This window comes from Epinephelus lanceolatus, chromosome 7 (assembly GCF_041903045.1).
Source record: "Epinephelus lanceolatus isolate andai-2023 chromosome 7, ASM4190304v1, whole genome shotgun sequence".
NCBI classification, from domain to species: domain Eukaryota; kingdom Metazoa; phylum Chordata; class Actinopteri; order Perciformes; family Serranidae; genus Epinephelus; species Epinephelus lanceolatus.
In genome coordinates, this window is record NC_135740.1 from 15,256,327 (window position 1) to 15,386,676 (window position 130,350).

The 130,350-nt window shown below is 42.0% G+C and overlaps 6 protein-coding genes across 21 annotated transcripts; 4 read left to right on the top strand and 2 right to left on the bottom strand.

The window, feature by feature from the left end:
* The first annotated feature begins 1,138 nt into the window (after positions 1-1,138).
* On the top strand, positions 1,139-50,308 carry arhgef9a (Cdc42 guanine nucleotide exchange factor (GEF) 9a). 15 transcript variants are annotated; one of them, XM_033633046.2, is made up of 15 exons: positions 1,139-1,446; positions 2,748-4,427; positions 5,585-5,923; positions 6,734-6,860; positions 6,972-7,075; positions 27,745-27,924; positions 28,587-28,676; positions 29,763-29,963; positions 33,869-34,048; positions 34,446-34,678; positions 35,739-35,868; positions 37,907-38,038; positions 41,562-41,805; positions 42,081-42,149; positions 45,642-50,308. In XM_033633046.2, the coding sequence occupies exons 2-15, from the start codon at positions 2,820-2,822 to the stop codon at positions 45,815-45,817; spliced, it is 3,813 nt and encodes a 1,270-aa protein (XP_033488937.2). In that variant the 5' UTR covers positions 1,139-1,446; positions 2,748-2,819; the 3' UTR covers positions 45,818-50,308. The 15 variants fall into 15 exon arrangements, with proteins under 15 accessions (XP_033488937.2, XP_078025347.1, XP_033488938.2 ...); XM_078169221.1 differs by lacking the exon at positions 28,587-28,676 and having other exon boundaries at positions 1,140-1,446; positions 42,081-42,172; XM_033633047.2 differs by lacking the exon at positions 28,587-28,676 and having other exon boundaries at positions 1,140-1,446.
* Positions 44,794-55,467, bottom strand: asb12a (ankyrin repeat and SOCS box-containing 12a). Its single transcript, XM_033633054.2, has 4 exons — positions 55,219-55,467; positions 54,502-54,825; positions 51,774-52,302; positions 44,794-51,684 (listed from the first exon to the last, which is right to left on the bottom strand). The coding sequence occupies exons 2-4, from the start codon at positions 54,784-54,786 to the stop codon at positions 51,539-51,541; spliced, it is 960 nt and encodes a 319-aa protein (XP_033488945.1). The 5' UTR covers positions 54,787-54,825; positions 55,219-55,467; the 3' UTR covers positions 44,794-51,538.
* Positions 55,468-56,685: 1,218 nt separating this feature from the next.
* On the top strand, positions 56,686-58,288 carry LOC117260925 (uncharacterized). The gene is made up of 3 exons (XM_033633055.2): positions 56,686-57,361; positions 57,466-57,618; positions 57,741-58,288. The coding sequence occupies exons 1-3, from the start codon at positions 57,047-57,049 to the stop codon at positions 57,975-57,977; spliced, it is 705 nt and encodes a 234-aa protein (XP_033488946.1). The 5' UTR covers positions 56,686-57,046; the 3' UTR covers positions 57,978-58,288.
* zc4h2 (zinc finger, C4H2 domain containing) lies at positions 58,228-68,229 on the bottom strand. The gene is made up of 5 exons (XM_033633056.2): positions 68,075-68,229; positions 67,150-67,321; positions 65,072-65,244; positions 59,325-59,487; positions 58,228-58,950 (listed from the first exon to the last, which is right to left on the bottom strand). Exons 1-5 carry the CDS (start codon positions 68,125-68,127, stop codon positions 58,837-58,839), a joined length of 675 nt encoding a protein of 224 aa, XP_033488947.1. The 5' UTR covers positions 68,128-68,229; the 3' UTR covers positions 58,228-58,836.
* A 4,226-nt stretch (positions 68,230-72,455) lies between these two features.
* On the top strand, positions 72,456-84,840 carry LOC117260622 (moesin a-like). 2 transcript variants are annotated; one of them, XM_033632615.2, is made up of 15 exons: positions 72,473-72,587; positions 73,192-73,239; positions 73,455-73,538; positions 73,617-73,712; positions 73,876-73,998; positions 74,544-74,695; positions 74,798-74,881; positions 74,970-75,116; positions 77,838-77,934; positions 78,626-78,789; positions 78,922-79,052; positions 79,238-79,398; positions 79,848-79,940; positions 81,762-81,995; positions 83,410-84,840. In XM_033632615.2, the coding sequence occupies exons 1-15, from the start codon at positions 72,504-72,506 to the stop codon at positions 83,572-83,574; spliced, it is 1,863 nt and encodes a 620-aa protein (XP_033488506.1). In that variant the 5' UTR covers positions 72,473-72,503; the 3' UTR covers positions 83,575-84,840. The 2 variants fall into 2 exon arrangements, with proteins under 2 accessions (XP_033488505.1, XP_033488506.1); XM_033632614.2 differs by lacking the exon at positions 73,192-73,239 and having other exon boundaries at positions 72,456-72,587.
* A 5,199-nt stretch (positions 84,841-90,039) lies between these two features.
* Positions 90,040-102,852, top strand: LOC117261051 (progesterone receptor-like). The gene is made up of 9 exons (XM_033633254.2): positions 90,040-91,202; positions 92,191-92,327; positions 92,561-92,677; positions 93,100-93,243; positions 93,342-93,551; positions 94,091-94,235; positions 95,290-95,420; positions 95,575-95,726; positions 101,684-102,852. Exons 1-9 carry the CDS (start codon positions 90,328-90,330, stop codon positions 101,846-101,848), a joined length of 2,076 nt encoding a protein of 691 aa, XP_033489145.1. The 5' UTR covers positions 90,040-90,327; the 3' UTR covers positions 101,849-102,852.
* Positions 102,853-130,350: the final 27,498 nt, after the last annotated feature.

Sequence of the window (130,350 nt, forward strand, 5' to 3'; positions counted from 1 at the left end):
GGGACAACAGGAAGATGGCTTGGGGTTCTGAGGAAGTGAGTGAGTAAGGGGAGGGAGGAAAGAAGTGAGGGAAGTGAAGGAGAGTAACAAACCATAAGCCGACGCAAAACTCTGAGGAAAAATGAATAAAGGAGAAAAGGCAAACACATGAATCAGAAATAGACAAATATGTTGTTCTGTACGTCCTGAAATAAAAAAGGAGCCCATTAGGTCCACATATGAAGCCGTGAGGTAAAGATGCTACATCAGAGAAGAGGTCACATGAAGATGAGGTTGCTGTAATTCACAGTGACAGATTGTGGATGACTTATGGGGGAAGTGTAGCATGTAAATCACTATGCTGCTACTATTACTACTACACCCTCAAGTGCTCAAAAGCTGCTCCGGGGAGAGGGCCAGGGAGAGGAGAGCGGCTCCTCGGGCAAGCAAGGGAAGCATGGACACATAGAGATATTTACATACAGTCAGACAGACTTCCTGGCATTGTCAGCCTGAGAGCGTTGATGTCAGATCCACTCCTTCCTGTGCAGAAGGGAGAACGCCATGTCGATGACAATGGGCCCAAAACAGGACAAAGAGGAAATGTTTAAATTTAGGCACCCTTCTTCCACCATCTCCTCTTTCACGGCTACGGAGCTGTTTAGCTTTTGTGAATTCCTTCGGTTTCCCCCCCTCCTGAGCTCCCTCTCCCCATTGTGCATTTTCAATAGAAGGATTTTCACATTCAACGCAAATCCCAAAGGAGGATCAGCTAGTGAGACCAGAGTTCAGTCAATCACTTGTTTTCACTGATGTTCCTTTAAAAAATTATAAGTGCCTCCTTATTAATCCATCAAGCAGACAGGATGGAAGGAACTCTAGGGATACACAGAAATAAAGCTATAGTAAATATGAAAATAGTTCTGGACTTGAATGAAGTGAGGGATAAAAACAGGATTACAGTAAAAGCTCAGTAAAGCATTCCATTATAATATAATATAAGTAGTAAATTTGCTATTAGCCCAAAACAGACATAATTAAGTACAATTTTCATGTGTTTCAGAGTGTGTAGCTATGTGTGTGTGCGTGCCTGTGTGTATGAGTGCGTTTAGGGTGTGTTGGTGTGTGTGTGAGTGTGTGTGCTGCCCTGTCTGCGTGAGAGCTTTATCACAAATCAGAGTGTCGGCGTCTGCAGGAGCTTACAGGGCAAGAGTTCACCGGTCTGTCGCTAACTCGGGGAGTTTCTCTCAGTTTGATGATAGCTGACGAAGTTTACAGGCAAAGAGACAACAACACATGAGAACTACGAAGAAGGAGTCGCTGCCCGCAACATAACTTCAGCCTTACTCATGGATATAAGTTGAGCCCGTCAAATACACTGGATACGTTTGAAAGGCGGCGTTTTCATTATTGGCTCCACTGACGGCAGCGACGATGCCCATTTAAACCGGGGGAAGTTTTCTGCGGGTAAGTGAACAGCTTTAACGGATACATTTAAAGTGGCGTCGGGAGACACGGTTTATTTTTCGCGGGTATAACTTGATAAACAACTTTTTTGGAGTTAGTTGACCGGCTAACAGTTTTGTTAACTCACGCTAAACCAAATTATGAAGCAATTTCACAAATTATTTTATTCATATTCGGAAACTTGCTGTAACTTTAACGTTTATTGACGCCATTTTTAAAAATAAGACATAACTCTTAACCGCCCAGCCCAACATAACGTTAACCTGTCACTGCTAGCTAACGTTAGGAACTGTCAGTTGAAGATGGAGACAGAGATGCAATTCACTGTGAGTTTTGTGACAGTTTATCACTGACTTATGGTAAAAAACGACAGAAAATGTTGTTTTTCATGTGAATTTTAGTAGTGTATGTCATTATAACCAAGCAGACCGTACAACAGGTGAATAAAATAATCAGAATAACTGATATTCAAGTAAAGAGACGTCATATTGTATATTTAAATGCTAAAATAAGTGCTTCCTAATGTGTCTGACAGGAGACTGTCATTGTAAACTGACATTTTTACATTTTTTGAGTGACAGCACAGTCCCTCAATAATGCTCTTAAAAAGCTTATCAGTTAAAAAAGCCTACTAATTAAATTGTGACATTCTGTGAAAAGGCCAGCCACATCTTTGGTGATGATCTCATGTAACAACAAAGAGCCCATGCTGGAGGCCCCAATTACACCAGATGCTTCCATACATTAAAGGGATTATGAAATGGGGGTAATTAACATGTAGTAGTGTAGCACTTGCCGAGCATATTCCTCCTCAGAAGGAGCTTATCTGAGCTGTGATGATGTCACAGCCGGAGCAGGCCTGAAATAACCAGACATCTCTGTAGTGAGTGTTTCCATGACAACACAGCCTCCTGGTTTAAATGGTGGACGGGGGACTGTGTCTCAAATAATTACTTTGGATATTATGGACCGAATATGGGGGGGGAGGGTGGTGTTTGTGGCTGTTGACTCACCATACAAAAGCCCTTGTCTGAGAATCACAAAATGAGACCTCCGCTGCGCTCACTGTGTTTTACTGGTTAAGAAGCACTACTATTATTCCTGAACATTTGACCTCCTATGTAGGTAAAATACAGCTGACCCTCCACTGAGATTTTTTATTATAATGTATTAGGCATTTATGGCAAACATCTAGAGACAGACAAACAGACAGAACAAGACAGAATGAGCATGATATGAAAGGATGAGGCAGTCAGTTTAATGTCAAACTACTGAATAAAAATGTGGTTTTGTTCCTCCAGGTGTTTGAGAGAGAGAGGCCCGAGACATGATGTCCATTGGAGCTGATAGCTGACACTGTAGAATGAGAGAGGATGGAACAGACAGACAGCCCTGCCCCTGTGAGCAACAACCCTAATGGGTTTGTCAACCGAGTGTTTAATGTTTCTCTGGATGTGGAGAATGAGACCAGCAGTGTTTATATTCAGGAGACTGGGCCAGGGCCTGCAGAGGGGCAGGGGGAGACCCAGGCTGCCTCTTCTCAGACCCCTGTCAAGGACAGACAGGAGGTCAACCGGAGGCCCCGTGCCACAGGGGGCATCTGGAAGATCTTGAACCGAAAGAGAGCTGTCGCAGAGCTGGAGCGCAGACCCCACTCCATGATCCTGCCGGGGGAAGCTTCCATCCCTAAACTCTCGTTTGCTGACAAAGTTCGCTCCTTCAAGAAGCTTAAATCCCCCTCTGTGTTTAGAGGGAAATCGGGAAAATTGTCTACTGCCAAGTTCAGCAGCTCCTTGGTGGATGAGGAATCTTTCTGCCGCGACATTGGCACTCCTCAGCAGTCCAGTAGGAGCACACTTAGGCACCGTGGCAAGAGGCACTCGTATGCTGGCCACACAGCAGAATTTGACTGCTCATTTGAAGACATCGACCTCACAGCTCCTATAGACGGCCACCAGCCCACTGTATTGGGAGAGGCTGTGACTCAGAATGGTTGTAAACCACCAGAAAGAGTGTGCTATACTAAAAGAAGCCAGAACAACTCATCCAACTGTAACAAAACAGCTGCAGGCTGTGAAGAGCCTAGCATTAAAGGTAGCCCAGGCACCCACCAGCGTAGAGGAAGGAGGCACAAAGATGTGTGGAGTTACCTGAGGAGGATTTCCCTGTTGGGGAAGGCCAACCCTGTCTATTCAGAGAGAAGCTTTGACTCTGAGCTTCACTCTTTGGACAAAACCATGGACTCAGACTATGGTTCTGTAGACTTTGAGAGTGTCAGGGACTTTCACCCACCGACCCCAAAACAGTCTGACACCAAGGGGCACTTTGGTGGTCTGTTCAAATTTTTCAACAGTGTAGCAGAGACAGCTAGAAAATGGCGGACAACATCCCATTCCTTCTCTCCTCCAGAGGGAGAGAGGACACCGATAAGCTCTCCACGGGCCCCACCGCCCACAGCGGACAACATTCACAGTGTATCCCTGACACTCCACAGTGAAGGACTACCAACATCCAAGCCTATTCCATCATCACCAGTGACCGCTAAATCCTCACAATCTAGTAGCCTTGACAGTGAGGCTCCAGCACCTGTGACAGGTGGACGATCCCCTAAGGTGGTCCTGCAAGCCTTTAGGCCATGTTCAGGATCTCGAGCTGTCAATGGCCTTCAGAGTTCTGAGGGCACAAACAAACATATAGACAGAGAGACAAACCACAGATCCACAGCCATAGTAGAAAATCGTGTCCCTGAGTCAGGTCCAACAACAGAGACTAAAACAGAAGCAGAGGTTGAAACAGATCCATTTAACTGGCTCTGTCAAGTGGAAAAGGTAGAGGGACAGACAGGAAATGACCAGAATTCCAGGGATGTTCCACCTGAACCCCCCCAGATACAGGAAGTGAATGTCCAATCACAACAAGGTGATAAAGAGAGCACAACCAATAGCGTACCAGGATCAGATTCCACAGAGGAAATATTCAAGGTATGTGACTTCAGATACAAAATGAGCTGTGCTAATTACCAGCCTCTGAATGTTAATAAATCCATTTGTTAATGAAGTCGATAATTTGTGTTGCTAAGCCACTGAGTTGTTTTAAGAGAACAGCATTTTTATGTGTAATGTGTCTCACATTTATGCCATAACCACATTCCATTGCAGGCTTTTTTCCACATCATTAACATCGCCAAAAGCATGCAACATGTAATTACTGCATAAATGCTCAAAATATCATTTATGTAACTGTTAACCATGGCCATTCTTTTGCTTCTTAAAATCATCAACAACAAACCAGACTGTAAATAGCACCAGAGCTGTTACTCATTTCTTCTTAATATAAGTCCTAGGTGTGGTTCATTAACTGTCAGGGAGAAACAAAAACATTCAAGACACCAGCCTGTGAGGACATGCATCGGGCACCTACTCTACAGTTGTCCTTTTGCCCCATCTGTTGGAGAGAGGAGGAAACAGTCAGTAATTACAACCGTGGACAACATCATAATAGTTTTTCCTTTCAAGCTTAGCCAGCCTTGTGTAGCATGCAAGGAAACCCTATTTCCCATAAAGCTGGCCATGTGCGACTGCAGTAGCCCAAGAGCTCTGTGACGTCTGCGCTTCATGACGGCACCCTTCCTGTCTCACTCCAGTGAAGGCATTAGTCATCCCCCTTCTAGTCACACCAACGAGTCAGGACATGTTAGCCTTAACTCCCAATGACAAAATCAGATGTGACATCTCAATACTCAGCACACTTTCATAGGGGTTTATTATGCAAGGGCTGTGGGAATCTGTGTTTTGGGAAGGGTGTTAATGTGCAGTCCTACACTAATTTAGGAAAAATGATGGCACCAGGAAAATCCTCCTCCCTAATCACCCTCTGTTTACACATTAAATCCACCTGTCTATTGTATTTTTTTCTGCTCTGAAGTTTAACTGCCATTCAGGGGCTTTCTTGGCACTTGTGGATAGCTACTGATCCACTGCAATTAGGAATATGAGCTCATGGCTAGTAGAATCTTTTGAAATGAAATGAGGTATATTTTGTTGAATCTTTAGAGACATCCCTCCCAATTCCCAACACAAGAAATGCATTGTTGCACCTTTATCTGGGCCAAATTGCTGAGTATCTGTGCCAATCACAGCTGTGTGAGCAGATTGCCAACCAGACAGGCTGCGGTGTAAGACAGCCGTGCTCAGCCATGCCCCACTCTAGCACAGAGAAGACCTCTGTACCTCACAAGCCGCTGCGCCATCGTCCTCGCCCGGCCTCAGCTGTACTGGACCTGTGGAGGCCCAACCCAGACCGAGATCTCTTCCACCATTATAGTGAGGTTGGCTCGCTATGCCGGCGGAGACGCAGGCCTGCACCCACCATACAACAATCTCCGAGGCAGAGACGGACGGCTGCTCGCTCCAGGCCTTGCTCTGTCATAGAGACCAGTGTTACTAGGGAGATGCAATCCACGGAGCTACACCACAGAGTAAGATGTCAAATACAGACACAGGCATTCATGCATTATTTTACTGGGAGTAAATATACAAACACTGAGATGAGGATGACAAATAGGCAGTCCCATACATACGTAAATACACATTAATACTGAGTAAATGATGTATATACAGTAGACATAAATACATCACATTGATGCTGAAAAAATTAAAGTTGGAGGTCAGAGTCTCACTAGTAGTCTCTACCAACTCACTGATAAATATAGCCCAAGCCCATAATGAATCAAACACACACTACAGACTTTGAAGGGCAGTCCAGTACTAACCCAGTATTTATACACCACTCACTGTTAGTTGCAACAATGCATGCATGCTCTGCCCCATTTATAGAGGCCTGTATTTCTGGATTCTGCTTTTCCCTCAGCTCACTTCCCCCTCTCCCTCTTTTTCTCTCCCTCTCTCACTCTTTCTTTCTCCTTTCTTTCTTTGTGGCTTCTCTTTCTCTCTCCCTCACTCTCGGTCTTTCTCTGTCGCCAATTTTCTGCCTCATCGCTCCCATAAGCTCTACCTCTCATTGCCCTAACTCAGAGTCAGTTCATCTTAACCTGAGAGACTGCCCAGTTGGCATGATGTATAGTCTCTCATGGTTTGCTGCAGGGCATGCACACTAACCAGTGCACCAGAATAGACTGCTTGCTGGATGTGAAATACTTTAATTCACTGCAAAAAAGGGGGACAAGGCAGTAAGGAAAAATTGTTTTAAAGTGAAGGTCAGGGGGATGTGTGCATCAAAGTAACTGTATGGAATATAGGAGATGCCCTAACTACTCAGTACCCTCTAGGCCTTGTCTCGCCCCCTGGGTGTGTCACCGTTAGAGCCCCCACTAAAGATAACTATCCAGCGGTGCCGCTCCCTGCCGCTACCCCCCAGCACTCTCACAGCCTTGGCACTGCTCCTGCCTCAATCAGGTACCATTGCATGTTTTTTTATTTGACATTAATATGCAGACTGTTGATTAATGTGTGTTTGTTAAATTGATCATCTGTTTGCCTGTCTGTCTGCACACATCTGTCCCCTAGACATGACTCAGACGTCATCGGTGCGTCTGCGGTCTGGAGGCTCTGGCAGCTGCAGGAGGAGGAGACTGTTAAGACCTGGTTCAGAGCCACTGCAGGTCAATGTTGTAAGTCGAACACACGCCCTCATAAACACATGCACATGAATACAGATTGTCACTACTCTTCTTTCTGTCAAGCTATGAAGGCCTTTAAAGTGATTAATGAAAAAACACTATGTACTGATTTCTAAGTATTGTGGCCACTATATGTATGACATTGACTACCTGTGCACACACACATACATGTCACAGTATGTTCGCCTGTTTCATATACGAGCAGATGTAGATGAGATAATCAGACATATAATAGAGTAGGAGTATGATAAATACTGTTAATATAGAGATAACAGAGCACTGGTTAATGTTTCATCACATAATGAAGGAATTGATCCATGAAGATGGTGGCCATGTGGATTAATGTTATCCAGTGCCCTTAGGCCATTACTCATCCTGAATTTGACACCCAGCATTTCAGATGTTTTTTAAATCTTACTAGAACGCATGCAGACAAATGCAGAAAGAGGAATGACATTGAATAGTTTTCCTATACCTGGTGTGCTGAAATCTACAGGAAGTGTTAACGTGTCTTTGTCAGTTGTGTAAAATTAGCTTCAGAGTACGTCGGAGCCGTACTACTCAGGAAGTGAAACCAGGCATTTCAGAATTGGTGCTTTGATGTGCAAGTGGCCTCAGGGGGATTCTACTGGAAGGAGATGCAGAGTTTTTCTGAAACATCCTGACGGGGTAGTGAACATTTCTGGGGCTGTGTCCAACATCTATACCTACAGAACTGCAATGCATAGGGCTCAGCACGATTTACATTATTGTTTGATCATACTAAATTGAATCTCTGCTTAGTCCCACGTGAAAGCTTTCATCGACTCATTTTTCGTCTTTCATGGAGTGAAGAGCAACATGCTGAATGTTTTATAGCATGGTTCATTCAAAAATCTTAAATGCATATTCATCAGCATTTAGTACCAGAAGAGTATTTTCCCTCCATAATACATAAGAAAAAAATGTTCAGTGTCATTTAAGAATGAGTGTGTGCACAGTGCTGTTAAACTATGTGGGTAGAGCTCATATTTTCTACACTAGACTCAAATTCAAACTATTTACAAGGAGTCAGTAAGGATTAACCACAACATTTGCAGTACAATAAGCAGTCCATTTTCATGAGAGATGCTGTCTGCTCAGCTGCTGAATACTGAGCCCCGGGCTTTTGGTCCTGGCACGTCTCTGGCATTGAAATTTAGTAAACTGTGTCTTTGATGAAGTAATACTACTGCATTTAAGCTTTGATTATAACTTTTTTCTTGTTGGTCTAAATAGTGTTTGTGAGCCGCTGCACGTTGTTGCCATGACACTCGCTGGCTCCTGTTCATCTTCTTGCTTCTATCTTTAGGCAGCCTTTTTAAGTGTGAGCTAAATAGAGAAAGTGTGTGGGTGAGAGAGAGAAAAAGGGGTGGGAGAGAAACAGAGAGGGGAAGAGAGATGCTCCCTTTGTATGTGCACTTTTGTGTCGTGCCCCTCCCCTGGGGTAGGGAACATGGACTCATAACACTGGAAATGCCTTGTATGTGTGTTTGAATGGCAAGGGAAGTTCATTTGTAGCAAATGCTGGGATTTATGACTGCATCTTGAGCATAGTGGTGGCATTATATATATATATATATATATATACTGTATATAATTATGTATACTGTATATGCATAATATGACATAACATGGTAACGCAGCTGTAGTGCAGTCTCATGGATGGATGATGCTTCAACATTAAATCTGTGTGTCGCTGTCTTATTTCTGGTAAGTCATGCATTGTTTATATGGTATGGATCTCATGTCAGAATCGGATCTGTTGTTTGTGATACAGTGCAGCGTATACAGTCTTCCTGTTAGGATGACTGCTGGAACCTAGAGGCCGCAGGCAGAGAGAAAGCATTCTCACTGCAGTGGATTAACTGCTAATGCTGACGCCTCTCTTCTCCCTTTCATTTAAATGGATTTCTCCCCCAGTCACTGCCCTCTTTCTCCTCTCCTCTCCTCTCCTCTCCTCTCCTCTCCTCTCCTCTCCTCTCCTCTCCTCTCTCAAACACTTAGCAATGGCAGTCTTTGTTAATTCCTATGCAGATGAGAGGACAGTTTCCTGTGTGTTACTAATGCTGTGCCCGAAGCTCTGCTGTCAACTTGTCAGAAAAGGGGACTGTCTTATTAAGGGCTTCATGCAGATTAGGAGTTTCAAGAGAAATCTTATATGATTAAGTTTGGGCTAACCTAGGTCTGTCTGGTCATAATCACATTATGCAATGCTATCTATTTATTATGAACGCATGAGTCAGCAGGCAGTGGCTAGTTGGGCAAACAGTGGGGCAGTGATGAAAAAGGACAACTACTTATGCACGCGCTTTTATACGCATGTGGGGAGCACCAGTGCTCATATGTTAATTTGACCACGTAGACTCTGTTTGTATCTGCCTCTGAGGCCTCAGCGCCTGTGATACACCCTTTTCACTCTGACACACACATACTCTTCACGTGCTCTCCTGATGTATTCAGAATTCATCTGTCAGGGCGTGTGAGTCATTGCATTGACGACTTCATTATTTGGTGAGGAATGAATAGCACCGGCCAGTGATATCTCTGTCAAACACACTGTGAATGTGTGGCATTTGTTTCACCCCGGGCTTTATTTTAGAGACGAAGACAAACCACAGGAATAGGTCTTCCTCAAAATAACTGCATGCATGTGCAGTCTGCACTCTGAGCCACAGGCGACTTAGAATCCTTTATCAGTGTTCATTCAACATCGTTCCCCTGCCAAGGTACAGGCAGGTATCCGCTGTGACTTACTGCAGCCACCAGCTAACACTGTTTTGTAGGATGCAGTGGGCTCTAATAAATAGTAGTGCCACTGACTGAATCTGAGCAGGTGGTTGTGTCAGAGCCTCCCTAGGCTGTTTCTTCCAAAGAATGGGTTTCTGCCTGTCAGGTGTGTGTGTTGTTGTTGTTGTTGTATGCATAGGCGTGTGACTCCATGCTTATGTGGGGTGTGTGTGTGTATTGGTGTGTGTTGCAGAGACAGACAGATAGGCTCAGGGCATTTTCTCTTATATAACTGTTGAGAGGGTTTCCTTTGCTCCCTACAAAAGCCATTTCCACTTTTATTTCAGATGGCTGCATGTTCTCAGGGACTGGAGGAACAGTGCTGTGTGTTAATTCTCTTACTCACTGGTGTATCCTGTTTTACAGTATCTCCATGTTATGCTGCATATTTTGTCAGATCATGCGTGCCTGTGCATGTGCGGATTTGTGTTTGTGCTGTCTTGGGAGCACGTTCTGTTTTATACCTCATCAGGGCCAGTATTTCTACCCTTCCATCATCACTCCTAAATATGGAATGCCACTGCCACAGTAGGACAGTGGGGATATATTGGTGGATGGCTTCAGCAGTGTCACAACATGCAGTGATTTTTTTTTTGGTTATGAGACTATTTAAGGCCTTAGGCACTCCGGTGCTTGTTATCCAGCATCAGTTGTATCATTTGTGATCGTTTTCCCAGGCTGCTCAGGTGATTTTACCCACAGTCATGAGCTCCTGCTGTTTGCGTAATACGCTGTTTATTTTCATGGCTATTTGACAGGTGCATATTGGGGAGAGAGACTTTTTCTAGTCTTAAGTCAACACAGAAGAATGTCACCTTGTGTTGGGTAATGTGATGATCCCTTATTATCTGACAGGCCCATCTTGGAGCAGACACCCCACAGGCTAAAATGTGTTACTGGTGCCTTTCACAGGGAGATTTTTATGTATTAATTCCACTGATAGCTTTCACTGTAGCCATTTTCTTCACTCGACTATAATAGCCTAGAATTGGATATTTTAATGTCTCGTTACAATGTCATTTCTCCTTCCCTCTCTACCAATCATTGCTCTGTAGAGAGGAGGTCATGTGACCCAGGCCCTGCCAGTATTTAGGGGCACCTGGAGGTTGCTCAGTGTCCTCTCAGATGCATGTTCTTCATATATGCTTGCAAGCAACTGGGCAAATTTTTGTTTTGGGGCTGTATAAATTAAACTGACGTGACTTGACATTAGTACAATCATAATAATAATTCAGCTTCAGCTGCGGAGGTTGGAAAAAACGCACAAAATACTTAACATTTTTGACACTGCATCGGTCTCTCTCTTGCTCAAGGCTTATGTCAGTAACCTAATTAGCCCTTCCTAAGCCCCAATAACAGTTAAGCAAGCTTGGTCCCCAGCAGAACCTTGGTCAACTCCCCCCTTTCATTTTATACTATGCTGTGTGCAGGTTTGTCAATGTTGAATTGAAAACCAATGATTGTCAGCCACAAAAGATAATGTTTTGTTTATTCCTACTCACAATAAACTTACATTTAATATTACTTACATTTAAAATGAATATTCTATTAAACATAATTTGGCCATTGCTATGCACATTGCTATTATATTCATGGTCAGCTCTCATAATCGCTAAAAACGTTTTACAGATGTAATCAACAGTGACATTGGGGGCAAAAACAGACAAAACTAGGCAGTGGAATATTTACACTCACCCATGGTGCCAATACATTATTCAGACCTGATTAGGGGTTGTCAGCTTGCTGTTTTGTCAACATACAGGCTAATATCTGCAGGCTGTTGTCTAGGGGATCATGTGTGTTTTGCATAAATTGTCTGTTGTTTTAAAACGGCGCCAACTCAACCTGCCTTAAAATTTCCCACAAATAATACACACATGCATCGTTTTCAGTACTTTCACTGTCAACCAACCGGTGACCTGTTGCTTACTCCTCCATAGTACTCCTCCATATTTGAGTATATTTTATATTTACTTAAATAGGCATCACACTAATATGTAATATTTACTGTGATAACTCTGGACTTTTGTATGAGCTCAGACAATCATCCTTTAAATGGACAATGAATTTTAGACAGAATATGTTATGAAACATGTTATTTTTGTACATTTAAAACTAGGCAACTGCTGTGACTTAAATATACGGTAATTGAGTATTTGTGCCCTGAATAGAATATGTAGTTCTGACCCTGGTCACTTTGTCCCGGTCCTAAAATAATGAGACAAAAGCTAACTACCTGTACGGTGTTCTGCTAGTTAGAATGTATCCTGCAGGGCTCTGTGAAAGATGGGCTGGATTTTTCTGGCAGCTGCCACTTCTTGTGTACATTATTTAGCTTAACTTTCTGCCTCTGACCTCCCTGGCTCCCTGCTACACCACATGCAGCGTCAGAGAAAACCCTTCATCACATACTTGTATTATGCAACCCCCTTGCTCCTTGTACTTCTCCCTCATTCCCCCTCTCCATCCGCCTCCCTTTCTTCCTGACCTCAGAGCTCGTCATCCCCTCCCCTCATCACTTCCATCTCTCTTTTCCCCTCTCCTCAGATCAAGTTTTCTCTCCCCCACTGTCGTTTCTTTGCTACCTCACCTCACCTCCCCACTATTCACTCCATCTCATTCCTCCCTCCAGGCATGTGAAAACACCTGCTTCTTGCGGCTTGGGATGTGTGTGTGAGTATGAGAGCATGCAAGTTTCTATGTGCATCCATGCCTGTGTGCAGTCATATATTTTAAATTTTGGAAGTTTGTTAGCGAATGTTCTACAGGACAGCAATATGTCAGGTGGAGTCTATAAAGTCTTTGATGGCAGGAATTGACCTATCAACAAGCAGTAAGGTGCTGAGAAACACAGAATGCCAAACAACCCTGCACCCAAATATCGTTTCACTGCAGAGTTTTGCATTTCAATCCGATGTTCTGCTTTTGAACTCTTGTGGCGTGGAGGCAGTGAGAATGTAAAATCGTTTTAGCTCGGAGGACAGGTGGAGCTGTAGATATTCTTAACCAAGCCCCTTTTGTAGTGAGTTACAGTGGGAATGATGGTTTATTAGAATAGGTGAGTAGGCTGTTTATTACCAACCTCTCAGATGATTTGACTAGCGTTAGCAAAATTATTACAATAAAAATCTAAATATACCCTGCTCGCAAAGAGACACAGTGCAAATATCCAATAAACACGACATGCAAATGCAACAGCTAGAAAACTCAGGAAGGATGGGAAGACACTACTGCTCTTACCTCCCAGAGTTTGGGGCCGCAGGTGGCTGACAGCGCTCTGATGAATGATGACACTAGCGAGCACGCTCAGTACAACCAGCACAGTAAAGCAGTGCTGGCTGAGGCAACCAACCAAATCCAAGCATAGGTCATTTGATTTTATCCCTCACACCACAGCTGGGCTCTGAAATGACCAATCGTAGGGCTTTAATTAAGTACACACTGGCACTGATGCTGAACAGAAAGATAGATAAATAACAGTCTGTATTTTCAGCAGTGTTCCTTAATGCTTCCTTTTTGTTGCAGTTGGTAAAAAGCTACAATGCTGTCTTTGGGGAGCTTGTTACAGTGTCTTTTAGCACAGGCACTGTTTCCCCTCTATGGGAAATTTTAGAGAAATCTCAGACTGACTACACCTTCACTGAAGAGTGGGGAGCTTTAGGGATTTCAGGTTGTCAGTCTTAATGGATATGTGAGGGACGCAACGTGTTCAAATGAGGTTGAGCCCACTGGTCAGAGAAGAAGAGGGCCAAATACATTTACATGTTGCCTAAATCTAATTAGTGAAGTAATGTAGATAAAATTCACTGCAGTAGAAGTGGAATTATAATGCACATAATCTGATTATATACCTCTTTTTTTAAAGATATATTGAATATACACTTTCTTGCCCAGAAAAAAATTATAATATTTATACAGCTCTATTTCTTGGCCAAGTGCAGTGACTTGGCCTCGGTTCTCAGCTTCAGTGTGAGCGTAGAATCAAAGTTTCAGCGTCCTCAAGGCTAATGCTGCATTCACATGGAATCAGGGAAAATATAAAGGAAGGAAAAGACATGATGTCAGTGACAGCATTTGAATTTTGCATTGGAGCCAGTCTTTGGTGCTAGTTCTATTAGAGTCAGTGGGGTGGGGCATGGCAATTCACACAATGATCCATCATATCTTTGTTGTTTCATCTGTGACTGAAAAGTCCTTCCACCAGATAAAAAAAACACACATTGTGTGATGTTGACTGACGTTCTTTATTTAAATGTGCCCATTCATTTTCCTGGTTATTGGTCTCGAAAGAGATCATGGGTCTGTCTGTCAGCTGTATATAGCTCAACTCAAGCCCCTGTTTGCACCAAGCTACATCATGATACATGACCAGAAGGGGCAGATCAGGCCTCTTATTACTATTACTGACCAGACTGCAATTATAACCAGATCAATTTATTAATGGCTGCGATTATTATTCTGGCGATTAATTCTCAACGATTAAGCTAGCGAGGCTCTAACATTTGCCATCACTCACCTACACTGCAGCTCCCTGTTTGTGTCTTTTACACCTTGACGAGGATTATTTCCTACTAACGTTAGCGGTTCTATATTCCAATTAATGTAGAACGTCTGCTGGCTAATGTTTGCTAAATAAAGTGCAAATGCTAACTTAGTTAAATGACAAAGTAATATCAATCAAATCAATCAGTCATTTATTTGTCACATGGAAGGTGAAACTCCAGTGAAATGTGATTCCATCAGCTCCTTTAACTTGTGCACTGTAATTTAGTAGTTTTTTGCATCTTCTTACATTGTTGGCTGCTGCTTTATAATTGTCCACGGTTTCTGGCTGTGGAATGATTTAACTGTCTGCACATCCCGACCTCAACAAGACGGCCGAATGGTCACTCCTTCCGAATATGGGCAGCAACTCGCTGCTGCTGCCTCTGAACGTATGCGGTGAAAACCCTAAGCAGGACAGGGACAACACCTCTCATTTCCACCGTCACACCAGTCCTTATTCACTGTAAAGCACTTAACTCCTCTCCTTCTCTCACCAGAATCCTGTGCTCTGTCAGGTCGGCAAATAGAAAGAGTCACCTGGTTGAATGACGCCATCCAGGATTTAGCTAGGTTTTCAGTGAATCAAAGGATTTCACAGCTCCTGATATCTCTGATATCCTGGTAACTGATGCAGCACAGAGGTTGTTCAGTTAATTTCCAAAGTATACAATGGCTGGTGCCCATACTTATCCATCTTTCCTTGATGTTTACTGATGTTTACATTTGAAAACCTCAACCTGGCTAGATAGCAGCTAGTTACAGTCTTTCCAAAAAATGTTGCACCATTCGTTTGCCAAAACACTTGGTCGGAATTAGTGAATCAACTGTGCTCCATCAACCAACACTGACAGGTACACCCAGTGGTTCCAATAAAATTTGGATATTAATAGCGGTACAGGGGCAGTGTGTTGAATTATAGTTCTCTGTGATAAATGCTTTGAGCCATTAATGCCACAGTTAATCCACTTTCCCTTAGCTAATAAAATACCGTTATCAAAGTGGCATAGTAATGACCAAGTTTCTGTCACAGAACTATGGAAAACAGGTGAGAAGTGTATTAAGTTAGCTCCATATTTTATGTTTCTCCTCTGCAAGCTTGTCTTCAAAAGCCTGTTTTTATTCCACAAGAGACTTTATATACCCTAAATTCTGGCAGTGTTTATACAAAGACTTCTTCTCTTTCCTTGCTAAAAATTCACAATGTTATGCAGACTCACTAGGGGCTGACATAAAGAACAGATTCATCTTGTTCTACACTCTCCAGAACACATAGATATTACGCTGGTTTAACATTAAATAATAATTCATTTCACTGGTCCCATGGCTATGTCATGAATGAGTCAGAATATTTCTCCTAGGTCTAGGAATGTTGTGATACCAGTTGTGATGTCTTTAACCCTAATTCCCCCACCCCACTTGGCATGACCTACCTTTCTTATATCTAATCCATCTCATAATATTTCTTAAAATCCTCTATGCCCTGACCCACTGACTTTCCTTTACACCAATAGCCAAATTGAGCTGAACGAATAAACAGCTGATGTCTGAACAATGGTGACAAAACTGCGTTCAGGAAAAGTCCAGCGATTTATTTTTAGGGCACTTTGTGGCTGGAAGGCCTGGGAGGAAGCAGGAAGTCAGTGTGGTTGTCGTGGGGACGGGAGGGGAACAAAAGAATTGGAGCAGACTGGAGGGGAAATGGGTGTGGTGGGCTTTGCCTCCCATTAGCCAAATACCTACTGACCACAAACAGATTCATTTGCTAGCACTGAAATTTGTAGTCTTACTCAGGGAAAGACTTTCTAAAGACGTAGCTCTCTGGCTAAAGGCCAGTAGAGTTAGGACTGACCTCAGAATAGATCCACAGTTAGAACGAAAGAGCTGATCTCAGACCAGTAAATGAACATGAAGGAGAATTGTTGAATTCAGCCAATTCATTATATTTCTACACCGGTTGTATAATGAGTGGGTGTCCAGCAGTATTCATTGCATATGCAGAATTTCAAAGAAAATCTGCAGAAAGAGACGAGATGAATGTCATGAATTAAACTTAGAGAGTTTGACTTGTGCAGTTCTTACTGATGCTGGACTTAATCCTGTGCTTTAAAGATAGAGAAGATCTGGAATATTTCACTGTCTTTCAACTAAAGGTGAGAGGTACAAACATTGTTCCTCATATGGTTGTCAGTGTGGCAGTGATGGATGATGCCAATATTGTAGCAAACGACCGCTGCCTAAAGTAGCATATCCTCCTGCCTATATCCTACCAGGATACTAATAACTATTGTGAGTAGATATTGCCCCGAGGCATACATTTTTGAAGTAGTGCTCTGCAGCAATAGTATAATCACGCCATGCGTTTTTGGCAGCATTGCATCAACCTTATCCGAGGAAGGTGTCGAGGATGTGCTTTGTATTCACATCTGTTTGTAATATTCATTGACAGGATATTGAGGCACACTCGAGGTCTGGACGGATTCCAGTTTGATGACATTAGATTGGCCTCTGTTATTTGCAGATGATCATCTCCCTTTGGCTTAATTGGACTGTGGTATCCAATGTGCACTGGAGTAGTTCCCCTCAAGGGGAAAAAATCTCCCAATCAAGCGGGTGGCGAGCAGCTGCATCCGTGGAAAGGGTTCAGGGTCATTTTCACAAGTGAGAGTGAAGGGCAAGATCTTGAGATTAACTGTCAGTTTGGTGCAGTGGCTGCGGTGATAGACGTGATATTAGACCCTGGTGATAAATAGAGTATGCTGCCACAAAGCAAAGTTCACTTTTTCTGACCCTAACCTAGTTGTAAGCATCGAAAAGTGACAGAAAGGTTGTGATTTCAAATGCAAAGAGCTGCAGTACAAAACAGCACAGTCACCAAAGAAAATGGCATTGTATGTTCTGCAAACCACAAATGCGTTTACATTTGTACATTTCATAGGCATCATATCAACATCTATAAAGTGATGTAGTTCTGATTACATATGAGCTGCAGACCACTGTTAAACAACAAAGCCAGTTGTTATTTGGCGAGAGATTGTGACATTTCTAGCGGCGATTGTGCCACCAAAATTGGGTGTTCTTTAGCAAGACATTGGCAACATTGCCAGTAGCAATTGTGGCGCCAAAACCGGGTATTTTCAGCCAAAGCATTATCTCTTCCTAACCATAAGTTAGGTGGTTTTTGTGCCTATAATTAACCACATCTTAGACACAATGTTGTTGAAACATTAAGAAATGTAAAGTTTAACATATGCACTACACAACAGAGTACAAATGTAACAAAACAGTTGTTTGCAAAAACATACAATACCAACCACTGGACATTAAGTTTCTCTGCAAGATGATTAAAGGAAAGGTTTACTTTCTTTCCACATATTTTCCCACTCTTTTAATACTGTGCTCATATGCCCATGATTTACTCTAATTGTCACTGTAATTGTTCGTCCTGTCCCTGCTAACTGCAATCGATTTCAAAGTAAGAGATTCAGGACAAAGAGGTATTGTGAAGTTTACCTAAAGTTAATATGAGACTTAAGCAGTCCAAGTTTGACAAATCAAGTGGATATCTTCACAATCTTGTTAGTACCAAATTCCTGCATTGTGTTAGTATTGCTCTTTCACAGCTCAGCAAGGAAACACTATATATATATATATATATATATATATATATATATATATATATGTGTGTGTGTGTGTGTGTGTGTGTGTATATATATGTGTATATATACCTTAATCAGTCTGAGACAGCTGAGACAAACCCATGACACAATAGAGTGATCTGCATGCTCTGTTTTACTCTGGACCCTAAGCTTGATAAATGATAGGAAAATTGATAAATGAGTAGATGGATGAGTAGAATAAAGCCTTCACAATCCAGACAGGAAGGAACATTATGCTCTAGATTTTATCTTCACTCATTAATTCATTGTCATCATTAATTTCCATTGGGAAAACTGAAGGGTTTGGTGGAAGCTTTCCATATTTTTTGCTGAAGTGATTTAAAACATTGCTGCACATACAGTGAGGGGACACAATTATATAATACACAGTGCAGTACACAGTAATACAGTGATCCTGCTATAAATACCACCTATTTGAAGCCTAAATCTTGATGCTACAAAGGAATGTTACAAATGCCTGACAAGAAAAACAGCCCTAAAAATGATGCAAGTCATATTGATTAACTACATCTGTACCTGTTGTGCATGTAAATCACGTACAGTAAGTTTAAGTTCAGTCTTATTTAACAAGTGATTCTCTGCTGGAGGGAGATATTCTGCTGTTTTTTCAAACTCTCCCTCTCTTTTGTATATGTATGAGTATATTAGCATTGGTGTCTGTGCAGATTTAGACTTTCAGATGTGACCTTTGTTGTCTAAATGTCAGGGAGATTGGAGAGGGAGCCCACAGAGGTAGGGCAGGCTTATGTAATCTGCTCACTCTGCGTTTCACACACACACACACACACACACACACACACGCACACACACAAGCACAGAGCAAGAAAAAAAGCCTGTTTGAGGACGGTTGTCATATCTCAGCTGCGATGCCTCGTACAGCAACCCTCTGAAAGCCTGGCTTTCAGGAGCCATTGCTTTTATCAGCACGTATGTGCAGAAAGTGCCCTGGAAATTATTTATGGCTTTAAAAATACTGATATAGTGCACTCTTTTGGTGTTATTCTTTTAAACTTATTCTCAGGTCTTTTGATCCATCCCGAAGCTCTCAGCTGAATGTGCCGACAGAGTGTAGTTTGGAGAGGATTTTTGTGTCTGCGCGTGTGTTGGATGGTTGACTAGGTGGTGGCTGGTTTGGGAGTGTGGGGACTGAACTGAACTCATTCTCCTGTATAAATTCATTCATGATCATGTTGTGCTCTCTTCATAATCTGCCAACAATGAGAGGCGCAGGCACCAGGACAAGTGCTGCAGGCCAGGATGCACTCGTGTGTGTGTGATACACCGCTCACCTTAAGTATCACCGTGTAAACATGGAGGCCAAAATAATGATGTGCATGCCACTGGCAAACACGTGCATCAGATGGGAGCTGGAGCCATTTTGTCCTGTCACTCATAACGCTGAGCCTTTTAGAAAAACTGCACCGAAAAACTATGTTTTGAATACCAAACGCTCACCTCCTGTAGGTTTGAAAGGTGGCTCTGAAGTGTGTGCTGCTTGCTCCTTCTTGGGAAACGTCAGCTGCAGTCTGCACAGATCCACAGCAGTTACATTGGATAACAACAGCAGTTTCGTGGCGGAAAAATGTGTCCAAAAATCCACACAAACTTTTCAGAACAGTCCTGAAGCACAACCCACTTCTCTGGTATCCATCCATATGCTCAGTATGTTCCACACAGTCATATTTTTGCCAAAAGATATCAACCCACAACAGAGTTTGTTTATGTTGGCCCTGAGTGTAAAAAGCTAACCAAGCTAGCAGCAACTGCAATGTGTTCATTTAGCCGTATTTTGGTGCAAATGTGACAGTTTGGAACATATTGAGCATATGGAATGGCAGCTGCAGGAGTGGTTTAAGCAGTTTCCACTGACATTTCGATACCTTTTTCCTGCCATGAAGCTGGGTTGCCATTAAAATATATTGTAAAAGGCATTATTTCAAGCTAAATACAGCCTCTGTCCTCTCTAACTTCATGTCCTACTGCTACAAGGACATATCCTTTTTACTTTGAGGGCACAAATGATTAATTCAAGGGATTAATATCCTCGTACAGCTCATTTGTGACCTTTAAAATTATACTGGGCCAAAATGATATTGGTTGTGTTTTTTGTTTTTTTTTTAATGTGAGTGACGCTCAGGAAATTGTTACTTTTTTTCTTTTAAACAATTGTTTCTTTTGTAGACTATGTGTATGTTATGACGTCTTTCTGAGCCTAGGGCTTTACACGATTACCATATTACTTGGAAATGAGATTCACCATAAGTACAGGGCAAATCTCACTGCTTCTGAATATCTTTTCCTGTTCCACAAATTAGTGTTTGTTTAGTTTGGAGGACTGCAGAAAAAAACACCCACTCTAATTGAGGTTTGGAGCTGTGCATGTTTCTCCTTTCAACCATGTGTTTTTTTTTCTTGTACCTTTATCTGTTTAGAGAACTGTAGGTTTCCTGAGTCCTGTGCTTTTTTTCAGATTATGCTCTGTATTTACACAGTTACACACCTTCACATCTGGAGGTTGCCTCTCGCAACCACAGTCTGAACTGTGGGACTCTGAGCAGCCCCGTGGTTAACTGGTTTGCTCAAGGGCACCTCACTGATGGTAATGAGGTTTGGACACTCACAACCAGTGAGATAAAAAACACGGTACGATCTCTTGTTGGCCCACCCACACTGCTGGTAAGGATGTTTCCCCACCTATGTTTGAGGTGATTAAATCCAGGTCTGTGTGCAAGTGTTTGCACATTAGCATACACAGTTAATTATTATTAAAATGTATCCACAAAACGCTTCGAATGCACTTGATCCTAGTCTCATTATAATAAACAGAGTGTCTGGTTATTGAATTAAATGGGACCTTCACTGATTTTACACAACATCAAAGATCACAAGTCACAAGGAGTACCACTTAGCCTGTAAAAACAGATGTCTGTGGGTCTGGGTGAGCTCTGTCTGAGAAAGTACCCTTGATTATGTCATTTGGATAGGGATTAGACATTTTTAACAGACAGCCCGCTGAGGGTGTGGAGTCTGGAAGATGTGGCTATTTACAAGTTCAGAGGGTTTAACAGAAAAACACTATGAAATGACACTATTGTGGGTTAAAAGACAGTTCTACCATAGCTGTAACCATATGCAATGATGATGTCACTTCCACCTTCTCCTTACTTTTTGAACTACATCAACATAAACCCCTTGATGCTGTCAGAGAAAGAGTGCTAAGCTTGAAACACCTTGCAACCTACTTTAACTGCTGCCCTAAACTTTATGTGTTCTTTATGTCTCTCAGTGCCCGCCTGGTGGATTGAGAAAATTATATTTTAACTTTTTTGCAGTGAAAATCTTCTATTTCTATTTCTGGACATGTTCACATTTCAAAGCATGTGCTGTGCATTTTGCTGGAGAATAAAAATGAAAGGTAGAGCTGTGAGTCTGGACTCCTGGCTTCATCACATTCTCTCTCTTAAAATCTGTTTTAGAAAATTGATTTTTGATCATGCAGATATACTTTTGGATGCCCATGGATGGCACCCTTTAAGTGACAGCCGCTTGCATCAGTGATTTCGGTCTGCACCAGTGGCAATCCAGGGTGCAAATGTGGTTGATTATCTGATCAACTGGGCATACTGTATCTGATTGATGCGTGGCCACAGACAAATTGGCAGAAAAGGCTGACATTACGCCAATGAAATTATAAGATGGTGATCAGCTTGAGAAACGTGCATCCATTATTCTGACATTTATTCTCCTTCATCACGGGCTGTTAATGATAAGTGATAAATCACCACGGCACGGTGATATTTTTAGACGGGGTGGGAGATGAATGAGGTTATGATTCTGGCCTCTGTGGTCGATGTAGTGAGCGAGGGGCTGGCTGTGCCCCTCCCCCGACTGTAGGTGATGGCTGAAGCCGGTAGTCTGGCAGTGGAGCACTGATCAGTATTAATACAGGACCGCCTCTCAGCCTCACAGCCGATCTCTCTGGTCCCCACTCACCGGAAGGCAGCTCGGCAGCTGCGACCAGCCTGCGCACAGCCTCTCTCTTGTTTGCTTTGAGAATCTATTGGCCTGAGAGTCGGTCGGTTTAGGGGAAGAGGCGAAGCACCGGCAGGTGTTGACTAGCGGGGAGAAATCGCGGTGCAGACTGATGACGATGATGATGGTGAGGAATGATGCATCTCTTCCCGTGCCTTTATGAATTACATCGCGTATTGTGAAGAGGCGTAGGGGCATCTTTTTTTTCTCTCTTCATTTCTTGCCTAACTGTAATGGTGGATATCTCAGTGGCTTTGAGGCTACGTGTCTAGACGGGGGAGAGCTGAATACCGCCCGTCACTGAGAGCGCATCTCAGCATCGGCCCGCAGCGCTGCGCCATGGCCTTGGATGTCCAGACTTGCGCGGTGTTTACGGTGATCGCGGTTCTGGTGCTTGTGAACGTGCTGTTGATGTTCATCCTCGGTACTCGTTAATGGATCTGCGCTTGGGGCCCGGTTCGCAGCGCAGCGCACTTTCACACAGGAGAGGAGAGAAAGGCAGTGCGCGTTGGTCGAGAGCGGGGACACCCGGCGCTCCATCACGGCTACGCGTTGAAATGAATGACGTTGGTACAACATAATGTATTTCTGTTACCCCCCTCCCCAATCCTTCGTTATGTCTTGTGTCCTCTCACCGTTTGTGATAGCTAGTGTTGTCTGGTGGTGATCGTAGTTGTGCGGATACAGATCTGTGATGCTCTTACCCTTTCTGTGGTGACTGGAAATTCATATCCACCGCATATAAACATGTCCCCCCCCCTACGTCGCTCTCCCTCTCTCCTCCATGTTGTATTTTGTGGATTATGCGCATGGATTAATTTTATTCTATAATAATTCCCTTTTAAGATGAAAAATTAATCTGATGGTATTTTTTTTAACAACAGCCTACTGCTGCGTCAGGACTTGTTTTGCTATTGTGATCCACTGTAGCCACATCCACAATATGGCAGCTGATAGCTGAGGCAGTGAGTGATCTCCTCCACTGAAGTAAATGTGATATTCGTAGCAAATAGCGGTGCAAGTGAGAGGTTTGTGCTGCTGATCGTAGACTCTAGAGGATCATTGTAATCTCAGCTGAACAGTAACCAATAGCAGGCAGGGCTAGGCCTAATAAAGGAGGGCCTCGTCACTCCAGGTTTCCCCCATTTTAGATGCAGCTAAACTCAGCTCCCATTTCATAGCCCACAGTATTCACATTTCTCCAGTTTGCAACATTTCAGTGTGGCACCTGTTTCCGAAGCCTACACATTATTACACCTGGTCACTAAATAGTGGCTAATAAAATATGCATCAGTATATGTGCGTATTTCTTACAGATGAAATGTCCTCCAAGTGAAAAGGCATGTCAGATGGAGATAAAAACTGCCCATTTCCTTTTCCCCCACATGCAGTGGCATAATCTAATAAAGGATAGGAGGCAGGTGTCATGAATGTTGAATGAATGTCAGAAATAGATATGCTAAAAGCCTATCCCACAGCCGTCCATGACAGTCCTATAAATAGGGATGGCAGGCAGGCTAGGTTTTTTTTTTTTTTTTTTGAAGATACTGTATATGCTCTCTCTCACACTCAAGGCTAAGTGCCATGTGTTTTTTGTGTGTCTCTAGTTAAGTGGTAAATGTTGTACTGTAAGTGTAGAAAGGAGTGTTTGGTAGCTATGTATTATGAACACAGATACCTCCATCACATGCCGTGGCATGTGGGCTGGTGTTTTCATCACTGTGGTACAACGCATAAACATCCTTCCTAGAGGGGACCCCCACAGGACTGTAAACATAGCATCCTAATAGTGCATACTGCAGTGGTTATCATGGCTCAGGTGGCTAGCTAGTGTTAACCCAGTCCTACTTACAGATGTGTGTTCACATGTAAGCACGTGAGCATGCTAAGTTGCACATATGTGAGCGTGTGAGTGTGTGAGCTAGTCTGGGTGGGTGTTATCTGTAGTTCCTCTTTGAATCTGAGTCGTGCACACGTCCCAAGTGTTCACACATTTGTAATCCCTCCAGGGCAGGTGCCTTTTAATAGAGCACTGTTAAATGCTGTGCAGTCAGAAGTGTCAATGTGCGGATGGTGTGTGCGAGCGAGACAACAGTGTGTGTGACGATGTGAGTGTATTTCTCACCGGTTTTAGGCAGAGCATCTTTGATTGGCTCCCAGACTCAGGGTATAAGTGTATTACATAAGAGGGTTGGCAGACACAGGGAGGACGGACCGCGAGACTCACTCAGTGCGTCGGAAAGAGAAGCTTCTTTCTGGAATACAGCACCTTGTTACTCGACATCGCAGGCTCAGCTCTTGCGGAGGACCATCGCCTCGACCACTTCCAAAAGAGATTTAATTATCATGATTGTATGAACCGGACTTCTCCATGCATACACTCTCTGAACAGTTTCATGCCACAAACATGGTAAGGCTGGCTAAAGGCGTGTATGTGTGTGAGTGTGTGTGTGCTCAGGGATGCTGTAGGTGCTTTGGTGCAGATGTGCTATGGCTAGAAATAGAGGAGGATGTTGGAATGCAGTGGAGCTGCCAGTGCAGTGAATGCTGATGTGTTGTGCTGCAAAGATGATATAAGCGAGGGAATCGGCTTTCTGTTCGCACATGTTTCCCTGTCAGTCTCCATGTCTGTGCTTGAGCATGAAACATGAAGCATTGTCATAAATGTCCATGTATAAGGATAGATTCCTCTGCTTTCATTTGCATTGACCCAAATACAGGTTTTGCGGTTTAAAGACGGCTGCTTCGCCCTCTGATCTTTGATGTTGTAACTGCAGTGTAACCATAATGATGACATAGGTCATTCCAGCTGGTAGACACACAGGTAATGATGAGTATTGTGGCAAGACTTCTCTGTGTTTGTGTGTTTATGTGTTTACTTTATGCCATTTGATCAAGCTAGGTGTGAGGTTGTGCCAAGGCAGGAATTGGGAAGATTGATTATGTAATGCTTTTTAATTTATTCAGACATGTAGAGGGAAAAAAGGATGCAATGTATTGGAGAGGGCAGTGCTGATCTCATTAGGGAGATGGAGGGATGAGGGGAAGGAGAGGACTGAGAAGGGAGGAACATTGGCTGTGAATGGATCTCTATCTCTATCTCTCCCCCTCTCTCTCCTTTCCGTCTGTTGGCTATATTACAGCAGATTGATGGGGACTGGAGAGATTGTGCTTGGAGTGAATGGGGCTGAAAATGGAGTGGTCCTGAAGGGGTGTTGGGGGGGGGGGGGGGGGGGGGGGGGCCGTGGATTAGGGAGAGTAGACATTACAGTTAGGGAGCAGGAAGCAAGACTGACCTCAGCGCCAAGGCTCATCTGTTCTATGTGTGCTGTTTCAGGCTGAGGTCCTAACGTCAGATGTTGGTGGTCACGTTGAGCTGAACTACTCTTGTGTTTTGTTTTGTTTTTTAAACTATCCAGCAGTGCAATGAACGATTTAAATCAAATCCCTTTTCCTGAATCAACAATGTGATTTTTGAAATCTTTTTGAGTTCATTGGTGCTGTTTCCATGGCAGCGTGACACATGTTTTTGCGGTAATCCTCCTCTCTTCCTGTAGTGGAGAGCTTTGAGATATAGACTAGATCTATTGTTACCCCAGCTCCCAGCCTCATGTGGGCTGATTCAATCAACCTTCTCAGTGACATCTTTGATCTTAAACCTGCAGGCAGAGGCCTACACTGTGTACTTTTGCATTTCACATCAGCGTGAAAACTGTCATATTACTGGATTCTCTAATTTGATTGGTTTGTCACTTTAATATTTAATGACAGAGTGCAGCTATTCAGTGGTCACTCTTTGTGTGTCAGCTCCCATAGACACACACACACACACACACACACACACACACACACACACACACCTAAATTTGGAAATATTCTGGTGCATCCTGAAGTGTCCTTGCCTCATCCCATCATCTTGTCAATATCAGTGAAGCATCCTCATCTGTCGCCATGACGACGGCCGTTCTCTCTCTTACAGGCATGGCCGTCCCTCCCTATGTTCACTCCTCGGCCCTGATTGGCTTATATCCCCTGTAGCTGTCTCAGTAAACCATCAGGGAAGTAGGTTTGTCCACAGGTTGAAGGGGCAACGTAGCTGCTGAGTCTGAGAGCTTAGATCCTCACGGGGGTTCGGATGAATACAAACAAACACACGTATACACAATCTGCTGCTTCTCATGGACCGTCTTACGAACACACTGCATCAGCATATAGGTGGAATAGCATATTTTTGCTGGAGTGATGTGGTGCATTTTAAAAGGTTTTCCTATCTGGGGATTTCATTTTATAAGAGGCAGAGCAATTTTAAAGGATTGAAGGAAAAAGCTCCACTTAGAAAGTAACAGTAGCTCAATATTAATATGCAGAAGCCTTAATACAAGTAAAGAACTAATTTAGTGTCCATCCATGTGACATTCCTGTCTCCAGGCCTTTGATAACTCCTTACCTAGAGCCTAAGCAGCTCCTGTCAGGCTTGGTTAGCGCTGGCTGCTCTGCCCACAGCCCCAGGGACTGGATGCATGGTTAGCTCTGGACTGGAGAATGCTGATGAACACTACTTTGGAGAGAACAATTGGAACAAACAGTTGGAGCTGTGCCACAGATGCATGCAGGGGTTTAATGCTTGTGAAGTTAAAAAGTGCAGCTGCACGTGCAAGTGTGTGTTTGTGCTCATCTCAAGGCAACAAAGCTGAGTCCTCAGTGTGATGGATGGTGAGGCTGTTTGGTAGATGAATGATGTCAGACCCAGGTCCTTCTCAGGAACATTGTCTGCTGTCTCTTGTCCTTTAATGAGAACAACCTTTAGCCTCTGCAAAACCCCCTAAAGAATACTGATCACCTGACAGGCTCTCACGTCCGTACACACCACACCACAATGCACGTCCACAAAACAATACTCTGCTCATGTACATGCACACCAGTTGTACAGTTTAAACATTTATTTTCAGTGTCGCATAATGTCCACATTATTTATTCATGATGCTAAAATCAATAGAAAAGATTTGATGAGTCATCCTTCCATGTTTCGTCAAAGACTGCTGCTGATAAAATAACAAGCCCCGGTGACAGCATGAAGGAAGGGAGATTATCCCTTCACATTTGTTTGCTCCTCAGCATTTATATTACATTAACACATGTAATTATTCTAATGTCATAATGGGCCAATTACCATCCCTGTGTGGAGACTGGTGCTGTGCTTCTGAACACTGTGTTGTTTCTCCACTAATGGCTCTGCCTTTTTTTTTGTGTTGTCGCATTTTGTTGTGTTGTACTGTGGTCTGTGTCGGCTATTGTGTTGTTCTATTTGCAATCCCTAAGCTGCCAGTAGGCCCTGGCTTTGAGGGTGTGTATTTGCATCCATTAGTAATCTGAGTGGGTTTAACAACAAGGATTCACACAAATCGAGGCCAAAATGAGGCTGAGTACTGAATTACAATCACTTTTAAATTTGATTTATATGCTGTTTTAGGTCACATGGATCCATGTTTATTGGTCAGTGTCTGCAGTGCTCTTCATAGTGGTGTTTCCACAGCAGTGGCTCCACGTTATGAGAACAAAGCATAAGATATTGCTTGTCTTTCCCTTCGATTTCTCCAGTTGATAAGTGGAGGTTCAATCGTCAACGCTGAGGCGGTATGGGACCATGTGACCATGGCGGACCGGGAGTTGGCGTTTAAGGCTGGTGACGTCATCAAGGTGCTGGACGCCTCCAACAAGGACTGGTGGTGGGGCCAGATTGATGAGGAGGAAGGATGGTTCCCTGCCAGCTTTGTACGGGTGAGTTAGCTGCAGCCATGGCTGGCCAGCGACCATAGACACAACACACTCCCACACACATACAGCAATGGAGGCACATGAACATATGCACACAAGCTAATAAATACAAAGAGGAAGGTACGCATGCACGAAACACACACATTTATATGCCTGCTCCACACACAGACACGCTGTTGAATAATGCTTTATTTGGATAACACATAACACTCAAGAGATCAGAGAATAGCTAGCTAAGTGCCTTTATCGTGTGTTCAGGGACAATAAAACAAAGATGCTGATGAGCCCCTTTTTTAGTTTGGCATCAACTTCAACTCCTACCCTTGAAATCCACTTAAATTTACAGCGTCCTCACTTTACATCATGATTATATAATCTCACCAATATTTGAGTTCAGCTTAACCCGACACAAAGGTCTGATGCAGCTACTGCATGATATCCCATACTTTTTTTGTTTTAGTAAACTTATTAAAGGAAGAATTAGCATCCTGGTTGTAGGTGGAGGCCTCCCACAGCAGAGCACACACCCCCCTTTCCCAGACACTCCTCATGGCCATTCCCACCTGTCCACCCTTCCATATTCACTCCTGAGAGGGCAGGGCAGACAGGCTGACTGACTGTCAACCAAAAAGTATCTTTCTGTTCTGTCATTCTCTCTCTCCAAGGTGGAACCCCACCCTCCTCAGCCCCAAACAAAACAGGTTTTCTATATCAACCCCATAGCAACTCCACGGTTCCAAAACACCACGTCAAAGGTGCGTTTTCCCAGCTTCATCTACCCATCCAGCCTGCCCGCCCACCCGCCCGCTCCAGTCTGTCCACGCAACGTACCCTCGACATTACCAAACATTAACGTTCCCATGACGTTTTTCACACCATTCTCAACGGGGTCGATAGAGAGGCAGAACTGATGAGTCAAAAGTAAAGTAATGTTAAATGTCTTCTTAACGGCCTGCACTCAAATTCTACAACTGTATTCACATAGAATTAGATGGATTATGGAATCATTATTCCTGTTAACATTCATGGACATTTCTATTTTAAATATTGATTATTTTTTCAGTACTCCATTTACTATTGACTCTGACTATTTCTCAGTCTTAATGCTGCGCTACTAGTTCTCGTCTGCAGTCAGTGCTCTACCACCCGTCACTCTGCTTGTCTGTGGCGCTGCATTTCTCATCTTGTGTTTGGCATTCTACCCGTCGGTTCTTTGATGTTCTCCTGGCAAACTGTGTGTCATCAGGTGTTGGCTGCTGGACATCTGAAACCACGCACACTTGGCCCTTTCTATGAGCAAGAGTGGAATACACTATTTATGTGGTTCTGTGTGTGTTGGTGAGTGCATGGGTGAGGAAGTTGTGAGGTTGTGTGTGAGTGTTCATGCATGCATATGTGCAGAGGGGAAGTTTTTGTTTTTTGAGTCACACACAGGGCCGAAGTTGGGCATTAAATATCTTCTGGGCACCAGTCTTAGAAAGAGGCTTATTTTAAACTCTGGAGTGTTTGGCAGTTTGTTCCTCACCTTTCTGAAATGCTGGACCAACAGTTTTACTCACTGGCCAAACTACCAGAGACCCTGTAAATGAAGCTCTGTGTGTGTGAGGTGTGTGTTCATGTGTGTGGCGCGTGTGTGTGTGCTGTGTGCATTCATGCTCATGAGGAGGGAGTAGTGCCACTTATATGACAAAGATTTTGTAATATGAATACCTAAATGTATCTGTTTACTAACACTCTTTTCATCAGATTATTCACTTAACACTTAACTGAGCACATGTCTTATTCAACTGCATGTGTGTGTGTGTGTGGCTGTGTTTGTGTGTGAATGTGTTTGCACTCAGCTGTGGGTGAACCAGGAGGACGGGGGAGCGGAGCCAGCTGAGGGGACCAGCGAGGTGCAGAACGGGCACCTGGACCCAACCAATGACTGCCTGTGTCTGGGCTCGCCCCTCCAAAACCGAGACCAGATGAGAGCCAACGTCATCAATGAGATCATGAGCACAGAGAGACACTACATCAAACACCTCAAGGACATCTGTGAGGTACTAAACACATGCAAACATCCATACACACACACATACATACACGCTGCTTTAATACCAAAGACACACACATACACAATAGGAAAGGTAAATGAAAAGGAGCTGAATTAACTGAAGCATGTATTAGAGAAGAAGCAGCCCGTTTGATGCTACACAAGGGTCTAGTATAAATTCTTAACACTCCCACATTCACACTTGTATTAAAGCCATATTTTTTCTGTTGTTTTCAAAACAGTCCGAAAATAGTTCTTTTTTTTTAGATATTAAGACACAATTTGTCAATTGTACACAGTGGTGGTGGCAGCAGCCACACTTGGAGGGATCTAGTCCATCTTAAATTTGTCATTATATTATGATTCATGCTGAAGTGACAGGCTAGAATTCACACCTAATAAAATTAAACAAGAGCCTTGCCATTTTTTTACATTTTTAGCATGGCAGTAATAAAATCTCAAAACATGACATGTCCAATCTGAATCTAAAATAGGCATGCAATATTTATAGCCAGACATTTAAAGTCCACCTCCAGACACATTTTAAAATACGTACTATTTTTCCCACTCAATAGTTCCAGTGTGTAGGGTTTAGGGAGGGACACACACTGGCAGAAATAGACTATAATTTTCATAATTATGTTTTCATTGGTGTGTAATCACCTGAAACTAAGAATCATTGTGTTTTTCTGTACCTTAGAGTGAGCTGTTTATATCTGCATAGGTAGTGGGTCCTCTTCCATGGAGTCCACCATGTTGATCTCAGTAGCCCAGAATGGACTACTAAACACTGGCTCTTGATATGGCCATTTGTGTTTTGGACTCTTGCTTCAGCCACTTTAGTTCTCCTTCATGCTTGGCACACAGGAAAAGTTTCAGTTGGTCGCAACCCTTACTGTTAGATCCGGCTAAATCAGCCCGTTCTCATTCCCAACCTGTCGAATATGGCTGCTCGTCAGTGATTTCATACTACTGTAACAGGTGCATCAGTTGATAATGCTGCATGTAGCAATATAATGTAAGGAGCAGGATAGTCCTGATTTGGTGGGCAGGAGTGAAGGTGGGTGGGTCTTTTGCACCCACTTTCACCCAGGAGGCTGCCATTTGCTTCCTGTGTCCCATGTTTGTTTGTTTTTTCTTAACCTAACCACATGCTTTTTTTGCACAGGGAATTAAAGATAAAAACAAGGTGTTTTACCAACGTTAGACTATGCATCTAATGAGTAGAAACTGTACATTACCTGTGAAAATGAAGTGTATTTTGACACAATGCATGTAACAAACATAAACTGACATGGTGTCCAAGAGCATAAACAACAGACACAGGAGAATATCTAGCATACCTAGCACCTTGACATGAAAGTCTGCCGGCCAAGTGGCAATATTTGACGGATTTTGATGAGAACACGTTGACCTTAAATTTAAAAAAAAAACTCTGAAAAGGGTCTGGAAGCAGATCTATTCTTTCTCTTTTCACTTGCATTTGAGAAAGTCTGGATCTGGACCACTGTTGCTAGCAGTAGGTTTATCTTTCACTTTGCGCTTGCTGCTTGTGCTAGGTTGACCAGTGAAAGAGTTGTGTGCATCAAGATTGCTAGTATTAGTGTTAGAGGAAACATTGGAAAGATTCAACCATACATGCTTAGTGTAGTTAGCATTCTCTATTCGTTTATGTTGTTTGTTAGCTTGTAGGCTAAGTGGCAGTGGCTGACACAGCATTAATGGTTGTCAAATATACATTATCTGCTACAATGGTGTGTTTTATAAATAGTGGAAGGAAGCTCCAGGGTTTACATCCAAAAACTGCACACTCTACCAAGTTTCCTGTCAAAACTTTCACTGTGCTAATGCTAACTCTGCTCTTACTGACAATGCCGTTCTGCATTAAAGGATTCAGGGGTTTTTTGCAGGTGTTGTGTTGAAATTTCTTCCCCATTGATATGCGTTCCCTGTATTAGACATATTACTAACGTGCCTAATCTAGCTTGGCCACTGTGTAACCTAATACATGTATGCATGTACAGTACAGCTACAGTATGTACTCAGTAAATAATTGTGTCTAACATGGAGCGGTTTTATCTTTGTGAGTGTGACAATAGCTCATAATGACTCTGTCCCTGTGCCTCATCATTGGTTCAATAGAAACAAACGTCTATGGGAATAGAAGATTATTGAACTGTATTATGTTAATATGAACTGATGATCTGGCAGTTACATTTTCAGATGTTTTGTGATTGAAAACAGGCAGACCATAGTTATAATCAGTGACTGTTACACACCTTTCTGTTTGTTGTAGCAGTAACAACATGACACACTGTTATGTACAGTAGTCTTTTGCCATTGGTCGGTCTTCTTGCTGATACTGTAAAAAATACAGAGATGACTGACAGAAATGCAAGCTAGTGAAAGTAAGATTGCGTAATTTTATTTTTCATGTGAAGCAGTTATTTCTAAAATGTTGTTTATCACCAGCACAGCCGTTGCATCTGTGCTAGTTTCATAGAGGTCGTATTGGAACACAGAACAAAACACCTGCATCATGACTTTGGGTGGGCAGGATTTTCTAGTGCAAATTTTTGCTTATCTCATCATCTTTCCTTAATCCGCTGTATGTACCATACCATATTTGTCTGCATTGCTGGTGAGGCGTAATGTTTAAAAATAGTTGCAATAAAGCGTAAATTTCACCTTCTCACCTCCACAGTTCTTGCCTGTGGGAGGACCCAGTATTTTTTCAACTTGCTATAAACAAGCACAGGCAAGAAGGGGTAGTAGAGGAGTTTGATGTGCTTGAAACAGACAAGGTGAAAACTATTTTCAAAATTTGTATTTTTATTTTTGTTAAAGTGAAGGGTTTAAGAATTTAAGATAGCTAATTAGAGTAAAAAGATGCTGTGAGTGCCTGTGCACATTAAGTCACAACGCCACTGGGCTGTTGACAGTTTTCTGGTTCTTAATGGAACGCTCCACGACCACAGCTGCACGGATAAATCAATTAATTGATTAGTTGTCAACTATTGAATTAATCACCAACTAATTTGGCAATAAATTAACAGGTATGAGTAAAGTAAAAAGAGTCAAAATTCTCTGATTTCAGCTTCTTAGATGTGAATATTTTCTTGTTTCTTTACTCTTCTATGACAGTTAACTGAATATCTCCGGGTTGTGGACAAAACAAGACATTTAAGGACATCATCTCGGCCTCTGGGAAACACTGATCAACATTTTTCACCATTTTCTGACATTATATAGACCAAACAACTAATGAGTTAATCGAGAAAACAATCAAAACTGAAAGTAAAAGTTAGTGCAGCCCTATCCATGACTGCAATGGCTACCATAGCAGAAGAATCTTAATATATACATGTGTATATATGATTTATTTAATCTTGCACCATCGCTTACCTTGGAAAGATACGTAAGACTTTTCTTACATTTAAAACAGAGCTTTAATTTTGATTATTTGCATCGAACTGGACTTTAGGAGCAAAAAACAAAAAGGTTTAGCATGTGTATTTCATAAACAGAGAAAATTCTGGGTGGTGGAGTGTGAAATAGCAAAAACCTACCTCTTACAGCAAATCTTTTCCCAAAGTGCCGAAGCTTCAGGGCATTTAATTAACCACAAGAATTGGACTGACAAATTGAGGCCACAGTTCAACCTACACAAAATTGTTTTTGACTCTACAGAACCTTTAGAGTCAGAGTTCATTTTGATTCAAATGAATTATATCAAAGGAGTGGCTTCACATGTTTATTACAAAGAATTAACAAAAATAGCGGTGAGATGAAACACACTGTGGCCTACATTGTACTTTTCCACAGCAGTTCTCTGACTGAGCCTCGCAGCCATGTCACAATTCAGGACTGTCTTTGAAAGCCTCACAGCAGTTGTAACCCATTTCGTTGCAGGGCTACCTGCGCCAGTGTAGGAAGCGTGTGGACATGTTCAATGATGACCAGCTGAAGGTCATCTTTGGGAACATCGAGGACATCTACCGCTTCCAGATGGGCTTTGTTAGAGACTTGGAGAAACAGTACAACACAGAGGAACCCCACCTCTCTGAAATTGGACCATGCTTTTTAGAACACGTGAGTTCAAATAGTGTTTTTTTTTCCCTTTTTAACACACTTTGATAATGCTTTAAAATGTGTTTGAATAAACGTATCCACACTGTCCAGCTAAGAGCAGCCATAATTGCTAATAATTTTGTTAGGCCTGTTATCTCAAATTATCTCGTTATCTTGAGATAACAGTGAAGTTGTGAAGATAATTAAGTCACCAGCAAACAGTTTATCTCGGGATAATGAGATAATTAAGTCATGATCTTGAGAAAACAGCTCTAATAAAAATTTTAGTAACCACAGTTGCTTTTGTCTGTACACATTGGCACTCTTCTCTTCAGTCTCCGGCATGTTTTATTGAAAAGAAGATTCATTACATATTTCCCTCTCTCATCGTGTGTCTTTCTGCTCCTTTAATCTACAGCAAGATGGTTTTTGGATCTATTCAGAATACTGTAATAACCATTTGGATGCCTGCATGGAGCTGAGCAAACTGATGAGGGATGGCAGGTACCAGCACTTCTTCGAGGCCTGTCGCCTCCTCCAGCAAATGATTGACATTGCCATAGACGGCTTCTTGCTCACCCCTGTCCAGAAAATCTGCAAATATCCACTCCAGTTGGCTGAGCTTCTCAAATACACTGCGCAGGAGCACAGGTACTGTACATTTTGGCCAAGGTCACATTTAATCCACTGAATGTGTTGCTTTTTGTTGGTAGTTTCTAAAAAAGAGGCCATTACTGATGCATCATTGTGCTCCAGATGCATTGTGTTGCAATGTAGCCGTAGCAGCTGTTGGGTTTATTCTACTGATGCGGTGATTATCCATGCATGAACTGAAACAAATTTTATTTGCACTGTTTTGCCAGCTTTCTGTGAATGTTGTAGAAGAAAACTTTTTATCAAGGACTCTCAGTTGTGCTGAGAACACACACTACAGTTCTGCATTTCACAATCAATCAAATCATTTTCATTTTAACACATGGCCATGTGATCATCACATAGAACTCTGCGATATAAATAGATCACAGATTAAATATGAGTTTAGGCTTTTGCTGGCACATACACAAGCGTAAACATTCCCCACACACACACTGCATGCGCAGCACAGGAGCACAGTACACAATGTAAACATTTGCAGATACGCGAGCATCCAGATGTGCAAACTCATGCGTGCAAACCCACAGAAACATGGTGTAAGTGATTCAGCGTGTCTCAGCCAGCTCCAGGTCATTCACAAACCACACGTTCTCAGCCAGAGAGGGACAGGTGCCAGCTCTGCCAGCTCTGCCTGCCAGATCACAGTGTTTGACTGTTAGGAGCTGCAGAGAATCTGCCAGATATAGGCCTGCTCTCTGTCACACACACACACAACACTGTCACACACACACGCATTATCTTCCAAAGTGAGGATTGGATCCATTGCACATCTAAAGCCAGAGGGATAAATCCAGCTCAGTTAGCAAAGACGCAGTCAGAGTTAACTGTGGATAGAGAAAGTGGCTGATTAGAATTAAATAGCAGTGTGTTATTTTGACTGTGTTCCAGCAGACTTACTGCTGCTACTTGAGTTTATAACCCCAGTCCTTTAATAGGCTACTCTGTATCATTCACTACTGCAACATTACATGTCTTTTTAAAGGGTGGCCAATCTCCAAGCGCTATAACTTTTCCTTTTAACACCCCTGGAGTAATTATGTATACACTGTGTCCGTAGTGATTATCGATACGTGGCAGCAGCACTGGCAGTAATGCGGAACGTCACTCAGCAGATCAACGAGAGGAAGAGGAGACTGGAGAACATCGATAAGATCGCCCAGTGGCAAGCCTCTGTTCTGGACTGGGAGGTATGTGTATGTATTGACTGCGGAGTCATTTGCAAGCATCTGATGTCTACTGATGTTGTTTTACTGGCAAAATCTGGCTTGGTCTGTTTAGTCAATCTGTTTAGTCACACATATTGCCTAGGGAGATGGAACTTAAATTTTACTCCATATATCTCTCACTAAATATAAACACAACCTGAAGTTTACTCAAAGGTATAAAATGCAGGATTGTGTGTCGCTGTTTGCAAACACGCTCACCAGCAAAAGTGAAAGTAAAAGCCAGCCTCAGGTTTGCTCTCGTTTGACGTTTTGTTTGGCTGTGTTTTTGTTATGTCAGTGCTGTGTCTGTCAGATGCTTACTGCTGACAGTGTGGCACCTGGTCACTACCTTTTTATTAAGTCCCAACCTGTGGGGGTACACCCATAAAAACACCCAAAAACATCCCAAACACAGCAAATAAGAAAATAACAGGAAGAAGGCAGAGTCTCTGCAGTAAAACACACTGCCACACACTTCTGGTGGGTGATACGTGATGCTTGAGAGGGATTACTTTGTGTGAGTCGATACATTTTTTTAAGTGAACCCTGCATAGTATGTCTTTAAAGAAAACGTCTATTTAGTGTTGGTTTGCTTTAAAAATTCCAAATCACTCCTTTAATTCCTTAACTGTTAGTCTTTTAAACAAACAAAAAGGACATCTTGTCAAATTTGACTTTCAGATTAAAGGGTGAATTGAGCATTTTTCACCTAGAGCCTATCCTCCTGTGATTTTGTGTCTAAGTGACTAATGGGAACAACAGTTTTTGAAATTGCTCAATATTGAGCAAGACTGTGGTGAAAACAGGCTGCAGTGTAACCACTTGGGAAATGTTCTCACTGTCAATGTTTGTCCGCTAAAAGTGCTAGGTTTTGTCACTGACAGGGTCAGATTGTTATTCTTGGTGTCTGACATTAGAGTTGATCTTTTTGTTAAAGAGTAAGAGAGAGTACGATCCTCTTAGGTTAACCAGAAACAGCCCTGAAATTGCCACCACCGAACCCACCAGGCTCCTTTTAAATAAACATTAATTTTAGCACGTATAGAGCCAGCATATTTTCAGATCTAATTGGGTGTATTAGGGTTTTTTTCAACTAAACCCTAGTTGGTGATTGTTGGAACAGTGGAGAGAAGAACCAAGACATTGTTTTATGAGAGATATTATGTTTCTGTTTACTTAAATGAAGTGTGTTCCTTGATGATAGAATTACTGTTTATTTAAATGGAGTCTGGTGAGTTTCGCATTGACGATTTTGGAGCTGTTTCTGGTTAAACAGAAAGAATGTTATTATTTAACAAAAGGTTTATCTCTGTAGGGATCCATTTCATTAATTGCCATACACTTATATTAACAATCTGAGCCTGTCAGTGGCAAAGGCAAGCATTTTTAGTGGACATGCCCTGAGTGTTGACATTGCAGTCTGTTTTACTACTGCCGGCTGCAGTGCTCTCGCTCAATATTAGATAAGTTTCAATAGACAAAGAAACATGGGACAATAGGGAACAGGTTGAAAAATATCAGACTTACCCTTTAATAGAGTAGTCCAGCAATTTAGTTTTGCAGGTTCACAACGTTTTAATGCTTGTAAGAGACACATGGGAAATTAAACAACAGTCAAAATCAATGCAGCAGAGGTCAAGATATCCTAAGCTGTACTGATGAGTATGGGTCAAGCTCCAAAAATGCTGGATCCTACATTGCCCATAATGCAAATTGACAGTGTTTTTTGTTAGACTTCCCCTGCATGGTAACCAGTCATGTCTTTTAGACTTTGAAAAGTAAGCTTTCATTTACATTTACATTTACACCTGATGACATTACTATGACATCATCATGGTCAATTTCTCAGACTTGAAAAAGCTCCTTCATAGCCACGGGATACACTGTGTTCACAGGCTAAGACGTACTAACCATGATGAGTAAACTGAGCTTTACTGTATGTGTAAAATAGGTGGAGTTGCTTCATTCCACAGTTTTATCTGTGAGTATCGTCACTCATAAAGTGTGTTTGTGTTTCTAGGGAGATGATATCTTGGACAGGAGCTCGGAGCTCATCTACACTGGGGAATTGTCATGGATCTATCAGCCGTATGGACGCAGTCAGCAGCGAGTCTTCTTCCTCTTTGATCACCAGCTGGTCCTCTGTAAGAAGGTAGTCTCTCTCTCTCTCTCTCTCATTGTTTACTTTCTTTCCTTTTTGAAGACCTTGTCAGCTGAAAACAAGCTGATAAGCTAAAACACACCCTAAGCCTTTGCTCTTCAAAACTGTGTATCACATGGCTGGTGACGGAGACGCCTGAAGACAATGTGACTTCTTCAACCTTACTCGAGAGCTGCAAATAGATTACATAACACCTTATGAGACGCACCAGCCCTCAGTGAAGACACGTTCAAATCCTCAGCACCTTTCACAAAATGGAGCTGTGGTAGTTTGGGCTCTAATGCACCGAGGCTGTGCTCTCCTGTCAGACGGATGTTCACGCTCGGCTAGACTCGACAATACATGCACACGGAGACACAGACACAAATGCGGACAGACACTTGCACACAAACACACACGGAGGCTGGAGAACGGCATCATTATACGCACACACACGTGTACACACAGAGATGCTGTAATTTCGCCATTACACAGATAAACACAGAAAACATTAACAAAGACACACGGATATAATGTCTTTCTGTTTTTCTGTCCTGCCATCTGTCCTCATCTTCCCTGCTTCTATCATTGTTGAACATCTTTGACTCCAGAAATGAACTCCAGATCTTGTCCACTAAATAAACTCTGCTCTGAGATGCACTAAATTATACAACCTAGTCTTTGCTCCACACATCCTTCCCCAGCATCCTCAGTACAACATGTGTAATGGCAGTCCTCAGGGTGTATTAGTAACACGTTGCATATAGCCCTCCATTTTTTCCGCTCATCTCTTCCTTATCAGCACACAGATGCAGATTTGTCTCTGCATGCTTATTAAAAGATGCCCGTTCTTGTTTTTTCTTTTTACCTTGCTTGACCTTATAGAGTGACTTGATGTTATTCTGTCCTGAGGCAGCGGTCACAATGAGGATTTTTTATTATTATTTGGCCATCTTATTTCCGTGAAGTTACATAGGGTAAGGTTACTTGTGGTTGATGGACTGCTGTAAAGCTGGCGCAGTTATATTATTCTGGTGATTATTTAATCATCAGGAATGTGAGGGTTTGCTTTTTTCGTCTTATGTATTAGTAAAGTGAATAACTGTATTTTGGACAGTCAGATGTCTAAGAGGTGTCACCTCTGGTTTGAGAAAACTGTGATCAGATGTGTTGCATTTTTTAACATTTTATAGTCCAAGAATTAATGAGTTAATCAAAAAATTATTTGGAGATTAACCAGTGAAGAAAATAACTGCTAGATGCTGCCCTGTACTGGTGTAGTTGAAAAATATGAATTAATTATTTATAGTTTTTTGTGTATTTAATGGGCTAACCTAGAAGCTGAAAGAGAGACTTAACCACTTTTTAAATTAACAGTTCTAGTTTCAGATACTGGTGTGTTTCTGTATTTCTAATGTGTCTTGTACACTGAGGTTGTGTGCAAAATCATTCCTTATCTACTACATAGTGCACTATATTTATTGTCCACCATTTTATTCGAGTGTGCAAAGTCTCAGTAAGTTTATCCACTACATAGTGCCCTCAAAACTTCCACAGTGAAACAATCTCACAAAGCACTGCCTCGTATTTAACACTGTACATGTGAAAATTATTGTTGAGTGTCTCTACAGCTGTCAGTGCAAAATGATGATGATAAGTAAGTGTCTGAAATTTCCATTTATTGCTCACTTTTGACACACTGAAAGTCCAATATATAGGGAGTAGTGAATGAGTGAACACGGGAGTGATTGCACACTGCATGTCTAAGACACCTAGTTACTGTGGTGGTGTTAGACTGCATGGAGTAGACAGAATATTAGAAAAACACTTCTGGATACAATGCGGTACAATAGAGCTGCAGATATTAGTCAGGTTTTTGGATTGTTGGACAGTTGTTTGAGGATATGACATCATGCTTGCCAACTTCCGATTTTCCTGGGAAACTCCTGTTTTTTTTTCCTCCCAGGGTCACAATTCTACCTTATTTCTCCCGATTAATGACGAATTTTCACTCCTTTTTTTTTCTTTTTGTTATGACTACCTGTTTGTGGCACTGTGTAGCATGGAACCTCCCGCAACTGTAAAAGCCTACTGTTTCCTCCCCATTGGCGCTTCCCTCCACATTTATCAACACTCCGGGGCCAGAGGGGCACCCGAAAGGCCCAGATGAGTCAGGCACAGTTGCCTGTGGACACCTCATCTCCGTGCTGACTGTGTTACGCATGTGTGGGTTTGAGGGTGCCTGGGGGGGGGGGGGGTGGGGGGGGGTTGTTGGGAACCAGCTTGCCGTCTTTCGTCATGACAGGGTACCCAGTAGGGGTGTAACGTTACAATGATCTGGATCGATATATCGGTTTAATGATCTACGATTCAGTATCATCATTGCAAAGTGAAAACATCAATTGTCAGCTTTTTTCCGTCCAAGCACACCTCCTTCTTAAACATTCAAACAGTGCTAGCAGTCTGGTGCCAGGCAGACAATGGTAAGCAGCCAAGAAAAAGACTGAGAGGATATTTACTGATATTGTCTCATATTGATCGCAGGCCTGTGAATTGAATCAAATCAAAATTGTATCATTGCAGTCTTTGTGAGATCAGCAAATATTTTATCATTGTCCAAAGACTCAACATAATATCGGATTAAGATGAAACTTGTGATTTACACCCCTAGTACCCAGCTGTCCTCCAGAGGCCGTGAGCCTCCTGTTCCACCTCGCTTACAAATCCAGGACCCAAAGGTGTGGGCCAGGAAGGACAGCCGGCTGTAGGTCCCTGGCACGGGACAAGCTTACGGCCTTGGCCTCCTCCTCTTGGTGCTCTGCTGGAGTACCAGGGGCATGAACCAAAAAAACTAAACAAAACGATATGTATTTAACATAAAGAATAGGATTTTGCAATACTTATTAGTTTGTAATTTTAATTATATTAATAATTAAAGTCGCTAGAATTCAGGAAACAAAGTCTCTGGAACTTAAATATTACTGGAAGAGGACACCAGAGAATCCTGCCTATTATTGAGGTCTCAAATTCGGCAGATATGTGTAACATTGTGCTCAGGGAAACTGGGATAGACATTTTTGCACATTTTCTGACCAAGTGACTGATCAAAAAAATAATCATCATGAAGATAATCCTTGGTTGCAGCCCTGTGGTCCAATACAGCAAAACCAATAACAGGAGTCTTGGGTGAGGTGTAATCAAAAACTGACCATTACAAGCATCACAACGATGGGATTTTTTTTTTTTGCAGCGTTGTTGTGCATTAAATTTTACCGCTGTATCTAATAAACTAGTATATTTGCCATTGTTGAAATAGCACTTTCTACCGTTTATGATATGTCAAGCAGCTTTGCAGAGAAGTTTGGCATCCTGCAATGTGTGTGTAGAAGGTGTTTGTATGTTTGGGCAGCAGATGGAAAGGGTTACATAAGGCAGGCTCTCAGGATACCAAGGGAAGGATGCTTGTTGACACCTCTAAGGTTCAGCACACACACATGCACAGGCTAACAGACGTTCCCCTCCTCCTCTTCCCCAGGATCTGATACGCCGGGACATCTTGTACTATAAGGGCCGCATCGACATGGATCGCTACGAGGTGCGGGACGCTATAGACGGGCGCGACGACGACTTTAACGTCAGCGTGAAGAATGCCTTCAAATTGTGCAACAAAGACAGCGAGGAGATCCACATCTTCCTGGCCAAGAAGCCAGAGGAGAAGATCCGCTGGCTCAGGGCCTTCCACGAGGAGAGGAAGATGGTGCAGGAGGATGAGAAAATCGGTTAGTCACGCACCTCTCTGCACCTCCCTGTTTGGAAAGCATTAGTTTCATTCACAATGGCCAGTGGAGCTCCAGTTACATGTTGCATTTGCTGCAGCACACTGTGACTTTCTTTAAGCACAAAACATGAATTCCCTGTGTAATGTATGCAACAGTAAAGCCATAGCTGACATGCTACATGCACAACATAGGACACATGGTATTACTGGGATTAAAGTAGGTTTTGCATTTAATGTAAAACTTGTAAAAAAAATAGTCTACTGTTTGTTGTTTAGGTTTTGAGATCTCTGAGTACCAGAAGCGGCAGGCGGCCATGACAGTGAGAAAGGTGACCAAACAGAAAGGTGAGGCAACAAGAAGATATCAGGTGATTTCCCTTTTCTTTTCCTCGTTGGTGTGCTCTGTCTTCTCATCGCTGTTTACTCTTTACTTCTTAACCTGCTCTCTTTTTTTACTTTCTACACCTTTTTTTAAACATGCCTACTTTGTTTATGAATGGACCTAGACTATCTGTGTACTGAGTAAGCTAGAAAAGTCACGTGGATTCATGTCGTCTCGCTATATTACTTTCAATATTTTTCCTTTGAGTTAAATGTCTGTCGGCCGTCACACAAGGATGATTTGATATGAGTTGTAAAGCAGCTGTTAAGCATCAATGAAAAGACAGAGGGCTGTTTGCATGAAGTATTGAGTTTAAAGGGTGATACCGGTGTTCATGACATGTGGGTCCTGTGTCACGCTTGTCTCGAACAAATTTCACACCTCAGACAACTGTTTGCATTTTTTCTTTTACTGAGTTAGGGGGGTTGTCGGTGCTTATTACTTCAATTCACATCCAGAATGTCAAGGTATACCCTAAGCAAAAATATTTTTGGTTTATACTTACCTCTGATGTGCACAGGTGTTTTATAGGTGATTTATTTTCTTTCTCCTAGTTCAGGTTCTGTGTACAACATAGCATTAATATATATATGTGAAGATGTAGGGGAGTTATGGAGTCACGCTACCTCGTTATGTGTTGTAATCTGAGCTACTCTGTTCTTTGCTGAGGTAGATAGTCTGGCTGTGCGAATATGTTAGTGCATGTGAGTCCTGTGTGTATGCCACTGGCTAGCTAACCGCCACTGCTCTGCACTGTGCTTACACTAAAAGGCTTCACAGCAGAAATAAACATGTTAAAGCCTGGTACAAAAAAATATATTTTTGATCTCTATAGCTAATTTCCCTGCTCAAGTGGGGAGGGGGTATTTTTATGTAAGTCACCCATTTACATTTTATTTAGGCTTAAAATTATGCATAATTAAGGGCATGGCCACTTTGGATGACAAGTTGTCATCGTTTGCAAGAGGCAGCAGCTGTAGTCTGAGAAAAAATAACTTCATTCACTGGGCCAACTGCCGGCAACTTTTAAGGTGGAACATTTACTTGTTATGTTACTCAGTGTGTAAGTTGATGACGTGAATCCATCAACACACCTTTAATTTCAATATTACATCTTTGACCGTTAATTTAGTTTTTATTGTCTCTCTTTGATGACATACCACTTTTAGTAATGAGTGGATCTTTAAGCGTTTAAAAATATGTATTATGTGAACTGCCTATATCCCAATCCTCACTCGGAGAAAAAAGAAAGCATCGTGCAGTGTAGTTCCTGTGGGCTCCGGCAGCAACAAACCCATGAGCTTGCCTGAGAAGGACTAAATGCACAAACCCGAGAGACTCTCACTGCAGCCTGTTCTATTTTGTTCTGAAAATGTTGGCGTGCAGCCTCATTCTGTGGACAATAAACGAGGTGCAGACTTCCCTCTGTGTCACTGGTGATCAGGAAATACAGTGAGTGCTGGACGGAGCAGTGAATGACAACAACGCCACTCACACAACTGTTTGCGTTGGAAATGCTAAGCAGACCTAGGGTCTAGGTACCATGTCTGAAGGGTTATCTTTGATTCCAAAGGTACCATAGTGTTTGGTGGAAATGGGGCTTATGAATCTGATCAACCCCTTGCTTCTCTTCAGCTCCACCTCTTGTTCAAATATGGTCAGTTCTGACTTTAATAGTGCAAGATGGTGACAAAACAGGAGTCCACAAACCAACAGGTGACGCCACAGTGGCTACATCTGTTATTTCATATAGTTTATAGCGCAAAAGTGTACCCACTTAGCACAGTTAGCTCTTTCAGCACTTGTTGCCTTTGTTAGCTAGTTGTTTGTGCTGTTTGCACCATTAGCAGCTAGCCACTGGCTCAGCCACCTCAATGTTGAGAGCCGTCTGCAGACAACCTCTAAATTATAGACACGTTCTGAATATTGTGTAGAGCTCCATTAATAACAGCATCTAAATTGTAGAACAAGTAGCCTTTACTTTACATTGTGTAATCCAGCACAGTGGAACATTACACCATCAGGGTAATCATGTTACTTTGACTAATTTTTTAATTTAATAAGTTATGTTTTAAATCCAGAAGTATCAGAATACTGTTATCTCCGACAGCTTCCACCTATCTCGGTAACAGAAAAACATGTCAAACAAGTTCATCAAGGTGCTCGTTCCTGACAGACCATCAGACAGAGGACCCACATGTCCGAAACGGTTGGTATCATCCTTTAAGATTTAGCCATTTTAGTGCTAGGCTAGATGTTTGTACATTTACCATTACTGATGTTCTTGCTATTGCCAGTTTCACAATAAGCATGTAACCATCCATTAAGGTATTAATTAACCAATGACCACTGCTGGAATGTTCTCTCTGACAATAGGATCCCTGTAGATGTCTGTCAGAAGTATATGTTGTGTGTTTCTAAGTGCTGTATGTGTACATGGCTGGCACAAGGTGAAGTACTCTTTTGAATTTCAGATTCATTTATAGATTTCATCTTGAGAAAGAGGGCCATGTTGTATGGACATGGTTTGAAAATGATAAAGGTATATGCATTAGAGTTCTCCTTAGAGCTAGCACAATAAGATGCCATGGCAACTGCTAAGCAGCATTGGGAGGTGTTGTGATTAACGTTGGCATTGGAGCATGCAGTCACAGTCCAATCCGTTTACAAGCATTATCTTGACTATCCAAGATAAACAGGTTCCTCTAACACAAATAGATCAAACCCTTCTAACTGCTAAAACAGTGTTTGGCAAAATATCCCCCCCCAACAAAAGACACTGTTCCTCATCTTTTCATTTTCTTCTTCCAAGATGCCATGGCAACTTTTGAATATTTCATCTCCAAATATTGATTGTATCTAATTTTAATTGCACTAGCATAGTTGTGATGCTTGTAGACTGTAGCTCAATGACATTGTAGACTGTAGTTAAGTGCATATTAACAGCTTTCTGTTGGCTCTATTTTCGCCACTCTTGTGTTCTCAAGTGTCGAGGTTGCTATTCAAACAAACACGCTGTCAACAAACATGGAAGAACAATGTCCCTTGTCCCAATGCCTGGTTTCATCATTGTATCCGATGTAATCTGTTGGTTCTCTTGTTTGCCTGCTACAGAGTTTGATTGAATAGCATCTTCAGTCTCCCTTGTGTCATCGCTATAGCTGAATTCCACTTTCCTCCTAATTCAGCTGTCATCATATGATCATGTTGTATCATATCTCAGGTTTAATATGCAGGAATGTTAGCACTGAAGGCTCATTTTGTATGTCTATGTGCCTGTTTTCTTTGGAAGCATGACTCGGTGTTGTGTTGTTGTGTGTGTCTGAGATACATTACTGACAATGTTTCCTGTTTGCTATCCACCTCCCTTCTTTTTCTCTCGCTTTGTGCCCTGCACTGCCTCCTTGTCCCCACCCCTCTCTCCCTTCTTGCTCTTTTTGCACCTGCCTTCCTAGGTGTAAACAGGTGCACGCCCCCCTCATACCCGCCCCCCCAGGACCCCCTCAGTGCGGGGCAGTATGAGGTAACGGAGGACATGGCACAAGGAGAGGTTTTTGAATTCAGTCAATCCAAAAGAGGCCAGGCTCCTTTCTGGCAGAATTTTAGTAGATTAGCTCCATTTAAGAAATAGAGATACACAGACTCTTCTGAAGGACCAGCTATTTTTCTTAGAAGCACTAAACACTGGATGATCATGTCCCCATGATGAAGAAAAATACGAAAAAACATACACATGAGACTTTTGAAATTAAGGACCATTGTTAATATAGATTGGAAGCAGCAAGAGGACTGAAGACTTGGATTTAAAAAAAAAAATTGAGAAAAAAAAATAAAACTTTACAATTCATATATGTTAGTAACGTTCTTAGTTATCACGCCTCTCCAGCTGAGTCAACCATCATGAACTCTTTCCCTCGGATTCTGCATCATCACGCCATCTGAATGTCCTGGAGTTATTTAGATTGTTATATTATTTCATTTTTAATCCATCACCTGGAGAGAAACACAAGGCCAAGCCAGGGCATTCCTAGTTGTATGATTGTGTTGGAGAGAAAAAAAAGCTGAGATCTTGCTGTGCTGCTATGTGAGATTGCGTGTTGCATTCTTCTGAATGTGAGATAATAATGACAGGCCTCAGCCACTGGGTGTGGCGTCTGAAGGACCCATGAAGCTCGACCGTCGGCGTCACCTCTGAGTTAGATCCATTCTGCCGCTGATCACAGACCAGCCAGGCCCATCTCTGCTCTACTGATGTCTGGATCTCCTTCCTCACTCTCAGCGCTCAAGTGTTCCTCTCTCTAGCTGTTCACATATAGTAGCCCTCTCTTCACCACATCTGACGTTCGCAGTGTTTCCCTCACTCTCCGCATCCCTCTCTTGTCCTCTCTATCGCTCTACCCACCTGCTCAGCCTCTGTGAGTCAGCGGCTCTCAGAGGAAGAGCTTCATTCTTTTGGAAACCTGCCATTGGTCATGATACGATGGGTCAGGGAACAAATCAGTAGTCGGAACATCAATAGAATATTTACATCCTTTCACCAACCACTTTTGACAGGGTATTCATAACCGATCACGCCGAAGGGCTGTGGGTTGCGTTTGACGAGAGAGTTCGCCGCTCAGATGAAACAGCTGGGAGCAGGAGATAGGCAGGCCGCGGTCCACCTGCCTTGTGTCAGAGCCCCTCCCCCACTCTCCCCAGAGACCACCCCTGTAGCACTGTGCTGGCAGCTCACTGGGTGTTTGGAAAGAGAACAGCCTACCTTCGGAGATCCGCTGAGAGCTAAAAAGTGAAGTTGAAACATTTGGCCAAGGTCTAAAATAATATCTCTTTTTTCACGTCAGCTGTCAAAGAAGAAAAAAAACTCCCTCAGTTGACTTAATTATTTTGCATTGCTCACATTGTGAAAAAAAAAGGAAAAAAAAAGCACAGCACATTTTCAGTTTGAGGAGTGCATTTTGATGCAAACATGCCACAGTGTGAGAAATTAGAAAGATCCCTTAACCAGCACAAGGGGAAACGGTCAAAAAGATGGCAGAAATTAAAAATGAACAGGACAACCATAGCAGTCGGTTGTGAGTCAGCACTGAAAGAGAGTACACTGCAGAAGTGTGAGCCAACACCATAGGGAGGCAAAAAGGTGAATTTAATCTGTAGCATGCAGGTGTCCTCTGACAGATTCATGCATCTCTTAAGACTGCAGCTTCAAATCTTGGCACTCCTCTCCCGTTGTTTTCCCAGATCTGATCCATGTTCTGGCAGTTAGCTCGGCACAGTTTAAGTGATTTACAGAGGACTGTGGGCCTGATCAGATTGATTTGTTTAATCAACAATGTCCCCGAAGCTGCTGTGGGCGAGATCCTGCCATATGCTACTTCAACAGAGGTGTTAGAGAAGATCTACTGCTTTACACACATCATGAAGGTATATTCTTTTTTACAGTTGGAATGTAAGTGACACATGTCCATGGTTTGTGATCATATTTTGACCTCAGAAGTACATTTTGTGTTGACTTATATCACCTGATGGACAGTACATATACAGTATGACAACTTTGTGCAATGTGATATATCATTATATATCTTCACTATTCACTACAACGTGATATGAAAGAGTTATATATCGTTCTATGTCATTTGTTTGCCTTCTTATAGGCCTTATAACCTATTGGAGAAAAAAAAGACCTTAGACTTGCTTTGTATGTTGTGTAATTTATGTTTTGTTTCAGTAAAGAAAGTTGAGAAATGGGTGAGTTGGCTGCTGGTGTCTGTAGAGATGGCTCCCAGTGAGATTGTTTTGGAAGATAATTCCCAGGTCTGGCACAGCAAAAAGATATGGTTCCCAGGCCATGATAACCTCAGGTCCCATGCTACGCCCACCCCCACTCCCTCAACCCTGCATTCCCCTGCTCCACGCCACCACCAACATACAGACACAAGCACGCAGGCACACACACAGACACAACCACGCGCACTTGCTGGCCCGTTCTGCTGCGGAGAAGAGAGATGCTATCTAACAGTGCCTTCCAGCATTCCACTAGTGATTATCTATTCAGTTTCACAGGCAGATTTGAATTAGTCATGTATTTTCCCTTCAGTGTGGGACTTGCATCTCTCACTCTCTCTCTCTCTCTTTCTCTCACACACACTGGGAATTCCTCGTTCCCCAGTGCATGAGACCCACTCGGACAGAAACTTAGAGGTCAGGGCCTTTTCCATATGAGTAGATACTGTGCTGTCTGACTGAAACACACCTTATGATATTATATCACACGTACATAGCGGTAATTTTATTGCACAAAAAGAAGTTAAATCTAATTTCAGACGTTTAGAAACCACATAGAGTTCCTTTATTGTTATCTATTTAACATGCTGAAAGATGGGTTTCATTTGAATATATAGTAGGAAACACATTTTCATTAGTCAAGTTAGGTTGCACTTTTCAAAGTATATTATTAACAGTGAGTTATGAATCAAAAGAAGAATCATCTATTTTACCTTTATCAGCTACACACTGTAAATAATGTAAAAAGAACAGATCATATATTTGGATATTGGTATTTTGCGTTGGAGACGAATGTTGTTCCAGTTCTAGCGTGCGGTAGACCTCAGTACCAGGTAAAATGCATGCTCGTGGCATCCAATATTTTGCATGAGACCTTAGACAAATCTTAACAGATTGTTTAGTTTCATTTAACTTCCAATGGGATTTTCTTTTCTTTTTTTTTTTTCCACACCGCGGAACCATTCATTTGTGAGCCCGTACCATCTCACTAAAGGGAGTTCTTTTCTCTGTCCACCTGTCTCCTGCTCACTGCACATTACAGGTTGTAGCTTCTGTTTTTATTTATTACCAAGCAGAGGGGAGCAGCTTCCCTCACTCTGAATCAAAGACTGAACTGTTGATAGGTGAAATGAAAGGCACTAATGCTCTCTTTGCCCAGATATATTGGGCACTATAAACTTATTTTAAATCCTTACTTTGTTTTTTAAACTCCAGTCTGCACTGTCATGGTCCAAACTGCTGGTTATTGTTATTATTATTATTTTGAACGCCATTAACCGCTGAGGCAAAACGGGTATGATTTTTCTATGACAACAGTGAACCAAATAGGAGTTAGCACTGATCATGGGTGTTTGTGTATAGATTTGTAGTCGAGCAGAAGAGCTGAATAAATGAGAAACCTCTCGGGATGAGCTAAAAATAAACATAATCCTGAAGACACACACACACAGCACTTCATTGCAATTCATATCATGCTCTTGTTTCTACTTAAGAATTGATTCTTTGAAATACAATGACTTGACAGTACAAATTAATTCCTCACTTGTATTTATTGAATGCAGTATTAAATAGTTACCATTTTGGCCACATTGTTAAAAGGGTGTATATATTGGTTTTATTTTTCTTATATAATTATCATTCTGACCTTGTACTGAGAGCTGAGAGGACAGCCTTCTGTGTGGAAGATTTTATTTCTCTCTCTCTTTCCAGTCGTCAAACCAAGACAGCCAACTTAGCAGACTGTCAATTGGATGCATCAGAGGTTGCTCAGATTTGTGTAATTCCTTTTTATTCCAGGGTGTACATGAGCCGCTAACAGCGTTCACTCACATTTAGCATAGCAGCATCTTCAGTAGGAACTCCTCAGCAGTTGGTTCTGCAGTCCTGTGTTGTTTCAGAATAGTCAGGGTACAACAGAGTCTTCAATGAGCCATATATTGATGTGGTGTTCAATGACAACAAGGTGAACAGAAGACTAACATCCCACTTTTGGAATCTATCCATTGTATATTACCATCTAGTTTGAGGTCTGGATTTTTGCCTATCACAGAACAATTTTACTTACAGTATCCATATCCTTCGTCACCATATGCAAACATTTGTCATTTTGTTTTCTTGCTGGCCTTTTTGAGTTTGATTATTTGTTGTAGAAATGAAAAACCTGAAAAATAATGCCTATTCAATCCAGAAACTGTGAATGGGAGAGTGGAGATGTCAACTGTATGTACATTATATGTTTTGATGTAATCAGAAGCACTGGGAATATGTTGTACTTCGCTGTAAAAAATAAATCCATATCTGATATAGCTGTACTTTTGTTGAAAATAAAACCTCTACAGAACTGCGTGTCCAGGCATCGATGTGTGACTGGGAGCATTGTGCCAGGTTTCCTGTTTTTTGACATCATTTCCTGTTTGTAGGCCTCTCATTCCCAATTGCTGACACATTAACTTCTGGAAGCATTACTTAAGAGAGCTTTAAGGAAGTAAAAAGACAGGATAATAACGTCATCGGGCCGGTGTTTACAAGTCACAAAAGAAGAAATTCAACAAACTTGCAACCACAAATTGTAGCCTGGAAATAACTATGCTGTAATCAATAAGTAATGAGACTTATGCAAATATATTTTTCCCAGTTGGCCGTGCTGAAGTGTAGGCTGATCACTCCGCTTCCTAATGTTTTGAAGTCCACAGATGCAAGAATGTTTTTCAGGCAAGATCTAAGGCACCCTGGTGCGTTGCAGACACTGTCTCCGTGTGTGTTTGTGTGTGTCTCTCCAGTTATGTCCTGATGTCTAAATGAATAAAGTGAGACTGTGTGTGGTTATGTAATGTTACCTGTGAGAAGGACAGAACTAAGGGTGCTGCAAAGAGGCATTAACATATGTTCAAAACTACAAATGAGAGGCATCAAATTTGGACAAGAGCAATAAACAGTGTTACTGTGGTCTCTAGTGGTCAGTCATGGTGTTACACTTCTCAAGGACATGACAGAGTTTCCAACATGGAGCCCTTCATGAGTCCTGTGTGTGACAAAGAAGCTTCAATACAACCTGAAATAGGCTTTTAAACATAAAGGGACAGTTCACCCCAAAATCAAAACTACATATTTTTTCTCTTACCTGTAGTGCTTTTTTTCAGTCCTGATTGTTTTGGTGTGAGTTGCTGGGTGTTGATAGTATTGGCCATAGAGATGTCTGCCTTCTCTCCAATATTGTGGAGGTAGATGGCATATCTCTGGCCAATATATCCAACACAAAACAATGTAGATTGATAAATAGCACCACAGATAAGTGGAAAAATCTGTATTTTTTGATTTTAGGGTGAACTTTCCCTTTAAGCTATTTAATAAATACATCTATTCGTAGTCACAAACTTCAATCTTAATGTATAAATAATAAAAACAAGACTTTATAGCAGTGGGACAGCACAGTGATCCTCGTGTGAGTGTTCGTTATGTTGCCCTACTTTTGGAAAAAGCCAGAGATTAATATTCCAGTCATGAGTGTAAAGCAATGAGGTAAAAAAAAAAAAAAAGTCACTGGCCATATATTCTGATGCTAAGATGAGCATCATATGAGTTCAGAGGTGTTGTGCTTCAGGTAGTTCCTCAGGATCAGAGGAACACCCAAACTATCAATGGCAGGCGCTTTATCGGCAAAGGAGAGGTATCTTCGAATTACCAGCCGAGTCTGCGACATCAGTGTTTTGGGGCAAACTGGAGCAGACACAGACAAATAAATGCGGGTTAACATTTTGACACATCTCGTCAATGCTTACTGGATTAAACTATAATCAGTGTCTCACCTCTCTCTTTGAGCAGCAGAACCAGAGCCTCATTCTGCTTTGTAGTCTTGTCAATGATCAGTGTAGGCAGATACACGTCCGCCCCAAAGTCTATGAGAAGCTGGATGTACTCCACCCCACAGCCATAACGCAGACACACCTCCAGGACTGTCTTTGGTTGCTTTATCCTGGCCAGCATCTTCTCGTCTGTGCAATTGTAGTTGGGGTTGGCCCCATGGAGAAGGAGCAGTTTGAAGCAGTCCAAGTGTCCGTAAACAGCTGAGATATAGAGGGGCCCTCTGCAGGCTGTGGCATTGGAGGCCCACTCTGGGACTTTGGGCCTGACGTCCACCTCGGCTCCGAAGCGCAACAGCTCTCGCAGCACATCTACATCCCCCTCCCGGGCTGCAGTCAGCACCGGGGAGCAGTTGTTGTACTGGCTGCCGTTAGGATCAGCACCGGCCTTCAGCAGAGCAACCACGCAGTCCAGATGTTTCCCGCTAACAGCTGTGAACAGAGGCGTCTGGGCCTTCACATCCAAGCTGTCAATCTGGATTTAAACAGCAACACACAAACACGTTGGAAACATTCCTGACAAACTGTCATTTCTATTCGTTAATGTGCACTCTGTATCATAAAAGATGCTTTAATTGATTTTGTTTGGCTGTGAACACAACATAGACAAACTGTCACCTCTCAAGTTAGCAAAGAGTTCCCTATTTAAAAATCCACATGACACTAAGCAAAATGAGAATTTATTTATTTAACCAATGACTTTAAGTCCAATGTTCACTCTCCTGTTAGCTCAGTTTCAATCTTTACACACTCCTGAGGGAAATATCCGGCTTTGTAACGGCTGAATGATCCGCTGTTTCCCTAACTAATTGCAGCCCAGTCAACAGAACAAAATGCTGGGATTGCACATCTCTGTAAACAAAAGATATGTTACATTTGTACATTTCACAGTATCAGATCAACATTTCTACTAAGACATAGTTCAAATTACATGTATATGAGCTGAGTTTCTCATTAGGAGGAGACCTACGCAAGACAGCTGCCATGCAGCAGACCACTGTTTGAGACCAGTGACATTTCCTGCTGTGTTTGTGCCCACAAAACTGGGTAGTTTTTAACCCAATGTCAGGACAGTTCTAGCTGTGTTTGTTGCGACAAAACCGGGTATTTTTTTAACGCAATATCGGGACATTTCCAGTTGTGTTTGTGGTTACAGAACTGGGTATTTTTTAACCCAATGTCAGCACATTTCCAGCCATGTTTGTTTTAACAAAACTGGGTATTTTTTTATCTAATGTTGGGACATTTCAAGCCTGTTTGCTGCAACAAAACTAGATATTTTTTAATGTAATGTCAGGACATTTCCAGCTGTGTTTGTTACAACAAAACTGGATGTTTTTTAACCCAATGTCGGGACATTTTCAGCCTGTTTGTTGCAACAAAACCGGGGATTTTTTAACGCAATGTTGGGACATTTCCAGTCGTGTTTGTTACCACAAAACTGGATGTTTTTTAATGCAATGTCAGGACATTTCCAGCTGTGTTTGTTACAACAAAACTGGATGTTTTTTAACCCAATGTCAGGACATTTCCAGTTGTGTTTGTTACAACAAAACTGGATGTTTTTTAACCCCAGAGTCAGGACATTTTCAGCCTGTTTGTTGTAACAAAACCGGGGATTTTTTAACGCAATGTTGGGACATTTCCAGCCTGTTTGTTGCAACAAAACTGGATGTTTTTTAATCCAGTGTCAGGACATTTCCAGCCGTGTTTGTTGCAACAAAACCTGGAATTTTTTAACACAATGTAAGGATGTTTTAAACTGTGTTTGTCTTGACAGACCTGGGTATTTTACAGCACAATGTCGGGATGCTTCCAGCTGTGTTTGTGACGACAAAACTGGGTATTTTTTAATGTAGTGTTGGGACATTTTCAGCCATGTTTGTTGCAACAAAGCCGGGCATTTTTTTTAATGCAATGCGGGGCATGTCTAACTGTGTTTGTGGCAAAAATAAAACAACATGAAAAAAAAAAAATCACTTTAAGCCAAAATAGGGTTTTTTTCCTAACCTTAACCAAGGGTTTTTTGCCTACACATAACAGAGTGTTAACCACAGCACTATCAACACATTTTATCATATTCATGGTTTGGAGAAATGTATAATGCCAGCATTTATTCTGGCGACTGGGTTGCTATATGTTGTCACTGCCCATCTGCTGTTTATTACTGGTCAGGTAGTGTGAAGTGGGATTATCAGAGGGTTTTTTTGCCAAAAATAGCTGCCTGCTTCTTTTGGTAACAACATTAATTATGAAAAACTAAAACAAAAACCTAAAGGCACTAAAATATTCTGTAGACCTGAGGTGAACTGCAAAGTTGGGTAATAATCTTATGAGGGCATGTCACTACCAGTGACTTCTTTCATATTACACTTCGCCATTGGATCCATTGTTCATTTAAAACATTGATTAGTACAGCTTCAGTGCTGTAGAATGAAGTGAAAATCTTTTCTCACTCTTCATTTTTAATAGATGAAAAAGACCTGCAGGAAGAGTCCAAGAACCTTTCTGGGTTTTTAAACGAAATGTTTGATGGCTGAGTGCAGTATATAATTTGGGTTATTAAAAAGAATACTTATGTCCATTACACCCACCAACAGGCACAGCTCTCAAACACCCATCTCACCATCCTCATCTGAAAACTCTACAACAAAAAGCTCTCTCTGTATCTCACCTCTGCACCATGCTCCAACAACAACTCCAAGCACCTCAGGTGTCCCAGAGCAGCAGCAGTGCGCAAGGGGGTTACTGGGACCCCCCACCCGCTTCGAGCATTGATAGACCTCCTGTAGCTCTCCTGAGACAGGAGCTCAGAGAGCAGAGTCACGTTGTCACTGCTCACGGCGTTGTTCAGGGCCTGACACTGTTCGTTGTCCTCATCCTCCTCCTTTGGCTGCAGCATGGAAAAAATCTTCGAAATGTCCATCAAACTCATGTTGACAGCTTGGCCCAGAACCATAATGTAACCCCAGGCTGGTGCAAGTCAGAGCCCTTCCATCTGCAATGGCAGAGAGAGATGGTAATGCACCCAAACACACACACACACAGCAGACATACTCTTGTCATATTTTGTTAGGCGTGATTTTTATTTCAACAGAACAAATTCCTTCATGAAAATTAAAGACTGGCATTTCTCAACATGACAGTACAGTAAGACTATGGAGTTTGTTTACAACACACAATTACTGTATGTAAGACAAATCACATTAACACCACCTACGTAGATATAATGTGCACTGCTTCAGAGCCATACATGTATGTATTTTTTACCTGTAGACACAAAAATGAATGCTTCTCTTGTACATGCCCACAGAGTTTGCTCAGCAGAAACAAAGTTACATGTTTTATGTCAACAGCAATGAACTGGAACTTACTGCAGCAAGACACTCACCTCTACGAGTTGCTCACTGAGGTTATTTCCAAGATATCAGAAGTTTTAAAAGTCCATAATAAGTCACGTGGAAGAGAGAAGGGCAGAAATGTCCTCAAGGAGTTTGTGATGCTTCCAAAGGAACTGTGAAATGTGAAAAGTGCAGCATAGTGTGTGTGTGTGTGTTGTGTGTGTGTGTACTGGGGGCCAGAGCTCCTTTCTGGGGGGTGGGGGCTAATTTTAGGCCACAGATGGGCCTGGCTAAACTTCCATTCTTGGAGAGTCAAGGCTCAGGTTTATAATTAGAAAGGTGATATGAGTGTGACACTCAGTCTGTGATTGGTGAGTGTGTCCTGAATACAAACAAAAATGAAATGGAGATGTCTGTGTCTCTGTGTCGCCGTACACGGAGAAGCCTAATTCACCACAATTTTTTTTTATTTCAGCTTGTCAAATAGGCTGCAACTGCACTGTTGGGTTTCCCCACTGTATAAAGGCAAATTATCACTGAGAAAGGCCGTTAGTTTGCCTGCATGTGCCCCGCTATCACCCTGCTTCCCCGATTCACACCGAGGCAGCCATTTCAGTGTGTCAGCTGCGTGACTGTCAGAGGCTTTAAAGGAGCAGCCAGTCAGCTGTTCCTTTGCCAAACCCTCCCATGTCTTCAGACTGTCCCATGTTTAGAAGGGAGGCTGTGACACACCACATTCTTTCAGCAGATGGCACAAGAGTCCAGATTCCTGGCATTGTAGGAATACATGAGTAAACTTTATTTATTTATTTATTTATTTGAGCACACAGACATGGAACAAACAAATGTGGGTAACTTAGATTTACTTTTGATGCAAACTTCAGGAATCCTGAAAATAAGACTATTAACCAACTGTACAACAACAATGCTATTTACTTATTTATGCATTGCATTGTAAATGCACTTAACATCTAAACTGCAACAATTATTAAAGATTAAATGCTGGAAATTAACATCTTTTACATTTTCAAAATCAGAAATCTAAAAAATTCTAAATCTAAAATCTTGTTTTAATGTCTATTTCTGGATATATTCTGACACAAAACAGCACTGAATATGAAATACATCACTTGGAAGCAATGCACTGATGTTGCTATATATGATATTGTGCCAAAAAGGTGAGTACGTGGATGTAAAATGGAAGAATGGACATTTTATACCTTCCCTCTAAATGATAATATTAAAAATACGATTGCAATTATCATAGTTTTATTTGAACCTCCCTTTTCTAGAGAAAAAGATGGTTCAAAGGGAATAGTACATATGTTTTTGTTGTCTAAGTATTGCACATTTTGTTTTTTATTATCTTTGTACTGCACATTTTATATTTGGTATTACACATTGTTTTTGTATTTTTAATCGTGGTTACTGTCCTGATACATTTTGCTGGACATCCTCTGGTGTACATGGGGTGAAACTGAAAAAAAATTATAACCTTAAAAAAATACATAAACCAATGAATTGGAATAAATCAAAACACGTCCATGTGCTTCCCCTTGCAGTGCACCTGTCGACCACCAGATGGCGGTAGTAGTTCACTGATGGCAGGAAGCGCAGCTGGAGTAAACACTAAAAGAAGAGGACGTATAAACACAGTTTGATGACGGGGAAAGCAATGTTCCCATTGACCTCTGTATCTCGTTAACTCGTTTCATATTTCACTCCCAGTTGTCTGGTGTTGCGAAACTCTTGGTTTCGGCCCTGGGACTCATTTAGCCATTAAAAACTGGACCGCTGTTTAATTTGCAGGTGACGTCACTAAGTAAGTTACGATACCCCTTTAAAACTGATCCAAACTGTGCTGTGCTTTGTATAAACATGGCGGAGGAAGAGGAAGAAGCCCTAAGGAGCTACTGTAGAAGAATGATACATCGTGTCCAAGACAAACAGCAGCAACTCCAGTCCTCAGAGGAGGACAGGAGGAGACAGAGGAGCGGCTGTGAGAGACAACTTGTAACCGGGGACGAGTTTAGACATCCCAGAGAATGTAGCCTCCCTCTCCCAGACTGCACAACACCACAGAGAGACCAAACCTCCCCCAGTCTCATATGTCAAGGTCCCGGAGTCCAGCCCGTCCCCCCTCAACTCATCTCAATGCTGAGGCTGAAAACTTTAAAGGAGGACATGAGGCGGGTCAGATGACGCTCTTGTGTGACTCATTTCTACCGTGGGGGCTGTAATCACGATAGAAAACCCTGCACAGTTTCTGCAGTTAATGTGTGCATGTTGTGTGGCAGGCTGCAGAGGTGGAGCTCCATGATCCCGCTGTCTGCTCTGAGTGTGTGCAGGAACAGGCTTCTCTGGCCTTGACAAGTTTTATCAAGAGGAAGGAGACACAACTGCAGTCCCAAACACTGAAGGGCAGACTAAACACACATTTGAGCTATGGAGTAAGTGACACTGTCAAACTCTTACAAGCTCTTGTGTTTCCAGCTGCCAACTAATATTTGCGTCAATACGGCTGATCACATTAATTATTCACAGGAGTGAAATATTAATCTGTGTGTTACAGGAGTGTGGAGGCAGTGGGAGTTGGTGCAACATCTCTCAAAGCCCTCCGATGCCCCTCACTGGATTTGGGAGGAACTACTTGGTGGAGATGTGCGGGTCACAGCAACCTGGGGTTGCCTTAGCAACACCTAAGGAACGTGGAGTTACCCTGGCAACAGATGAAAGGAGGGGTTACCCTGACAAAAACGCTACAGGAACTCATTTAGCAAGACCTCGCTGTCCTTTTTCAGACAGATAGCTGCAGGCAGGATGGGCGCAGTATTAATACAATGACAGGGATAATGTTGTGGAGGAGTCAAACATGTTCCTATCTCTTTATTTTGACACACAGACTAAACCCACCCATTTGCCCGATAAACACTAATCCATATGCTGATGGTGGCGTCCTCGGTTGTCCTGCTCGGCTACAGCTGTGTTTATGTTCACATTGCCTGATAACACAAATGTCTAGCTTTTGTTTTGGGTGTAGAAAAGGATGTGCTAACAAGGTTAGTACAAAAGAGCCATTTATTTTCTCATCACTGTATTAAAGTTAAACACACAACACTATTCAGAGCAAATGAGTCTGGCCTTTTTTTCTCCCATGTGTGGTCACTTGAACACTGTAAACATTAAAACAACATTGTGTTTAACTTCAATTAAACCTATCTGATTTTTATATTGGCACAGAAATACACTACAGACAGCCATGGAAGCATGCATGCATTGAAACAAAATTAGAAAGTACAGTACAACATCAAAGGCAAAAAAACATAACAAAATTATTTGGACATCTTATCAATTTCCTTTTCGCATTATTGCAGTTACATGTTTAGATGCTAGTAAACCTACTATAGAAGTCATACGGTTACATATAAACACATCCAAAGCACTGATAAAAACAAACAACAGAATGACATCACCGGATCCTCCGTCAAATTTCAGTCGACAGTTTATGAAAAAAGGTACTAAGACAATTTGTTAAAGTGGGGACTGTTTGTGGAAATTGTCCTGCTGCACAGATCTGTTATTTCAGTCACATAGTGTGATGTACGTGGCCGATCAGTGTGTCGGACCAGGTCCCTTAAATGCTACTGAAGCTGAAGGTAGAGTGTGATCTACTCATCAGGCTTCCTCTTGGGCTTCTTTGGGTTGCGAGAGCGGCTCTTGGCCTTGCACAATGGGCAGATGGGAGCATTACGATGAATCTGCTGGTGGCAGGACAGGCAAGCCTGGAGAGAGGGGGAGAAATTTAGAGCAATCGCTTCGTATTATGTCCTCCTTGCTGCCTTGTAGAGACAAGCAATGTTGTCAGGCGGTATCTGGGTGTACGTGGGTGTATCCGATCCGACTAAGCTTATAGTTTTCTTAAATCATCTTTAGGATGGTGTCTTATGTTTTTTTTTTTTTTTTACCATTTTCTCCATATATGAGACAACTAGGAGCTGATTACATCTTAGAAACAGTCACACTACAAAGTGCAAGCTAAATATCTGTAACTTAGGCCTTAAAATAAAATGGCTGCTGTATAATTAGGTCAGACCATCCACCAAAAGCAAGACCTTTCTTCAGATCCTGGTTGCAGCTACTTTAGTATGAGCATTACCTTCATAGGTGGAGGTTGCTGTCTGAAGGTGGCCGTCTGGCGTGCATCTTGCTTCCTGGACACCTGAAGCTGCTGTGCTGCTGCTGCAGCGGCAGCAAGAGATTCTGGGATGGCGGGCTCATGTGGCTCCTTCTGCCACTCGGCTTTCTGCTTCTCAAAGTAACTGTTCAAAGCAAAGAAAGAGAGAAACCTGGCTAGCTGTGATTCTTATTTAGAGCGTATGAATCATATCACAGTTGAGATTATCCCATCTTCGCTGTGTATCAAGAGACGCCGAGTGACAAAACCAAATACAAAGGGCGACTAAAATTGGAGAACATTATAGTCAATCTCACACGTCTCCTTTATATGTACAACTCTGAGCAAAAGTACAGTCAGTGTGAGAGTGTTTGTCTGCACGCATGTGAGCGTGTCCGTGAGTGTGGAGGGCTGGGAAAGAAATTTGGCCTTGGACTTTAGGCCTGACTGTCCCATTTTCAAAAAAAGAAAAAAGTGATATCCCATTTCTTTAAGCTCTCTGGTTTCTCTCAAAATAGGTTTGTGATAGAGCAGAAGATTCACAGAACAAATTTAAAAGATTATATGTCCTGTAACCACGATCCACCAAAGCCCTATTTAAGCATATTTCCAAGCAACACTTTACACAAACACGTCAGTATGTCTCAGTTAACACAAGTTTGTTTGATACAAATTCTTTGCTGTTCTTGTTTTCAGAAAAGTTAATATTAAAGTGGGATGATTTTGCTCTTACTGACCCCTTAGGCATGTGAAATGTAACTTAATATTCTCAGAAGTTCTCACAAGATCACACCATCTAAAACATCTACATTAGGTGCTATTAGTGCTAGAATGATTTTTCTGGCAGCGAGGTGTAAAAGTGATCGTTATAGCATCTCTTCAGATGTCATCGGAAATCTTCCTTAGTGAAGAGTTCTCTAAGAAAAAAAAAACCCCCACCTAAGAACAACAGCGATAACTTTCTAAGTAAACGCTGGGAAAATCTAGGAGCACGCCACCAAGAAGGAAAAGAGAGACGACTACCACCTGGCCAAATGAACTCATCATCTCAGCTTCTACACAGAACACGGCCAAACTGAGAAGCCAGCCTGCCAACAGTGCTGTCAGCGTGCGACGCAGCGCTGGTCCAGCACACTTCCTCAGAACTTAAGCTCTTCATTTGTGTAAAACATTTCTATTTAAAATATCCTTACCAACCTAAACTACAATTTCAATTACTTTGAATTTCCCTTTTTACTGTCAAGTGAGATGGAATGTCACATCTTGACAGCTGTACCTGCGAGTAAGGGACCAAATCAACATCTGGCCGAATCATTACAGACAATATTTTGGTCTGTACCATAGCAGCATTTTCTACAACTGTTCCAAAGAACACTTGAAAACATGATCCTTGGCCACGTTAACATTTCAGATTTGCTCCACAGCAAACTGTCCACTCTTACAGTAATATCATACATTGTCGATGGGTGTTAGACTGCAGTTTGTTATCTGTCAGTCCTCCCTGATGTGCCTGCAATGTTGTGGATAACAGGGACACTCAGAGGCTTCAAAATGGATATATTTATCAAGTTTGTGAAGACAGAAACTAGACAAATGGAGGGGAAATTATGTGAAACTCAATTTCTGAATAGGCTAACAGACCTGTCCATCAAGCAAACACCCATCAGATACTTCTCTTCAAGCCTGAAATTATTTGAACGTCCTCTACACAATGCAAGCTACAGAGACTCAAACACCTAAAAAGTAAAAATTCAAAAAGAATAGACTGCGGCCGCTGACAGCACCATGATTTGCATATCACTTGCAATGCTATGTGTCCCGTCTCAAGGTCCATTCCCCCGAAAGATATTGTGCAACTGATATTACGGTGCAAACATCCCCTATAAAGGTTTGCAAGTGACTGCAGTTATCTATGTGGCAAAGAATGAATGTTACCTTTGCGTCAAGAACACAGTTGGCAGAACAATGCTATAAATAAATAAAAACCGAGGAATTGCAGGGGCACACCTGGCATGACTGTGCCTTCACCTGGCCACAATCACTGCTGCCAGGATTACTGGAAAGGAGGGGTGGGAATCACTAGTGGCTTCATGATGCGGTATTATCACAATCAAGTTTTTTAGTCTGTTCATCCCACTTCTTTTTTTGCAGCAGCAAAGTGTACCTAGTGGACTGAAAAAGTAATTGATTACATTATTCAAGTAGGCTACCTGAATTTTAATTTGTATCTGTTATAATAATAACACTGGGTGGATATTAGGGTTGTAAATAATTTGATGAATGTGTATATATTTAATTTGGGTTGTAAATAAATTGGGGATAGTTGTTTGTATGTTTATATTTGGTTGTAAATTGTTTTATGAAGCTGTTTAATTTATTAATAGATAAGTAAGAAAGGGGTAGGGTCATATAAGTTTTACTTCTACCTGCTCCTTTTCGGACAGTTCTTTTTTGTTTGTATTCTGTTTTCTGTCTTTAAATTTTATTTTTTTATGTTCGAAATAAAATAAATTCATTCATTCATTCATAATTCATATTATATGGCAGCAAAGTGGTGCAGTGGTTAGCATTGTCACCTCACAGCAAGAGAGTTCCAGGGTGGGGTAGCCCTTCTGTGCGGAGTTTGCATGTTCTCCCTATGTCAGCGTGGGTTTTCTACAGGTACTCCGGTTTCCTCCCACAGTCCAAAGACATGCAGGTTTTTTGGTGACTCTAAATTGCCCATAGGTGTGAATGTGAGTGTGAATGGTTGTCTGTCTTTTTATGTTAGCCTTGTGATAGTCTGGCGACCTGTCAAGGATGTACCCTGTCTCTCTCCCAATGTCAGCTGGGATAGGCTCCAGCACCTCTGCGAACCCCCAACAGGATATGAATGAATAATCTATATCATAAAAAAAAGGATATTTGGCACAGTTTGACGATACAACAGTCCTCTGTGGGTTCAATTCACAAAATCCTTTTTTGTGAATTCGCCCTCGAGTGTTGTTTGATGAACACTGGCATTTTTGAATTAAATTCAATGCAGAGTTTTTAAGGCCAACCACCAAGAGTCATGTGTGTACATGTTGATTTAATGTACCAAAGTTTATGGATATCTGCTGAGACTTGTGTTGCCCCCAAAATACGATAAAAGTGAATGGAATTTTGTTTTTGTTCAAAGCATCAAAAAGTGGCATTTAAAAATTAATGTCCCACTAACTTGAGATAATCCAAAGATCTTCTTGTCAATAATATACATTATGGCTATGAAAGTAGGACAGGTCGATATGGAGAAAATCAAATATGTCGATATTTTTGACCAAATACTTTGATATTAATAATTGCACTGATATTATAGAGTTGACTATTGGTGCTTTCGCAAAATATTTACACAATTAGATTTTTGATAAATATTAATCAGTAAAGGTGACATAATGACTAAGTGGGTAAAGGTTAATAATAGATCAGCTAAAACAGTCGGATAAGTTCAGAAATTACATCACTTTACTGTAATGCCGCCTTTAAAATCAGGAAACGACAACACTTAAGATATAACAATATCCAAAATCGGGATAAGAAGGCAATATCTAGTCCTATATGATGATATCAATATAACACTGATATGTTGCTCAGCTCTGTATGAAAGCCTGCTCAACACTCCATACAGATAAATGACTAAATATTAAAAACAGATATATTATCGGGTTCTTCCGAAAACTGAGGACCAGAAGATAATCTCCCACTCAAAGAATATTTTCTGTAATGCAGTGTAGGAAATTTCCCCCACCCCACACTGTTTCAAGAATAAGCTGCACTTTTCATCATAACAAAAACCGTATGACACCATGGTGATGAAAAGGGCAGGGAACTGCTATTCGTCCTTGACGTCTGAGAAATCTGACCTGAACATCTGTTGCAAAACTACTGGCAGACTACTACAACTGACTGTCATCTTAACAGCTACATTTAAAGACATTTGGGGACACTGCCATGATCTGTACAATTTGTAAACACCCAACAGAATTGTCAGTATAAGTATTAATTAATTCATAACCCTGTTTGTGATTATTTACTGTTGCACATTGCTGCACTGCTCTGGTCAATCTGCTGAATGCTGAAATATTCCTCTCCAATTACCAACATAAAAATATCTTGGACTTTGACAGAGGATTGTTATTGCTTTGGTGGACATCACTGACCATAAACCATAGATACTGTTGTCCAGGAAAACAGGAGTCAAAATTTGTTGACATTTCCATATAATTCATTTTCCCTCTAGAGTCCTTTTCATCTATGGTTTTGACAGCCAAATATTGCTAACCTTCTCAGATAAAGCTAAGGACATCTGGTCTAGGATTTTCCGTCCTACTTTCATTACAGACAGCTGTCCTTATCATCCTGTCCTTATCATAATATATCGAGTTACATTAGCCTGATCTCACTCTGTGAACTGATTTATTTCAAATGTGAAACTATTTTCTGGCTTTGTGGACATCAATGGAATTCCCCTCAGACTTTTTAAATTATGTACCAACCAGATTGCTCTCTGTTGTGTCTAAATATTCAAAGGCTGCTTGTGTGCAAAAAAAAAAAAATTGTCTACATGATTTTTATATGCGTCCGTTGCATAACTACCTTTCATTACTCTAAGACTTAAACAATAATTATAATAAGAAATATCAAGACAAATTTCCAGTTTGGGTTCTGTTATCACTGAATGGCTCGTGCATAGTGATGCTGTGACAGATGCGGTCATCAGGCCCATAAATTGTATCTGGATGAGTGCTGTTGCAGCCTGATGCCGCATATGACACTGTGGACCAAAGCAACCTTATTAATAGACTGAAGCAATAGGTCAGTATTTAAAAGATGGCACTGGAGAGGAACTCTTTGACTTGGTGGATATTACAACACTCTGTGAATGAGTTTATTTTCTGAAACCCACTGATTACATGTGGTGTACTACAAGGCTCGAGTCCATTTTTCTTTTTTCTTTTTCTCTTCTTGTTTATGCTACATTTATATGTTCTTATGGCAGAGGTGTGAACTTGAGTAACATGACTTGGAGTCAGATTGGAGTCACAACTTTGATGACTTTAGACAAAATCAAAAAAGATATGACACTTGGACTTTAACACCAACAACCCATGACTTCACTTTGACTCGAGCTTTTTGACTTGAAAATACATACCTCCCCCAAAGCCCAAAGAGTTAAAAGAATGTTATCTAAAAAGTGTGCCACCAATCATTTAATTTCCCTTCATATACTGACTTTTGATGCTATTCATTCACAGCAAGTGGACACTTAATTCCCCAGATCCACTTTGTTTGAACCAATCCAACAGCATCCAGTGAAGTTGCAGGTGAGAACCACGAAGAATTAACGTTACGTTACATTACATTTTTAAAAGCATTTATGATTTTTGTACATTTAATATATTATTTTGTTGTTAAAATGGCATTAGTTATGGAAAAGAGTACATTATAACTTGTTTATGACTCCAAACTTAAAGTTTAGGACTTGGAATTTGAGTGCAAAGACTTACATGTGATTTACAAAATAATGATTTGGTCCCACCTCTGACCTAATAATTAATAAAATTAACCAATATACTCACTATGTCTCTGCAAGCCTTTGGGCCACAATATCAAGACAACGCACATTAAACTATGTCAAGCAACATCTGAATTTCAGTGTATATTGCATGCTTTTTTTGTGTGTGTGTGTATCTGTTTGTGTGTATACTGACTCCAGGGAGAGCTTTTCCTCTTCTTCGTTCAGGTTAGGGAGTCTGTGAAGACCTAAAGTCATCCTGAGGGCATCGACGTGCTCCTTCAGAGGTTTGTACTCATCATGCAGGCGACGAGTTGTTTCCAGCAGCTTGTTCAGGTCATTCTCTGACTGCTTGATGGTGCTCTCCATCTAAAAGTACAGGATTGTGTATTAGAAATACAGTACAGGCCAAAAGTTTGGACACACCTTCTCATTCAATGCGTTTTCTTTATTTTCATGACTATTTACATTGTAGATTCTCACTGAAGGCATCAAAACTATGAATGAACACATGTGGAGTTATGTACTTAACAAAAAAAGGTGAAATAACTGAAAACATGTTTTATATTCTAGTTTCTTCAAAATAGCCACCCTTTGCTCTGATTACTGCTTTGCACACTCTTGGCATTCTCTCGATGAGCTTCAAGAGGTAGTCACCTGAAATGGTTTTCCAACAGTCTTGAAGGAGTTCCCAGAGGTGTTTAGCACTTGTTGGCTCCTTTGCCTTCACTCTGCGGTCCAGCTCACCCCAAACCATCTCGATTGGGTTCAGGTCCGGTGACTGTGGAGGCCAGGTCATCTGCCGCAGCACTCCATCACTCTCCTTCTTGGTCAAATAGCCCTTACACAGCCTGGAGGTGTGTTTGGGGTCATTGTCCTGTTGAAAAATAAATGATGGTCCAACTAAACGCAAACCGGATGGGATGGCATGTCGCTGCAGGATGCTGTGGTAGCCATGCTGGTTCAGTGTGCCTTCAATTTTGAATAAATCCCCAACAGTGTCACCAGCAAAACACCCCCACACCATCACACCTCCTCCTCCATGCTTCACAGTGGGAACCAGGCATGTGGAATCCATCCGTTCACCTTTTCTGCGTCTCACAAAGACACGGCGGTTGGAACCAAAGATCTCAAATTTGGACTCATCACACCAAAGCACAGATTTCCACTGGTCTAATGTCCATTCCTTGTGTTTCTTGGCCCAAACAAATCTCTTCTGCTTGTTGCCTCTCCTTAGCAGTGGTTTCCTAGCAGCTATTTGACCATGAAGGCCTGATTCGCGCAGTCTCCTCTTAACAGTTGTTCTAGAGATGGGTCTGCTGCTAGAACTCTGTGTGGCATTCATCTGGTCTCTGATCTGAGCTGCTGTTAACTTGCGATTTCTGAGGCTGGTGACTCGGATGAACTTATCCTCAGAAGCAGAGGTGACTCTTGGTCTTCCTTTCCTGGGTCGGTCCTCATGTGTGCCAGTTTCGTTGTAGCGGTGATGGTTTTTGCGACTCCACTTGGGGACACATTTAAAGTTTTTGCAATTTTCCGGACTGACTGACCTTCATTTCTTAAAGTAATGATGGCCACTCGTTTTTCTTTAGTTAGCTGATTGGTTCTTGCCATAATATGAATTTTAACAGTTGTCCAATAGGGCTGTCGGCTGTGTATTAACCTGACTTCTGCACAACACAACTGATGGTCCCAACCCCATTGATAAAGCAAGAAATTCCACTAATTAACCCTGATAAGGCACACCTGTGAAGTGGAAACCATTTCAGGTGACTACCTCTTGAAGCTCATCGAGAGAATGCCAAGAGTGTGCAAAGCAGTAATCAGAGCAAAGGGTGGCTATTTTGAAGAAACTAGAATATAAAACATGTTTTCAGTTATTTCACCTTTTTTTGTTAAGTACATAACTCCACATGTGTTCATTCATAGTTTTGATGCCTTCAGTGAGAATCTACAATGTAAATAATCATGAAAATAAAGAAAACGCATTGAATGAGAAGGTGTGTCCAAACTTTTGGCCTGTACTGTACATAAATGTAATACGCTCAGTGTAAGCTAGTCATTGTTGTACCTGGACATCATGGTGCATATTTTGTTGTGAAAATAATACAGTCACTTCATAATGGATTCACTACAGTTGTATTTTGCATTGTTGGCCTAACATTGTTATCCTCAGTGCTGTTGCTAAAGTGTACTCATCTGAAAGCTGAGCTGTGATTTCACGATCATTTCCTCTACAGACAGTGCTTAACTCTGACCGCAGGACTCACTCACCACATTGATATCTGCATGTATGAGCCGCAGCTCCTCCACATGTGCCATTTTCTCTTGTAGAAGCAGATCCATCTCTTGTTTGTACTCTTTCAGGTGCTTCTCCTCAGACTCCAGGGCCTCAAACTCAATCTTAAGACGCGACTTGATCTTCTGCATCTGGACAGTCTTGTTCCTGTGAACAGTGGCGCAGACAAAAGACACCAACTGTCAGGTTATTCCCCTCACAGATGCAACAAATGGAAAGAGATTTCCCCACAAATACAACAAGATCTCAAACACCAGACATTATTTTCCATCTGTCATCCAGTGCTTTGAGTTTGTGTAAAATAATGAATAACTTCACAGATGTTCTGCACTGATTTTAAGCCGAATGGCCAATCACTACAGCCATGAATTAATGTATTAAATGCAGTAATTAAGATATTATGCACATCTGTTACGCAGTTACTAAGTGTGGCTGCAAAGAAGACATGAGGGCAAACAAACACCGTTCTGCCATCGGTGTTCACTGAGATAATGACAGACCGATAAGCCTGCTAGCTAAGTAGCTAGCTTACCCACAGAAATAATTAGCACCGCACAGCTGGCATTTTGTTGATAACGTTAACGTTAACGTTACACATCTGGAATGTTGATGTATGTATGATACGAAGATGCACCTGGACTAACGTTACAGTTTCTGTGAACCTATGTATCGTCCAGGCTGTGGTGAATGTTTCCAAACCCCGACGGAAACAGGCTAAAACTAGAACAGCACAAACCTATTATAGACAGGTTCGCAGACAGGCTAATATTAGCTAGCTCAGTAACAAAAGCGGAGCCAAGGGGGCTTCTCCTTGGCCGGATAATGTTAGCTAAGATAACGTTTCTCAGTGCGTGCCCAATATCTGACTACAAAACGTTTCATTCTGGGTCCAAGTCTCACCGTATCTCCAAGATATTTTCTAATTTGCACATTATTTCTTGTTCGTCCGCCATGGTCCCTTGTCGTTTAGCTGGCCGGCTCAGATACCCGTAAGGCCACGATGGTCTCCTTGTTGATAAAAACACAATAGCCGGTGTGAGCGCGCACACGAGCACGCGCCCGCAATGTGCTACGTGTGATGAGTGACAGCACGAGCCCTGTGCCACACACAGGCTGTAATTATAAACCAAAGTATCCACTTCCCCTTAACTCATCTGTTACACCGCAATACAAATAGCCTCACTCCACATTAATATTAAATGTAACATTCAGTAAATGTGTGACACTCTGAAGTGTGTAAGGAATCAAGGAAAGGTTATAGTTTCTTTGGGAGGAACGGAGTAAAAGGAAAAAATGTAAAGGGACAGTAGGCCTAAGTTTGGCTTTACTTATTAGTCAATACGATATATCAAGGCTGTAGTCGGTGGTGAAATAAGTTTCCAGATCAGATTACTTAAGTCAAAATAGCAACACCACAAGGAAGGAATCGTCTAAGTCAGGGATAGTCAACTTGGTTTACCCAGGGGCCACTTTTGCAATATGACAGGAGGCCAGGGGCCAGTTGTAGCAGCCCCAAACAGGTAAGGTGTACGCAGGGGCGTTTTAAGGATTTGAGGGCATTCAGGACATAGCCTGGACCTCTGTTGGGTTCTCTGGGAGCTCCTCCGCTGGCATTTCTCAATAAAAAAGCCCTATTTTCATGCTTTTTAATGCACTCTGTCTCCTTATTTACATTAAAACTACAAAAAAAAAAACAGTTACCAGTGTTTATCAGTTTATTTACACTGTGAATTAGAAAATAATTTGGGGGCCACCTGCCACCCTATTGACCTTTCGCTGAGCCTCACCCCTTTGTGATGGTCCAACAGGCTGTCACAGTCAGCATGGAGCCCACACTGTAACTACCTGCAGTCCTTGAAGAAATGTTATAATATTTTTTGGAAAAATGAAATAGTGATTCCAGAGAGAAGAGTGATCTATAAAGTGGCTTGAAGGATATATCCAGAATGTCAAACTCACTCAGCAGCAAAAACAGGTTAAACATAGATAGTTAAATAAAGATAGTTATAAAAAACTATACTATAGGCTTCAGATCACAGTGTAAAAGTGAACCACCACATCACTACTGTTCGCAACCGAAGACAATGAATGTAAAGGAAAACTTTGCAGATTATTGAACCAGCTGTATGGCATCACAGTGTGTGCAGATACACAGGGTCTCATTCATGAAACGTGAGCAGAAGGAATTTGTGTGTAAACTGTTCGCAGACGGACATTTACGTGCATGTCCGCATTCATCAATATTTTAGTAGCTCCGATCTTTTCGTAGCTACTAACAAAATCTACTCCTGCTCCTGACCACTTGTAGTGCTTGTGTAAATTTAGTAAGGCACATAAATATTGCTTGTCACTATTGGAAATTACAGTTTTAATTCATATTGCGCTCTGTTACGCACACAATACACAGATGCCTTTGAAACATGTAATCTAAACATGACAAAATATTAAAAATATAACACATTTAGTGACATTAGTTGGCAATTAGCAGGTTTAAGATCCAGATTAGGTTCATGATTGTGAATTATCTATGTAAATCGACTCAGTAGTTTACACATTCTTTCTACATGTTGAACGATGATAATAAAAATATCCCTAAGGACAGCCGGATCACAGCCTCTTCGGCCTCGGTGCCTGGGTTCAGCAGGAGCAGCAGGAGCAGCAGGTGGTGGAGCCACGAAGGAGCACGCGCCAGCTGAAAGAATTATTTGAGACAACACGTTTTTAATTTTTTAAATTTTTTTTTGTGGCTTTTTAATCATTTGAATGAATAAATCTGATTTGAAAAATGTTTAATTTACGTTGTATAAAACAGAGCTTTAGGCTATTAAGATTCAAATAATTTGAAGACGATGCATACGAAACTGCTGTAGGCTATATGTTATCCGTATCATTTGTTAAAATAAATGTTAAATAGCTCTACATTCCGACAGCCATCACTGATTTAGAGTTTATCCATTACGCAGAAAACATCTCTGGTTTCCCGTTCCCACTTCATTCAAAACCCCACAAATGAATCTTCTGTTTGTTTGGTGACCGCTGTATTTTTTGTATGTGTGCTTATGCGTTTCTTTGCCTCCAGTTTCATATCAAACCATTTACACTTCACCTCTGACATGGTTCTTTGTACCACGGAGACAACATTAACAGCATCTGTTACCTCCCTCCAGGCCTTCGCTTTGCCAGTCCCTGTTGCACCACTACTAACTGAAGAAAATAAAATGTTTTTTCTTAAGTCCACTTCACCCAAAATTATTTCGATCTCCGCTTTAGAAAAATTCTTTTTTCTTTCTTTCTCTTTCTTTCTTTGCGCCATGACTGACAGGTCGACTGGATGCACCTACACCTCCTTATATGGTGGTCATTGGCTATTCATGGGCGGGGATTTATGCTAATTGCTGATTACCGGGAGCGCGCTGTCACTTTATGATGGATTGGCATTCATGATCATACACACGTGTTTACGATCAAATCTGAGTTTCCTGCGGCGTTCCTGAATCCGGAGTAGGTTTTTAATAGCGTAGGCTTTTATGTGCAAATCTACACACAGATTTACTCACTTTTCATGAATGAGACCCACAGTGTTTGGCTTTTTTTCAGTGTTATAATCATTAAAAAGCAAAAGCAGCATGTGTATACATTCAGTAGGCCCTATCTTCAGTAGCTAGCTAGTTAACTCTACACTTTTCAGGATTGGATTTTGGTTTTGGAACAGGGAAGAATTGTATATCTTTTTCCAACCTCTCCAGGTAACGAGTATCATTAATACATGACGTGCAGTATCACTGGTCTAAGTACAGGTCCAGCATCCAAAATCAGAAAAATATACTTCAACTATTAAAAGTAAAAGTGGCCTACTCCTCATGTAGAATGGCATTGTCAGTGTTATATATAATCAAATATTATAACATTTGATCACTAATACTGATGTATTACTAAGCAGCATTTAATGTTGGAGCTAATGTTGTGGTGTAATGTAATCTGTGAAGTTACTCATGACTATTGTTTTAAAGTAATACTAATGAAATATAATGAAATAACATATTGGAATAAAAAGGGTCTATATTTGAAATACAGCGAAATAACAGTGGTATCAATAGAAACTCAACTACAAGTACTTATACTGTACGTATAAGAACAGTACGTGAATAAATTTACTGGAAACGATCAATTATCTAGCACTTGAAAGTAAGAAAGCAGCTATTGACGTCAGATTAGGTGACTTTAGGGGTGGCACTCTTCTATACGCAGATGATACTGTCCTCCTTGCAAGACTCAAAATGATCCTGACAGTTTGTTTAATACTGTGTACTGTTGGTGTCGCAAATGGAGATTGAAGTTAAAGGTGAAACTAAGCAATTATGCATCACAGGAAGGAGGGAGAGTTATAGAGGAAGTTTAAGTTTCATTTTGGCTTAACACCTCTGTCATACACTTAGCATTACAAATACTTGGGGTTTACTCAAGATGACTTTCTTACCTTTGAAGAGGGAATAAAAGTCTTATCAGACTCAGCAGGTAGGGCACTGGGAGCTGTGACAGGTCAGAACAAAGCTATGCGCTGTTCAGGGTGTGCATAAAATGGCCCTTAATTGCAGGATATGGTGACTTGGGGATGGTAAATGTGAAGTATGGAGTGTGAATGACACTTTGCAACTGTGATTTTGATTAATCAACATGCCAAATAACAGACTTACTGAACACATTCTGGGATTTTTCAAATAATTAGTCTTAGGCAAGGGAGCTTGCAAAAAGTATTTGAGTGTTTGGTCTGATTAAGGGTATTTACCTTTCAAAGCACTGTCACCCTTAACCTGGCCAGAGCACAGAGGTGCCCACCTCTGCCATGTAGATTAATTGAATACAGCCAAAGTATTCAATTTATTCGGCCCTCTTAGCTACTACACTCTTATGTTGATTAGTTAGCAACAGGCCTACAGACCAATCACACCATCACACCAACCCCAAGGTCGCTGTATGCCATAACAACATATGCTTAAAACATTAACTGGACGGATTATTAGATTAGCAGAGTGCACTGGCACATTCACTCCCACTGGAACACCAGGTGCTGCTGAGTAACTGTTGATTTGTGTCCATCTATAAATAGGTTTGGGAGACAAACATTGTGTGTAGGCCCTTAATGAGTGACACACAGTCAAAACATAATTAAATTAAGATGAAAAGTCTTCACAGAAGATGAAGGGTTCCTCTCTATAATGTTGGGGGGGCCGAGCTGCTATTGGATTAGCTAAGAGAGAAGTATTTGGGAACAATACAATGGTCCATTCTCGTTCAGTATAATCCTTGTAGGTATTGCAAGCAGTTTCATATGACTCCGCAGAGAAAAGGCTACTACAAGCACCTCTCTGAAGAAGTGTTTCGACTACAGATTAAAAAACCACAAATGTCAACTGTAAGTAGCTACGTCTCTTTTTTTTTATCATAATTTTCACTGTGTTTCATATGTATTTGCAGCTGTAGGGATTCGATTGAATTTGTTAAACTGCTCTGTAATGCAAAGGCTTCAAGAGGGCATTAGTCCATAGTTCTTCACCTAAAACCGTCTCTGGTTTTATTGTCTGTTGTCACATTTAGTAGATGAACACCAGTGGCAAAGTTAAGCCATCTCTTCCTGTTTTCATAAATATCCGTTACAGCAGACAGTCCCCAGAGGATGTTCAGCAAGGCTTATAACTGTAGAAAATTATTATTATCATTACTATTACAGGCACTAATGAAAGCTCTGCCTTGTTTTATGAATCTCAGCAACGTATATGAGGAATGGCGCCATCAGTTTCTTCTCTATGCTGTTGTTTCGTTGTTGTTTTGTTTTGTACAAGTCAATCTGTACCAGCAACTGCAGATATATGTGTATGGTTTGGTAGGAATATTCAGAAATAACACTAAATGGGTGTCATTGTTTTTGACCCAGACGTTAATACTTATGCATCATAGAATGAACCCCATGTTCTCAGTTAAGTCTAAAATATACTGTGGGCTTCATTTTTTGATTGTAGTCCCCACCAACCTCTTGCGATTGGATGCTCCTGGTTGAACAGAAGAATGTAAGAAACACTCTTTTTGGTCATTTTGCTGTCAAAGAACCAAGAAATGTAGCATTGTTTCAGAGAGAAAACTAAATGATCACAGATTTGGTAGTGCTTTTCTTCACCCAGCTGTTGCTCTGCATGCTCCTTGATGCTTCTCCAGTGACACAGATGAATGAGCTGCAGGGATCTTTTTCCCTCCTGTGGCTCAGTGTGAGTGTTTTCTCTGGCAGATAAATGTCCGGGTTACAACCATGGACGCTGAGCTGGAGTTTGCCATCCTGCCCAGCACAACTGGCAAACAGCTTTTCGACCAGGTACGCAGCAGTGCATTACAGCCAAACAGGTGCTTTGGCAGACAAATGTGTGATCATGTTACTTGTTGGTATGTTTAGATAGTGAAGACCATCGGGCTGAGGGAAACCTGGTTCTTTGGCCTCCAGTATCAGGATAGCAAAGGCTTCTCCACCTGGCTCAAGCTGAACAAGAGGGTGAGGAGAAAGTTTGTGTCAACTTTACATCCCTTGATGGCATAACTTTTAAATGAAGATGTCATCATGCTTATGGTTATGCTTCTTCGTCAACCCATTGAGGCTAATTAGCACATATTTTTCTTCATTCCGGCATCCCTCTGCTGTGGGGTGCCGATCCCAGGTGACAGCTCAAGATGTGAAGAGGGACAACCCTTTGCTGATTAAGTTCAGGGCCAAGTTTTACCCTGAGGATGTCGCGGATGAACTGATCCAGGAGGCAACACAGCGCCTCTTCTTTCTGCAGGTTTGAGATGAATGCATACACCAGGACACTGATATTTTTGAAGGGAAATATGGGATGGAAATGATAGACTTTCCTCATCACTCGTATTCATTTTCTAATTAGATGGCGCCATTTTTTTATTTGTATGCCATAAGTAGTATCCACATCCATTTCTTAACTATTGATATATGCTAAAAGAAGTGTACAATAAATATTAAAACAACAATAGGAATTATTTAAAGGAATATGGACAAAGTGGATATGTGGTAATTAATGCTATCTTATGTAAGTGCAGATGCACCTTGCAGATGCAATGATAACTAAGGTATCTCAATCAAAACAAAACCTTAACGACCAGTGAGGGTTCCACGATGACTCACGCAGATCCGATTAACCCTCATCGGTCTTTCTTAGGGGAGTGCATGCACACAAAAAAGGAATCCAGGTGCAGTAAATAAACACCAGAACACATAGGAATTGTCTCTCACCCTTACACATACAATATCATCAAACATTAGGGATTTATGTGTTAAAGTAGATCTTTCTGTCTCTCTTCTTTGTTTTAGATCAAAGAATCCATCCTAAATGATGACATATACTGTCCACCTGAGACTGCGGTGCTCTTGGCCTCGTATGCGGTTCAGGTCAAACAAGGAGACTACAGGAAAGACTATCACGTACCGGGATACCTCACAAGAGAGAAGCTGCTGCCACAGAGGTACTGATTCCTGTGGTTCTGAGTGTTGATCAAAGTTTAACTTAATTCTGATTTTAGTCATCTGAATTCTCACTGGTGTGTCGTCTTCACTGATAAAACCAGGGTTTTAGAGCAGCACAAGCTGAATAAAAACCAGTGGGAGGAAAGAATCCAGGTGTGGCATCAAGAGCACAAGGGAATGCTGAGGTACTGCAGACTTTCTTCAAAAAGTCTTGAATGCATTTTTTTTTGCAACACAAGTGTTCTGTAACTTATTAATTACTCCATCCCACAGAGAGGACGCCATGGTGGAGTACCTCAAGATAGCCCAGGATCTGGAGATGTACGGGGTCAACTACTTTAATATCAAGAACAAGAAAGGATCAGAGCTGTGGTTGGGAGTGGACGCGCTGGGGCTGAACATCTATGACAAAAAGGACAAGTAGGTCGCAATTTAAAAATGTATATGTTTTTGACAAGCTTTTCTTGAATCAGTTCTCCTGCATGTTACTTTTGTATGACATTCATGGTCCTCAGTGGATGAATCCTACTAACTTTGGTGACCCCCTGGCCTTTCATGTAGCATGACAATGGGGTTGACATTTTTTATGTGTGTCTCAACATTTAATTGTCGCAAAATGTGGTACAGATATCCATGGTGAAATATCTCAATGACTAGAATAGAATAGAACTTTATTGTCATTGCACATCCAGTATACAATGAAATTGCAGTGCTTCTCCGGTCAGTGCAGTATTAAATATAAATGTTACAAAAACTATACACCGAAACGAAGAGCTAAGAGCCGCTGCGTCCATGCGCGCCGCCATCTTCCCACACTGGACCTTTGTCTTACTGATGGATTTTCATGAATTTTCATGCAGACATTCATGGTCCCCAGAAGATGAATCCCCCTGACCTTGGGGATTCCCAGACTTTTCATTAAGCACCATCAGCAGGTCAAAGTTGGCACTTATTCAGCAAAATGACATAATATCAAGTCAAGTTTTCCGAGCAATATACTGTAGCTTAATGACTTTGGTGTTCCCCTTACTTTTTGTCTTGCTCTAACATCAGGATAAGATTTTTGAGTCAAAGTGAGATGTGTTGACAACTCATTGCAACTCATGCCATCATAACATTTTGGACAACATTCATCTCCTCCACAGGATTGACTGTACAGTCATGGCTTTGGTGATCCTTTGATTTCATTTATCTATTAATAAGGACAAATCAGAGTAATCAACATTACTGTAAATGTACCAGTTTTTCAGATGGCTAATTTTCAACTGTAGTCCTTCTGCCAGATGTTTTGAAACCAGAGCAACAGGAAACAGGAAACATTAATTCAGTAATACATCAACAACATCCAATATTCAGTACATGTAGCCATGCAACCCAGCAACATGAAGCAACAAAACAAAACCAACAGTACTGTTTATAGCCTTTTTTATGCATGCAGACATGCAGAGCAACAAAAAGCAATAAGACACACATAAAAATACAACAATCATAATGAAGGTCTTCATAAAAAAAAGTTAAACGATGCAGTTACAAGTTGTTAAATTGGTTATATGACATGACAAACATATACCATGTAGCACAGAATTAGAAGACAGAGAAGAGTACAGAAGAGCATACTTGATTGTTATAAAATAGCCTGCTTGTAATTATTGCATACATTCCCAGATCAACTATAACAAGTAGGGCACTTGAAGAGCACTGACCTCTGCCAAGGCCAAAGGCCCTATCTCACAATGTTAATGAAAGTGAAAAAATAAATTGCATATCTGCCCTGTATTTCAGATCCACTCCAAAACTGAACGGGTTCTTGTAGCCATGCTACACCCTTACACCAAGTTTCATTAAAATCAGTTCAGTAGTTTTTCTATTACCCTGCTAAAAAACAAACAAACAAACCAAACCAAGAACATGACCCTCTTGGCATTATAACCTCCTTGTTCGACATAATAACGAAATTACCATTTGAATGAAAATGCTCACACCTGCCTTTCCAAAAGTGAGGCCTTTGTGTGAAGGTGTAACAGGTGGAACAGTCTCTTATTTCAATTGGTAGGGTGTCCCACAGTTGAGATGCTATTACAAAAAAAAAACATGATTGGCTGAGGGAGCTGGATCTGTAAGGGAATACGTGGTTCCCTCTCAGTGCAGATCTCATATAGGTCTGTTGTTTAAATCTCCACTTCAAGCAGGTGTCAGTGTATTTCATTAGATTTTCCCAACCAAGGATGTCAAATTTATCAAGAATGTTGTAATGATGGTACGTATTGGTTTTTCTGTGTAACACTTTGAGAGCCTGCTTGTACTCAGAGGAAATGGACTGAAGTATTGTAACTTTCCCTTGAGTCCAGCTTGTCATGCAGAATGTTAGTGGGAGATAATCATTCCATATTGTTTTGCCGTTGTCATTTTTAGGTAGCTTCTTATATACCTAAGATTAGCCTGACACATAGACTCACAGTGCCTTTATAAAAAATATACAAACAGGCTTCTTAACATGAAGAATTGAGTGTGAATCATTAAGTCATTTATGCATCTGTTTTTGTTGCACTGAATTTAGAAGCTGCTTGTTCTCCCAATCCCAATCCTGCTCGAAAATGCAAGTCTTATTAGGTCTTAAGGTGTGCATTGAAAAACTTTTCCGTTTCAGCAGATGGACATGAAAACAGCCTTCAGCACACACAGCATTCTGCAGATTGAAGTTTAGCAATAGGCAAAGCAAAAATGTGTTTCGAACAGTAAGCAAGACATATTTTTAGCAGGCAATAGCATTCATTTTTCTTCTAGTGCTACCATCAAGTCAAACTTTCAGGATGCAACTTTGGTTTCTGACCAAATACCTGTAGAATTAATGGCATTCCCATCATAGCTAATGGAAATATTAGCATGCCATCATATTTTACTAAGATTGAGAACATGTAAACCTGCATAGCATCAGCACATATGCATTGCCACTATGAGTATGTTAGCACACTGATTTTAGCATTTAGCTCCCCATACCTAAGTACAGCCTCACAGAGCTGCTTAACTTTAATGTTTATTTTCTTTGTGTCATAATTATGTTTTAACTGTGTGTTAAGACCATAATAACCTCTGTTAACTTCACCATAGACCTTGATGGTAAACCCTGCCAATATTTTACAGGATGACCCCAAAGATTGGCTTCCCCTGGAGTGAGATCAGAAATATTTCCTTCAATGACAAGAAGTTTGTCATCAAACCAATCGACAAGAAAGCTCCGGTATGCAAAATAAAAAATACATTTAACTTAATAGTGGTTTATCTGCAGCAGCTACAGTTTCTATGACATATATCATTACATGTACTTTAACACAAGTCACACAGAAAGGAGTTTTGTTTGTGGGAATTGTGGGCATTTTACCACATACCTTAAGTCAGACTAACAGGATGCCTTTTTGCGCAGCTTGACGGTATGTTGAAGTGTGAGCTCATTTAAGCTCAAGTCATGGATGTTTGTGAAGTCTAGTGCTAAGAGTTTAGCAGGGCACTCATTATCTTAGCATTGGTAGTTTTTTGTGAAAACATTTTCACAAGTAGATACAAGATCCCACAAGTACTTCTTCAAGGCTATGACTATTCATACTCTCTGTGGCGATAAACAGGAGATGTGACAGAATCTCATATCCTTCTTACTGGCGAAACGACCAATTTGGCAAATGCATAAATTATAGCAAGTAGAGTAATGAGAGCAGCTGCTACTTGATCTCACTCACAAACATGAATTTAGCCTCACACTTCAATTTGCCTGTGTGCACATACTTCAGGAAAGCATCCAAGAGTTCAGAAAAATTAACTAAATTCTCCCAAACAAAACTCTGCCTTTAGGATATAAACCCATTCTTCTCTGTGAAACTGATGTGAGATGCTACTTGTGTGTCATAAATCACTGATTGCTTATTTTTCTGCTAAAGGACTTTGTTTTCTACGTGCCCCGTCTTCGCATTAACAAACGTATCCTGGCATTGTGTATGGGGAATCATGACCTGTACATGCGTAGACGTAAACCTGACACCATCGAGGTGCAGCAGATGAAGGCCCAGGCCAGGGAGGAGAAAAACAAGAGGCAGATGGAGAGGTAAGAAAGGAAGACATAATGAAGGCTGTATTTTTTTTCAAGTTTACAGTGTGTTCTCTCTGCTTTAAGAAAGAACTGTCAGGAGATATAGTTTTTTTTCAGATGTGTATTTATGCACAATTCTCCTGTCAGGGCTCTGCTCGAGAGTGAGAAAAAAAAGCGAGAAAATGCTGAGAAGGAAACAGAGAAGATTGCTCGTGAGACCATGGAGCTGATGGAGCGATTGAGACAGATTGAAGAGCAGACAAAGAGAGCTCAAGATGGTCTGACAACCTTCTGAATACAAATGTTTCTCAACTTGATTTTCATTTTTTCTGTTTAAGAACATCAAAAGAATGGCTGAGTATATTGAATATTTGTGATTTTAGGAAATCTTCAAAGCACATATACTATGCGGGCATGTCTGGGCATATGTGGATGATGATTTCTGCGCACATGTGTGTTTCAGAGCTGGAGGAGCAGACTCGCAGGGCTCTTGAGTTAGAGAAGGAGAGGACAATTGCTCAAGAGGAGGCTGAGCGACTGGACAAGGACCGCAGAGCTGCAGTGGAGGCTAAAGCAGCCCTGCTGTATCATTCTGAAAGCCAGATGAAGAGCCAGGAAAGCCTGGTACTCACAAAACACACCTGCATGCTGAGTTTGATTAAATTCTAATTGAATTGATTAAATTATAGGGTAGATTCATTCAGATTCTAAAAATGGAAAAACTGGTTGCTGTAAAGTCATCATTCAGACAGAGACCAATTTACTTTATTCCCGTGATCAAAGATTCATTATTGTATATTTACATATATTGATGAAGTCCACCTCTACACTAAAAACTAGTAATGTATTGATGTCGCAAATTAAGCTTAATAGTAGATTTATTATTCACATTTTTTGCTGATTGAATAGAAAGGCAATTAACCTGAGCCGTGATGCTGCATAACATGTACGCGCACACGCAGACAGACACACACATTCTCTCCAACACACGTGCACCCACAGACAGAGAGCACAATGACCTCAGATCAGGAGCACTCTTAACTCTCTCCCCATTTGTGTGTGTGTGCATATAGGCCACTGAGCTGGCAGAGCTTACCTCTAAGATCTCCCAGCTGGAGGACGCCAAAAAGAAGAAGGATGAGGAGGCGAATAGATGGCAGAAAAGGGTGAGAATTAATGAAAGAGCCACGAGCGAGATAAAGGATGATTCAAACATAAGCAAAGAAGGATGTCTGACACTTCTAAGTGTTAGCCCGGGTGAAGTAGAAGCGAAGCATCAACCTCAGATAAGTATATCAGTAGACTTTCAAATTGTCATTGTGTCAATTTTATGGGTGTCACTGCTTTATCCCAGACAGCAAACCTCAGCCCTGCGAAGCCATAGTTGACTTAAACAAACCATAAAATGCATATACTTCCTATTAAGTGATATGTCTTCTGGTTAAAAGGGTGACATGAGCAATGCAATCTGACTGCTCCTTAGGGAGATGATTGTCTTCACACTGAATACCAAAAATGGCTGATCTGGATCAATTTTTCATTTCAATTTTATTTTGGAAAGGGCTTCAAAAATGGAGAACCAGTAAACTGAGGGACCCGGGCAAGACTAGAATATATAGTGTTACAGGTTAACTTTAACATCTATTACAAGAATCATCGGCTGAGGGGTACATCTTTCGGAGTCTGACTTTAGACAGATGAAGTCTGCGTACCACTTCGAACTGAATCCAGCAGTGTCGGTTCAGGGATTGATGGAAATGAGCCCAATCTCGAACCTGTTAATATCCATAAAAAAAAAAAAAAAAAAGTGTCCTCGCTATATCAAATTTAGCTCTCAGCTGATCTAATAATTGTATATTTATTTCGATTTATTTTCTATATTTATGTATTCTCAGGGACAGCATCACTGTAAATGTGCCGGTGTTAGTCAAAAGGCAATTGTCAAATGTTGTCTCTCGGCCCGATGTTAAATTGCACATTAAATCAACAAATAAAACACACAACATATAAAGTTTGAATTAGAGAAAGCAAAACATGAACAGCTAAACAGGATCAAAAGCATAAGCAGTAAGGCAGCGTCATGCAGAATAGAACATGTTTTGTTTAGCAGACATTCAGCAGAAGCAGTTAAAACATGACAACATAATATTACATTATATTACAAAAGACGGATCAAACTAGAAGGGGCAAACAAGAGCAGGCAGGAAAAGCAAGCAGTGACTACGTATGATGTCTGGTTGTTTTTTAATTTAAAGATTTCGTGCAAAAAAACGGTAAGAGTTTAGTCCAAAATGTTTCCTCCTTGGGACAGCTATGTCTGCTCTTACTCTAGATCTTTTTAATATATCTCCAGCATTTTTTTTGGTAGGTGAATGTAGTAAATGGAGGAGGAGCTAATCCACTGATCATTTTAAATATTAAACAAGCATTGTGAAATTTGATAAGAAGTTCTCAGCAAATGAAACCATATCTAGGAATTATATTACACTGATGGTAGCTTTTAGGTTTATTGGGCTGGGCCTTTGGATCTTGTTTACATACAGATTGTACAGGCTTTAATATTATAGATGGTGTTAAGAGGCCACGTGGTTATAAAGTAGCTTGTATGTGAGAAAATCACACCATGGAAATAAATCTTAGCATCTTCAGCTTTCATCTGTTTAGGTTTTGCAGCTACTTGATTTACTTGTTTTTTAAAGCACAGAGTTGAGTCTAAGATGACACTGAGATATCTGATGCTGGAAACCACTTGTAAACTGAGTGTTGCATACCCTTATTTCAGTTTTCTAATGCATGCAATGCTGACAAATGACTTTAGTCACAGAAGACAACATATTTGAGAAATGTTGCATTTAATATTGAAAATAGCTTCACCAGGAATTCAACAGGACATTACCCAAAATAAAACAAGTCATTGTAGTTTTGGTGTGATTTATATATCCGTTCATGTTTAGGGATAAAGAAAAATACTATTTCTATTTCGACAGGCGATGGTGGTAGAAGCTGATTTGGAGCGAACCAAAGAGGAGCTGAAGTCTAAACTTATGGGTGTCCACATCCAAAATTCAGTCCACCCTCATATGCACGAGCACGATGAGACAGATGAAAGCAGTGCAGAGGCGAGCGCTGAGCTCACTTCTCCCGGCATGGTCCGTGATCGCAGCGAGGAGGAGAGGGTAACAGAGGCCCAGAAGAACCAGAGGCTGCAGAAAAACCTCAAGGTAAGGTTAAGTGAATATAATCAAATTTCCTACTTCACGGCTTTGCTGTTCTCTTACTCACCGGCAGGTCAGAGGTCATGTTCGGCTAGAGATTAGCAATCCCTGGGCTGTCCTGCAACTCTAAGAGTGCAGACAAATGAATCGGAAAAGGCCTTCGATTTTCCAATTCAGTGGTTCAAGGTTCAGTAAATAATGCGGTCTATAAATTAGGAGCCACTCCAGCTGAATGCAAAGGCCAATGCATCATAGCATCAGTCTGCAGTTACTCTTAGAGCCTCTAGATGATAGCGGCAACTAAACAAGACTATGTTGAAGCACCCAATGTGTCTTTCAAAATATGAAGTATTTCACATCACATACATTTTTAGCCACTTTACTTAGACTTTACTAGAGGCATGGCTCTATGTCAATGGTCTCTTGGTTGGACTGAAATATTTCAATGACCCCTGGATGGATTGCCACAAAATTTTATACAGACATTCATGGTCCACAGAGGATGAATACTGCTGACTTTGATGATCCCCTGACTTTTTTTGTGCCACTATAAGGTTTATTTTTCTGGATCACAGTGAAATATTTTTAATCTTTTAGGGCTGTACTTAATACAGATATTCAAGTATTCATTTCTGTTTTCCATTTAGAGTTTGAGAGTTTGAACAGGGTTTAGCGGGACATTCAGGGTGACAGTGACATTCATGTAAACAAGCCAAATCAGCCCTTCAAGCTAATGAATGTTGACTGGGCTAATGATGGATCGGACATGTGCAACAGCATTTTTGCCGAAACTAAAAAAAAAAAATCAAACAAAAGCCAGAGGCTATATCGTATTTACTTGCTGGGAACTGTAAATTCACCACTTATAAGCAGAAGGCAGAAGATAACATCTCTGAGACTGAGTGGGTGAATCCTCTTTGCCTCTGGCAGCTGCCTCCGTCTCACTCAGACCTCAGTTTGTGGTTTGGGAATCACATTTTTGTTGCTGTTGTGAGCTTTTTAATATGTTTTCTTACCATCACTGTGCTGCTTGTTGACCCCGTCATATAGAGGTTTTGACTCTGCTGTAAAGATGGCAGCTTAATTGCCACCAAAAATTGTGTGTCACCTAGAACTTAGTGCAAACATTGTTGCAGGTACGTTATCATTCTTTTCGTTTCATTCAAGTCACAAATCTCATCCAGACCGAGCCCCATAACAAATGAAATAAAAATTGGTCTCTATCTCACAGCCAAAACAAGATGTTGCATAGAGGACTCAACACAAAACTGGACTTAATAACTGTGGACAATAGATTGTTTTCAGATGGGGATTGTGGGGAGTACAGGGGTGGCAGGAGAGGGGCAAGGCTTCTGAATAGGCTCCTAAAGACTCTCGGGAAAGAGGATCTCATTCACTGTGTGTTTGTGTTCTCTTTCAGTTCCTGAGCACTGAGCTGGCTGGAGCTGTAGACGAGAACAAAAAGACCCTAAATGACCTGATCCATGCTGAGAATGTGAAGGCGGGCCGTGACAAATACAAGACCTTACGTCAGATTCGTCAGGGCAACACCAAACAACGCATTGACGAATTTGAGTCCATGTGAGAGGGGCTGCTATAGGCCCACTCACACCGAAGCAAGATATGGATAGATGATGAAATCGGCCATGTTGAGAGATTTTTAGAAGTGTAGATGCAGATTATTACATAGGTATAATTAACCTCACAGGTTGAATATGTTGGCAAATGATGCTGTTATCACCTTTAATGTCCATGATTTTAATGCCATTTCATCTGGAAACAAGTCATCAGTAAAAACTGTTGAAAATACATTTGCAATCCACGTCAGTGCTGCAAACACAAGCATAATCCATGCTGTCATTCATGAACAGGTTTGCTGTTGTCCTTGTCAATCTAATTACATACAGCTTCAATTTCAATATGCCAACTAATGAAAACTTTACTGAAATTGATTAATGGCACTTACATCTAAATGTTAAATTCTCTATTCTTTATCACAGAAATAAAAATACACAGAAACGTCATCAGTGCGTTGTTTGTGCATCCATATGTATGAGAACACATCACCTTCACTGTCTAATGAGGCAAACTGTCCAAAGCTATCATTAAAAATAATTATTACCCATTATCAAGCTCAAACAGATGTTTGTCTATCCAGTATAATTAAAACAGAAAATAACAAGTTACATAGACACTGATGTACTCCATACTAGCTGCACCCCCAGCATTTTTTCATACGGGTGGCAGGAAGGGGCTACTGACACCAAAATAAAAGCTGACACTGACTATCAGGAATTCAATTATGCTGTTAAAGTACATAAGACAGTTGAAAACGATGTGAATATGGAGAGTTAAAGGTCCTGTGCGTAGGATTTAGGGAAATCTATTTGCAGGAACGATATAAAATGTTTATAATTGTGTTTTCATTACTTTACAATCCCCAGAAAATAAGAGCTGTTGTGTTTTGTCACCTTAGAATAAGCCGTTATATCTAAATACAAAAGGGGTCCTTCTCCATAGAGTCTGATATGATGTTCTACAGTAGCCCAGAATGGACAAATCAAATACACTCCAGACAGGGCAATTCACATTTTTGGCGTTGGCCACCATAATTCTCCTATATGCTTGGCACACAGGAGAAGTGGCTGGATGCCATTAAATCCAACACACTGGATCTTTACGGTATCTCATACTGATATACTTAGGTTTCTTATTTAGCCAATTATTACCAACTATGTGATGTGCACAGGCTAATAGCAGTTACTTAACATTTTGAGTTCCACAGCAATCTTGTTTTAATGTGTCATGTATCTGTATAATTATGTTAATAATAAATTCATTGTTCTTCAAATAGGCTGGTTGTCCTTTTTCTTAGAAAGACAAATATACAGCTTTAATCTGCAGGATTGGTTGTCAGGATCAAAACGTCTACTTGGAACAAGCCTTTTCATGTTGAGATGAGACTCATGGGTAACCATTGAATCCATTTTAATTTGGGTATCTTGATGTAAGAGTACAAGGGACCCCTTTGAAAATGGCCATGCTAGTTTTTCCCTCGCCAAATTTCTACAAAATTTGGAGCATTATTTAGCCCCCTTCGTGACAAGCCATACCAAGGTGGTTGGTACTGATGGAAATCTTAGGTTGTCTAGTTTCATTAAATTAAGTTAATTTGTTAATTTAGGTTCGGAAGCAGGGCCACGCCTCAACCACACCTTGAATTATCTGCCAAGCCTACATATACCCGGTCAACCCATCCTGCTCTGTTTGTCTCAGATTTTTCAACCCACCCTCCCCTTCCCATCCCTTCATCCATCATCCTCCCTACCTTATACCTATCAACATTCCCTCATCCTCTCTTCCCTCATCTTTTCCTATTCAGTCTGGTGCATACCTCTCCCAAGTCTCATTCTAGGTACCATCTGCAGGAACCGGAACCCCCACACTGAGCCTCCCTCTGCCCGATCTCCAGTACATCCTCCAACAGTGCCGGAAGCGGGGGGGGCCAGGGGGCCATTGGCCCCCCCACTTTTACCCTCTTGCCACATTATTTTTAAGCCAAATCAAAGGTCCCTATATTACATTACTTACGGTAAAAAAGACTTTCACTCTTCACTTCCACTCATATGTAGGTAAAATACAGGGAGGGGCCATAGAGAGAAAGATACAGCCTCCAGCAGGCACTCAATTGTGTGCACCTGTTACTGCCTCACCAGCCCGGTAAAGCCTCGAGCATCCTCGGCAGGCTCCGGGTAGACTCTCAGCTGTCTGGCTCTATCCCACAGCACCTAGCAGTAATCCCCACTAACCCTGGCACCGTATTGTAAGAACTCCTCACTTATAAAAAATAGAAATAAATCAAAAAGCGAGCCAAATTGTAGGCCTATCTGGTTCGCAATCAAACATTTCTAGCGCTGGTGTGTTTTATTTTTTTCTCAATGCCCCTCCGCGGCTCCGTAGTACACAAACATAAAACAAAAAATAAAGAATCTGAATTTAAACTCAATTTGTCTGACTTACATTTATTTCTTTCATATCATGAATGCATAGATCTATGCTTTTGATGTGATATGCAGCCTGCCTGACTACATAGGCTACAGAGGCCCTGGACCTGCTGCGCACAGAAGTGGAGCGGCGTTTTGATCAGGAGGGACTCCGCGTAGCTGCAGGGCGAGAGCAGGCACTTCTTGAGGCGGCTCAGGGGAAACGAGAGCTTAGCCGCTCTATTAGCCGGGCCCAAAAAATCCAGCCCGACCTGGCCCAAGCCCGTGCACGTTATGTCTTGGACGGGATTTAAATTATGACAGGATTTTAATTATGACGGGATTTTAATTACACAATTCTTGTTATTTGAATGATGGAAATAGGATCTTTATGAATGGCGCAACACGGAAGCATGATTATGTAATAAAACAGGTGTTTATTTTAGGATCCAGGTGGTGAAGGGCTGTGTGCGCACAATGTTCCAACAGGGGACAGCCCTCCATTCCGAAACACCGCCGTTCCGAACCAGCCCCACTCCGAAATTGATTTTCAATCAAGTTTGAGAATTGTATTGCGGAGTTTTGCACAGCTGCGACCGGATCTTTGCTCTCAAACCACAAAAAATGTGATGGCACAACAGTCTCCTTCAGTACATTATTCTATGCTTTCTTTTGATTTTCACATTGGCTAGTCATCCTGTTTAATTTGTCTTCTGATTAAATCGGAACCGTTGAAACAAGTTGTAGGAAGCCTCTGCAAGTAACTGGTTGCTGGCAGACACTCTGTGCTGAAATAAAATGGTTAATCAGCAGTGCCGTGCACTGTAGAGCTGATGCACTGCTGGTTCTGCCGGCCTCAATAGAATATAATGTCTATAGCCTTACTGTTGTATGTACAGCCTTTATAGACTGAGCTGAGTAGTGATGCGCAGGTCGACCCGTAACCCACGGACCCGCAAATGGACCTGCGGGTCGGGCAGCAGTGATCGTCTGTTAAATCGGTTTGTGAATGATATTTTGACATTATTATCATTATTATTATTACGATCATTAGGCTATTACTGTCACGGCATCCGAAGGTAATGATGCGTTGAGCAGGTGACAGTCCGCAGTCGTTTTCAAAACACACTTGTGTCACACACTCCAAAAGAAACTTGTTGAAACTTTAAACAATAATTAATTGTACAAAACGGGGGAAACAAGCGTTGACAAAAACAGTTCCATAATTCATATTAAATTCAAAAGATAACGAAAAAACAGCTATATAAAAATATGTAAAAAAAAAAAAAAAAGAGTATCGAATACCAAATTTTCATAACGAATACCTACCCATAGAAACGAATATTCGAATATCCAAATATTTGGGTACAGCCCTATCCATAAAGGGTTCAAAGTGTTCAGGTTTCATGCAAACACTGTTAAGAAATAAACTGTTTGCTTTTTTCCTCCCAAGATAAAGTTCGTTATTAAATACATTATCTGACTCTTTGTCTTTCTTCACCATCTTTTTAATGAGAGAGGACGAGCGTGTAACTTGCTGCAAGATACTGCTGCTTTCACTAAAACACACTGTTGTCACTGTTGCCGCTGTTGCGCAAGCTCACACTCAACTCAGGCTGTACTTCAATCCCTGATCACCACGCACCTTTAACTAGTCCCTATTATTAACTGGACATTACACAGGTAGCCACGCCCACACGGTGACAAGCCCCAGAGGCACAGCACTTTTTGGCCCCCCCACTTCTGAAATGTATCCGGCTCGCCTGACATCCTCCCAGACCAACCTAACAGAAGACATTCCCTCTTCCACCTTCACCCCCACTTACATCCATTCACCAGCCCTCAACACCTCATGAATTACAATTAAACATTTGAAAGACATATTGTTGTGGCGTGGTCCTTGCTAGTGAACCACTACCTATCTTAAAAAATTAGTGTGCCACAGCCTCTGAAAGACAGAAATTGTTTCAAGGTGGCTGTGCACCCCCTACCCGGCCACTCCTTGGGTGCGCCACTGCTCCATACACTCCCTAAATCCTTAACTTCAACTCCAATCACTGCACCTCTGCAATATCACTGTTACTAGATAACAGAAGGGAATAAAAGATTTTTTGTTGAAATTATGTTTCTCTAGCTGCAGCTGGAGAGACATAATCTTATTAAAATCAGGCTACAACATGACACCTTTTTTAGCAGCCATTGTTGCTGATGTGGAGCATATTTAAATAACTTATTGTCCAAGACCCCAAAAAATAATCCTATACTGAACGGACACAGCAGCTACCACTGAGTGTGTGTGTGTGTGAGGAGCCTGGCTGTCATCCCGTACTGTGGCCATATACAGTGCCCTCCAAAAGTATTGGAACAGTGAGTCCAATTCGTTTACTTTTGTTGTAGACTGAAAACATTTGGGTTTGACATCAAAAGATGAATATGAGACAAGAGATCAACATTTCAGCTTTTATTTCCAGGTATTTACATCTGGATCTGATACACAACTTAGAAGATAGCATTATTTGTAATGGAACACAAAATTTTTAGGTGAGCAAAAGTATTGGAACATATAAACTTAAAATAGATTAAAGTGAATGAGACTTAATATTTAGTTGCAAATCCTTTGCTTTCAATAACTGCATCAAGCCTGTGACCCATTAACATCACAGAACTTTTGCATTCTTCTTTTGTGATGCTTTTCCAGGCTTTCACCGCAGTCTCTTTCAGCTGTTGTTTGTTTTGGGGGGTTACTCCCTTCAGTCTCCTCTTCAGCAGGTAAAATGCATGCTCTATTGGGTTTAAGTCTGGAGACTGACTTGGCCAGTCTAAAACCTTCCACTTCTTGCCCCTGATGAACTCCTTTGTTGTTTTGGCAGTGTGTTTTGGGTTGTTATCTTGCTGCATGATGAAGGATCTCCCAATCAGTTTGGTTGCATCTTTCTTTAAATTAGCAGACAAAATGTTTCTGTAGACTTCTGAGTTCATTTTGCTGCTGCCATCATGTGTTACATCATCAATGAAGATGATAGAGTCCGTCCCAGAAGAAGCCATGCAAGCCCAAGCCATGACATTACCTCCACCGTGTTTCACAGATGAGCTTGTATGTTTGGGATCATGAGCAGATCCTTTCTTTCTCCAAACTTTCACCTTTCCATCACTTTGGAAAAAGTTAATCTTTGTCTCATCAGTCCATAAAACTTTTTCCCAGAATTTCTGAGGCTCATCTCTGTACCTTTTGGCAAATTCCAGCCTGGCCTTCCTATTCTTCTTGCTAATGAGTGGTTTGCATCTTCTGGTGTAGCCTCTGTACTTTTGTTCATGAAGTCTTCTGCGAACAGTAGATTGTGATACCTTCACTCCTGCCCTCTGGAGGTTGTTGCTGATGTCACTAACAGCTGTTTTAGGGTCTTTCTTTACAGCTCTCACAATGTTTCTGTCATCAACTGCTGATGTTTTCCTTGGTCTACCTGTTCGATGTCTGTTGCTTAGTACACCAGTGGTTTTTTTCTTCTTCAGGACATTCCAAATGGTTGTACTGGCTATGGCCAATGTTTGTGCAATGGCTCTGATTGATTGTCCATCTTCTCTCAGATTCACAATTGCTTCTTTTTCACCCATAGACAGCTCTCAGTTTTCATGTTGGTTCCACCTCTAAATGCAGTCTGCACAGGCAAAACCTATTGTACCCAATCTGAAACTGAGCTCAGACATTCAGTGCTATTTATTGTTTGAATAATCAATGTAATTGGGAGACACCTGGGCAACAAAACACACCTGTCAGTCACATGTTCCAATACTTTTGCTCTCATGAAAAATGGGTGGGTTCAAACAAAAGTTGCTATCTTCTAAGTTGTGTATCAGATCCAGATGTAAATACCTGGAAATGAAAGCTGAAATGTTGATCTCTTGTCCCATATTCATCTTTTGATGTCAAACCCAAATATTTTCAGTCTACAACAAAAATAAAGGAATTGGCCTCACTGTTCCAATACTTTTGGAGGGCACTGTAACCTTATTTACTATTTAATCCCGGCCATTCTCGCGAGACCTCTTTACAACATGCCAAAGTACAAAGTACAAAGTTTAACAGTTACTCATTGAGGGAGTTAAACGTGAGTGCCACCGACACCGAGTACGGTTACTTTGGAAAAAAAAAAAGTTCGTCAGCGCTTCATCCGCAACAGGTCGACGGGACGTCCCTTCCCTCCAACAAGTTACGTCGACGACTGCTCTGAATTTCATATCCGCTGAGACATATGACCGGAGTCTCATAGGGTAGGCGTTTTCTCGCCTGGAGTGTTGTTTTATTTGTTCCTCGTGTAACCAGTGCACTGCTTAATCTGCTACGACGCGAGCTGAAGATGGCCTTTCGCTCGAGCTTCTCTGATTTAGAACAAACGTCAAAGTGTTTAACAGCGCACGAGCGGGATCGCTTGGATTCTGCGGACACCTGTGCGTGCCCGACAACTGCTGAGCTCAGTAAGGCAGTGTCAGTGTCCTTGGGTTTGGATTCGGTGTCTTCTCCGCTCAACAACATGAACCAGTGCTCCGGCGGCAGCGGCGCCTTTGCAGACTTCGACCCCACTGTGGAGAGTAGTTCCCGAGGAGCGCAGGAGTTGAGTGGGGCTCATATGGTGAGCTCAGGGGGCATCCGTCTTCTACTTAATGACGCTAATCCGAGAGAAGACGACTTTGGAGAAGTGTGCCATGACATCCAGCAGGTGAGCTGCATGGATCTGCTCAAATCAGGTGAAATGGACAGCGCGCAAAGCGTGACGCGCGGCCCGGTGATATCCAGATATGTCTGCAAGCAATCAAACTTGTTCGTGAGCCCCGTGGAAGAGCTGCCCGCGCCCTCTCAGGTGGACGAGCTCTCACCTTTAAAACCATACTCTGCGTACTCTGCCAATCCAAACCTATACAGGGATACGTCGGGTGTGTGGTGCGCGTACAGCAGCCGATCCGAGCCAGAAAGAGGCGGATCTGGCGGGCATAATTTGTTGTGTAAATACTGTAATTGTGGGCAAGCCTCTCATGGATCCAGGCAGGAATGCCACTGTGCGTGGTACAGCAGCGGGGAGCAGGGTGGGAAAGGTGGCATGCGAGCAGCGATGGCACAGGGGTATGGCCAAGTGGAAAGTTACCCAAGCGCAGTTCCTCAAGGGCAGGCCGCCACTCTGTCCGCTATCAAGACCGAATCTTCAGTCTGGGTGGAATGCACGGATCGCACGTTCAGGTAAATTTTTTTTTTTAACATTTTAATGATTTGCTCTGACTTGGTTTTCATTGGCATCATGTCAAGATGGCAATCCTGTCAAGGGTGCATTCGTTCCTACCGCTCATCTCCCTTTTATCTGAGACAAAAGGACCACTGCAGCGTGAAGTAGTGACCATGCTGTCTAGTCTGCCAAGCTTTGCAACTGGACTTAATGAGTCTTGTGTTGTTGGAATTGGTCCTTTGAAAAGAGTGTTATCATTTTCATGTTTTAGTAAATCCATTTATCACTTGAAAGCTGCACTGTCCTCTTCTTTTTATTGCTTGATATATCAGCACAAATAAATCAAATAAGCAAACATGATTATTCTGCATTATTATTTGCGATGCCTCATGTTGATATACTGTAGATCCACCGCCAAGTTCGGCTGCAGGGGCAGCTGTGTATAAATTATTTGTGCTCTAATAGCCCCATGTGCTTCTCTTGGCCTTGGCCAAGTTATGTTCCAGCACACAGCCAGACAGAATCAAAGTTCAGCCTTTTCCCAACTTTACAGGGACGATCCTGATCTGTGCTGTGGCTAGCTGTGTGCACAATAACCATTTAATGTATCAGTGTCACTATAAACAGGAGATACAGCACCTGTTGCTGATTCTGTGCTTGGCGTGGAAGACAATGTCTTGTTTCCACTTTGTGATGCCTTAGTGAAAGGCTCGCCCTGCAGTTCTTTAATCACACATGTGCTTGTCTTTTGGATGACTTCAGTAGTTGTTACATAATCAGTCATTTAAAAGGGAAATCTCGTTTTGTTATTGGATTAAATTTAGTTCATTAGCGCCCTAAATGTCAGAGCAGGCAGCCTCTGAGGACAAACACAGTCACCCTCTGTTGGCCCCTATTTTTACAGGCATATTGTAGCTGTTTAAGATGATTTTCAATAATGTGCCTGCTTTTAAATCCTTTAAAAACATCACTTTCATGTGTGTGTTTGTGTCTGTGTGTGTCCAGGCATGAGGATTTGTTTCCAGGTGTGTATCTGTCTGACAGGAGAGTGTGTCAGGTGTGCGGCGACGATGCCTCGGGTTGCCACTACGGAGCCGTAACCTGCGGCAGCTGCAAAGTATTCTTCAAAAGGGCTGCTGCAGGTATGTATAAACACACAAACACAGGCCAGTGCACACACAATTACTCGTCCACTGATTTGATTTCTTACACCCACTCGCTTGTTCAGGCAGTGCAGGGCACAGTGACCTGACATTATGAGGGCGAGTTTGTTGTTATCAGAAAACACCCACATATTTTTGCCATGAGTTGGAAGCCTGAGGCATTGTTGAGCCTGCTCCCTCACCCCCCAGGGACTATTTTTGTGTACCAACAGGTAAGCAGAACCACCTGTGTGCCAGCCGTAACGACTGCACCATCGACAAGCTGAGGAGGAAAAACTGCGCCTCGTGCCGCCTGAAGAGATGCTTCATGTCGGGAATGAGCCTTAAAGGTCAGGAACTAAAGATAAGAACAGGATGAGAGGCTGAGGAAGGAAAGTATGTGTGGTGGGTGTTTGGAAAATTGGGCCGGGGTGGTTAGATACCTTACATGCATTGGATCGGAACTCCCTAATCAAAAGTTCCAGCTTAAATACAGTGTAACTAATGCATTTCAGCAAAAGGCTAAATAAGAATTACTGCCCAGTGGCCAATGATGGAGAGCGTTGCCACATAATTATGATAAGGACCAGCTCCACTGGCTCACAGTTATTTAAATATTAGCCCCATTTATTGTATTCCATCCAAGTTTTCTTGATATTTCCAGCTATCTATTGTGTAATAGAACAGACAAAACAAGCTGAAATGGAAACTTCCTATCTCCTTTTCACCGTCTTGTCTTCCACTCATCTGTTTTCTCCATGGTGGGTTCTAGGTCGCAGGCTGAAGGGAGCTGGACAGTCAAGGAACGGAGAGGAGGAGCAACCTCTGGGTCCCTGGGGGCCCGTTGAACAAGGAGAAAGGCCTGGGAGGAGAGATGTAATCTTGGAGCCTGGAAGTGCAGCTGCCAGGGCTCAAAGTGAAGATTAGTGTCACATAACATAAGCATAGTTTGCTATAATATGTAATATTATTTTCTTTTTATGTTATTCTTGCGGTCTTTCTGTATATTTTTAGGAGAATCCCATGCCATGGCTCTCGGCGTCCCCACGCCCCTGCGCTCCTGCCTCTCCCTGCTCAGCATCTTGCAGGCCATTGAGCCAGCTGTGGTCAATGCCGGGCACGACCACGCGCAGCCAGACAGCCCCGCGTCCTTGCTCACCAGCCTCAATGAGCTTGGGGAAAGACAACTGGTAACCGTGGTGCGTTGGGCCAAGGCCATTCCAGGTAAGTCAGTCTGGGCCAAGGTAACACCCTGCGAACTAATCTATACTTACATGTAGGTGTTTTTACCAAGGCTGTGTGCGCTAACTTCAGTTGTTTCAGATTCAGCTTAACTCCAAACCATCTGTATTGTTTCATGCCAAGCGAAATACTGCAAGGTCACACTTGTCATGTTGAGCAAGAGAGCGGATAACACTCGAGGCAAATCAGTAACTTATGTAACTCCAACTTCACAGCAATTTAAATGAGCTCCAGAGCTATGAGAACAAGTCTGATCTAATATCTATTACAATTGGGCAAGGCCTCATCTTGAATTGTATGCCAGGTAAACCTTCCTGTTTGAGCAGCCAACAAAAACAGCTTTTTCATATATGAACCACTAGAGGGGGATATGGTCATACTTAAACAGAGAATGGCAGGCTGAAAAAGACCAACAATGTACCCACACTGTAATATCCCTGTTGTTATTAGCCTTTATATTTATTCACCTGACCTATGCAGTGGTATGTTATCATGTTTCATCATTTTTGCCTATTGAACAGGTTTCCGTGACCTGCACGTGGATGATCAGATGACAGTGATCCAGTTGTCATGGATGGGGGTGATGGTGTTCGCCTTGGGCTGGAGGTCCTACACACTCACTAACAGCTCCTTGCTCTACTTTGCTCCAGATCTGGTCTTCAATGAGTAGGTCACACAAAAAAAGTACTCACTTGTACTCACTTGACACTGCAGACTGGAGTTGCAATACTGTGTTTGAATTAAAGTTAAAAGAAGTTTGTCACGCCTGGTGTAGTCTTTATCTCGAACAAAGAAAGTTTGTTTGGGCCTGAACATCCGTAGTAATCATCGTGACACTTGGTTTGTTGATCTTATCTTGAGGTTTCACCTGTCACCGTGATTGGGAAGAGAGACACGGTGGAATAGGAGCTTCAGAGGAAGCTTTAAAAATGACACGACAAACGCCGTCTGTTTCCAGGCGAGACGGTAAACAAGTCTGTTCTGTTCTTTCCGTCTCCTTTGCGTCTGATATACGTGGCCGCAGAGAGATCACCTCAGATGATTTATTCCGTTTCATCTTGTGCAAAACATTCGTCGGTCCCAGAGAACTGCCGCAGCGTTGAGTTCTTTTTTTCCACTTTGACAAGTTTTATTCGCACCCAGCCAACCTTCAGCCTCTATCGAAAATGTTTCTGACACTCTGACTCCTGTCTATTGTCTTTTCTTTGTACTTTAAAAAACTTAAAGCAGAGTTTGTGAGACAAATCGCCCCATTTGATATACATAAATTACAATTCCACCACCTCTTATCAGTAGATCGTTTTCAGTGTTGAAGGAGGGTGTTGCTCTGAATGCGAGAGCCAACCACAGGCCCTCAGAGCAGCTTTTACTTGGCTGGTGTTTTGCGTGACATTAGCAAAACATTCATTCCGTCTGCATTAGACCTCTGTCACTCTATTGGGCTGCCTCTGACCTGCATGGTAATGGATACGCCTGCCCTTGTTGGTGACCCTCATTTTTCTCTGCCTCTGTCATTCCCTTTTTCCATTATCCACCTCACTCATTTCTTCTCACCTCTGCTGCTTTTTCTTCTTTTTTACTTCTGCCTCCATTAATTGTCTCCCTCCTTCTGTATTTCTCTCTGTCTGACCCTCTCTTGCCTTCTCATTCCTCCTTATGTCACACCTTGTGCTCCTTCTTCTCCCCTCATACTGTTTTTTTTTTTCCCTTCCCCCCACAGCCAACGGATGCAAGTGTCCAGTATGTATGAACACTGTGTGAGAATGAAGCTGCTCTCCCAAAGGTTCTGCATGCTGAAGGTCACTCAGGAGGAGTTCCTCTGCATGAAGGCCCTGGTCCTCTTCAGCATCAGTGAGTCCACCGGGAACGCATCCGAAATAATAAGTCGAATGTCCACTCAGCAAGTGAAATATGACTGTAATAGAGTTCGGCCATACTTTAGAGAATTGATGGGATGGATAAAGTCTGTGAGAGTTAATGTTGTGTTCTGGCTTTGTGGTCACAGTGCCAGTGGAGGGCCTGAAGAACCAGCGTTGTTTTGATGAACTGCGGACCTCCTACATCAAGGAGCTGGACCGCTTGGCCAGCCACCACGGAGAGACCACCCGTACACAGAGAGTGTTTCAGCTCACACAGCTGCTGGACTACCTCCAGTCGGTAATAGACACAATTCTACTTTATATATGAACACACACCGGGCTGGCTTTGTGAACTATTATATAAATGTAATTTTAGTTAGCATCACTGAACTGCTTGGGCAGGAAATAGTGTACACCAAATACAGTGATTGTGTACTTTGACCCATGCAGGCACTGTACTTGGCTTGCAGCAATACTGTATTAACTTATAGGCTAACTAGGCCACATCAAGATTTGTTGATCATTTCATGGCTGGATTACTTAAAACAAAGGTATCCGTTGTTACATTTTAAACTTGAGCAAGAGTCTATTTCAGTTCATTTACAGACAGACCTATACCAACTGTAATATCATCCTGACAAACGTACTTCCCCTCTCATTTCTTTTCTACTGACAACCTGGGGTACACCTCCAGTTTGTGCACAAATCCCCAGCCATCCACTAAGGTTAAACACATGCCAAAGGGTCATATGACTCCTGTTTTAGCTTCTCTACACTGGTTGCATATCAGGAGGGAAAATGATAGAGTCACCCTCTGGTGGTAGCATTGCCACATCAAAAATAACTGTAATGCCCCATAAGGAACTGACACACATTGTCCATGATGGAAAGCTCCCCAATCTGGTCCCAGCCAATCATCCTGCACCTCCAGTCTAACCTACAGACTGTATCGGCAGGAAACTAGTAACAGCAGACTAGATCTGCAGATGCAAACATGCAGAGGTGCACCCTGTACCTAGAAGGATATTAAAGCTGTTTTAATATTTGTTCTGCCTGCAGGCAACTGGTTTTACGTTTTTTAAACCTGCACATTGTAAGAGTTGCATTAAGTGGTAAAGAAACTGCTCAGAGTGCCGACGTGTGATCTCTGTCCTGGTTAGGTTGGAGAGGGAGGGAGGGAATTTTATTTGTCCAAATAAAATCTAGAGCAAATGAAAGCAATAAAAAGAAAATTGAAGATTGACCAAGTTTTGTGAGACGAGAATGAGAATATAAATAAGTTACACATCTGCTTTTACTGGCGCACTAGTTCAGTCTGGATAGTTGCCTGTTTGCAGAGTAAGTTAACACTGGCACAGAGTCACCTGTCTGATGGTGAAGGGTCTTAAAAAGCTTAAAGTTAAACCTGGGTCATAAAGTCTGTTGTTGTTTTACAGCCACATGTTGAATTGTATTTCTGTTTGAGCACTTACTCCCGAGTAGGAGATAGTATGACTTAATTAAATGATGTTCCATTTTTATGAATTCTTTGCTAGCTATAAAAAAAAACCATCATGTATCTAGGCCATCTGGATAACCTGTACTACAAAGCTTGTTATCAACCAGTTTAGTCAGCTCTGGGTTTACAGCCATGAGGGAGTTCATGGGAAAGAGGCCGGAGTGTTAAATTACCAGCGACATCATCAGAACCATGAATTAAGTAGGCAACTTTGTATCATATGAAATGAAACAGTATGGAAAGTGTGTGTGACTGCCAGACAGTAAAATGTCAGTAGCGTGGGATGTAAATGATAATCTGTAATCTCATAACAGAAATATTGAAAATACTACCCAAAAAGTCACTGTTGGCCATGACTTAAATTATGAATAGGTATCACCAGGCTATATTCAGCATCATTATAGAGTTTGTTTTTTTTTTTGCTATTTAGGTTGATGATGATGAATATGTCACATAAAACACTTTAACATAACACCACACTGTTTCTGCTACCACAGTAAAGGGTGGGAAAGTAGTTAATGACTGATGAGGTCTGACTGAAATGTTGCATTTATAATATCAGGAGCCAATTAACAGTGTGTAGATTATTTTCTAATAAAATATTATCTTTTTTCCCAGTTCTAACAACACAGGTGTGTTGTTATTTTGAGCTGCAGTGATGGAATCAGAGAGTAAAATAGCAACACTGTCACTGCCGACTAAAATAAAAAATAAAATAAAATAATGTTTTAACACCAGTGGAAATAGAGCCCCGAAACAATGCAATGATCTACTATTACTACTGACCTATGACAATATATAGGTTGCTCTTTTTAACCTGAGACTCAGGACTTTTGTTCATTGATACTTTTTTCTTCAGTGATGTGATTGTTCAGAGGTCGGAGTGTTGAAAAGCTGTGATATGATACTCTGAAGTTAACCTGCTCCGCAGCAGGCATGGTCAAACCCATCCTTTTCCACGATACAGCCTAGAGAGGAGCCTCTTTGATTGTCCTATATGGCACTTGAGCTCCGGGCATCCAGTCCCAGACCATTTCTGGTAAAGCTGAAGCAGCAAAATTGGGTTTATGATTTCATGAGGTGAAATAAGCCCCTTTTTACCTACACGGTGAGAGTGAGGTTATGAAGGGCATACAGCACATTCTTCCAATCTAATTGCATCTACTCTGTTCTTCTTACTGCCTGTTATCTGTATCTCACACAACAAATGTTTCTGGAGCTGATTTAAAACACTTTTTAGCATGCATTCCTCCACACAAACTCATGAAAAGCTAACCACCTGGCATGTAGACTTCTTCATATTTACAGCCAACAGCGGGCAATATTTCATTTTCGGGAGGTGAGACAGTTCACGTTTGCAGAGTTCACATCACCATAGCTTGTCTGTGTGCAGTGGTATGACATTTGGCTCCTGACAAACGTACTTCCCCTCTCATTTCTTTTCTACTGACAACCTGGGGTACACCTCCAGTTTGTGCACAAATCCCCAGCCATCCACTAAGGTTAAACACATGCCAAAGGGTCATATGACTCCTGTTTTAGCTTCTCTACACTGGTTGCATATCAGGAGGGAAAATGATAGAGTCACCCTCTGGTGGTAGCATTGCCACATCAAAAATAACTGTAATGCCCCATAAGGAACTGACACACATTGTCCATGATGGAAAGCTCCCCAATCTGGTCCCAGCCAATCATCCTGCACCTCCAGTCTAACCTACAGACTGTATCGGCAGGAAACTAGTAACAGCAGACTAGATCTGCAGATGCAAACATGCAGAGGTGCACCCTGTACCTAGAAGGATATTAAAGCTGTTTTAATATTTGTTCTGCCTGCAGGCAACTGGTTTTACGTTTTTTAAACCTGCACATTGTAAGAGTTGCATTAAGTGGTAAAGAAACTGCTCAGAGTGCCGACGTGTGATCTCTGTCCTGGTTAGGTTGGAGAGGGAGGGAGGGAATTTTATTTGTCCAAATAAAATCTAGAGCAAATGAAAGCAATAAAAAGAAAATTGAAGATTGACCAAGTTTTGTGAGACGAGAATGAGAATATAAATAAGTTACACATCTGCTTTTACTGGCGCACTAGTTCAGTCTGGATAGTTGCCTGTTTGCAGAGTAAGTTAACACTGGCACAGAGTCACCTGTCTGATGGTGAAGGGTCTTAAAAAGCTTAAAGTTAAACCTGGGTCATAAAGTCTGTTGTTGTTTTACAGCCACATGTTGAATTGTATTTCTGTTTGAGCACTTACTCCCGAGTAGGAGATAGTATGACTTAATTAAATGATGTTCCATTTTTATTTGCTAGCTATAAAAAAAAAACATCATGTATCTAGGCCATCTGGATAACCTGTACTACAAAGCTTGTTATCAACCAGTTTAGTCAGCTCTGGGTTTACAGCCATGAGGGAGTTCATGGGAAAGAGGCCGGAGTGTTAAATTACCAGCGACATCATCAGAACCATGAATTAAGTAGGCAACTTTGTATCATATGAAATGAAACAGTATGGAAAGTGTGTGTGACTGCCAGACAGTAAAATGTCAGTAGCGTGGGATGTAAATGATAATCTGTAATCTCATAACAGAAATATTGAAAATACTACCCAAAAAGTCACTGTTGGCCATGACTTAAATTATGAATAGGTATCACCAGGCTATATTCAGCATCATTATAGAGTTTTGTTTTTTTTTGCTATTTAGGTTGATGATGATGAATATGTCACATAGAACACTTTAACATAACACCACACTGTTTCTGCTACCACAGTAAAGGGTGGGAAAGTAGTTAATGACTGATGAGGTCTGACTGAAATGTTGCATTTATAATATCAGGAGCCAATTAACAGTGTGTAGATTATTTTCTAATAAAATATTATCTTTTTTCCCAGTTCTAACAACACAGGTGTGTTGTTATTTTGAGCTGCAGTGATGGAATCAGAGAGTAAAATAGCAACACTGTCACTGCCGACTAAAATAAAAAATAAAATAAAATAATGTTTTAACACCAGTGGAAATAGAGCCCCGAAACAATGCAATGACCTACTATTACTACTGACCTATGACAATATATAGGTTGCTCTTTTTAACCTGAGACTCAGGACTTTTGTTCATTGATACTTTTTTCTTCAGTGATGTGATTGTTCAGAGGTCGGGGTATTGAAAAGCTGTGATATGATACTCTGAAGTTAACCTGCTCCGCAGCAGGTTAGCTGTTCATTATAAGAGTAAACCTTGAAGTTACCTCGCAAACTTCAAATCCTGCTTAGTAGTACAGGCCTCAGGTCTCCTCCTCAGACCAGGTGATTTTCATCAGTAGAAACACAGAATTAAGTAGTTTCAAGTTACAGATCACTGTCTTCTATGCTTTTTGGCATGTCACAGACGGGCCACTTGCCCGGTGTCTACTATGTGTGCTCACCTTATTTCTGATATGAACAGTCAGGAGGTTTTTACTGAGAGCTGAATTGCCCACAGAGGTCTCCTCCTCTGAAAAACAAACGGACCCTGTGATTTAAACCAGTAGAAACACACAATAAAGCAGTTACACTTTACAGATCAGTTTTTTTCAAAGCCACTAGCCTAGCACCTGCTAATCTGTGCTCACCAAGATCTAGACATTCAGGAAGTTTTTACCAGAAGCCGATTCATCTGCAGAGGTCTCTTCCTCAGAAGGAGATTTTAAGTGGTAAAACACTGAATAATGCAGTTTCATGTGGAAAAGTCACACTCCACTGCTCATAGCAAAGGGGCCTCTAACTTCAATGGCTGATGAGAAAACACAATTGGCCCTGTCAAGAGCCTGTGTTTGGTTTGTCCATTCTGGGCTGCTGTAGACACATGCGATCTCTGTAGACAAGGACCTGCCTGTGTAGATATTAACAGCTTATTCTAATGTAAGGAGAACACTACAGTTCTTACTTTTAGGTGATTATATCCACTAAAGAAGTCGAACTTAATATATTATATTGTATTTCTGCCAATATATCCCCCATAAATCCTACACAGTGGACCTTTAAAGGGTCATAGTGAATGTATTTGAATGTGAGTGTTGTTTTTTTATGTATGTTTTCTTTATTGTGCACATCCCCCTGCTTTACGCACACATGTAGCCAAGATGAATAAAACCTGAAAGAAGGCCTACCTTGAGAAACACAAACCATGCTTACATGAGTTTTGAAAAAAAAATCTTGAAACTCAAGATAGTAGGGATGCACCCACTAGAGGGTGCAGATTAACTACTTTCCTCCTCACTACCATTAAAACTTCGAATACTGATTGGTAGGAACAGTCTAAGAAAAAATCTGTGACATCAGTGGTCGGGGGCATGACCAGAAGAGCTGGAAAGTTCCCTCCCAAAGAGAGCTGAGCTGCAGCAGTTTCAGCCTCATGTCTTTCACTGTGGATTTACTCTTAAAGGCTCAGCTTTGTCAGTGTCCCACTCACATCTTAGATCTTCTAATGCCTTATGAGCTGGAGGGCAGCCAGGGATTGTCTGGCAGCAGGGCCCTTTAGGCAGAAAACCAGAGTTGATCAAGACTTTGCAGTTCAGACCTCTTTGGCATTACCCTGCCTTCGGGGCTTAGAGCATCACAATGAGTGTCATCTTTTTAAGTCACCTCTTAAAGCTCATGTCAGGCTTCAGTGTCATTTGCTATTTCCTCTTTTATCTGCAGGCTTTGTTCTTTTTTAGCGCTGTACACATTTCACACGTCACATCTTTGTCACTAATAACCCCTGTCTCCTCTTTCTTTTATTGTCAGATTGTGAGGAAGTTACACCAGTTCACCTATGATCTGTTCGTCCAAGCTCAGTCCCTCCAGACACGTGTCAACTTCCCAGAGATGATCTCGGAGATTGTGAGTGTCCATGTGCCCAAGATCCTCTCAGGCATGGTCAAACCCATCCTTTTCCACGATACAGCCTAGAGAGGAGCCTCTTTGATTGTCCTATATGGCACTTGAGCTCCGGGCATCCAGTCCCAGACCATTTCTGGTAAAGCTGAAGCAGCAAAATTGGGTTTATGATTTCATGAGGTGAAATAAGCCCCTTTTTACCTACACGGTGAGAGTGAGGTTATGAAGGGCATACAGCACATTCTTCCAATCTAATTGCATCTACTCTGTTCTTCTTACTGCCTGTTATCTGTATCACACACAACAAATGTTTCTGGAGCTGATTTAAAACACTTTTTAGCATGCATTCCTCCACACAAACTCATGAAAAGCTAACCACCTGGCATGTAGACTTCTTCATATTTACAGCCAACAGCGGGCAATATTTCATTTTCGGGAGGTGAGACAGTTCACGTTTGCAGAGTTCACATCACCATAGCTTGTCTGTGTGCAGTGGTATGACATTTGGCTTTTTTAACAATGACTCTTATTGTGCGCGCCTGGGATGAACACAGTTGATTGACAGTTAATAAACGGTTGTGGCATGCATGCTAAGAAGCAAAGCTGTCTCGCCTGAATTTAAAAACATTTCCGACAGCCGTTCTCATCCATAGAAATAATAGTCGACTAATGGTTTTAGGTGTCGACAAAACAAATACAGTTTTAAACCGCAAGCGACTGCATCAGTGCAAATTTCAAATGTATATTTATGAATCTGTGATATCAAAAGGTCACACCGGAGAAAATAACTGGACAGAATGCTCAGGGTGACTTTTTTTTTTTTTTTTTTTTAAGTTTGCTTGTTTTTGAATGTCAAAATGTTATTCCAGTACAATTTTTTCCAGAGTGGACATTTCATACTGTTGTAACTTTTCTACTGTTTCTCAAAAAGTGTTCTTTGCAAGTGCTTTGTAGTGTGTCATCATGTATTCATTGTAGCTTCTGACATTTTTGCTAAACGTTAAAGGTCCAGCCAAGAATCCGCCCATTTGTTGCAGCACTTACAGCTTAACATGTAATAAAGATCTCAAGCATGAGTGTGTATCTGTTTGTTCATAATGAGAGTTGAAAGAAATGCGCACGGTCGCGTCGCAGCACAAATCTAGTTGAAGTCTTTAGAGTGCATGCTATTGGTAACACAGTAATCTCCCTGTTTTTCTCTGTCTGATAGATTCATTTCACTTTGCTATGCAGTCAAGTGGACAGACAAGTTTTAAGAAAACATCACACAGACAAGTTTTGCAGTAGACACCCTCAGGATTATCCCAGTCTCCACCCAGCCAGGAGACCAGAACTTATCACAGTCAAACAAGGAAACCTGGCTGATTTATTTCATCTATTTATCCTGGAAGCAAACAGCCATGTCTGCTGATCTGACATCAGAAATGGCTGCCTGTGTTTCAGTACCATCTAGTGGCGGCTGTTGAATCTACAATCCACTCAGCAAAAGTGTAGTAGGACAACATCTGTTGGATCCATTGACATTTGCTTCGTAATGTAATTGGACACGGATTCACTCAATGTTTGAACAAGGTTACCATTAAGTGGTCAGAGTCACGAGAGGAGAGGTCATAGCATTGAAGGGGACGAGTAAATAAAGAGTGCATTTAGATCTGAGGTTTAATTAAGGGTTAAATATTTAAAATGTTAAAAAAAAATTACAAGAAAATGTTTTATTATTAGAATATAATAAATTATCTATATTTTATTTTTATTCATAGAAGAGGAAAAAAATGCTTTTTCTTATATTTACAAATGTCTGTAGGCCTAAAAAGAAAATGACATATCTTTGAGAGCTGGTTTATTTTTAAATGGTGCATTTAAAAGCCCAAACTGTAAAAAGCAGTCTGCCCGGGAAACCTCCACCGCCATTTTAACTCCCATTTCCTGAACGACCTCTTTCAACAAGTATTTGTCCCTCTCATAAATGAATTGGAGCTGAACGAAGTTGGGATCGAAAGACACGCTGAAATATCACTTATTTCTAAATATATTCCCTGCTGCACATGCCCCTGTGGCTTCCCCTTAAAAGGAATGGCGTCTTGTAGGTTTGCAATGATCAAAAATGTATGTGTTGATGTCGACATTTGAACTTAGTTTGGATTCCATTTGATTTCTATGTTTTCTCCGAGTCTGCTCTGCATCAATATTACATGCCTACTCTAGCAGAAGAGGGATTTTTCCTGTTGGGTAACGGCAAACCGCAGAAAGCACAAACACACTGGCCACAAACAACAAAAGCTCAAACTATTTCCTGATGTGGAGAGGGATTAACGGGAGCAGAGAGTTTAAACGTGACTTTGAATGTGAGAAGATGACACAAAAGAGAGAAGAGAAGCGCAGATAGTCAAAACTTGACGCGTAAGTAACCGAACACCCACAATACCGAGCTCACATGGAAATGTGGTTGGCACCGGGTACAATACTTCTTGCAGGACCTTACATAAAACTCCAGCAATAATGTCTTTAACACCAGGTTACCGCAACTCACGGCTACAGTGACCGGAAAACAATTAGATTGTGGAGGTGGTAAGATGACACCCCTGAATGGGTTGTTTCTGTGGCCTATCTAATGGAGGGTGATTCCAGCCCAAGCACCAGTCCATTAACAACCAATTAACTTCCTATTAATATTTTACCAGACAGGGCCTCTCTTCCTGACGTGTTTTAAGGAGCTTTTCCCAGGAGTGTTTGAACATGAGCAGCTTTTAGCGCAGCATAAAGAGGCCTGTGTAATGGGCTGAAGGAGGAGGAGAGGCAACCTGATAGCACTGAGAGCAGAGGAGGGGAGAGAGAGGAGAGGAGACAGACTTCTGCAGCTGGCCTGCCCTGCGCCGAGCCAAGCCTGGAGCCGGGACCCAAGCACACTCACACAGGGTTAGGAAATCCATGATTTTATAGCCACCACACAAGATCAGACATGAGTAACGACCCTGTGCCATGCGTTTGAGTGTTATTATGTTTTGATAGTCAAAGATGTGACTGATAATTTTTCTCTTGTTTGCTCAAACTTGCAGCCGAGCAGCAGTTTCGCCTCTGGGACTTTAAAGTAGCTCTCGCCATTTTGGAGTTCACCCTTAAATAAGTCTTAAAACAGGAATATCCACCTTTCTCCTCATGTGCCCTGAGCTAGCTTTGTGCTGCGTAAGGCTGATTTTTGGGTGGACATTTCAGACTAGTTCAGGGAAACTCCCTGCCTGGAGACAAAAAGAAAGAGAGCGAGACAAGGGGAGGCAGAAAAAGGAGAGAGAGGGAGGCCATTATGACTATAGCCTGAGGCTACTCCCAGCGGATAAGGCATTTGTCTTCACTTGAAAGTATGATTTATTTTTCCACCAGTCAGAAGGGTTATGTTTGTCACCGCACACTGAAAGGACTTTTGGAAATAGCAGCAGAGGCAGAAATGGAAAAAGAATGTCCACTGCTTTTCTAATGCACTCTTCATGGTTTCAAAGACTTCCCTTCTATGGTTTCGTTGTTTGAGATCACTTTCAGTCTTCATTAACTTTAGTTAATCATACTGAACCTTGCATCTAATTTATCAGCAGCAGCATGTGTGTATGTGTGTGTGCGTGTACGTGTGTGTGTGTGTGTTGATGATTAAGAGAAAGAGGGGAATGTGGGAAGGGGGGAAAGATGTGGTTGTATCAGGTTCCCTCCACTGGGTGTAGATGTGGTCTTAGATTTCTCTCTGGGCTGCTGATTAACCGTGTGTGTGTGTGTGTGTGTGTGTGTGTGTGTGTGTCTGTGTGTGTGTGTGTGTGTGTGTGTGTGTGTGTGAGCTGGGAGTGTACTGAGGAGGAGAGGAACTTCAGCTTTAATTTCCCCCAGCTCCAGATATTACACCCCCGCGCGCTCTGTTTTTATTGGAACAGAGACCAAAAAACACCAAGTGTTTATGATGCATTAAAACATGGTGGGGGGAACTCGAGTGTGGCATTGTAAATCTATACATTTGGCTCTGTCTCTCCAAAGCAGAATTAATTCTTTTATAGAGGATTTCGTGTGTTTTACGAAGACTGATGATTGTAACGCGCCGTGAAATCATGTTTATCATCTTGATGTGGAGGACAGAGGGTTGGAGAATATTCTCCCGTTGAGGGGAAAGAGAGGCAAATGGAGGCAGGACTTTAGCAAAAAAAAGGGGCACATGGGAGGTGGGAGGAGTCATTTTGGGCTGAAGCACAGAAGGAAGGAATTATTCTGCATTACCCTAATGACCATTTGAACAAACGGATGGGTGAGGAGACCACATTACATTCTATTAACTCTGCTTTTGTTGTCAGTGAACTGTTAATGATGTACAAAGGGAGCTCTGCGGCGCTCTCCTGGACAATACATGCTCTGTGCTTCTAATTATTCTCAGGGAAGTGCCGACAGCCTTTATACCTGGAGACACATTAGCTGGCTCTAATTAGAGTAAATATTCTTCTGGTATAACACTGGTATTGCCTCACCAATCCAACAGCGATTAGTGCAGTGTTTTTCTTGCGGGTCTGCTTACGCATTCCCCGGCCCTTCTCTGTCTCTCATTCTCCTTCTGTTTTTCAGTCTTGATCATTGCCTTCGCCTCTTCCCCACTCCTCTTCTCTGCACTCAATTTAGTTTCTCTCCTCTTTCCCTCCTTCTTCCCTTCTTCTTTTTTGCAGCAGCAGCAGCAGTAGAACAACCACTAGCTGTGACAGAATCCCAGCGTCTGCCCATGCTCCAGCCATCTCCCTGGTTCATTATATCAGTACACAGTGTCCATGCCCTCCGCCCCTCGTAGGGCCCTCGTAGCTCCTGCGTCCCAGCCAAACGCAATGTGACAGTGCCGCCACAGCCCTCATTTACGGCCATCACAGGACAGATTTCCCCTTCCAAGGCTCCCGTCTGCAGCCTGATAGATGGCACCCCTGCTTTTCTCCCCGCACATGCGTGTGAGCATGTTGTTATTTAGTGTGTACGTGCAACTGTGTGTTCATTCACAACCCCCCATTCATCCATGCCTCTGTGTGTGTGTGTGTGTGTGTGTGTGTGTGTGTGAGCAGGCCAGAGTTGGAACAGCAACATTTACCCTGTCAGTAGTGATCCCTTAAACAATGCATTATGATATTACTGACTTTGTTTCCACTCTCTCACTCACTGTTTTTATATTTAATGCACTCTGCATACTCTGATTTTCTGCGTGTACTTCCAGAGTGCTGCTCAGTTTTTTAAGTGCACAGTTTGTGTAAAGGCCTTCCATTTCTGTGGCGCACTTATTGGAGCACCCTTGGGGGCAGTCACATCTTTAGTTTCGGGGAAATGCTGCAGCACACTTCAGCTGCGGTACACACACACTTTCTGATATCTTGTCTCTCCTTCTCCTCTTCTCTCCTCTAAATATTATACTTGTAGTTGTAGCCTCAGGCATCGGCTCTGTGTCATACTGGGGAAGGTCAAAACAGACATACACGCATACCACACACACATCCATAGATTTCAAATATCTCTATCAGGCCTCAGAGGATCAGATTGTTTTACGGGAAATCATGTCACGGGTCAAATGATTGAATTATTAATGGAAGCGCTGTGCAATAACAATCGGCCCTTGTCTATTGTGATTCCAACGTGATATTCACAGGCCCTTCTCCTCCTAACTTGATACTACCATGTTACGATCCAAATCCAATAATGCAGACTCTGCAAAAGAATGCTTCCCCTAACCCCCCCCACCCCCCTCCTCCATTGTTTCATCAGTCGAAGAGCGTCTTTAGTCTGTAGCCTTCACAGTGGAGAGTATTACCGAGTCTGTAGAACCATATCGACTGCTGTGCCACATTTCCAAGGACAAGGCAATACATTTTCATCAAAACAGTCATGGTAAAGTAACTCACAATCATAGGACTCTTTCACAACACACTGGTCTATGAAAAGTGTGTGTTTTACTGCATATATGTGTGTGTGTGTGTGTGTGTGTGTGTGTGTTTGCAATCTGGCATTCCTGTCAAAACTCTAATCTTTGCTCCCTTTTACAGTGCCAAATATGGATTTTGTTCCCGGGCGTAACTGGAAATCAACTGAGCAAATCTAAAGCATATTCATGATTCACGTTATGGAAATGAGAGCAGACAATTCCGTATTCCCACATTTGCATATGTAAAGAACCACACTCAGAGAGGTACAAGTATTTAACCTTATTTAACACACCAGAGATTCAGTTGAATGTAATGTGTTGCCTTATGATGTTGTAAAAGAGGGAGAGTTCACCACTACCAGAGGCAGCTCTCTTACAGTCCCCGAGGCCTTTTTCTCACAGAGCCGCTATGGAAATGCGTGTTATTGTAAAAAACCCCGGTGATGGATTCTTGACCTGAGAACTTCTCGGTCTGTTTTGAGAATGACCGTGGAGCAACACGAGGGAAAGACACGTAAGGTCACCCCTTTAGCATTTATTATCGGCCGGTGCCAGAAAACACAACTCTTTTAGACATGCTAAACATAGAGCGCTGGACACATGGGCTGACAACTTCACTTAGGAGAAGGAAATCAAACAGGCTTGTTAATGCAGCTGCTGAAAACAGTCCCATTAGGAGCAGTCACTCCTATTCTTTGTTTTTCTATCATTTGTACTTGCCTTTTCATCGTCCCTCCCTGTTGGGCATGGCTTGGGGAAAAATAGAAAATGAAAAAGAAATGAAACATGTTCTCTTAAACATTTAATGAAGTCATTTCTCCACTTAAAGCTCGGAATGGATATCATAGAGGGTGAAAAAAAAATAAAAGGAAAGCAAAAACAGAAAGTTAGTTTTTTGGTCTCATATTCCTGAATGAAGGCGCTGCCATGTCTAGCTCCATCAAGCTTGTTTGCGTCATTATGCATTCTCATTACAGCTTAACAGAAGTTTCCCATCTGGAGAAGCAAAGTCCCTCTTAACGGTCCACTCCCCCCCCCCCCCCCCTCCTGTTCTCCCATTTCAAACCCCATAGACGTTCTCCGAGGCCTAAGTGAGCTTGAAGACAAAAAGCACAGTGAAGTATCTTTTTTTTTCTCTTCTAATTTGCCTTTTCCCTCATTATGTTCCGCACTTTATGGGGAATAGAAAACAAAAGACGACATATGTAATTACCGCATGACTAAAGCGTAAACATACCTTATAGGATGGGGCTACGCTCTCGGCGGAGGGCTAATTCTAACTTTCTCCTTCTCCTTCAGTGCCTGAGTTATACGATAGCTCACAGTCAGACACGTGAACATGCATATGTGCTTACATGCAAGCACACACCCACATAGATGCACCCATACTGTGTGTGCAACGCAGCTAGTTCAGTTTCACTTTCTTTCTCTCAAAAACAGGACGTTAGCTACACAATGCTGTTTATGGTCTTTATTGCTTTATAGCATGAGATACGTAAAGTGATATTGCAGGTATTCTCTTAAGCACATGACAGTCATATAGTTATATCTCTGTACTTTGTCCAGGTAAAAAAAAAAAAGACACTGAAGCAAGTCTTTTTTTTAATGCACTAACAGCACTTGAGATTGCAGCAGGCTGTGTGTTAACACTACTGTATAGAACTCGCCAGCCACAGCCTTAAAGCCTCCTCCGGCAGTTAAAACCACAACACTACAACCATGAATGGCATCCCGGCCTTGGTCTACACACACATCATTCCACACATTACTCCCCTTAGCTCTCCTTTTGATGTGTCAGAGAGAGAACTAGCCACTGTTCCACTGTTTTTTATTGCTCACACAGCAATGTGTGAGTATATATATGAGTGTGTGCGCGAGCGAGAGAGTGTTTGCTCTTCAAAGGCAGCAAAGGGGGTGCGCTACTTAAGGCCTATTAAACCTGGAGCTCTGTTCATTGTGGCCGGGAGAGAGAGCGCTGCGTGCTGAGGCAGACAAAACGGCGAAGGCATACCTTTGAACTGGAATCATGTGGGAGCTCACATTTTCACAAGTGCTGCAGAACTGAAAACAATGTTTTGGCGAGTCCCCTGATATGTGTTTTTTTTTTCTGCTAAGGGCCAACTAACAGAGAATCTGTTAGGGCTTTGCCCTGACGGTGTGATATTACAAGCCCACAGTACATAATCCAACATACTGTGAGTTATTAAAATATGACCATAGCAGCTCCCCGGGGCTATATAACTCACACATACACTGTCTCTCTCTCTCACGCACACACACTTTGGTGCACATTCCTGTGGCACACACGCATGCACACTGTCCATACCTCTCTCTCTCCCTCACTCTGCCTCTCTAATACAGACTCGCAGACATGAACACGCAGTTTTTATTTAAAGCTGCACACAAGCTATTATCCCACAGTAGAAGAGGTAAACTTCACCCACAAATCAATACTTTAATGGAGTTTCAAACCTTCATTACACACCTCACACTGCAGTCAGTTGCACTGCAAGGTGAAGGAAAGCATGTCTCGGGAAAAAGACTACCAGCGTATATGTTACTCTATATCACCCAGCAGATAAGTACAGCAGACAGAGATCTCCAAGGAAGCAGGCAGGAAGTGAGGGAGACGCACTAAACCTGATCAATGCCACAGACTGCAGTTTATGTACAGGGAATCTGGAAACAGAGAGGAATTATCATAACCTGCAGGGTGGTTTGTGCAAAGCAGAGTAGGCCTGGATTGATTTCCAAAACTCGTTCCAAATAAAAAGAAGCAAGCTGAGTGCAGGTCCTGTGGTAATGATAGATATGCCAGTATTGGATTCATTTATAGAGTGGGAGTGGAACACTATTGTTAGATCATAATTCAAACAACCTGCTTCTTTCAACTATGGTAGATGAGACTCCCAGGAGGATACTGCTATAGTCATCTGCATTAAGTGTGTGTTCGCATGCACGCAAACCCCACACACACACACACACACACACACGTGTTCTGTAGATTCACGCAGACTCACACAATTTTGGTGTTTGTGCAGTCCCCAGGGCGCAGAGCAGGACAGGAGATTTATGTTCTCTGTCGTCCAGACACGGTTCTCCCGGCTAGCTCCCCGCTCATTAGGGCTCCTACACGGTCATACGTGTTACTCTAACAAGCTGCACAGAGCCCCCCCTCTAAAGCCTGATGGATTCGAGGGGTGGAGTGGGCCCCTCCCCTGCAAGAACCCGGAGGAGACGTCACAATGCATGAAGCATTGCGGAAACAACTTATCTCCAATGAGGCAGGAAGAGGACTATGAAGTTGTTCAGTCATCCATCATGGTTAGCTGCGTTTATTAGGCCTCGGTTTAACGGTCCTCTTACAGACATGAAGATGCACTGAAATTGAAATGTTTGGTTTGCACCGTGTTTGTGTAGAACTGAGGCAGGAAGCGCTGTTATCAGCGCTGCGATGGCAACCGAAGCGAGAGGGTATGTTTGCTAATCTCTATAGTTACCTGATATGAAATGAGTGTCATTCTCATTCTCTGTTGGTTACAGAGACTGGAGCAAATATGAAGGCCAAATGAACAAACAGATGAGTTGTTTGTGAGCTGCTCTGCTTACAGGGTTTATCAGTTATGCTCCTAATCCGCTTGATAATGCATCCAGAGTCTATTTTGCAACTCATGTCTGACTGATCATGCCGTGTGCACATCTGTACGTGTGTGTTGTTTACAGCAGAGCTACTGACTATGAGCTCCATGCTTGTCATGGAAATTGACAGCGATGGAAAAAGGGAGCTTTGTTAGACTACAATTTCTTGTGAAAGCTCAGGCAATAAATGGTAATATCACTGCCAATGAAGCTCATTTCATCTAAGTTTGCACCTTGGGATTTAATCAAAAATCCTGTAGTTGTTCACTTACAAATGGAGCGATCGGACTCTCTACTACTGAGGAATACATTATAGTGATTTCTGTAATGGAGACATATTGCACAGACTAAGTGTCAAGGCTCTGATCGGACAAATAACTGACCTAACCACGGCTAATGATCTCCCACTGGCCTTGTTCAATTCTTTTTATGGCGAAGGCGACAAAGTTACACACAGGTGAAGGTTTCGATGAAGTAGCAAAACAGTGAGTGAGGAGAGACGAGAGACAAGCATTATTTACAACCGGGGGAGTGTGAGATAAGCTCATGTTGGAGAGCGAGATAGATGCACCTACATACTCCACACTGGCCATATTTCAAGCATAGCTATCAAGAAGTGGCAAATAAAATGTCTGCAGTCAAATTTTACAGACCAGTAAAGTGTAACTTAATAAAGGCAGTGAAATGCCTGCTGTATTGACTGCTTGTGCAACAACATAGTGATTCCGGAATGATGGAGGATGCCATTAACGGCATCATTAATGAGCCAACTCAATGCCTTTGTGATCAAATGGTTTCTGCTCAGCAGTCTAACTTATTCTAACAAACAGTGGGAAGTGAAAACAGTGGTGATAGCACAGGCACAGCCGACAGTACGCTCCTCCCTGAGCCTCTCCTGATTAATCACATTGCAATTTTTGAGCGTTAGGTCATTCACCTCGGCAGCTTTGGCAACGGCGAGGAGTTTGACGGTTCTTGGAAAGTGCCGTTTTATCATCGAACCAAGTACAGGCATTTTAAATGTAGGACAGGTCAATTCATTCAATCTAAAGCTGTTTGAGTTGGCATGCTGTATAGGTTTTTAAAAAGATATTTGGGCGATCTGGAGAGGGTTTCACTTTTCTAACACAACATCCAAAGTAAACCGTTTCCTTTCCAATGATACATAACCAGGCAGAGACAGAGAGCGGTGCCATTGTAAATTAATCAGCCTTGTGGAGGAGAAACAGGAAAAGGCATTCCTCAAATTAGACAAACCCCAGCCCCAGCTTGATGCGGGCAAGCCCTGGCTGTGATATGGCTAGCGTCCACGCTTCATACAGAGCCAAGGCAAATTTAGAGCTGATAAAGTTGGCCAGGTCTGCTACAGTTCACCTCCATATTATCAGTGCTCTGGCCAATTATCTTTCCAGCCTCCACTTGTGCATTGTCTATCACTGCAATGCACAGATGAGAGGGGACGAGAGCTGATGAGTGGCATCACAAAGTATTGTTCATTTAGGGGAATAACAACAAAGTCAAGCTGTGTCTTTGGGTTTTTATCCAGACACATTTCCACCGCTGAGTCGCTGTCAGATTTGTGCCTTTTCCTCTGATCCGGCAACACAGTGAAGGGAGACTGTGGTGTAGTCAGTCCCCAATCCAAGCTGCTCTGTCTGGGGGACACCAGACCAGCCTGGCCCCCTTCATGGAGATAGTGCTGGGTTTAATTATCCCCAGCTGTGTTTCATCTCCCTCCCCAGCTGGGCTCTGTGTCCCAGTGTCCTCTGCGAGTACGCCGCATTCACACTGAAGTCAAGGTGAGACACACACAGACGGGTGTGCACACACACTGTGGCTGCACAGACTGACTTACTGACTGTGCACCCACAGAGAGAGAGAGAATGTGTGTGTGTATATGAATACAGGCAGTGGACACAATAATAGGAACACCTGTGCAAAACAGCAGTTTAATGTAATCACCCTGCAAAAATGTATTAACATGGACTGTCAAAAAGCTGCTAATTATGTTTTTATGCTTTAGATGTTGGTGCTGTTGTATTGGACTGCATTTTACTGTGTTCATGTTATTTTGTTCCTCCTGAGTGCTGTATATATGTACAGCTGGTACAGATTAATTGAGATACCTTTCTGTTCCGTACCACACTGAACAATCAACACTAAATGTTGTCTTTGTATCCTGCTTTTTATCAGGGAACTCATTTTCTCAGACAAACCTAAATTTGTTTTAGCTCTGTCTATATACACCAGCCAGAAACGCCAGAAGAATGCCAGAAGGGTAAATTATCTCTTCCCAAAAATATCTTCATTTTTTAAACCACTTTTTGTGTCATTCATTTCTGTTGCATTATACCTATAAACCTATAAACAATTTAAATCTTCCAATAAAAGCCTTATAAGCAGGGCTGCAGGTTGTTCTGTGAGTTTTAGCATCCGACAGGAAGTTTATTTTTTAAAAGTTCAAAAAATAAAAAATGAACCCTTGATAGATATTTTATAACATGATGTAGAAAACTTGTACCTCAGGTCAGTCTTCACTTAGATAAATAATAGAACAAACTCCATGCGCACTAGTTGTTCTTATTTAAGCTCTAGGTAGGTTACAGCACGTGTGCATGGACAGAGATGTACCAAAAGTTTAAACTAACATCACATTCACTCAGCTTTTAACAGTAAGTCCCACATCATATGGAATCATGTACAATCGCGTCACCTTAGTGGAGGCAAAACAGTGTCATGTCACCCTTGGTACAGACTTCCTGCTATGGAATTCAGGAACATTAAGGTTCTCATTACATCTTAGGCTACATACACACTGACACCTTTTCATTTTAAAATAGCACCTTAAAGTGAAAACAATCTCAGTTGGGCAGTAACATGTACAGTGATATTATTACTAGTGACGAGTAGTGTAACTATTTACTAATAAAATTTCAGCAATAATACTACAGGTACCCCAAAAACAAATTACTTGTTACAACATTACTTTTGTTATCATGCATGTCACAAATCAGCAGCAGTAGTTTGAAAGACAGAAACACTTACCCTATGTGGCTGGAAATACTCACATTACTTTGATATTTTTGGAAGGAAAGATGACAAGTAAATTGTTGCTGTAGGTAGCAGGAGTAAAACTCTTTCCACTGCAACAAACACGTGCTCAAACCGCCGGTCTGGAACACCTTGGCTACTATAACCGACCGCACAACAATGTGAAGCTTGTGGAAATGTCAGCAACCATAGGTGAGCCCTCTGCGGCCACAGAGGATGGCTGTGGCCCTGCACTGGCTAAACAACCAAAACTGGATTTTAATTGTGGACGGCAGCAAGCTCCACAGAACTAATGAAACTTGTGGCTGCATATGTGATGGATGAAATGTTGCTCCAAGAGTGACTTTGTGTCTTTCAAACAGATCCTTGGGAAAATAGCAATCACAGGCAACTGAAGACCCCAGGTAAAAAACCAAAAAAAAACAATTGCAAGCTATCTAGCCTTAGTGACACTTTTTGGTGATTACCCTGACACTAAGGACGCATTCAAATTGGCGCTATTTGGTCCTCTTTAAACGAACCCTGGTCCACTTCCACGGATAGTTTGGTTCGTTTGGAGTGGTGTGATTGTCATTCGAACTCTGGTGCGGACCAAAAAAAGGGGAACCTGGTCCGCTTGAAAACTGAGGGTCTCGGTTCACTTGCAAGTGAACCCTGGTGCGGTTCGCTTACAGTGGGAAATGCAAACAGACTATCCAAAGAGAGGAAGTGAACCAAAGAGAGGAAGTGATGTAGAGTGCAGTGCATTTTGGTGTTTTTGTGGTGATCAAGCCGGCTGAAGGGGATGATTTCCGTTTTTGGTCCTGGCCAATCTATGAGCCAGGTTTTCTTCCTCATGCTTTTTTCCTTCCTGGTCAGTGGTAATTTCGGGCAATACTGCCCCCAAACAAGCAGCTGTTGTAACTGCGTGACATTGTCCAGGCAGTTTAGTCCGCTTTAAAAAGTGCAGCGTGAAAGTGAACCGAACCAAATAAAGGTGTGAAATTTTTCGTCATTCCCCGCCCAGTCAAACCGAGTCCCCCTGACTATGCTGGTGTGAATGCGCCCTGACACAGGGAACACATTCAAAGTCTTAATTTTGAGGAGAAAGGACACAATTTTCAATTTTGTGGGGTGTGAGGAAAAAGTAATATAATGAGTAGTGTAACAAATTACTGTCGGCAGGAAGTGATGAGTAAAGTAATAATTTTACTTTTGAAAAGAGTTGCAAGTACTGAGTAATGTAAAACATTTTTAGAGTAATGAGCCTAACATTGCCTCACACACAGGCATTTTAGCACTGTTTCAGAAAAATTCAAGTCATACTAACACGCATATGCGATAACCATTCGTGTAAACAGGAAGCAGATTGTCTACTCTGCGACTGGTTGCTTAGTTACAGAAAATAATATGAAGGAAGAACAGCAATGGCAAAAAGTAAGAACAGAGATTTCTTTATTGGACCAGCAGTGGGGTGGAACTGTTACTGAAGTAACACGTGAGTATCAGGCTGTCAAGGTGGTGGAAAACAGATTGGAAGTCTGTGCACAGCAAAAAAAGTGCCATCAGAGCGGGACTGGGAGCATTATCCATCGCCAGAGGAAGCCATTGCAGTGGGAAAGGAGTACCCACACAAGAAGGATGAAATCACACAAGCTATGTTGGTCTAGCTATAATATTTTGGCTTGACACGTAGTGACTGATAAGATCCAATTGTGAAGTGACCTGTGTCTGCATCTTCATTTTCAAATGTCTCCGAATCTGCGCTTACAGACTAAAATGCAATCCCGGAGTTGTCAAACTAAAATGGGGTCAGCAGCATTTTTAAAGGTCTCCAATTTAGGGGTTTGAATACACCGCAGTATTTTGGACGCCAGTGTGGATGGATGTAGCCTTAACCTCCAGATGCTCAGGGCCTCCTCACATATTGCATGCCGAAAATGAAGGAGTGTAATGCCTTTCAAAATACTGAACCATGACCGAGGACAATGCACAAACCACACATTCCTTCATGTCTAATCATTTTTCTACCACATAACATTTATAGCATTTATACTACAATATTTTTAGACTTAATATATTTAAATTCAACTACTTTTGGGCCAGTGTGACACAGGCTTTGAAACCCATCTAGATTTTAATGCTTGGGAAACAAATTTACATATATATAACTGGACTGTTAACTGAATAAATACATATAAAAAGAAACTATAATAAAATAATTCAACATAGACATTAGTTTTTCTTAGGGTGACCTTTGACTCTTGACATCAACACTTAATATATGCCAACAGCTCTGCTTGTAAGATGTAATAAAATATATTTTACATGTCGTGCAGTTGTTGAAGTTGAGCGTATTGCCTGTATACATTATGCATATAGACATACACATGTGCACCACACACACACATATGCACCACACACACACACATCTACAGGGGCTTAAAACAGATGTGACTGTTGAGATAACAGAGTACCACCGCCCCATACTGCTTTCAGAACGAGACAAATGCTTATGAAAGCTGTCCCTGCATGAAGCTTTTGCATGACCACTGCTCTGGCAGTTTTGATTGAATCCCAATCTGACTGGCTTTGACTTGGTCCATCTGTGCAACTGTCCTTGGCCTCGGTTTAGGGTCTGGGGGTAGAGGGGGCCGCACAGCTATCACACTGAGAAGGCTGTTAGGGTCATTACAACCCTCTGCTTCGATATTTCCACTTTTTTGATGGGAGCCAAATGTTGTGCTGGAATCCCTGTGTCTGTCTGTCTTTGTTCCCGTCTCTCACCATCCTGTCCAGGCCTATGCCAGCACAGCTGTGAGCGGCAGCGTGTAATAAAAGTCTAATGCGAGCAGCTGCTGGGGGTTTAAACTGTAATGAGATGGTGTGTGAGATTACCACACTTCGCTAGTCGCTGAGAGAAAGCTTGGCACCCCGACAACATTGTGCCCCCCCCCCCCCCCCCCCCCCAACGGTACAATTACACTTTAGATATGGCTAATAGAATATCCACACAACGCCTGTAAGCAAGAAGCATAATGAGCTTTAGCTTAGCTTCTTCCTTTTCTTTTTCCCTGTCTCTCCATCTCTCTCACTCACATGCCCACAGCTGCACGGAGCGTCCACCCCAAGGAGTTGCTGTAAACTGTGAGGAGCTGATGTAGGAAACAGAGACAGTGTTTCTGAAATCAAAGGCACGCCTAGTCAGAAGATTCCCACAGAGGGGGACAGCAATTTTTTTTTTTTTTTTTTTTTTTTCAGGGCCTGATCGCTGGAAACACAGTTCGCCTGCTTACATCAACCCAACAAATAATTCAGGCCTCAAGTCATGAATAGTTGAAAGCCCTGTGTCAACTTCATTAGTCATCATGGGGGAGAATGTGGTACAGCATATATGCATACCCACATGGTGCCCATACATTCAGTAGCAGGGTTACAATGGAAAGGAGGCTTGCCATGGAGTTGCTTTAGGCCTGCTGTGGAGCTTTTGTTATGCACCACTTTATCATGCAAAATCTTTTCTTTTTTTCTCCCCTTCCTTATTGTCTTGCTTATTCTCCATTATCATCTGTTTCTGTGTTTGAGTTTCATTTGTTTTACTGCTACTCCCCCCCGCCCCCTCCTCTCTGTCTCTCTCATGCTATTATTGGAGCTCTATCCCAGGCATGATAGGATGGATGTAGGAACATAAAAGTCCTTGTTATGATTCCGGCACCTCCTCAGAGGTGCTCTGTAATGAAAGTTCAGGGTCTTCAGGGTGTGAAGCGTCTGTACCTGTCACAGCAGTGTTGCGATAATAGGCCCAAAGGTGCCACTGCCTCATCACGGCAGAGGAGGAATTCTTCTGAATGCGTGCGGCTCTTCATTACCTCATGCAGAAGGCTAAACTCTAGATTCACAGCTCTGCAGAGCTGGATATTGTAAATGTGACCCCGGGGAGCGAAGCAGTGGAATTTCAACACACCACCCAGGTCAGTATTATTCCACACCTGAATACAGAGCCTTCCAGACAATTAGTGGAGAATTATAGAAGGCGAGGCGTTGGGTAATTTACAGAGTCCGTCTCGCCTCAGCCTCAGCCTCAGCCCTAGCCTTGGCCTTGCCAGCCAGCAGGGATATTTCACATTCTCACAGCAGGGGGGTTGTGATGCCGCTGGCAGGCAGAAAGAAAATGGATGCTCTCAGAGAACTTAAACTCAATTTCTTCAGGTATTTAGGAGACGTCGAGTGTGGCAGCTCAAGCCATTCAATTTATAAACGTTATTGCTAAGTGTCTCCATGTCAAGCTGATGTCTGCTTCTGTCGCCACGTGGCTGTATTTGCAGTACGTCTGTGTTTCGGTGCAGGTACAGCCGTGAGATTTAATGTTTGGCAAATGGCCTGTCACTGTTGCACGCTGTAACCGCTTTATTAATCCGCTGCAGACAAGCCCCATTTCCATTATGAATGCAAAGGATGATCAAGTCATTAAAGTAATATTTGAGTCTGGACTGTGGCTAGGCGGCCTTATCAGCGTACTTCACCATCCCTTTCATTAGCCCACCTCATCTTGTTATCATCATCTGCAGCAGATATAGTCTGGTGGAGATAACAGTTGTCATTTAACCACACCACAGCCCTTGATTAAAGTGCTCTATTAAGTGACACTGTTGTTATGCTGCCACAGATCCATCTCTTCATCTACACATGAGTTTGGGTGATTACGAGATGACATAAAAGTAATGAAAAGTTGAGCAGAATTTTCGATCGTCAGACACGAGCTGATAACATTGAATTACAAAACACCTAAACAAATGATTCCGTTAATGCATCAGTCAGCTCGCTTCTGTTCTCCTTGTCATCTGCTTGTCATGCGATGCCACGGCGCTGCAGCTCACCGCGTAGTGTGGAATGCTTATTGCCACATGAGATCTTCGTAGTATCCCAGCTCTCTCCCTCTGAAACGTGTGTTCCAGCTGTTACCACTCTATGGAGTTGTGAGGTTATAATGAGCATGGAAGCAGCTGCTTCCTCCTACAGTAGAGGCCCCAGCCTTTCTAATCCTGATCATTAAGAAAGGGAAGGGTGTGGGGAGCCGGAGTGCACAGACTTGTGGGCCTCAGCACCCCAGGACATGCTGCAGAGACTTGGGTTACCCGACCGTTTTATTAGTTGGACCAGCAGGTATAGAACCTTATTGATCTGCCTGAAGTGGTAAAAAAGGATTAACTTATGCAAGACAGCTGGAGCAAAGACTACAAAGAAGTGCAGCGGCCCCATTTTTCATTCGTCATTGTCCAGACTTGGCCTGAGTTTGGACATTCAGCAGAAATTTCCCGGCGATTTTCCTGCCATCGCAGCGTGAACTCGCTTAGCTAAGATAGAGACACAGAGGCCTGATATTGCTGTATTCTCACAGCCTTAACATCACCATGCATAAACTCAATCTAACATAGAAAATATCAGATTATGAAATATTTATGTTCTGACCTTTCTCAGTAATGATTTCATGATTTAATTTTCTCCAGCTTTACCTTAAAGTGCTGAGAGAATACAAAACAGACCCGAGCAGCAGGCATGAGGGGAAAGAGATGATCTATAGAGACGATGACATTTGCATTCAGCTTGTAAATATCAACAACACTCAGGCAGATTATTCATAGGCTCGCCCGTTCCACTAGTGTCTGTTAATAAGCCCTCAGACATTGGCAAAGACACCTCTCTCTGTCTTTCAATTTCACTCTTTAATACTTTGAGCCGAAACAGTTGAGTGAGTGAAGTTTAAAACGGACTGATATCCAGTACAAAGAGTTGTAACTCACAGACCATGAACGCAGCACCATTTAGACGAAATATATGCAAGCATATACCATGGAATGTACCAGTGTAAAGTTAATAGTGTTACATTTAGAATAACAAGCCCACTCAACCTTGTCATGGTTTAGCTGACGTGGTAACTGCACCCAGAGCTGCGACTCTAACAAGACTATGTCTTTGGAGCAATTTTATGTAGATTAGTAATATGCTAATTTGAAGCATGACCTCGCTGTTTGCCAGAGAAAATCTGTCTCCTTTTTGATCTGCATATTAATGTGCCCAAAGAATAGATGGAAGTTGAGACATGAAAAGGTTTAATAAAATCAGCAGGTAGAAGGCAGCCTCATAATTAATCCGGCAAAGAGGAAGGCTTCCGCAGACAATGGCCACACCTCAAATTCATAATTGGGCCCTTTATTGATATTCCACAGCCTCTCCAGCGCATCTCCTGAAACAGTGATTAATCTCTCACAGTAAGAAAAAAAAATGGTGAGACGTGCTTTACTTCCTCCTCCAACACTGGCACAACCGCTTTAGCCAATACCAGCCCAGAATTATCTCAGCCAGACCATTATCATCCCCCTTGTGATAAATACGCAAAATTACTAACCAAACTCATTTCTCAACAAGACACACAAATGTAGGTGCAGTTCAGGGGACAGGCCATGGCTTTCTGTGTGATGGTCTGTCATTGCATTTGCTCTACCTAACCTCTCCTGACACCTGGAGTCAGGGACCCCCCTCTAAATGTGTAATATTCAATCTTCCTGACAGCTCTGCTAATGACCAGGAGGAACCAAAACAGAGGTAATAGGTGAGCCTCAAAATTGCTTTCAAATTATCCCTGATAATGATTCCCTTCCAAGTAATAAACCCAGTGATGTGTGCGTGGTTTTGTGTGTGTGTGAGTGGCAGTGTGTTTACGTCGGGTGAATGTAGAATGGCAGGGCTAATTATCAGCACTATTAAAGGTAAGTACATCCAGCTGCATCCCGGACAAGTCCTAATGAAGGACAGCAGAAAGGCTGGACTCTTTCATGTGTCGTCTGTTGTTGGTCAATATTCCACACCTCCAGACAGCTGCGCTGCTTCTGCTTCTGCTCCAACTTTGGCTCTGAGGAGAAAGTGAAACATCTCACAGAGCCACTGGTGTTATTCCTCATGCAGTAAGAGGAAACCAACCCAAAACTAACTTTACCCCAACTTTCCATTTGTGGGAACAGGATGATATGAATCTAAATGATAAACTTTCATACTGCAAAAAGTGAAACTTAAGAAAGTTGGAGTATTTTTGGATGATTAAATCTTTAATTTTTTTCTTACCAAAGATGAATAATCATGTCAAGCACCATTTCCAGTGAATTATTAACATAACACAACTGGTCTTAATTTGTCCTAGTAAGATATTCAATCTATTTTCCAGCTAGAGCTGTCAAGAAACAAGTATAAAAAAGTTTATTGCATGGTTGTCACACTCTTATCCCAAACATCTGTTACTGTGAGAGAAAACTAGATGGCTTTGCCTCATTTGGCCCATTTAATCCACGTTTTTTCCTCAGATATGTACCCATATAAATTATTCTTCTGAGGCAGTCTCATGGAGGAAAATGTATCATTTCTTGAAAGATTAAATGCAAAAGTTTGTGAAGAGGGTGTTAGATTTTCACTACATGATTATCGTGGCCAAAATAGTTCAGAATAATGATAATATTGCTATATATACATACAGTATATATATATATATATATATATACTGTATGTATATATAGCCTTCATCTATAACTCTGTCTCTTGTGCATTTTTTCTCTTCTTATGGCAAATGACTTACACTTAAATACAAGTGTAGGAAGGTGAAGAGAGAGTCTGTAACCATAACTTTACAATAGCGTACTAAAAAAGCAGTTACACTTAATGGATGGTGAAAAGACAACCAGATGGCATTGGGGGAGGGAGACAAAGTGAGAACGAAAAGAAAATTACTCAAGAGGCGCTGGATTATTTACACAATGTTATCATATGTATATTATAAACATGATATCAACATTTCATTTTTAAATATCGTAGATATTCTTAATACTAGTATATCAGTAATGCACTGTACTTCCTGTATAGCCTACATAACTGTGAGCCAGAAGGGTGTGATTACGTAACCTATGTGCTGCAGACTGTCCTCCCTCATATGATGGGAGCAAAGGAGGAAGTGAGGTGGTGAAGTATAAAGAGTGACAGAGTTCATGTATGGGGGTGGTCGGGTCAAACAAACACAGTACTTTGACCAAGGAGATGTGTTTGTGTCCCATTTGAAACCAAATGTCATGTCACATCATGTCATGTCCTTAACATGTCATGTTAAGTACTTAACAACACAACAACCAACAATGATTCTTTTCCTAAACTGTTAGAAAGCCAACACCCTGCCCACAAGTCTGCCTAAGGTTATTTCAATGATTTTGAAATGTAAAACATCTGCTGTATTTGTTGTTGTTGAAGTGGTTTACTCATACGACCTATCCTTGGAAAGCTACATTCCATTAACGCTGACCATTTCAAGATACAACCACCACAGCAGGTTCAATAAACACATCTGTCAGACGTAAACAGTTATTACCAACCTATGAAATGCCATCATAATCCAGAGATCATATTTTCCAGACAGAATCACAGCTCATACACTCTCAGAGGTCTAGACAATCTAAATCCAGCGAAACCTTTAGTCCAATCACATTATTACATCTGTAGATATCCACAAACTGTCGCTGCATCATTTCAAACATTCCACAAATGACCCATAATTTCTCTTTATCTCCCTTTTATCTACACAAACTGGCCGTACAGGACCTCAAAATGGAGGCGAGCTTCTGGGCTTTCCAATGATACCTCACTTGAGCCAATGGGAGCTTCAAATGCTGTCACTATGGCCTCCATAGCCAAGCAGGGCCTGACCTGAGGGAATGTACATCACTGTGATTTCCTGTTGTACCAAACTAGTTAAAGCACCAGCAATTGGCCAAACATTCCCAAAGCTTAAGGGTCTTGTAGTCAATGATACGCTGAAGCTCTCGCAGATTTGAACTCCTTACAGGCCCCACACACTGTTGTAAATATACAGAAATGATAAACAAATGGCTCCTTTGTTGTCTCAAGGTCTTTCTTAACATTTTTTTAATACTTACAGTGTGCTGCTCAATAGACATTGTGTCTGTGCTGACTTGTTTTTCACTCATATTCACTCTTTCAGTGCACTTTACCCTCTTTTTTTGAGAAGTGCCTGGACAAAACCTTTAAAAAAAAAACATGGTTTTTTAAGTGTTTATTTTCTGTGATATTGTTAATTTGAATTTGGACTAAGTGATGCTTTATGATATGGCCCTTATTATGCTCTCCAGCGAATACCTCCCAGTTCCAGTCATCCGCAGCACCTTTTTTTTCAATAAAATATGAAAAAATACATATTTTAGTATGTTGAAACTTATATAATTCAATGACAGAAGCACTTCCAGTGATTCTGACAGTTGGGGAAAAAAAGGTTAAGCACCATGTTTCAAATTAGATTATGCATGTACATTTACTAAAAATGGAACTAGATCAACCCTCAGTTTACTTTGGGTGAGCCTTAAATAGGCATTTTAGGTGAGTTTAAGTGAATTTTACAGGACCTTAGCAGCAGTGCTAATTCATAAGATATCATAAAAACTGTTGTATGAAGATACCTTGATGTATTATATAGGTCAACTGTAAGTTTAGAGCATACATGTACATAAACATATACATATTCATCCATCATTACTGTTTTGTTTTCAGTAAAGTGAGTTTTTTCAACAAGTCGTGCAACCTAAACGATTAAAAAATGTGTGTCGACAGTGTTTTGTTCTGTGATCTTTGCCCCCATCAACATTATCTGTCAGTGCTTTTCAAGCAATTACTACTGACTGTGATGCATATGAGCGCTGTAAACTTTGTAGCTAAGGTTTGGTTGAGCTTAGGCATAATAACGATTTGGCTCTGTTTGAGAGATCATGGTCATCGTTAACAGACACCAACACCAACTGCTGCTAGGAGAGTGGGAATTACATAATTCAGAGCAGTTCTATATTTGCTTTTGGAGAAGAACAGTAAATATTTGCATGCAAGAGGTCTCCTGTTAGGCAAATATAAACTTCATTTATTTGTTACTTTATTTTTAACGAATGACCAATGCGGTAGTTTTCTTACCCTTTGCTCAACAAATGAAACTCTGCACCCTGCCATCTCTGGGGATTGACACATGGGAGTCACTGTGGAAACATTTTTAAACAGACTTTAACATAAGTGATTTTTGGCAATGTGATGTCCTAAAATTTCCCAACCCAGGCAAGTTTAGATGACAAACTCTTCACTTCCTGCAATCTGGTTTATGCACCAATTCATGGAGGAAATGTCTTGAAAAATTTGTTAAATTTACTGATCAGCGCATGCACGTCATTTTAGGATCAGTAGGCTAGGGGGGATCTTTTTTTTTGCATTTTTAACATATTTAAAATTTGCATTATGCTTTTTGCACAGTGCACATTTGTTTCTTTGTACTGACATTACATTGTGTGTTTTCTTATACTGCAAATGAGCCTTTTTCAGAGCATTTGTTAACATTTCTTGGTGCATGCTCATTTTCAGAAGATTTTGAACAAATTATGCTTTTAAATAGTGATGGGAACAGTGGTAGGGACACATGTTCGCAGTGTCCCCAGTGTAAAAGACACCTATGGAGTGACTCTCCAGTGCCATTGTGCCATACTAAAAATAAAAGCCCAGGAAAAACAAGTCAGAAACTGATGGTGGTGGACAGTCTTTGGTTTTTATATTTAATGGCCACTCTTTGTCTAATATCGCAAGTAGTTTCAGGAAACCATTGATCCCAGTAATTTTTTATGCCCCAGTGCAAATTGTTCTCTTTGATACCGGCAGTTATGTAGATTATGCACTACTTAGCTTGCTTGAAGAAGGAGATTTTCTACAGGAAGTCAGTGTTTAACACATAACAGTAAAGTACCTCTGCAGAAAGACTGCAGATCCTTTCCTGAGATCTTCTAATAGAGTATGTTTAATGCCAAACGCTGCAGAAATCGGCTCATTTAATAGAGGCCACACTCCTGGATTATAGTTCAATGTATTTCAACACTCCAGTACACTGTGCTGTATGCCAACGTGCCATATATCAGTCTCTATTTCTCCTCTAATGCATGTAACACAGCAATTTGTACATTTCTAATCAGTGCTGCTTAAATACATCACTGTCACCACGCAGCACACCACCGACTTCTTTCTTCTCTCAAATTACAACCATTGTAAGTGCTCTTAATTTTCCAGAGCTGGTGAATTATGAATGATATAAAATATTTAAAAAGCAGCATAGAGCAACAGCAGAGAGAGTTTCATAATCAGGCTAAGTACGTGGTGGTCCGTACTTAACTAAATGAGCCCAGAGCTGTGCACTGCGTAACTGTTTGACCTCTATGCAGCACATTCATTTTCCAAACATATGTTGGCTATTTCGGCAGCTCTGGACTGTGAAACTGAGACAGAAGGAGAAGAGGTCTGTCGTGCATGTGAGCATGATCTAACTGGCTGTGAATACGAGGGAACTGGACCAGCGGTTAGCGGTCGGGGGGAGGAAAAGTCAGCAAACTCAATGACATGTTTGTGTGATCTGATGCAGATTTTTCTGAGGCGCTCTGGAGGAATTGGACAACTCGAGGCCTTCAGGCTATGAACTGCAAATCATTTCCAAACATGCATGAGCACACACACATACACACACACACACACACACACACACAGCCATAGGTAATTATGCCACCAATCGCCACCAGCATAAACAATCGTAAGGTACAGCTGTTCCGGTGTGTCTGATATTATATGGCAAGGTGACTTGGTGTCCTGTAGGCCACCTGAGAGGTAGACCTCCGCAAGGGGACACAGCAATCTATTCTCTTCAGTGCTGAGAGGAACTTACTCAAGCAGAGCAGCAGTTATTTCCCCTCTCTGCTCTGCTCCCAATCCCTCCCCGTTTGCCTTCAAGTCAGCACCAGTTAGTAGCTCCTTCTGTGTGTGTGTGTGTGTGCAAGTGTGTGTCTGCGAGACTGTACGCTAGGCTAATTTCCACCACGATGCACTGCAGTGTGCTACGAGCGTTCTCCAGGATATTGATGTGCTGCATATTAGGCAGCAGAGTGAATCAGCTCTGTGTGCTGTAAATATTCTATTGTCACTTTAATGCCTCTGTCAATGGCTTTGTCCAGGGTAATTCAGGCCGCTGGTGTTTCTGTCCCCCATAGCTTTCACCAGCGAAGCGTCTCACACACATCTGCACACACTTCATGCACACACATGCAGATACAGAGCGAGTGAAACAGAGAAAATGAGGGGAGAGGGGCGGGGGCCAGAAAGATAGGGAGGACACAGACACACGCACACTTTGCCTCGGGTTTTTCTTGCCGTCACAGATGATCAGGCCCAGTTTTGGCTTTAGCTCAGCTCTGACCAACCCCTGGTCCTGGAGCCAAACTGTTAAAAGACATTAAGTCAGCACAGAGACGCGCCACTGCCTCCTCTCTCTGCTAACCACAGGACACTAAAAGTGTGTATGTGCATGCACATGTGTGTGTCTGTGTGTGTGTGTGTGATTGGAAACAGGGTGACTGTGGGCTAGGATCTGCACACATGTGTATCCTAATGAGTCTTTGCATGTACCAGCACATGTGTAGCCTTCTCCTTGGTGAGGTCAGATAGAGAGAGGGCAGAATATTTGGAGCAGCCTTCCGGTCTCTCTGGGCGCACCACATGCCTGTCGCAGCTCAGTGAGCAGACTGTGAAAAGCTTATGTAAATGACGAGCCGCTCAGATGTGAAATCAGCCCTGTATTAAATTGTTTTGTTCCACTTGTCAGAGCTGATTAGTCCGAAAAGCTCTCCAAAAGCTGCGCAGGTATTGTGTTGATTGTATTCATATAGAAAAAAAATTCCATAGATCACCTCGGGAAAGAGCATCTGTGTAGGTAGCAGGGTGCAATTGCTTTCTGAAGTGTGATCATTAGTCAGTTATCCCATGACAGATTAGTCTGGTGGATTTTTGAAGATGCTGGATGGCCCTTCACAGATGCACACTGATTGCCATCCTCCCCCATATGTATCCAGGAACCCTCCACCTGTCTCTTCAAAGGAGGCCGTTCTCGCTCCATTACAAAGACCAGATCACAGGTCCCATTAGTCTAACCTTAGTCCACTTCTGCCTGAATGTCACAGACCGGGAACTGCACGCCCTCTCCCCCTCCCTTTCTCTCACACGCACATACACCTCTGGGACGCAGCACAGGTGGCATCTTCAATTCTGTGCCGGGATAGTGGGAGGGAAATTAGAGTGGAGGAGAGAAGGGATGTGAGAGACAGGGTGAGGGGTGGGGGGTGGGGATGGAAAAGAGAAAGCGAGGAAGCAAGTTCGGGAGATGTGTGGGCAGGGAGAAAGAGATAGAGGGAAAGAAAGAGGGAGAGAGAGAGAGAGGCAGCGAGGAGATTGCAGCACGACGGCTGGAGGGCTCCCAGCATAAAGCAGGTCTTTGAAAAGGGCAGACAAAGAGAAAAGGTCTCGGCCAAATACCTGAAAGAATGTTGAGAGGAAAGAGGAGCGCGGCCAGAGGGAGATAAGGCAGTTAGCCGCACACTGAGGCAGCTCCTGTGTCATTGGATCAGGTTACTTCTGCTCCCATGTGTGTGTGTTTGCATGCGCTCATCCGTGCGCCTGTCCATTTGAGCACCGAGGTCGATACCAGCCCTGCCGACATTCCGGAGTGGTCTGTCTGCGTTCATGGTCCAGTGAGGTCGCTGACAAAGCCATGATGGGCAAGGCTGCGTGTGGCGCCTCTCGGACGAGCCCAGGTTGGTGTGACAAGACCAGGACCACAGACCTGAGCCAGCATCAGGGCCAGACTACGGGATGAAAGAGTCATAATAAAGTTTCAATATTTCTGTTGGACTCAGGAGATTTCTGGTTCCCATGTGTCGCTTTTTTTTTCCAAGCTCCTCTCCTGGGCTTCAAAGCATCTTAAGAGGAGAGCCCGCTTTGAAAGTGATTTTCAAGTCTGGGCTTTATCTGTGTGTGGGAAATCACCCTCTAGCTATTTTGTAAGCTTAGCTACCTTTGAATAGACTAACAGAGCCTTAGGATAAAGGGATCTACTGAGCTACCGTAGCAACAAACCAAAATGAGGTGCAAACCAGCTTCTCCCTGTGTTGGTGTGGAAGCGACAACAACTCTGTCAGGATATTAGAAGTGGATAATATGAGTATCGAAACAAATCTAAGCACTTATTAGTTGTGATTGAGGTCTGATAGCAATTAGTCTCGCTCCGGCACACAGACCGACTCCTGTCTAATGATGTCATTGACCTTGTCACCACGCAGAGGTCAAAGTGTCCATGTTAAACCATGCGTAATGGTTCCGTGTTTAGACTACAAGGGCCTGTCCGGCTAAATGGTGATGGATCGCGTCTTTTTGCTGCTGCCGGTGGTGTGTGTTGCATCAGATGATACGGGTCTCAACATGATACGCAGTTGATTAAATCAATACTCCAAGGAAATGTGTGGTGGGGCTCCATTTCAATCCAATAACACTGGGGCTTAAGTCGTGCGCGTGTGTGCACGTGCCCGCACATGTATGAGCTTGTCTGACTGTACCCTTGAGGAGCGTTTGCACAGAACACAAAATAAAAGGACAAGGACATTGTGTTTGTTTGCAATATGCTTTTGAAATGAGGTCATCAGCAGTAAATGCACGCCTTTAAAGAAGCATCATGATTATCTGAAACACATGAATACAGAAATCTCTTCCCTATCAGCGATGACAGACTAGATGATCGTGGTCATTTGCTGCCCCAGGTTCCTAAATCATAAGGGAGGAATGGAAAATGACAGACAGCCCGGCAGGCTTGTGCAAAAAAACAGGACATTTTTCTATTTTCCTTTGCATGTTTATTAGATTTGTTTGTCAAGAGGAGGCCAGCTGCTGCTAAGGCAGAACACTGAACGCTGGTGGAGAGGCAGCAGATCTGTAGAATAGTAGATATGGAAAAATTTCCAGCCATATGGCCACTGCCTTTCCGCGTTATGTCAGGGATTGTTAGCAGGACAGGTGCTGCCCTTAGGCTGTATACGCATTAACAAATGCATGCACGCTGTTCATCACACTGTTTGCACACAAACACAACACAGCTCGGGACAAGGGGAATAATTTGTGCTGTTTTACTGCCTACCTGTTTTCCCTCCTTCTCCCTCTTTCTTTCTGTCTGCCTCACCCCAGCGGTGACCCGTGGCAACCCCCAGTCTAATGACCGCCACAGTTTGACACTCATTAAAGGTGGTCAATTAACCAGAGGGCCCGGAGTCACTTTCATTAGATGACTTGTAAAGGTCTATTTTAGTCTGGCTTTAAACAAAAGGGGGCCAGGCAGGACGGGTGCAGGGTACCTGGACCACGGGTGGTGGTAGATGTAGATGCAGGAGTGGGTAGGGGGGAGGTTTTAAAACCTGTGAGAGGAAGAAAAAGAACCTCTGGAGAGCCATTTGTTTTGTTTGTTATTTGTTTTGTTGAACTGGATTCTGTTGGTGTTTTATGGAAACAAACTCAAATGGTGAAAAACAGTGAAATTGCTGAACAGAGCACAGAAAATTAGATCTCATGAGAGGGAAGATGAAAAACAGAGCCATCTGCTCTGAGGGCTGGCTCTCTAAAGACGATCTGGTCTCATTTCAATCCTTTGTATCACTCCTTTACAGTAAATCAAGGGAGAGATTTTTTTTTTCCGATGGTCCAAGCTTTTGTGTGTGTGTGTGTGTGTGTGTACTTAATGCTGCATGTGCATGTGTGCAAATATAGTTGCGAGCGCACCGAGGGGAATGGTTTTCCCATTGTGCATGCTTCCTGCTGTAACATATCTTAGAGTGTGTGTGTATCTGGTTTTAGGCAGAAAGCGTTTCCCGGTCCCAGGCCTCTGGAGTCATCAGCCTGTGAAGGTCAAGTCTGATTCAAAAAGAGACAAGGCAGATTGGCATGGAAATGGAATCTGCTGTCTCTGTGCCAAACGTCCAGACTGACTGACTGCCCTCAGCCTCTCATCACATCCAAGTCTATCCTCTCATCGCACCGTCCACTCCTCCTCCTCTTG

Coding starts and splice junctions, on each gene's coding strand:
- LOC117261051 (XM_033633254.2), top strand. CDS start 90,328: ATGGCCTTTCGCTCGAGCTTCTCTGATTTAGAACAAACGTCAAAGTGT. Junction 93,244..93,341: donor TGCAGCTGCCAGGGCTCAAA/GTGAAGATTAGT, acceptor GTATATTTTTAG/GAGAATCCCATGCCATGGCT. Junction 95,727..101,683: donor TGCTGGACTACCTCCAGTCG/GTAATAGACACA, acceptor TTTTATTGTCAG/ATTGTGAGGAAGTTACACCA.
- zc4h2 (XM_033633056.2), bottom strand. CDS start 68,127: ATGGCGGACGAACAAGAAATAATGTGCAAATTAGAAAATATCTTGGAG. Junction 67,322..68,074: donor GAAAATATCTTGGAGATACG/GTGAGACTTGGA, acceptor CACTGTTCACAG/GAACAAGACTGTCCAGATGC. Junction 65,245..67,149: donor TACATGCAGATATCAATGTG/GTGAGTGAGTCC, acceptor CTGTACTTTTAG/ATGGAGAGCACCATCAAGCA.
- arhgef9a (XM_033633046.2), top strand. CDS start 2,820: ATGGAACAGACAGACAGCCCTGCCCCTGTGAGCAACAACCCTAATGGG. Junction 34,049..34,445: donor GACCATGCTTTTTAGAACAC/GTGAGTTCAAAT, acceptor TTTAATCTACAG/CAAGATGGTTTTTGGATCTA. Junction 42,150..45,641: donor AAAGGTGACCAAACAGAAAG/GTGAGGCAACAA, acceptor CTGCCTTCCTAG/GTGTAAACAGGTGCACGCCC.
- LOC117260622 (XM_033632615.2), top strand. CDS start 72,504: ATGACTCCGCAGAGAAAAGGCTACTACAAGCACCTCTCTGAAGAAGTG. Junction 74,696..74,797: donor GAGAAGCTGCTGCCACAGAG/GTACTGATTCCT, acceptor TGATAAAACCAG/GGTTTTAGAGCAGCACAAGC. Junction 79,053..79,237: donor GACAAAGAGAGCTCAAGATG/GTCTGACAACCT, acceptor TGTGTGTTTCAG/AGCTGGAGGAGCAGACTCGC.
- asb12a (XM_033633054.2), bottom strand. CDS start 54,786: ATGGTTCTGGGCCAAGCTGTCAACATGAGTTTGATGGACATTTCGAAG. Junction 52,303..54,501: donor TGTTGGAGCATGGTGCAGAG/GTGAGATACAGA, acceptor GTTTAAATCCAG/ATTGACAGCTTGGATGTGAA. Junction 51,685..51,773: donor TCTGCTGCTCAAAGAGAGAG/GTGAGACACTGA, acceptor TGTCTGCTCCAG/TTTGCCCCAAAACACTGATG.
- LOC117260925 (XM_033633055.2), top strand. CDS start 57,047: ATGGCGGAGGAAGAGGAAGAAGCCCTAAGGAGCTACTGTAGAAGAATG. Junction 57,362..57,465: donor TAAAGGAGGACATGAGGCGG/GTCAGATGACGC, acceptor GTTGTGTGGCAG/GCTGCAGAGGTGGAGCTCCA. Junction 57,619..57,740: donor ACACACATTTGAGCTATGGA/GTAAGTGACACT, acceptor TGTGTGTTACAG/GAGTGTGGAGGCAGTGGGAG.